The following is a 144,179-nucleotide window of genomic DNA, read 5'->3' as shown; positions in this document are numbered from 1 at the left end:
GAGAAATAATATTATTCAAATTTAATTAATTATAATTAAAATTTAATGATAATATATATATATATATATATATATATATTTAAATGGATCAAATATCTAAAATTACAAAAACTCTGAGTTTGAAATTTAATTTTGTTGATTTAAAAACACACCTAAAAGAATTACCAAGAATAAAGTTTCAAATATTAATTTTTAGATCAAATTACCAATCAAATTGACTACATATGTCTTCACGAGGATGAGAAGTCAATAATGATGAGTCGTCCTAATAAATCATCATAAAAAAAAAGTTTATGATTATATTTATAAAAAAAATTAATATTATTCATATAAAGTGAATGAAAATTATCAAGCATCCACTCAAATTATTTAATAAATTTGTTGCATATTTTTCCTTATGTCTATCGCAAACTTGCATTATGCTGTTTTTTTATATATTGATATCTAAAAAAATTATAATTAAGAAAAATAACCGACTTAAAACTTTTATCATGTGATCTGCAAAATTGTCACAAATATTTAAGCTTTTTAATAGCGCAAAATTTACTCAGCTCCTAAAAATTAATCTTTATAAAAAATCTAAAACCAAAACATTAAAAAAAAAATATATGAAAACCGTGAGTAATATTAGAGCAATTCATAATGCCCATTGTCATTTTAGTCTTATAGTAACATATTTTAATTTCATATATATCAACACCATTGTCATACCCATTTTCAAATATGATTCGATTTAAAATTTTGTATATATATATTCAAACACATGAAACTGACCATCATTAATGTATTGTAATCTTCATACCCAGGGACGGACTGGAGTGAACTTGAAAAAAATTTAGGGTGGGCTTAAAATAATAACGGAAAATTTTTGAAAAAAATAAGTATATAAAAGTAAAATTTTACTATTTTTTTTAATAATTAGATAAAAAAAAACGAATTATATTAATTTTTTTAAAAGATTAAGGGTAATGTCATATTTCTACCGTAAAAAAAAAGATTTTTTTTTTCGGGGTGGGTTTGAGCCCACCCGAGCCCCTACATAGATTCGTCCCTGTTCATACCCATTTTCAAATTCGCATTAAGAGAGTTTTTTTTTCGGGGTGGGCTTGAGCCCACCCGAGTCCCTACATAGATTCGTCCCTGTTCATACCCATTTTCAAATTCGCATTAAGAGAGATTCAAACCCATAATCTCATGTATAAAATGTGAACAATTTGACCACTAAACAAATTATAATTATTGATTTTAATTTTAAAATTTTGTGTATGCAAAAAAAATTCATCGTCATCATATCTTTCTCACTCCCTTACAAATTGTGATTACCTTATATTGTAGAAAAAATAATATATTTATATTATATAATTTTAGACCCGTGGAACAATAATAATTTTATTTAGTTCAAGCTACTTTACAATTAACAAACTGAAAAGGAATACCAAATAAAGATAATTTGATCAAAGTTCATTTTTGTTTAATGATTTTTTAAGCAACATATTTTATCAAATTTTCATATATGAAATGTGAACACTTTGACCACTATACAAATTATGATGGTTGATTTCAATTTAAAATTTTGTGTATCCATATATATATTTTAGGTAAATTTTTGACCATTTATTTTAAATAGGTAGTTATATATATAATATGAGTAGAGAAAAAATAAAAAATAAATTAATTAATAAAGATAAAAAATTATATATATATATATAATATGAGAGAGAAAATAAAAATTAATTAAGAAATATATGTTATAGATTAAACGTTATTATATTTATTAGCTAAATATAGCATAAGGTTCTAATTATAAAATAAGGATAAGTGCACATAAATAAAAAAAAAATTATAAAATTATTTTAATCATAATTATAAAAAATGAAACAATTAAAATTAAAAATACATAATAACCTTCCACATATTTTAAAATTTATTGAAATTTAAGACATTTTTTTTTTTTGTGAGATACAGTAATTAAATTTGAGTTATCCTAATTAGTTTAGTTAAATATTTTTTTTTGTAGGAATAAAACAACACATTTTTAAATATAAAAGTAATCCTTATGCTTAACATAATACAAGTCTTTGTACATCAATAAATACTTTTTAAACTTCCATTATTGTTTCTCCCGAAACCATTAATACACTATTTATATCTAAGAAGAAACTAATCAAAGTTTTTAAATTTATAGTGAAATATAAATGGACTGTATAGATTCATCCTACCCGGATCACAATGGACAACGCATGAATAGCGTGATGACCACCTCCAAATAATTATATTTTATTTAAATGAATCAGGAATAATTTGAATTCAACAACAAATTAAACAAAATTATTTTATAAACAAACTGAAGAGGAATACCAAATAAAGATAATTTGATCAAAAAAAAATATTTTGTTTAATGATTTTTCTAAGCAACAACACATTTTATCAAATTCTCATATATAATCACTATTATCATTTTAGTCTTATATCACTCTATATCCTCCTTTAATTTTTTCATCCCCATATATATAAACAACACATTTTATCAAATTCTCATATACAACCACTATTATCAATTTAGTCTTATATCAACATATTTCTTCCTTTAATTTCTTCATCCCCATATATATATTACCACCAATGACCATTGTCATTTTAGTCTTATACCAACATATATTTAATCTCATACATACCACCACCATTGTCATACTCATTTTAGTCTTATATCACCATATCTTCTCTTTCAATTTCTTCATCCCCATATATATATATATATATACCACCATAATGACCATTGTCATTTTAGTATTATACCAACATATTTTAAACTCATAAATATCACCACTAGGGGTGTAAATGAGATGAGTCGCTCGTGAGCTACTCGTGAGTGATTTGGTCAAAGTTTGATTTGAGTTTGGTCAAAATCGAATTCGATCCAAGCTCGAGTCAGCTCGTTTAAGATTCGAGTCGAATTCGAGCTTAGACAAGACTCGCTTGATGACTCGTCAAGCTTTTTCGAGCCTAATAATATAATTTTTTTTTATTATATTTTATTTTTTTAATTAAAATTTGAAACATACTCATAAGACTATTTATGGGCTTATTACTTATGGGCCTCCCCAAAATATACTTATAAATTAAAAAATATATGTTATATAATACTTATAAGGAAATAAATAAATTTGATATTAATTTAAGAGAAATGATTAGGTGAGGGAATTTGGTGAGTGAATGACTTGGCATAATCTTATAGATTATTCGCTGAAAAAATCAAATACTTTCTCTTTTTTCTCTCTTTTCTCTCACTTTTACATTTTCCAACCACCAAGGAAAGTAATGCCAAATCATTCTCTCACCAAATTCCCTCACCAAATTCCCTTTCTCTATCACTCCTCTTAATTTAATTACATAAATATAATTTTTAAAAATTAAATCAAAATATAATTATACTGTAATATTATTTAATATATGCAATCTTAATGAATTATATTTTATAAGGTATAAAATTATTTTTATTTCACTATAAAGTGTTTTACTTTTTAAAATAAACATAATAGAGTTTAATATGTTTTCAAGTTTATCTTAAATACAATACACGACTTGAAAGTATTTTTCTCGAACTTTCTTGAAAATGAATAACTCCCTTAGATATTCTACGTGTATTCTTATGCGAACTAATAAATCCATTCTTACGTGAACCAAGTCCTAGTTGAGGAAGAGTTACGGGGCGTAAAACAAAAAAATACGCGAAGGGTTGTACGATCCGATGAATTGACTCTCGACTTGCATTATGTTTTTTTAATATAAGAAATTAATATATAAATATAATTAAATTCGAGTCTTTCGAGCCTTTTGAGCCTATGGTTATATGAACGAGTCGAGTTCGAGCTTAATATTGAAAACTTGATCGAGCTCGAGCCAAGCCAATTAATAACGAGTCAAGCCAAACTCGAGCTAGGGCTAGTTCGAGCTCGACTCGGCTCGTTTACACCCCTAATCAGCACCATTGTGGTACCCATTTTCAAATTCACATTAGGAGAGATTCAAACTCATAGTCTCATGAAATGTGAACATTTTGACCGCTAAATCACTAATGATTGTTGATTTCAATTTAAAATTATATATATATATATATATATATATATATATTAGCTAAATTTTTGAACATTTATTTTAAATAGGTGGTTATATATATAAATTATAAAATAATTAATATAAATATAACTATTATTATGTATATATATAATTATTTATTAATATATTTTATTATATACATGGTAAAATAATTAATATAAATATAATTAATATATATTTAATTATTTATTAATATATAATTATATAGATTATAAAATAATCAATAATAATATAAAAATAAATAATATTAATAATAATAAACAATCTAATAAATATGAAAAGAATTTTAAAAAATATAAGAGATGATATATAAAGAAAGAATTTTTTTTATAATAATGTGAAAATATTAAATAAATATATATATTTATATAAAATGTATTAGGTACATTATGAGAGATAAAATATACAAATTAATTATGAGAGATAAAAATTTATATAATATATATAAAAGAGGAGAAAAGAAAATAAAACAATAATTAGGTAGAAAAATTAATAAATATATATATATATATATATTTATTTATTGACTGAATATCCTGTGGTTGTGTTTTGGAAATTTGTTGGCTATAGAATTTAGCCCTAGAACTTCATTGACTGGTTTTTCATTGTTACTATTGTTTGAAGTGATAATATGATTATGATTTACCTTTCCAGTAATCCCGTTCAGTATTAACGGATCAAACACATTGAGATGAACATTCACTTTATTTATGAGAAGGTCTCACACGGTTAAGTTTGAGTTCTTAATGTCACATCACGTTTTCAACTTACGGATATCTTCACGAAGGGGTTTTCGAGAGTTTTTTAAAGAATTTCTATTCAAACTCAACATACATCGCCCAACTGCTTCGATTACGGGGTGTAATAAATATAATCAATTAATAGTTATCTTGAGTTTTCTATATATGGTTGACCTAATTAACATATTGAAGATCTATAGTGGTTAGATTAGTGAATCTCAATGTTATAATATTGTATATATAGTTTATATTTTAGAATGAATAGAACAACTAATTGTATTTATTTGGTTACATTATCATGAAATTAGGCTGAAGAAAAGGATGTTGTTTGTTTATCTAATCCCTAAGAAATGTACATATCTGCTATTCAGGAGATTATTTTTCATGATTTGATGGTTAAAGCTCAGAAATATAATCATCATTTTGTATCGAATCAATTCCTGGAAGTATATGTATCCATTTGGAAAAATTGTTGTCTTGTGTTCTATAATGATGATGTAACTACCTTCTTTTTCTTGTATAAGTTTACTCATTAACTACAGCTTGATGGAAGAATTGATTGCTAGCAAAAAAAAAGAAAAAAAAACTGTAATCAAAATTTTTTTTGGTACACCAAATGAGTGTTTTGATTTTGTCATGTATGTAGTTTATGGCTTGAGCGTCCCTAGAAAGAAACATTTTGGGGACATGGTAATTCGATATGTGTTAGGAGTTGCTATGATGAAGGAAAACGAACAACTGATTTTTTTTTAATTGTATTGCCTATACCGATTGGTTATTAACCAATTAGTGTTTTTTTAGTGTTCCCTATATTGATTAGTTACTAACCAATCGGTGTTTCTTCAATCTGTATTACCGATTGGTCATTCACCAATCGGTATTTCCTTATACCAATTGGTAATCAATGTATTACCGATCGATACAGAGAATCTTTTTACTAGTGTACAATTTTCACAAATAATACACCATAAATTGTTTAAGGAGACTTCAATAATATACGATGTACACCGCATACAACACATCAAACAGAAAAATTAATTATGCTCAAATGAGAAAATTTGAAGACTTTATTAGTTCATGCTACGTGATGGAATGCCGCCATTGAGAAAGTCATTATACATGGTTCAATAGAAGAGAAGGAAATTAAGTAGTACATAAAATTCTTGATAGAGCTTTTTTTTAATTCTGAGTGAAGAGAAACTATTCACATGCAACTATTTTTGCACATCAAACTGTAAATTCCGATCACTCTCCTATTGAGATCATAATAAATTATATAAATCGTAATATAATGCAAACATTTAAATTTGAATCTTATTGGCTTGATTATGATTCATTAACTAATTCTGTATAACATCATTGGGACACAAATAACGAACTTTATTGTCTCTTTGTTAGAACTTAAATTGCAGGTATATTTATGAATCTTGAAAGAATGGAAGAGAATCAATACATAAGATCAAGGAGCTTCATAAATACCTCATTCATCTACAAAATGTTGCTTCACCACATCACTGACATAAAGAACATAATTAACACAAAAGACTAATTGATCTTTTGTGGAAAAATGAAAAAAAGTACTTGAAGGTTTGAACAAAAATAAAATACCTTTAAGCTTGATACAAAAATACACTATACTTCCATATAACTACCATTGGAAGGAGAGAAACAAATCAAATCCAAAGACTTGTTGATGATTTTGGAACATGAAAAACAAATAATAGAGTGAAATTGGCAATTTAACTACACAATACTATCAAGATTTATTTAAATCTAGTGGAACGAAAAACATGACATCTATCATCGACTACATTGAACCAAAAATCATAGATGAGTGTAATGAAATGCTAACTAAAACTTCAACAAATGAATAAATTACAAAAAAAACTACCTTTGACATGGATCCAAGTAAGGCACCAAGCTTCGATCACTTGTTTGAACTATATATTCAGCACTTTTGGGACACAATTGAAATAGATCTTGTTAATTCAGTCATTAAGTTTTTCCATAGTGACAAAATTCCGAAAACCATCAACAAGACAATTATCAGCCTCATTCCAAAAATGAAAAATCAAACAATAATTACATAACTTAGACAAATTAGCTTATGCAATTTTGCATAAAAAATCATCACAAAGTCATGGTTATTTATTACAACCACCGATGAATCAACTTATCTTATAGCAATAATGTGGATTAATTAAAAGAAGACAAATCCAATAAAATGTGTTTATTGCACAAGAAATCATACATATGTTTAGAAAGAAAAGGAATAGAAAACTATTGATTTGCTCTTAAACTTGATATGACAAAATCATATGACAAATTGGAATGGAACTTTCTTTTCCAAACTATGATTAAAATGAGATTTTCTAATAAATGAACCAAAATAATTATGAATATCCATTTTCTCTATATCTTTTTACTTTTACTACTCAAGGTTTGATGAAAATCATTAATAAATTAATTGTTTCTGTTGATATTGTAGGGATCAAAATTGGAAGAATTAGAAAAAAAATTCAAATCTTCTATTTGCTGATGCACTTTTATTTGAACGATGCTCTAAATAGGTAATGCATCAGATTGGCTCATTAATCTTAATAAGTGTGTGCATCATATTTATTCAAAATACACCTCTAACCGTCAAACAAAATCTCTCAGTTCTTAGCCACGCACGCAACAATTTATCTTGGTATCCCACTTAAATGAAGGAGATTGAAGGATATATTCACCGATGGAGAATCAAACTTTTATCACAAATGAGAAATGAAGTTCTAATTAAAATTATTTTACAATCATTTCTAAATTATCTTTGAATATTTTTAAATTCCCAATTTCAAACTTTAAACGAATCACTTCACTACTAATTCATTTTTTTTTTTTGAAAAACAAATTTTGAAAGTAATGAATTTATTGGGTTAAACGGAAAAATATGATAAAAAAAAAAATAAGATATATGGTATTCAAAGATTGTACAAGAATGTATAGAGCTATGTTGGGAAACAAGCTTAAAGATTAACACAGAATCAATCTTTGTGGGAAAAAACTTAACAATAAAAAGTTTTTGAATTGCAACCGAACAATATAAGTACAACTTTTTAACCACTAAATAAATAAAATTTTATATTCTAAAATCAACATAAAATTTGATAAACATATAACATTATAGTTATATAATTATAAAAGTTTGTATTAATATATATATATAAACATTTTTTTAAATCACTAAATCCTCGCATCACAACACACAATCCGTTTTTGTTATAGTAAACATGTTGGGTTGTTAATTTGCGGGTCTGCTCATAAAATTTGAAACGGTTAAATTATAAAATAAACTTAAAAATGATATATATAAATCTTGATAATGTGAATATTCCGTCGAAAAGTTTTCTTTTAGTTCAAAATAATCAATATGTCGGGATCCGGAGGTTCTTCATAACCGTAAAAGTTAGGACATGGGCATAACTAGGTGTTCGCTCAAGTATAGGAGAAAATACCTGAACCAGTGGTGACATCGGCAAGGAGAAGGCTGAACCCAGGTGAAAAACTACCGTAGAAACTTTGAAAGTTTACCATGGCTTGATGTTATAGTTGTCATGCTAAAGCCGTTGATAGCAACTTCGCTTGACGAGTAAAGTATAAAGATTTTTTGGGTTCATCCACAAATTATGGTGCTTGCTTTAGTTTGATCTGATCCCACATTCCCTGTTCCCTAACTAGTAGAAGATGCCTTATCTAGATAGATCCCGTGAGTCTGGGTATTGGATCTCGGTTGTTCTTAACAGCAATGACTATTCATTCAAGTCTTCGTGTAGCACCACTAGATTTTCAACAAGGTGGAAATTCTCGTATTCCGTATGTACATGTTCTTGTGCCTCGTATGAATATGATTGTTTATATTGCTACGAATACTCTAAAGAGTAAAAAACACCGTTCGCAAACTAATCTTCTTTAAAGAAATATAATTTGCAACATATATAAAATTTTAATCATAAACTAATAAATTTTATATTTTAAAATCTAACATAAAATTAAATAAAGATGTGATTCATATAGAAGGGAGCAAGTAAACCAGATGAATCAACGTCTTATCAGTGAATCTGACCGGCTTATGAGAATCCCCGGTAATTTCATCTTCCTGAATCAATTTCCATGTTCGATTTCGTATCAGATTAGCGAATCTGTGTAATTGATCTTATACTGCTGGTGCTGGCAGTGTACTGTTCATCGTTATGGGGCTATGGCTGTTCAAAATCTCTATTCTCAAGCAAAAGTTACATTTGGTCCATGGATTCTATTATAACTTGGATATGGAGACTTTGACAGGGAAAGAAATGGTAAGCAAACTAATCCACCACGATTCCTATAATTATACGTAAGAGTCGTAAGACCAATCTATTGTTTTTCAATCACACGCAGGAACGCATTACTATTAGTCGGAATTCCGCACTAGTTCGTGAACAGGTTATCCAAGAAGAAACTTGGAGAAGAATAATGGCTGTCAAATGAACCTTACAAGATTGAGTTACTTGAATGAAGAACCCATTATAATCTATCATCACATAGGTATGAATTTTATAGACTCGTTAGTGCAAAAAAAATATAATAGGCGATGAAAGGTGGGATCTTTGTGTCGAATCCGGTGGAAACATTAACAGGGTGAGCTATTGAATTTGAATCAGTTGCAAGAGGAGATTTAAAGACGGGCGGGCGTCAAGGGAGAAAGTAGAAACAGAATGGGAATCAAAATGGTATATGTAAATGTAATGCCAAGTGGCTCATCGCAATTAAGGAGTATAATCTGCTTTACATTCAGTTCTTGGACCGGCTCACACCCTTCTAAACCCCAAATTTCTACCTTTTCAACAACCCTCCTCTTAACCATTCATATATATCAACGCTGTTCATCACTTGTTATCTTAACCCTAAAGCTTATCTGCGTCCAGCGGCTGCTATCAGGTGATCCCATTTCGCTTTCTTCATTTCCGTTAGTTTAATCCGATTTCTAGTTGAATTACGCCCTTGTTTTCCTTACTTCTTCTTCTCCTTAGAGTTTACAGCTATAAACGTGTTTCTGTTCTCATGGATATGCTTTTGATCTTGTTTTTATCGATCTTTAATTCAGAGAATGAAATTGCATTTGATCTGAAGTAGTAATGTGCTAAGAAGAGAGGAATTCTAGTTCTTTCTCTTACCTGATCTTTGTTATGGTTTTGACTATAATTATAAAGATGAGTTTCGAAATATATGCAGCCAGTCCATAAAAAGCATCAGGTAATTGACAAGTGAAATCCAGCTTCAATTGATGGTTGGTTGATTGTATGGTTATCTTCAAATAGTAATTGATTTGGGATTCATGTTTGGTTTGTTGTGAGCATTTAAAATTCATCATTAACCAATGATATAAGGAAATACATTTCCTCTTGCAACCTCAATCCTTTTTATCATGTTGTTTAATCAATTTTCCTTTAGCCAACTGATGGGTGAATGAACTCAACAATAGCTAACAATTCAATGTTAATTACTGTAGGAAGCTGAAACTTGTAACTTGATCAGTTGAAGATATAACTGCCTTATCAAAATATGGTGCTCTGTGAAAACGTGATGCATAAAAATGGAAACTATCATTGTGAATCAGGTGTTATGAAGGAGACTAGACAACAAAATCTTGAGTTAGTGCCTCCTAAAATAGGAGAGGATGGGGTGAGATTCATTCTCTATTTGGAACTTCACTTATCATATGAGTTGTTGAGAGCATAATCCTTCTTTTTGTTGAACTATCGTTGCATGTGGAAAGTTGATTTTTGTGCCCTATTTTGATTAGTTTTATATAGGTAGCGATATTTTAACAATTTGACCATGTCATTTACTACTTTAGCTGCGATCTTGACTTTTAATGGCGGTGTATTATGCCACCTTTTGTTTTTCCTGCGATTTTGGATTTTGTATCTTTTACCGGCGATTTTGAACTTGGGTAATATTATTCTCAATTCTTTTTTTCTTTATTGGAAACTTTATCAAGAAGAATCTGAGAAATGATTAGACATGGTTCTTGTGTGATTAGATTTTAGAATAAACTGTCCACTTTAGGGAAAGGATAATGATATTTATTTTTCTTCGATTGTAGAGGATAATGCGGAAAACATTAAGTTTGCTTTGCAAATTTTCATTCTAATTTAGTTTATTTTCATCCCATTTACAGAGCTACTATGACTGTGTTGTTTGTGACGATGGAGGAGAACTCTTATGTTGTGATATTTGCCCAAATGTTTATCATCTATGGTGCCTTAACCCGGCTCTAGAGGTACACAACCTTTACATTGTTTTGTTTTTTCCATCTAAACTTTTTTGTAGTCACTAAGCGGACAGTTATCCTTTGAAGCATGTTCCTTTGGGAGAGTGGCGATGCTCAAACTGCAAGGAGAGTAATCCTTCAGTATATGCTGATGATAAAATAGAGCAGGATGTCAAAATCTCGAAAATGGGAAAGGCGACTATTGCACCTCTTAATGGGGTATGTTCTTAACTCATCTCTGAATCTGACTTCAATCATGACTCATTTCTCAATTTTTCTTCAGGATGGTGTTGATGAAGCCTGTGTGAGTAGAAAAGAGGAGACATGCAGTGAACTGGAACATCTTAAAGTTTATAGAAGAAACAGGTTCAAGATGCAAGCTAGGAAAGAAGAGGATGATGTTAAAAAGAATAAGAGTGAAGCAAATGAGGCAAGAAATCTTCTCGCTGAAGAAGTAACTGGGAGTCTTCCGAACCTTTCAAACATGAATACTACCACAGTAAGTACAGAAGCTTCCTTTTACATGTGATGGTAAATAGAGTATTTTTTTAGACTGTTTATTGAATTAACTGTTTGTGCTTCATTGTAGTCGAAGCTTGTCATGCCTCTTGATTTTCTTGCTGATGTCTGCACAAACTCTTGCTTCAAAAATATATGCGAAACGTAAGCATTGCGGAAGGCCAAAAAAGAGGGGTGTGCATAGCTGAAAGCATGCACGTCCTTTATTTATTAATTATTATTTTTTTACCATTTTGCGCAATTCTTAAATGATGGAAGCTAATACTTAAATTCACAGGTCTTCCATCAAAAAAGCATTTGAAACCAATAAGAAATCTGCTAATATGCACAAGAAAAGTGAACAGAGAAAACCTTCCCAGATCGCTGTGCAATATTTGGAAACAAAGACGTAAGTTCCATCTAGTTGATTAATTGTTCATTTCATTCAATCAACCTTTATTCATTTCATTCACTTTGGATTGGAGTCCGCAAGCATGGACAAAGCTCCTGGGAAATTATCCTCAATGACCCAACATTGAAATTTTCCTATTTCAGGACTCCAACTTCCTTAGCAAAGAGGCGGAGATTTGAGAGACAGAATGGTCAATCTGACATTGTTCAGGTGAACAATTACTCCTTTAAGATGATCAAATCCTAGTTTGCTTGCTCACTGTCTATCAGTTGATTTATTTTCTTTTTCCTACAGGTCCCTTGTTCAGATAGCTCGTCCCTACTGTCTAAGAAACTGGCATCTCAAGATCCCGATACTGGCAAGGATGAATCAGAACTTACTCTTAAAGACTTGGTTAATAAAAGAAAGGGCACCATAAGGAAAGAATGACCAAGATTTTATTTTATTGGCTAAATTACCAGATTGTTGCATCATCTTTATATCCTGTCAACTTGGATGAAGATTTTATATGGTTCTTGTTGGATTTGATCTTAGACTTTGCTGGGAACTGTAAAATCGGATTTCAATTCAAACTCCAATTCTATGAATTTTAATCAAAAGCTTTATCCTTGTGGTTTTGGCAGTGTGCTGTTGAAAAGCTTTATCCTGAAGCAAAAGTAATAATTAGTCCATGGATTAACAATGTATTCTATTATAACTTAGGTGTAGAGATTTTTAACAGATCAAGACTTAGGTGAAGAAAGAGATTTTATAACTTAGATTTCTATTTCTTGAGTTATTGTTGCTTGTAGAAAGCTGATTTATATGTCCCAAGATTTTCTATTTGTTGAGTTATTATTGCTAGTGGAAAGCTGATTTATATGTCCTCTGTTTCATATAGCTAGCGATATTAACAATTATACAACATCTTTTACTATAGATGGGTAAATTGACTGATATTTAACGGGGATCTCCCAACCTTACTGATTGAAAGATCACCCTTCTATCGCAGTCTGGCTCACGTTAAGGATGAAAGACTTGTTAGCCTTGTCTAAACTGTTTCGAATGTTGCAATACATCCGTAGAACGATAACAATTTTTTTCTAATTGTCTCCCCTAATTGCAATACCAGTGTTATTTACCACTCGATCCTTCATAAGTTGCCAACAAATTTCCCCTGATAGAAAAGTGCACAGAGATAATTCAACGGGGAAAATTGTTTTGTTGTACAATATATCTAGTTACAAGAAGAGTAGTATGTTCTAGAGAAACCAGGTTATTTTCTGTTAAAATCTCTGTTCTTGACTTGCCTCTTTATAACTTCACTCATAGCATTTTAATTCTTTCTTTTGTTCAAGATGGTTTTGAAGAAGCCTTGCAAACAGAAAAGAAGAGAAACACTTAAAAGTTTATAGAAGATTCAAGTTTAAGGGGCAAACCAGAAAAAATGATGATGTTAAAGTTTATAATAAAATATCCAAGTTGAAGAGGCATATTAACAAGAAAAAATAAAAAGAAGAAAGAAGCACAAATTCAATTAAAGATTCTCACTGAAAAAGTAACTATAAGTTTGCTTAAGCTTTCAAGCATGAAAAATACCACAGTGGGCTTATTTTTCCAAGTGATGCTAAATAACATCTGACTTGTTAATTTCTATAGGAACATAATTTCTGATAGGAGGTCTGATTTGTATAATTGTTGAGGATGGTTTAAAGGGATTTCGAGCACTTAACAGTTTTGTGTTTTGAACTTACGACTCTGTTTCCGAAAATTGCACAGCGAACTAGGAAGGTTTTCTCTGCGCTAATTAGAAGATTTTTTTTGTTGGTTCCAAATGTTTTTTTAATGGAAGACCTATGAATTAAAGTATCTCCATCATTTGAAAATTGTGCAAATGAGAAAATAAAATAAAGGACGAACATGCATATGTTTAATTCCGTAATGCTTAAGTTTCACATATGTTTTTGAACCGAGAGTTTGTGGAGACATCAACATGCAAATCAAGAGGCATGATCTAGCCCTTGTCCTTCTTTCCTGTTGGCTTATCATCATGGCAAGTTTTGTCATATTTGGACTACTATGAAGCACAATTAGTTAGTTCAAATTAATTATTCAATAAAAAGTGCAACAAAAAACTCTATTTAGCATCACTTGGTACAAGAAACTTCTCTACTTAGTGTTGGTAGTATTCATGCTTGAAAGGTTCAGTATTTTCTCAGTTACTTATCTTGAATTTGGCTTCATTTGCTCCTCTCTTCTTCTTCTCTTTAACATCCTCCTCTTCTTTATATAGTTAAACGCCATTATTGAAGTCAGATTAAGAGATGAATTAAGAACATACCCCACTAAAAGGAGCAATATAGTCACCTTTCTCATTTTCGAGATAACATCCTGCACTATTTTATCATCAACATATACTGAAGCTCAAGGCTTTTTCTCCTTGCAGTTTGAGCATCAGCACTCTCCAGAAGGAACAAACTTCAAATGATATCCGTTTGTTTAGTGACTACAAAGAAGTTTAGATGAAAAGATAAAATAATGTACAAGGTTTTGTACCTCTAAGGGCGGATTAAGTCACCATAGATAATAATCATTTAAGCAAATATCACAACATAAAAGATCTAATCCATTGTCACAAATAAAAGTCATAATAACTCTATAAATGGGAATAAGAAAATAGCAACTAAATTAAAATGAAAATTTTCAAATGTGCAAATTTAATATTTCTCCCCATTTCCTTGACTATTTCAAGGTATTGATCTTGAAAACTAAACTTGACAAGGATAGGTAAGAGTCTCTAAAAGTGTATAGGACTCTATTCATCTATGATTCTCCATTGATATAAGGTATCTATATGTGTTGTGTCTTTCTCAGACAAAGTTTTATCAAGTCACTACTGAAGAGTTCAAAAGAAGTCCATAGATAAAATTGGTTTTGGGTTATTGAAATAATCAGTTGTATTTATTTCATTTTATATGAATTAGTTTGAATATGCAGTTTGAATACATGTTGAAAGGGAAGACCACCAAATTCCAAAATGTTACTGAGAACTTCAACAACAGGGAAAAAACAACACATTTGCAGGCTCTTCAATTTCAATAGTTGTTGTCTTCTTCTTAAATGAACCAATTTTAATTTTTTGTTGAATTTCAGTAAAGTTACATAAAAATTTGTTGTGTTCAAATAAGCATTTCAATTTGTTGCTTACACTTAAAACGTGCATTTCATGTACTCTAAACATTGTTGTCATTTTCTCAAAACATCGTTATCATGTTCTCAAATTAGCGTTGTCATGTTCTTAAGACAACGTTATCATTTTTTCAAAACAGTCTTATCATGTTAGCAAAAGTAACAACAGTATGTTGTGAAAACTATATACTATTTTGATTTAAAGTGATATTCAATCATGCAAATATGTGTTGGTATGTTCATGTGTTTGCATTAAACGTGTTAAAATTGTTTTTGTATATATTTTTAAGTTTCATTAATTTAAGATATTTATGTTATGTTTTTAAAACAGCGCGGTAATGTTCTCAAATATTTTATTTCCCTATCATTATTTTTATCATAATAAATACATAATTTATTTTGCTTTTATTCATACTTTATTCACTGTTATTCACAATTCACTATTTCACACCCTTCTTTTTTTATTATAAAAAACTTATTTCTTTTTAATTATTTTATTATCTTCAATTATCAAAATTCTATCTCACCCTTTCTTCATCTCATAAATACTAATTTGTCAGGTTATATTTATGTATTATTAATTGTATCATACAAGAAATTATACAGTGAAGACAAGTTTTACGAAAACACGTCAAATATAACCGATTAACATGTTGTGTAGAAGATTAATGGAACGGAATCCATTGGGAAGAAGTTATTTTAATGAGATGTAGTTTTTTTATAAACAAGACATTTACTCAATTTTATTTTTTATGCCTAAGTGATGAACACTACTTAACCAGAATTCATAATTATCAAATGTTATTTGTTTTTATTTTTTTCTTAAACTGTAATAATCACTTCATTCTAATGTTTTTATACTTAAATTTAGAAGCTAACATACCAATTATAATTCCATCTAACCATGTATGCCTTAAAGTTTAATATAACTTGTGTTCTATTGAGCATTTATCACATTAAAATATATGAGCTACTTAAAAACACATTAAACATAACTTAATTAAACATATATTAATACATTATTATTGTCAATTCAATGGTTATAAAACATAAAAGAGAAATTACATCTATGATACATTTATCAATTTCAATATTTTTAATGCAAGACAATGACTAAAATTTAAAAAAAAAAAATCAATTTCAATATTTTTAATGCTAGTCAATTGAACATATAAATTGTCAATTTCTAAATCAAATGTATATATTTCTTATTTTAGTTTAAAAAATGTGATATTTCAGTTTAATAAATATGAAATTTCAATTTAATAAATATGAAATTTCAATTTAATACAACATGATAATGCATTAATGTTAATATAACATGACAATGTTATTTTGAGAACATGACAATAGTGTTTTGAGAAAATCTATATATATATAATGATGCTTAATTTTTAAAGTGTCCGGATTGCCGGGTCGAGAGCTGTGGTTAATTTGGATACTTGGGTCGGATTGTGGGTTGACCCGTTTTTAAATTTAAAACGGTTAAAAATAAAATTAAAAATGTTATCCGTAATTTTTTTTCACGGTTTTTATATTATTACTCGTGCAAATGCACGGGCTAAATGCTAGTTACATAAATGTCTTAAACTTAAAACTTATAAAAACAACTTCAATATTTTATTTCAAAACAATTGAATATACAAATTGTCAATTTCTAAATCAAATTCATAGGTTTCTTATTTTAGATTAAAAAATATGACATTCAAGTTTAATAAGTATGAAATTTCAGTTTAATAAATATGAAGTTTCAGTTGAATACAAGAAGACAATGCAACAGTTAATACAACATGACAACGTAGGCAAGCGGAATTTATAAAATGACAACCATATTCAACTTCAACATAGTTTCAAAACGTTTTAATGCACGGTGATACTTAAACATAATCCAACCATTAAACTTAGTTTAACTAAAACACTACAATAGACATTAAATCTTATCTTGCAATGGCTACAAATATAAAACTAGAATAGCCATTACAATGCCTATTTTTCTCACAGAAAATAGAAAATGAACAATAATAAGATTTGCTGCCATCGGAGAGAGAAAAATGATGTTACCAAGGAAGAGGATGGGGAGAGAGAGAAGAAGAATGTTAAGAAAGAAAGCTAGGGTTTGAAGGGAAATAAGTGACATGAAACATGGAGGAGCTACCTGATATCATCCTTCACCAGAAAACCCCACGAAATCAATTTCGTTTCTCCCAACTTATTCCCTGAAGGAAGGGCTTACATGGGATTCATCCGCTCAACACTTCATCGCCGTCTCCATTCATCAACGAACCATTCACTCCATCTGACCGCCCGATTGCCAACGATGTCACTTTCGATTTAGCAGGAAACGCCTACGTAACCAATTCAGCTGGGAACTTCATTTGGAAGATCACGATTGACGGTCATCCCTCAATTTTATCCAGATCCCCTGCGTTTACCTTCCATAAAGTTGATCCTGACTCGCCCTTCAGTTTCTGCGGCTTAAACGGGGCAGTCTACATCAACAAAGGACGAATGCGGGGAGATGTTGAGGGTGAATCGTTTAGTATAGTGGAGATTGAGTCGGTGAAGGAGACGAATGAAGACTCCGTTTGGGTGTTTATTCTTATTGGATTGGGTTTGGTTTATTTCTTGATTTGGAGATTTCAAATGCGTCAGCTTGCCACAAACATGAACAAGAAAATTGCTTAAGAGAACGAACGATCATACACACAGTTTTTAATTTAGGCTTGTTTATTTTCTGGGTTTTTCAGTTCTTCATCCTGAAATGAAACCTTTCTTTGTTGTGTATGACTCCTTTCAATTTCTAATCATATACAAGTTCTTTTCCCAATTTGATTCCTCTTGTTCACACTCAAATGGATGTAAGACTGTTCATATTGATTACCCCCTTTATGCAAGATTGTGTTAAGTCCCATGAAACTATTTGAAAACGCTTGATCATGCATAATCTTCAGGTGCTATTCTCTAATACCCTTGAATGGGCATTCTTTGTTTTCTCTTTTTCTTTGAAAAAGATCGTTGCTTTACCAATTTCTCATGCCACCCTTGTATGAAAGAAGGAGTACGAGGAGCAAAATACAAACGATTGAATTTGAGCAAAGGATAGAACTAAGACGTGGAAACAGAAAGGGTATTGCCAAGTGGCTCATTGCAATTAAGGAGTATAATCTGCTTTACATTCAGTTCTTGCACCCATTCACTCCTTTCTAAAGCCCAATTTTTTTTCTACCCATTTGTCTAATTCTCTCTCTATGACAGCCCTTTTCACCCTTCATATATATCAACGCTATTCTTCACTTACGTGATCGGCTCATTTTAACCCTAAAGCTTTCCTTCGTCCGGCTGCTGCTATCAGGTGATCCCATTTCCATTTCTTGCTAGTTATCTTTCATATCCGGTAGTTGAATTACGCCCTTGTTTTCTTTACTTCTTCTTCTTAGATTTTACAGCTATAAACGTGTTTTTGTTTTCATGGATATGCTTTTGATCTTGTTTTGATCGATCTTTACTTCATTTCTGTTTTCCCAAATGGAGATTCAGAGATTGAAATTGGATTTGATCTGAAGTAGTTATATGCTAAGATGAGAGGAATTCTAGTTATTTCTCTTACCTGATCTTTGTTATGGTTTTGAGTTTTGAGAAATATGTGCAGACAGTCCATGAAAAGCATCAGGTAATTCACACTTCCAGCTTCAATTGGTGATTGGTTGGTTTGTATGTATGGTTATCTTCAAATAGTAATTGATTTGGGATCCGTGTTAGATTTACATGTTCACTATTTAATGGTTTTGTTTGATCGATCTTTACTTCATTTCTGTTTTCCCAAATGGAGATTCAGAGATTGAAATTGGATTTGATCTGAAGTAGTTATGTGCTAAGATGAGAGGAATTCTAGTTACTTCTCTTACCTGATCTTTGTTATGGTTTTGAGTTTTGAGAAATATGTGCAGACAGTCCATGAAAAGCATCAGGTAATTCACACTTCCAGCTTCAATTGGTGATTGGTTGGTTTGTATGTATGGTTATCTTCAAATAGTAATTGATCTGGGATCCGTGTTAGATTTACATGTTCACTATTTAATGGTTTTGTCGACGCTTTTATTTCTCAACTTCCTTCCTGTAACAGATACTTCTTCTTCTTACTCTGATATTATTATGAAGTTGCTCACTTCCACGAACATTTCCAGATTATTTGATCGATTTGATAACCATGTATCTCTTCTTGTTGTATTTTCAATCAACCCAACTACTCTTTCATATGAATTTACTACAACCCTTTACAAACTTAGAGGAAAAGTAGAATAGAGTTTATATGTTTACGTGACCAAAAAATCTAACAAAAAGAAAGCTTCTTGTTAGATGTTATCAAAAGGAAGATGGAACATTTATAAAATATACAAAGAATGCTCTATGAAGTTGCTAGATGGATTAGTTGTTGATAACATAATGGAAAATTACTATTTTCGTTTTCAATCATAACCTTTCATGTTTTTCTTTTTCTCGACGTTTGATATGTATGGAATTGGAGAAGCATTTTAATCCGACATTTGACAGCAATTGTTTTACAAAAAGGGTGAAGAAATCATTAAGAACTTCACCCAAGCTGATTGAACCTTAATGGTACACAATAAATACATTTTTTACTGTCATATATACCATGAATAGCGGCGTTTGACCCTTGGTTTTGTTGTGAGCATTTAAAATTTATAGTTAATCTATAATATAAGGAAACACTTTCCTCTTGACACCTCAATCATATTTTTATCATGTTGATTAATCACTTTACCTTTGTGAATCAGGTGTTATGGAGGAGACTGGACAACAAAATCTCGAAGATCCTCAACTTGAGGTAGTGCCTCCTAAAATAGGAGAGGATGGGGTGAGATTCATTCTCTATTTGGAACTTACTTATCATATAAGTTGTTGGGAACTAATCCTTTTTGCACCACCAGTTTCTATTAGTTGAACTATTGTTGCATTTGGAAACCTGATTTCCGTGCCCTATTTTGTTAGTTTGATATAGTGGTAATATCTTATACTACTTTGGCGGCGATCTTGACTTTTAATAGCGGTGTTTTTTTGCAACTTTTTTTGTTTTACCCTAGATTTTGGGTAATCTTATTCAATTATCATTTTCCCTTTGTTGGATATATGTACGAAATTATTAGACATGGTTCTTCAAAATAAATTGGCCACTTTTCTTAAGATAGCGATATTTATTGTTCTTCGATTGTCAAGGAAATGGAAGAAAACATTAACTTTTCACATTTGCAAATTTTCATTTTAATTTAGTTGCTTTTATTTTCTTCCTATTTACAGAGCTACTATGACTGTGTTGTATGTGAAAATGGAGGAGATCTTCTATGTTGTGATATTTGCCCAAACGTTTATCATCTATGGTGCCTTACCCCACCCCTAGAGGTACGAAACCTTTACATTGTTTTTTTCATCTTAACTTCTTTGTAGTCACTAATAGGACGGTTATCATTTGAAGCATGTTCCTTTGGGAGAGTGGCAATGCTCAAACTGCAAGGAGAGTAATCCTTCAGTATATGCTGATGATAAGGTTCTCGCTGAAGAAGTAACTGGGAGCTTGCCGAACCTTTCAAGCATGAATACCACCACAGTAAGTATAGAAGCTTCCTTTTCCATGTGACTCTAAATAGAGTAATATTTGTAGACCGATTATTGAGTTAACTGTTTGTGCTTCATTGTAGTCGAAACATGACAACACTTGTGATGATAAGCCAACAGGAAAGAAGGACAAGGGCGAGATCATGCATCTTGATTTGCTTGCGGATGTCTGCACAAACTCTCCGTTCAAAAACATATGTGAAACGTAATCATTGCATGCACGTCCTTTATTTTTATTTTTTATTTTTTTTCATTTTGCACAATTCTTAAATGATGGACGCTCCAATACTTTAATTCACAGATCTGCCATTCAAAAAGCATCTGGAACCAATACACAATCTCCTAATATGCACAAGAAAAGTGCACAGATAAAACTTTCTCGGTTCGCCATGGAAACAAAGATGTAAGTTCCAACCAGTTGATTGATTGTTTGTTTCATTCAGTCTGTTGAACATAATATTACCTACGAAATATCTATCTGCCTTGTTTGTGCAGAAAGGAACATAATAAAGAAGAGGACATCTGGCTGTTTGAAGAAGAACTGGATTCACTTTGGATTGGAGTCCGTAGGCATGGAGAAAGCTCCTGGGAAACTATCCTCAACGACCCAACATTGAAATTCTCCTGTATCAGGACTCCAACTTCCTTAGCAAAGAGGTGGATAGTCGAAAAACAGAAAATTTTATCTGAAATGAATCAGGTAAACAACTCCTTATTATTAGTTCTTTAAGATGATCAAAACATATTTTTTTGCTCTCACTGACTTTCAGTTAATTTTTCTTATTTTTCCTTCAGATGCTTCCACCACTGTCTAAGAAACGGCCTGCTCAAGATCCCGATACTAGCAAGGATGAATGAGAACTTACATTGGGTTAACAAAAAAAAGGGCACCATAATATGAGAGTAATTACTTATATGTGGAAAGAATGGCAAAATTGAAGTTAAATTCTTAAATTGTTGCATCATCTTTATACTTTATACTTTATACCTTAATTTTCTGTCAACTTGGATGATGATTTTTTTATGGTTTTTCTGGATATATTACTTTCAGGTAAAATAATTCTTTGAATTATAATATATTTAAAAAGTTAAAAGTATGGATTTTATGGCTGAAACTGAAATTTATTTATTTTTTCTTTTTGAATTGAGGGATCTTTGTGCATTATCATCAGGAGTATTATCTACTTTAGATTCAGTTTTTGCACATATTTGTCTCATTCTCATGAAATAAATTGCAATTTCTTCTCTTATCTGATCTTTGTTATGATTTTGAAGATGACTTTTCGAGTTATATGCAGCCATGGGTGGACATATACTTCCAAGTTGTTTATTCTATTTGGCAATAGCATCTTTTCATGTTGTATTTTTCAATCCAATCTAACAAAATTTTCATACTAATTTAGTATGATCCTTTTAAAACTTAAAGAGGAAGAGTAGTTATAATGTTTTTATTTATTATGTGTAACAAATAAATTTAACATAAAACTTCTTATATGATTTTAAAAGAAACATCTTCCTTTGTTTAAAGTCTGGGCTTAGTTGTTAGGTTCTGCCCAAGCCCAAATTATTTACCAATTAAAGAGTACAAAATTCTAGTTTCAACTTATAAACATTAGATTAAACAATTTAAAAAATCTCGTAAAAAAAGTTAATATATATTGGGAAGGGGCCGCGCGAACGCAGGCCCCAGCTAACACAAATTATGACATAGGCTCAACCACTTGGGCTGACCTTAGACAAGCACCCCTACAAAGTGCAATGTAGGTCACAAATCTAGGTCATGGGCCTCAATGATCACCCATTGACCCTGTCCAGGTAAGTATTTTTTAAAGTTGGTCTCACCCTTCATTATATCCCTCTACATTACTCTTTTCATTCTTTCATATTTTCGATGTGGGACAAATAAACAAACTTTATATATTTCATTCATTCTCACACAAACACAATTTTTTTTTTAACAGAGACTTTTTTCTTCATTTGTTTCTATGGAAAAATAATGGCAAAGAGATAATTTACTCTATTTGGTTAAATTTTTATTTGTTGTATTTATACCTTAATTTTCTGTCAAACTTGAATAATGTTTTTTATGGTTTTCTAGAGATATTACTTGTAAATTTGACCTTAGACTATGTTTGGAACTGTAAAATTAGTTTTGAAATTTAATTCTTTGAATTATAAAATATTTGAAAAGTTATAGAATTATAATTCTTAAATAATTTATTTAATGTATTTTCTATCACTAGTATTTATATATGCAAATCATAAAATTAATCATACTTGAAGAGGCAACTTTGAAAGTTGTTGGTTCAAAAGAGATAATTCTAAATGTGTCATGCATGTGCTCATTTTGTGGCTTTGTATGTTCAAAAACTCTCTATCTTGAAACAAAAGTAACAATTGGTGATCCATGGATTAATAATAGCTTCTATTATGAGATGGTGCCTCATGTTGAATCCACTTCAAATATTAACTGGAGAGCGGTTGAACTTGAATCAGTTGCTAGTGCATATTCTTACATTCGGTTATTGTTCGGTTCACTCTCTTCTAATACCCAAAATAATCTAACACATAAGTATTGATTGTATAAGACAATCTAACACATAAATATTGATTGTATAAAATTGTGGGATCTTTGTGTTGTTGCTTGAATCCACTAGAAACATTAAGTAGGGGGGATGACTAATGACTCTATTTGGTTCAATTCTTATATTGTTGCATCATCTCTATACCTAAATTTGTTGTCAACTTGAATGATGATTTTGTATATTTCTTGTAGAGATGTTACTTTAGATTTGACCTTATACTATGTTTGGAGTTGTAAAATTGGATTTGAATTCAAATTCCAATTCATTGAATTTTAAAATATTTGAAAAGTTATAGAATTATAATTTTAAAATAATTTTGTAATGTATTTTCTTATCATTTTTTTATTCTTCACTAATATTTATATATGCAAATTATAAAATCAATAAAATACTTGAGGAAGCTACTTTGAAAATGTTGTTTTCTTTTATTGGTTTGAAGAGAAGATCCTTAGGGAGTGTGCTCATTTTTTTGCTATGGTTGTTGAAAACTCTATCCAACCAAATTCCTAAAATTATATCTTCTTCTAATAAATACATTAAAATCTCCAACTTAGGGAAAATATAGTTAATTGCTATACATATTTTCATCGAATCTAATCCACTTTTTGAATCACACGAATGAACTCATTATTAGTTGGAGTTTGTCATTAGTTTTGTGAAGAGATTATCCTATACCAATTATCGTTATTAAAGAACCTTACAAGAAGATTGAATTTCAATCTATCACAAATGTATGGATTTTTGTAGAATTCTTATTGCAAAGATAATGTTAGTTGAAATGAAAGTAAATATACTTTTTGAAATGGAATATAAACATTATGAGAAGTATCTTCTTTACATTCATTTTTTTTTGCACCTATTTGTCTCATTCTCATTAGAGAAATGTAATTTTGTGTCTAGTATCTGATCTTTGAAGTTCTTTAGAGAAGACTGGTTGTTGATCACTTTATTGAAAAAATATTATTTTTCATATTCAATCATAAATCATTATTTATTTTTCCTATGTTGCTTTTAGATAGCCTACTTTTGAACATATTTGGTTTAGTTTTACTTAACAAGTGATACTATTGTATCATTTAGTAATTTAAATGATAACTTGTAATGATTGTATTTTACTTTTTATTTATTTTAGTGTCAGTTTTACTAAGATTCGACTATAGAAAAAATATTATTTTATAAACGTAACTTTTTAAGTGAATATTAACCACTTTACAAAAAAAAATGGATAACTCTATTCATAAATGGAGAAATCGAAATACACAAGTGTGCAGAACATAACAAATTAGTTAAAATAATATTCTGAAATTCTAAAGAAAGGAACATACAAGCCTTTAATAATATGTCTAATTTATGATCAATATATATTCAACTATCACAAGCTAGATGATAGATTAATATTGTTTATTGTTTACTATAAGGTCTGATGTTTTATCCATCCTAATCTTATCTATAGTAAATTTAAGTGTTCATTTTATATGAAACTAATTTGCTCACTATTATGTTGTAAGTTAGTTTTATTGTTTCTTGTTTTCTTATTCACATTTATTTTGCTACATTTGTTTTTGTTTGACAGAACAAGTAAACAAGGAATTCATTAGCCAATGGAATTTTACTATATAATGAATGAAATTTAAATAATTAAAAAAAAAAAAAAGTGGAATGCAGTACACAACTCTAGGTCATGGTCTCATGATTATTAACTCTAGTCAGGTAAGTAATTTATATATTGACATCACCTTTCATTATATACTTTATATTTTTATTATCTCTCTTTATGTTTTTCACACAAATAAACAAACTTCCTAAATTTTCATTTACTTTTTCTCACACACATTTTTGTTTAAATATTGGGTGATGGCCAAAAAGGTTGTTAATAAAAAAAAAAATCCTAAAAATTATAAAAAATTTCAAATTTTGGCACAAATTATTTTAATCAATTATTTTAAAAAATTTATCATTTTGTTTTTGTTTTATCAGGCAAATATTTGTATACACACTCATATCACACAAAAACAAGGCAAATATGTGTAAGACTAAAATTATAAATAAAATTTCAGTTATAACTTTAATAAATAAATTTATTTAAATATTTGTAGATCCATATTATCTAAATATTTTAATATAAAAAATTATTTATCAAAACACATTTTCTTAAATATCTAGAAAATTTTCAACAACAAATATGCTTTTAATATACACAAATACAAACTAACACAAATTATGACATAGATTCAACCCATTAACATAAGATTGGACTGATTACAATTAAGTCATTTTAAAACTCATTCATTGTATCTTTTACATTTATTTTTTCACTATTTCATGTTTATATGCGGTAAAATAATTAAATTTTCTTACAATTTTCATTCACTTTTTTTCACACAAGCACATTTTTATTTAAAATTTGTCCTAATTTTGGAATGCTAGTGATGGAAATCTAAAAAAATTATATTTGAAAAAAAAAATTATTGATAAAAAAAAAAGTTTTCCAAAAATTTATAAATTTTTTAAAAATTAGTCACAAATAATTTTTAATCAAAACCTTTTTTTAAATTATCAATTTCTTTAGTTTTGTTAGACAAATATTTGTGTAAAGACTAATATCACACACAAAAATAAATAAAATAAATAAAATTTTAAGTTATAATTTTAATAAATTAATTTATTTAAATATTTGTAAATCAATACTATCTAGATATTTCAATATAAAAAGTTATTTAGCAAAATATATTTCTTAAATAGTTAACTAAAAAAAAATATACATGAACTAATCTGGTTTAAAAAAAAAAAAATTTGAAATATAAATTGAACAGGTGATGGGCAAGGCAAGCACGAGCTGACAAAATTCTGGACTATGGGCCTTAATGATCACTCATTAACCCTAAATTGATCCAACCCTTCATCATATCTTCTACCTTTATACTCTCACACTTTTATATTTTCTATGTTTGTCAAATAAATAACCTTTCATCATTTTTATTTTCACTTAAACATATTTTTGGTTAGTATTACAAGATTGTTAAAAGTGGTTTTAACTTTGTTACATATATATATTGTTACATATATATATTGTTACATATATATTATAATATATATATATATACACAAAAGTTTAGTTAATAAATTTAATAATTTAAAACAAATAATATGATATAATTTACAAGTTTGAATAATCCGAAAAAAGTAAGGTCGTATTCATTCAAATTCGAAAACATCACCGCACTCCCTCTTATTTATTGTATCATCATTTCATTAACCAAAATATTAAACTATCATCTATTTGAAATTATTATTTTTTTAAATAACACATATTACAACAATAAATCAAAATCAAATCCAAATCAACCATAACTATTTGTTTATCATTAAATTGAGTTTCTTCTTATATAAGTTGTACACAAATTCAATGAAAAAACTTGTTCAGTCTGTCTCTATTCAAAAGTACAATCCAAAAAAACTCCATTGTTTTCTTTTTTAAAGTTAATTTTTTATTAATCTATTTCTTTTGTAAATTTGCATCAAAAGAATAGATATGTTCAAATTATGACATGGTCGTCAATTATCTCAAACAAACAAAACTCAAGAAACAACATTATCGCACCAACAAGAATAAATATAAAAGGAGAAACATCACATTCAATTAAGATTTAAAATTATTGTGTCTCATAATCTCATTTGATTTGGGAGATTATAAATATTTGTCTTTTTTGTGGGGTTGTCTTCCCGCTCATTTCAACGTACGTTTTTTCTACTTTTTTCAATTTGTTTTATACTATCTTCAATATGTTTATTAGATGCGTTAGGATTATAGAACTATGGATATCTAATTTATGTAGTCAATTTCTGGTTAAATTCAATTATGTTTAATACACTTTTAAATGAGAATGTAGAATAAGGGAGTTGTTGAGATTATTTTGAAAAGTTAACTAAGAACTGACATAAATAATTTGAGTTATTTTTAAAAATATGATAGAGTGAGTATGTCTCATGTTAGCAAGCTATAAGAGCATTTGATGCAAATTAGAAAAATAAGCTAATTTATATTTTAAAATCACCATAAACATATGTTTCTTCTTTTTCTTCAGTAGATTCTCTTTTCTCTTAATCTATTGTAACTTCCGAAAAAACCCCGGAAAAACCCCTTACGATAATTTTTGTGAAAAGTCTGAGGTTAGAGAAATTTAATTTCAATTTGCGTGTCATAAGTTTTCTTTTAAAATAAAACATTGTTTTTAAAAGATTTCATTGATCCATGACAACTTTTAAAATTAATTAAAAAAATAATTAATTTCGGGGTTCAATTTTAAACAATTCGGGTATTTACGGTAATTAAATTACAATTTAATTTTTAGAAATCCTTTAATTTAAATTAATTAAAACTAATTAATTTAAAAGATTATTTATTTTGAAACCTGATAGCCAATTGATTTTTGAAAATCACTAATTATATATATATACATAAATACACATTTAAGATATTCATAGATTCTCCCCTTTGTATTGCGAGCCTTCAGTTGGCTTCCTCTACTATCTTCCTCTTATAGGCTTCCCCTCGCTGCTCCTCGTCCGTTTTCCCCCTTTTTAACATCAGCATCTTCAATTCGATTGTCTGCTGCATGCTTGAGGAAGTCTGTTACTTCGAAAATTTGCATACCGATAGTATCAATCTTCGCGGAAAGATCCTAGTTTTGGCCGCTGACGGAGTTGAGTAGTATTGTTTTCAGTCTGGTCATGGATTCCTTGATTATAGTGACCTTAATAGAACTCCTCGAGACCTGGCTAAGGATTTTATTCTGCACCAATGATGTCGATGTCGTTGTTTTTGAGGTAGATGCCGACTACTCTTTCAGGAATTCCAGTTCAACAAAGATGGTTGCAATACTCTATTGCATGGGCGTAATGGTGTCTTAGATGAGGCTTCAAATGTCCACTGTTCTTAGAGAGGACTCCTTTGGAGAATGAGGAGTTGACTGTCTGTGTTGAAAATTGGCTGGAAGAATCTGAAGCGGAGAAATATGTGTACTTTCCTGAATAGCAGACAACGCTGGATCTTTTGAAGACGAAGAAGCTTGAGGGGAAGGCACATGAATCATCGCTCGAGATTCTCAATCAACCTCCTGAATCTATGTACGAATTTCTTTAATAGTCGCAAGTGCCTCTTCAGAGTGATTGGATGCAGCTGGAAGACGTTGCTGCTCAGTTGGGAGGGAATGCTGCTCAAATGTAGAAGGATGCTTCTCGGCAGCCGGACTAAGCGACATCTCATAATTCGAAGAGATCTTCTACACAGCAGCCTGAGAGAGCTGCTTCTCAGGAGCAGAGGATGATAGTTGTTCAACAACTTCGGAGAACTCTTTCTCGGAAGCAATGTAGGAGTGTTGTTCAGCAGCCTGGGATAACTGCTTCTCAGCAGCAATGGAGAGTTGTTGTTGCTTAGCAGCTTGGTTGCTGCTACTTAGCAACTTGGAGAGGCAGCTGCTCTGCAGTAGGGGAGAGCTGCTGCTCGACAACAGGGAATAAAAACTTTTCAACATAGAAAAGTTGCTCTTCGGCATCTGGACAGTTCAACATTGTCATAGGCTCCCCCCTTTGTTGCTCAACACTATTGGAAGACTCTATACCATGTATGAACGACATGGTAGTTGAGCTGAAAAAGTCCAGGATTTGTTGTAGTCTGACGTTGACCCTGGCATCTAGCCATGTTGTTCTCTCCAAAGGGTCGTAATTTTCCTATCTTTGGAGAAGGATTGGGTTCAGAGCACCTCCTTTAACTTTGTCCGCGACCAATTCTCTCCTCTTGAGAGCTTCCTGATTGTTCTTAGTGCATGACCAAGCCAGGACTGATTTCTCCATAAATATCAGCGCCTTAAACTTCAAACTTAGATCTGCACCGTAAAGAAATTGATTAAATCTCTGGTGAAGCCTTATATTGCTCCATTTGTCGAACACTCCCAGTCTCTCCGTAGTTGTCGTCTCAACCTCCTTTATAATCAGATCGATTGTTTGTTTCACTATGGAGAGAGGTTCGGGTACAAAGACCACAATGACTTTTCCTTTCATGTAACTTTGGAAGATTGTTCAACAGTATGGACAAGTTCCCTAAATACAATCCCTTTAGCAGCTGTAACCCTTCTTGTAATAGCCGCTAGAGAGACAGATGATAAGGGAACAACAACTTTTGGAGTTGTTGATTTTGGTTTTGCTACAACAGGGCTAACTACTGGCTCTACAATAGGGGTTTCAATAATGATACCAGCTGACACAGTAGTTGGTGCTTCAAGAAGGCCTTTAGTAGGCACTTCGGCCAGAGTAGCTCCCGGGGTTAGCTTAGGAGTTTCTTCTACTACAAGGGATTCCTCCAATCTTGCCTTCTTAGGTTTGAAGACTGTCTCCGCTGCCTCTTCGATATAATTAAGGTTTTGACTGTTTGAGCATGCAACCGACTCCTCAATCCTCAACTTCCTTCTCTTCCTTAGAGTTGAACGACAAGAGAGAGAGAGAGCTGAGCGCTTGGACAGGGTAGTAGACTGTCCTCTCAATTACTGAGCAGATGATTCAAGGTTGGTGTCCTTGATACCTTTCATCTTGACACAGTAGTTACTGACCATTCTGCTGGTCATAACCCTATTAGTATGAACATTTGCTCCCTTGCCCAGATTCACCTGGAGATGTTCAAGCAGCCTGCTGATTTGTACGGCAAAACCAGTGTGCTGCTTCTTTGGAAGCGACACCATTGTTGTGAGGGTAGTGAAAAGAATGGATGACCAGTTGATGGTCATTCCGTTATTTATTGCCACCATTATTTCGAATTTGTATTGCGTGTAGGCATCGAAGGACCCTACCTTCGCCCGAAGAGATTTCGAGATAATGTCGTTGAAAAGACAAAACTCCGGCTTCATGAACTTCTTCTTCCCATGAGTATCAACAAGAAAGAAGATGTCTGTAAAGACCGTCTGCATCTCCTTGATCAAATAAGACGGAATAAGGTCGAAAGTCATGAGCCCTTCCGTCGAAAGCTCAAAATATTGGGCCAATAGCTCTTCCGAAATAGACACCTCAGAACCTTTCATCGTGCTCTAAATGGTGTCTCCGACTATCCTTATAGAAGAAAAGAACTCGCGAATCTCTGGTTCGTGAACTGTGAATGGTCCCCCGAGAAAATTCCTTAGACCGGAAGCTTTTAGAGCTCAAAAAATTTCCACCATCTTCGGCAACCCTAGGTTGTAGACTAATTCGAAGTCTACCTACATAATGTTTTATGCAAAAGAAGCCATTTCAGATTTAGGGTTTGAAAAGATGAAGATGAAGAAAGATGAATATGAAGACTTAAGTGGCGTTTGGTATGTGGAAATGGTGGATTTGACATCCAATTTCTAGATGGATTGACACATTGCCGTGTTTGGTATCCATTTTGAATTGGTGTTTAATAACCAGTAGGATTTAAATTCCTATTTCTCTAGGAAATAGGTTACCCGTCTTCCATAGCGGCGATTCCTTTTCTAATCCAACTCCGGGCCGCCTCGTTCTTACCACCAACATTAATCTCTCTTTTGCCCCTCATCCAGATCTGAAAATGTTCCAACTTTTTTAAGTTCAAATCGTTCTTCAACCCTAGTCACTTTCGATTCACCGTTCCATAGCCAAATTCATCTCTCAACCATGGATCGGTTATGCATCATCGCTAAGGAAGTCGACGAATCCAATGAAATTCATAGTTTAATAGACCATTGGCTTCGTTTGTGGCGTTTGCTGATACTATTTATTGAACTTCAGAGTTCGATTGTGATGAACAATAATGTATCAGTGGAGATAAGGTACGTTCATGATTTTCTCGCTAGGAGGGCTCATTAGAATACATAAGTATATCAAAGTGATGAAACATGTATTGAACAATTGAGAATGGATAGAAATACTTTTACGGCATTATGCACGATTCTTGAGGTTAAAGGAAGGTTACGAGATACAAAACATATGCTGGTTGATGAACAAGTTGCAATGTTTGTACACATTCTAGCCCATCATGTTAAAATCGTGTGATTAAGTTTAGATTTCAACGATCGGGTGAAACAATTAGTAGGTATTTTCGACATGTTTTAGATTCTATTATGCTAGTACATAAGGATTTGATGAAGATACCAGAACCAATCCCTACTGACTGCACAGATGAGAGGTGGAAATGGATTAAGGTATTGTTAGTCTATTTTACTCATACATTTATACAGTGAAAAGTTATTTAAAAATAAAGTTGTAATATTTGTTCTCCCTCGGATAGAATTGTTTAGTAGCTCTAGATGGGACATACATAATGTTAGGGTATCCTCCATAGACAGACCTAGATACAGAAACAGGAAGGGGGACATTGCTCAAAATGTTTTAACAGCATGCTCACCGGATGAGCAATTTATTTATGTTCTTGATGGTTGGGAAGGATCTGTTGCTGATAGTAGAGTTTTGCGTGATGCAATCACACGTCCAAATGGGCTTAAGATTTCTATAAGTGGAAATTTTATTCTTCTAAATCATATCTTATTATTACAATTACGTTTTCTAAAATGATGGATTATTATACTTTTATAGGTCGGTATTATCTTGTTGATGCTGGGTACAGTAATAGTGAAGGATTTTTTGCACCATATAGAGGACAAAAATATAATTTGAATGATTGGAGGGATGTCCATCAACCTACCACTGTCGAAGAATATTTCAACATGAAGCATTCATCGGCTAGAAATGTGATAGAGAGGTGCTTTGGTCAACTTAAAGGGCGTTGGGCTATTCTTAGAAATGTTTCGTTCTATCCTATTAGAATGCAAGCACAAATAATTTTGGTTTGTTGTATACTGCATAATCGTATAAAGAGAAGCATGTTGGTTGATCCATTGGGGGATGCTATTCATTCGCACAGAAGTGATCCGAGTGCTGAATTTACGGAGGGCATTGGTGGGGTTGAACATCCGCTGCTTGGACATCCTTCCGGGAATACTTAGCTTGAGGAAAAGCTTGTATGGGCTCAAGCAAGCGCCTAGACAATGGTACAGGAAATTTGACTCTTTCATGGAAGCAAATGGGTACAGTAAGACTACTTCTGATCATTGTGTTTTCATCAAGAGATACGGTGTTGATGATTATGTTATTCTTCTGCTCTATATTGATGATATGCTGATTGTTGGGCAAGATATTGCGAAAATTGAGAAGCTCAAAAGGGAGTTGAACAAGTCTTTTGCGATGAAGGATTTGGGTTCAGTGAAACATATCCTAGGCATGGAAATCACAAGAGACAGAAAGAATAGAACACTTTGTCTATTACAGGAGAAGTACATTGAGAAGGTACTTGAGAGGTTTGCAATGAAAAATGCAAAACCGGTTTCAGTTCCACTTGCAGGTCATTTCAAGTTAAGTTCTAAACAATGTCCTACAAGTGAGAAAGATAAAGATGAAATGAAGAATGTACCTTATGCCTCTGCAGTTGGTAGTCTTATGTATGCCATGGTATGTACAAGACCGGACATAGCACACGCAGTTGGTGTTGTTAGTCGGTATCTCTCCAACCCGGGAGAAGAACATTGGTTGGCTGTTAAGTGGATTCTCAGATATCTTCGAGGCTCTTCGAAAGCACGTTTATGTTTCGGAAGTGATACTCCTATTTTGAAAGGCTTTACAGATTCTGATATGGCGGGTGATGTTGATTCAAGAAAATCTATATCAGGTTTTTTGGTTACCTTTGCAGGCGGTGCTGTTTCGTGGCAGTCAAGGTTACAAAAGTGTGTTGCTTTGTCTACTACAGAAGCTGAGTATATTGCAGCAACTGAGGCATGTAAAGAGGTGTTATGGATGAAGAAGTTCCTACAAGAGTTGGGCCAAAAGCAAGAGAAGTTTACTTTGTTTTGCGACAGTCAAAGTGCCATTCATCTCTCAAAGAATTCAGCTTTTCATTCGAGATCCAAACACATCGACGTGAGATATCATTGGATACGTGATGTGCTTGAGGCAAAAGAGCTGAACTTGGAGAAGATTCATACAAGTGAGAATGGTGCCGATATGTTTACAAAATCCTTGCCTAAGGACAAGTTTGAAGATTGTCGGGAGAGAGCGGGTTTATTGGAGCCCGCGAAGTTGCGCTGACGGGGGAGATTTGTTGGGTCAGCTCATTTGGCAGCTGGGCCTAACAAATTAATAAAGCCCATTAGGGCTTTATTTAATTAAGGGGAAAAAACACAACAGTTTTAAGTTGATTTTTCTCTCTCTCTCTCTTCCAGCAGTTCTTCCTCCATTGAAGCAGCAATTCCTCCATTACAGTAGCAGGTTCTTCTTCTGATTTCCTTTATCTCTTCTCCATTTGGTTAGCCATCTTTAGTGATGATGATAATGTATGTGAATGACAAGTTAGGATGAGGTCAATTGATAACTTTTGTTAGATTACCTCTAGGCTTGTATTGAACTACATTGTATACCCATTTGATATAGTGAATGATTTAAGTGGCCGAAGTGTCCCGTGGTTTTTACCTAATTTGGGTTTTCCACGTAAAATCTTGGTGTCCTGCTCTCTATTTTTTGATTGTTTGATGCTCAATTGTTTTGGCTGCCTATTTGATTACACAAAAGGGAAAAAGAATTGTTAGGCCTTGTTGTAGCTTGTTTATTTCTGAATTGCTAAACAGGTACTATTATTCGATTTCTCCAACACTTATAGTATGTATAATGAGTGAACTAGTTCACATCATTAATATTGTTTAATCTTTCCATTGTACAATTCTTATTTCATGTACAATGTTTATTCTTACAATTGAATTTTAATAAGACTTCTCATCACATTTTATATATATGATTAAGAATAATTAACAGATGTCAGCAAATGCGCGAGCAGTAGTATTGCATGAGTAGGAGAGAAGACAACTGAAATCAGCAGTTTGATGGTTCATGTCAACGTTTGCACACTCACAAAGCCAAACACAAACATATGGTGCAATACATAAAGTGGATTAATCATATGAATTAAGATAATGTTCGATTAAGCACCTTTTCTATTTTACATCTTGCATTAATAAACAAGGCAATACAATAAAAATTAAGTATTGTAATCAAACTAATATAGCTACTAGATTAGTGTTCTTCAAAATAATTTAACCATTACATTAGAGTTCTTCAAGAACTCAAAAGGGTTAAGTTCAACCATAGATCAGTGATACTTTACATGCTATCATGGATTAGTGAGCAAACATATGCCTCTTTTAATTCATCTAGCAGGCCAAAGAAATGCTCGATCAGATCATTGTTGTAACCTATCACCCGACAGGCCTTCAAGTGATCTCTTGAAGTCAACCCAACAAGCTTGGCAAGCTCACCATTCAGTAATTCCCTTTTCTTGTGAACTTCACTACCAGTAATTGCAGAACATATATATTTTTTTGCATTCTTTGGAATCTTTTCTCTTCCGACTAGGCGTTACTCCATCTAACGAGCTTTTTTCAGGAATGGGTTGTGAAATGGATGTTGAAACGTGGTCAAAGAAGTCGTCATCTAGATCAAGGCCCACCTGCTTATGACGTCCAATGGCCTCCTCCTTCGCTCGTGCACAATTCACAGTGCCATTACCATTGGCACGATCCAATCCAAAAACGATGGCAAGTTCATCAAAATATTGAAATGATTTGTCTTTGAAAGCAGCGATATTCTTGTGGCTCTACACAATTTCCAAAGTATACATTAAACATAACACAACATGATTATAAGTAATTACAGTGTACCTGTAGATATGAGTCCCAAATAGGTTTATCAGCAACAACACATTTTCGAATATGATCCCAACCAAAGTCGCTTGTTGAACCATACAACATGTCATAAACGATTCCGAAATTGGTTTTCAATGTTTTAACTCTAGAGTAAATATGGGGTTCATCTCGAATCCCAGAATTGGGCATCCTTTATTCAATTTTTTTCTCAATGGACTGATATAGACTAGGCTTGAATCCACGATCAGCTTTGTACTTCCCTATGCTATATAATTCAAGTAGAATCTATATAAGCAAGGTGTCCTCTTCATCGGACCAACATCTTTTTGATCTACTCGAAACTTTCCTCCCACAATACCCACATTTGAACTCATATGCCAATTTTCGCCTCCAATTATGTTGGGCGGGAAGATTTCTAGGGTTTAAGGCACGAAGAGAAGGAGCTAGTACAAAATCAAATAGTAGTTAAACATATTTATTGAAAGGTATTTTGGTCAATTTTAAATCAAGTCCAATTCTATTTCTAATACTTACCAAACACTGGAAAATTATTTCTAATATTTTTACCAAACATGGTATTGGAATTATAAAACCAATTCTACCTATTCCAAATCCAATTCTAATATCAATTCTAATCTGACAGTTCTGCCTACCAAATGCCACCTTAGGGTCTTAAATCGCAGAAAATCGCAAGAGATTTCAGGAGATAGAAATATGAATGCGTGTGGGATTTCTTATGTGTGTTGGTCTCATTTATAGAGCATGACAGACACGTGTCTTCATGTTATTTATTTTAAAAATCTAATTAAAAAATGTGATTGTTCATTGTCCAAAGGAGAATTAAACGACATCGTATTGATAAGATTAAAACAGATGTTCCACTCAGCTTAAGACGCGTCGTATTGAAGGCATGTTACTGACGCACAACAACAGCTGTGTCGACAACAGACTTCTTATCAACTTAGTGTCATTAGTATGCTGAAATTTACAAGTTGCTTATGCACAGCTCGCCTAATGTACAATGTCAACAACCGACTCTTCTTTCAGCATGGTTGAAGACAACCATTTCAACATGTCTAGCTTATCATCTTATTAACAAATTACCCCTAAGTATATGCATGATAAATTAATTTAGATCTATAAGACTTAAAATATTTCTAAAGTAAGAAAATTTAGTCTCGGGGAGTGGCTTCGTGAAGATGTCGGTCACTTATTGATCGATGGGTACGTATTCCAGCCGAACATGCTTCTAAGATACATGATCTCAGATGAAATGATGTCGGATATCGATATGATTCGTCCTAGAGTGCAACAACGAATTATAAATGATCGTGATAGCGCTGGTGTTGTCACAAAAGATAGGAGACTCGTATGCATGAATGTCAAAGTCCCTCAACTGTTATTGAATCCACAACAACTGAGCACAGAAGCTGCCTGAAGCTAGATATTCTGCTTTTACTATATACGTGGCAATAGATATATGCTTCTTGTTAAACTAGAAGATCAGACGATCACCAAGGAACTGACACGTTCCACTGGTGCTCTTCCGATCAATCTTACAACCTACATAGTCTGTATCAGATAAACTGGAATCCTTCGGATACCACGGTTCAACACATTGAGTTCCCTTTAAATATTTCAAAATACGTTTAGCAGCTATGCAATGAGATTGTTTAAGATTAGTCTACCAACAACTATTAGTTGTCGGCTATTTAGTTAGTAAGTTACAAATTATGTCTTAGTAGGACCATTTCTTCCACCATTTTCATTGCTATATAAGCATCTTTTTGATGGATGAAATTGACAATCTTCCTTCCACTCACGCCGACAACAAACAAAATGTATGGTCGGCTGATTATTAGATAGAGTAGAGATCCAATTATTCCTCGGTAAACTGTGATGTCAACATCCTGGCCACCTTCATCTTTATCCAACTTGCTCAATTAGTTCATAGGAGTTGAGGTAGCTGAACAATTCTCCAAACCAAATTTCTTCAGTAATTCCTTAGTATATACTTTGCTTGATTAATGAAAATTCCAACTTCAAGTTGCCTAACTTGAAGTCCAAGGAAGAACGTCATCTCACCCATCATACTCATCTCAAACTTGTCCTACATCAGCTTAGAAAATTTTTTTCACATAGTTTGTGATTAGTTGACCCAAATATGATATCATCCACATAAATTTGTACAATTAATATATGTGAATCTTTAACAAATATGAAAAGTGTTTTAACTACTATGCCAATAATAAAATCATTCTCAAACAAGAATTTAATCAATGTATCATACCAAGCTCTAGGAGTTTGCTTAAGACCATATAAAACTTTATCTAACTTAAAAACATAATTAGGCAGAGAATAATTTTGAAAACTAGACGGTTGTTCAACATAGACATCTTCATTAAGTATACCATTTAGAAACATTTAATATACTTTAAATTTTTTAAAAGTAGCATAAACTAAGAAGATTCTAATAGCTTCTAGTCTAGCTACATGGAAAAATGACTCCTCAAAGTCAATTCCTTCCTTCTGTCTATATCCTTGAACTACTAACCTAGCTTTGTTTCTCACAACTATGCCATCTTCACTAAGTTTGTTTCTAAAAACCCATCTAGTTCCAATAACAGATTGATCGTCTGGTCTTGGAATTAGATGTCAAACTTTATTTCTTTTAAATTGATTTAGTTCTTCTTGCATATCATTGATCCAATCTGGATCAAACAATACTTCATCCACTTTCTTAGGTTCAATTTGAGAAATAAAAGCAGAGTTTGTAAATTCATCCATTAGTTGGTTCATAGTCCTAAGAGGTGCGGATAGATTACCTATGATTAATTCATATGGGTAGTTTTTGTTGACCTGAACTTCATCATCGCTATCAGATTGGCAGCTTCTAATATGTTAGACACTTCAATAATTTCATTAGAATTATTTTTAACAGATTCATCAAATACAACATGAGTAGATTCTTCAACAATTAGAGTTTGTTTATTAAAAATTCTATAAGTTTTACTAATTGAAGAATAATATAACATTATGCTAACATCTGATTTGGCATCAAAAGCAATCTCATGAGTTTTGCCATTATTATGAATAAAACATTTACATCAAAATATCCTAAAGTATGAAATTTTAGGAACTTTTCCATAGAAGATTTTGTAAGGTTTTATTAAAAATTTTATTAATTATTTATCTGTTTTGAGTGTAGCATGTTGTGTTAATGGTTTCTGTCCAAAACTTTGGAGATACATCAGAATCAACTAGCATTGTCCTATCTGTTTCTTTCAGTGTTTTGTTCCTCCTTTCAGCAACGTCATTCTGCTGTGGAGTTCTAGCATTAGACAACTCACGTCTAATACCAGATTCCTCAAGGAAAGAAGACAGATGATTGTTTGTAAATTCAGTTCGTTTGTCACTTCTAATCTTTATGATACTTAAAGATTTTTCATTTTGTAATCTTCTAAAAATTTTGATAAAATTTTGATTAAATTTTCAGTAGTTTGATCCTTAGAATCTAAGAATACTACCCAAGTAAATCTAAAATAATCATCAATTATGACTATGGTATATCTCATTCCCCCTAAACTAGTTAGTGGAATTGGACCAAACAAATCCATGTGCAATAATTCCAGACACTTGTCGAATTAAATATTCCCTTTGTTTTTAAAAGTTGATCTAACCTGTTTGCCCATCTGACAAGTAGGGCAGACCTTGTCTTTTGAATATTTCAGTTTAAGAATACTAGTTACAAGATCTTTTGAACATATATTATTAATTGTTTTAAAGTTTAGATGATTTAGTCTTTTATGTCACAACCAGTTTTGATCATTTTAAGCAATCATGCATATAGGATCGAACGTTTTATTCTTCCAGTTCATCTTATATTAATTTTCTACTCTACTTCATATTAGTAGGGTGTTCCCCTGTTGATCTATAACAAGACATGCATATTTTTGAAAATCTATTATGTACCCGTTATCACACATTTGACTAATACTAATCAAGTTATAACATAGATTTTCTACTAACAACACGTTATTAATAATAAGGTTATTGTGGACAATCTTACCCTTACTCACGTTTTACCTTTACTATTATCACCGAAAGTGATTTTTGGTCTTGTGCATTTCGTTATTTCTTTCAGCAGCCGGCTATTGCCTATCATGTGTCTGGAGCAGTCGTTGTCTAGATACCAAACAAATTCTTCTAGACAGTTGTCCTGATTTACCTACACATATATACATTTACATCTTTAGTACTCATATTCATTTGTGTCTGTGGTTAATTAGTCTCTTGGGGATCTATATTTGACTTATCTTTATGGATCTCCATTTTGTGTTGTTAACAGTGCATACGTTTTTAGACTCGACAGACGTCTTCCTGTCTGTTGATAGTTCCTTGATTTTAGGAGATGATTTTTGATGAAAACTTCTTGACTTTCTGTCAAGTTTTTGCTTGCCAGACCAGTTGGCTGTACTTTTTTGGGGCTTGAGTCAGCTTGAATTTTGGTCAGTTGGCTTAACATATTTGATTTTATCTTATAAAGTCAAGTCATCACAACTTTAGTTAGTTCCAATATCAGTTAAATTTCTATTGATAAAGCTTATGGGTTTAAGCTCGCCTTTTATTGGGTTCAAATTTTTGTTGGACTCGGCTGGGTTGTCATTAACAAATTCTAGACCGGATTTGTATCTGGTAGGCCTTTACTGCATAATCAATTGTTTGACGGCTTCTCCAGACTTCATCCAGGAACTAACCACGTAGTTTAACCTTTGGTTTTCTGCAGAAAAAGTTTGAATTGTTTATTTGAGCTTCTCATTCTCAATTAAGAGCTCATTAATTTTGTTTTTCAAAACTTCCAATTCATTTTTTTGAGATGAAGAACTTGTACTGTCAGATTTGTTTTTCAAATTTATTTCGTGAAAAGAGTCTGACAGTTTCTTGTACTCAATGACTATTATTGAGTGCAGTAGTTAGATCATCTCTTGTGATGTCATCAAAGGTGAAGTCAAATACCTCATTATCGTCTGCATGAATCATTTGACACTTTCGTCCTCACTTTCGCTTGACGAGTTGTAATCTGAGTTACTATCAGCCCATTTTTTCTTGCTTTCCTCAGCCAATAGAGCTTTTTGTTCCTTCTTATTTTTCTTATCGAAAAGCTTATTGTAATCCCTCTTGGGCTTTCTACAGTCAACTTTGAAATGACATGTTTTGTCATAGTTAAAGCATCTTAAGTTAGCATTTGATTCATTCTTATTATTGTTTCTATTAGAATTAGAGTTAGAATGATTCTTCCTCATGAATTTTCTAAACTTCTTGACAAATAGTGATATAGCATCGTCGCAGATATGTTCCGCAGACTTCGTAGTTGTCGAGGTAGGGGACTTTTCAGTAGTCACCAGTGCTTTTGTTATAGCTGGCATGGATGACTCATCTTCATTCATTGAGTTTATTTCAAACTCGTAGGCTTTCAAATTGGCGAACAGATCGTACAACTCAATCTTGTTGATGTCTTTAGATTCCCTCATGCCCATCGTCTTGATGTCTCATTCTCTAGGTAAAGCTCTCATAACTTTGATGAAAATCTCTCTATTGATGTATGTCTTTCCCAGAGTTGAGATTTCAATGGCTATGCTACTAAATCTTTCATCGAATTCAGTCATTGTCTCTCTAGGACGCATCTTGATGTTATCAAACTTATGTGTGGCAACCATCAACTTATTTTCTTTAGTTTGGTTGTTGCCTTCACATAGTTGAGTCAGCTTTTCCCAAATCTCTTTGGCGGTAGAACATGACTTGATTTTGCTGAACATGTTCTTGTCAAACGTATTGTAGATAATATCTTTGGCCACATTGTCGAGGTTTACCTTCCTCTTATCTTCAGCAGTCCACTCGTGTTTGGGCTTCTCCTTCATCACAGGAGCACCCTCAGTTGTAGTTGTGGTTGTGCTGACCTTTAGAATCTTCATGGGACCATTTGTGATGACATACCACATATCATCATCTTGGGCAGCCAGATGTGCATGCATTCTGATCTTTCATTCATCATAATCTTCCTTTGTGAACATTGTGATTTTGTTTAGGAGAGACATGATTTAGATATCTGCTTTGTTTGAGAATATAAAACCTTGCTCTAATATCACTTGTTAGGATCAATGACAACAATAGAAGGGGGTTAAATATTATTGTACTAATTTTCACGTTCAATTCGATTTTAATCATGTTAGAGATTGAAAATCTATTTTTATTCTTCGACAAATCATAGCAAGATCTTGAACGGTTTCAAGTGCGGAAAGTGCTTGCTAGATTTGAAGCGGCAGATGCAAGACTAAATAAAGCAGTAAGGTAATAACACAAGATTTTATGGATGTTCGGAAATAAAACTCCTACGTCACTCATTCTTCTGTTTCTAGAAGGATTCTACTAGAAGACTTTGATTTGTATAGCCTCTACACAAACTCACTCAAATCACAGGTCTTAACAGTTGTCTATTCTGAACTCTTAGTTATCACATTATGTTGAACAAACAACGTTTTTTTCAACTTACAACACTAAAAATACTATCAGGTAGTAAAGTAAATTATCTCTCAACTTAATATAGTGACTTGACGTATTCACTTGTGAAAGACGGGCTAGAGAGAGTAATCAAAAAGCTTAGCTAATTGAGCGTAAATTGACCGAGAGAGTTCGTTGTTGTACTCTGATTCCTTTTTATATTTAAAGCATATCAATGGTCAAATCTAATTCGTAGATACGTGTGAGCTTTCTTATGATTGTACGCCAGGTGTACGGGATAGTACGCATAAGAATAATATTCGTTGTATCGTGGCGTACTAGATTGTATTGCGCATAATATTCGGTAGAATATGGTGTACTAGATAGTAATGTGGAATATTCGGTAGAACGTGGTGTACTGTGGAATATTCGGTAGTATTGTGCGGGCTAGTGGAATAATCGTGTACGTGACAGTTGTACATTTTGGCGTCTTAAGCAGATGTAGTAGACTGCTGATAGCGTACACTATTGTTGGCCCAACACTGTTGTTCTCTACTCGACTATTAGCGCAACATAGTTGTTGGCTACTCGGTTGTTAGTGCAACACAGCTATTGGCGCAACATTGTTCGCTACTCTATTGTTAGTGCAACACAACTATTAGCGCAAAACAACTGTTGGAGCAACACTACTGCCAACGCTTCTTCAGACTACTGTTAGCGCATCTTTAGACTACTATTAGCGGTAGGCTGTTGTCAGCGCTTCTTCAGACTGTTGTTAACGCATCTTCAGATTTCTATTAACGCTAGGCTACTGTTAGCGCTTCTTCATACTACTATTGAGGTAAGGTTGTTGTCAACGCTTCTTCAACTCTATTGTTGGAGCAAGGCTGCTGCTAGTACTTCTTCAACTATACTGTTGAAGCAAGACTACTGCCAACATGCTGAAATCAACTTTATTGTTGGCAACCCTGCTGCCAACACCTTTTCAGCTCTACTAACGTCAACTTTGTTGTAATGCCTCTTCAGCTCTGCTGACGTCAACTATGATGTCACCGCCTCTTCAGCTCTACCTACACATTAAACATTTGCAGAACTTAGTTTTATTTATTTATCACGCATCATCAAAACTATGTCGTATTGATTTTTATTATACTAAGTTCATTTTAATCATTTAAATCGTTTTTCTTAATTCAACTTAATTAATAATTTCCCTTTTAATCTTAATTTCTCATTTTTCTTTCTTTAACTTAATCTAACAATTTTTTTAGAGATTGATTGATCGTGATTAGGATTAGGCTTTTATTCCCTACAATCATATGAGTTGATTGTAACTTATAAATCATGATTCAATGATCTATATCAAAAGTTATAAGACCTATAATTCTTGAACAATTCAAGAACACTCGGTCCCCGACGACCGAGTCATGTAGGACCAGGACCCAGAAACATGACCGGAAATCTTTAGTCCAGACCGAGACTAAGGGCTGATGTTCTTGAGTTAGGACTGAGTCCGAGGACTAATGTTTTTGAGTTAGGACCGAGACTTAATGCATGTGTTCTTAAGCAAGGATCGAGGAATCCGACCGAGAGGTCTGACCTAGGACCGAGACTCCTAGGTCCATGATCGAGAAAACTAGACTTGGGACCGAACATCCTAGACCTAAGACTAAACAACCTAAGTTCATGACTGAGCCTCCTGAACCTCGGGACCGAGCTTTCCGGTCCCTCGACCAAGTAGTCTGAGTTCGGGACTAAGCCTCCCAAACCCATGACCGAGCCCTCCGGATTCATGGACCCATGCTCTCGAGCCCTGATCTAGACCTCCTCGGTCTAGATCAAACCCTTCCGAGCCCAAATCAGCAAAACTGGACCCAGACCCTATGACTCCGGTCCTAGGGCCTATTTGGTTCCACTTTTCAAAATCCAAAATTATTTTTGTAATTTTGTAATCCCAATCCATTTTCAAATAATCCAAAAAGATTAGAAAATGATATTTAAATATTTTCGGGATATTTTCTAACAAATATTTTGGCTAAGGCCCCGTTTGAAATTTATTTTTAAATTATAACAATTTTCTTATATTTTAGGATGTTTTCTCAGCTTGATATCAACGGAATCACAAGTATGTCTTTTAAATAATTTTGTACAATTATTCACGTAATTTAAACATATTTTTATTTAGGACCCCCTGACTACTATTAACGAAAATAAACCTTATCATATCTAGAATTTGTTATAATAAAATAAAATAAAATAGTGTTTTGATGGGCGCATAAGACATAGCGCGAAAGCCCTTTCCCGAACGTAATAAAAAACGAACTCTTTATAAAGACTCTAGTATAAAGTACGTTTATACACGTACCATTTACTGATTTTTCTAAAATCATTTAGCGACTCTGTTTTCAAATAAATAATCTTTTAAATTAGTTATGTTTGATTAATTTAAACCGAATTTTGACCAAATTATTATTTGACCCTAAATTATTAAAATTTGAATAAAATTAATTATTTGTACATGATTAATTTCAAAAGCTCTCACGTATTCTCGAAATCTTTTAAAATAAATATTTTCTTTAAAAGATGTCTGACACGCAAATTAAAGTTAAAACGCATCAAACTTCGAGCCATCTCGCGATCCCCGTATTACCACGTGCCATCCAAACACATGCTAAGCTACGAAAGAGAATATCCTAGAGTTTATAAGTTTGACCGGATGATCTTATACAAAATATAACAATTTTTGTTTAGGATTAATAACTAAACAAAGTGGATAAAATTCATTTGGAAATAACAATATCTCCATAATTAAGCGAGTTATATTACCTCTATCTATGTCCTAAATCTAGAGTATCATTTGTGTTTCAACAATAACATGATTAAAGGTTATACTGAAAATACAGTACCACAATATATTAAAAATATCGATTTTTTTGGTATACCGAAAAAAATGTAAGGTATGGTACCGATACCAAAATTATTAGTACGGTATAAAGTATGAGATTTTCATATTTTGATATATCAGGATATATAGAAATACCGAAATAATATTTATAAATTAAAAAATATGTATTATATAATACTTATAAGAAAATAAATATATTAATATTAATTTAATTATATAAATATAATTTTTAAAAATTAAATCAAAATATAATTATATTATAATATTATTCCATATATGCAATTTTTAGACATTCTATTTTACAATATATAAAACTAATTTTATTTTACTATAAAGTATTTAATTGTTTTCTTTCAAATAGACATAATATAGTCTAATATATTGTAAAGTTAAATCTCAAATAGAAAATACATTTCGAAAATATTATTATTATTATCTAACCTGAATTGTATTATCAATTTATAAAAAACAAATTGCATATGCAAATGTGATTAAAGACCAATATGAATCTCATTCTCTCGTCTCCATTTTAGTCTAACTTTAACATTATACTTATGTTATTCTTGTTAACCCCAATTTTTGTAACTAAATTTAATTCTTAACGTTCACTGGTTTATAAAAATATTAGATTTTAAAAAGTATACATTTTCATTTTATGATAAATATATTTAATTTTTAGTTTTGTGTAACCTCTATGTAATAACGGTATTAAATTGATTTTTTTTGTTTAAGTTAATATATTTTTGAAGTATAAATGTATAATACCGACATTGTACCGAAATTAAGAAACATCAAAATTAATGTAAGATAAATTTATGAATTTTTCTATACCGAAATTTTCGATAAGATATAAAATATGGATAAAAAGTTAAAGTATATCGTACTAACCCACCCCTAAATATTATTCACGAGTAAATAAATTTTGACTATTATAGAGTATCAATTTATAAGTTATTTAGAAACTAATATTTTTTTTTGTCATCCTTATCATAATCACTTTTAAAAGTTATAATGATTTTTTTTTAATAAAAAGTGCATGAAACCAGTACTTTTAAAAAAGATCAAGCTAAATTTCATAAATAGTTTTGATTTTGCACAATAAAGATATTAATTATTGTAAGAAATAAAATCAATATTATGATTAATCTAAAAAATAGTCTAGGCAATTCTCAATGTTTAAAAGCACAAATATGAATAGAATTACTGCTTAACAAAACATTCAAAATCGATTTAGGAGTTCTCTGACCCCGACTTTTGAAAGAAAGTTCCGGCGTGGCCCGGGTTGTGTTGGTAGGTGAATATCCAGAAATTAATTCACAAACAGTACGACAACAGGTAGGGTTGCTAGTTCAAGTGGACCAAGCGGCCCGGTCAATCATTCACCCCATGAAATGTTTTTTCGTAACTCTAAAGTATAGTAATGGATCTTTGAGAGGGCTCTTCTTAGATTAGGGGCAATTCGTGCTTTCCATGCCAGTTTCATGACAAATGCATCATTCATTGTTCTTAGGCTCCGAATGCCAAGGCCTCCTTCTGACTTAGACTTGCATACATCCCCACTTAACTAGATGGGGGTTATGCAGCCTGGCATAAATTGCAAAAGGAATCATTGCCATATTCTACCAGCACATGGGAGAATTGTTAAATCGTTAAAATATTTATAAATTTACAAAGATTTGGTAGTAGTGGGTACTAGGGGTGTAAACGAGTCAAGTTCTCGTGAATAGCTCGGTCAAAACTCGGCTCGAACTCGAGCTCGAATTTTATATTTGTTGTTCGATTAGCTCATTATCATTTTGTATATATAACTTGTATGTTTGTATCATACAATAATTGACTATAGTCATTTATAATGTTAAAAAATAACCAATATATCTATTTTCATTATTTAGTTTAGATGTACCTAATTAATATAATGTCAAAATTGACTTTTTTTTTAATATACTCTCAAATAAATCTGAATAAGATTGATACAAGTACTTTTTTAATATAAAATTTTGACTAAAACAGTGAAATATAAACATTTTAATTTTTAAATCACTTGTTTTAGATTTATATTTTTATATATTATTATTTATTTTGTAGGTAAAATTTAAATCAATAAAAATACACAATTTAATAAGCAAATATATATATATATATCACTACCTTAATGTCAATATTTTTTTTAAATAAAAAATTTAAAAAAAAATTAAGTAATCCTATCAAAGCACATGAACTTTTATAAATAGAAAATAAAATTATGTTATTTAAGAATATAAAAATGACTTATATGTCTATGCCAATTAATATATTTATTTTTATTTTTGAGTAGAATTATTCTTTTTGTTTGTAAATAAGACATCAAATTTTGAAAATTAACTAAATATATTTTCTAAATAACACTGTATAATAATATGCTTAATATTCAAATAAATAAAAAATACATTTTCTCTTGAACCTTATGGGTTTTATAAAATTAAGAGAGAGAAAAATTGAATGATGGGTGATAATTTTAAGGAAATAATGATTAATTTTGATAAAAAAAAACTTAAAGGTATTGATATATATAAATAAAATATAAAATAATAATTTAAAATAAATGGTATTTTTATTAATAAAATGAATGATGAGAGGATTAAGAAGCGATTAATTTGAAAATTGATTTTGAAAATATATGCATAATGAATGTACTCATCATATCATTGTCCTCTCGTATAGGTTTGAGCCACATGTTGATCATTGTTTTATCCTTTCAACGTGGCCATTCTTTTTATATATATTAAATATATAGTATCAAAGTATATTGATAGTATATTCTTTTTTATATTTAATTATTTAAATAACAAATTTGATTTAACCCACCCTATACTTAGATTATTTTAAAAACATTTTAATTATTTTTAGTTCACTGTCAAATATTTATTTTAATTAAAAATATTAATTTTTACACTAATATTTAAAATTTAAATATCACTTTCTATAAGTAAAATAATAATTTGTGTCTTACTAATACAAATTTAGTGAAATATATTTATATTTGAAAGGAGCGTATGTATAAACATAGTACGAGACATACATTATATGAGTACGACAAAATGAAGTTATCCTTGTTTTTAACTTGGTTGTTTCTCAAGTGAAGAATTCTCATTTCAAATCTTATTAGTAGTATCTAATATTACATGTTAGCTATCTTACATACCAAAAAAATCTATTAGGATGTTACATAAATGTTAATTTCTTGGTTTTCAACCCTTGTATTATAAGAGAAGTACATGAAAGCACTTGTGAAATCTACATTGTTGGTCTATTATTAGGACGAAGTTTTTGAGAATTTACTACTTTTAATTTTAATTAAGAATGCGTTACGAATACACAAAGTTTGAAAATATCATAATGGTCAAATCACAAAGTTTGAAAATATCATAATGGTTAAATCTACGCAGTAGCCTAATTGCATTCCTCATTCAATTCTCTATACTCTGCCATTTACATAGGCCTTGTTTTCTTTGGGTTATTTGAAAAACCCAAACAAAATCAATTATCACAACTTTGATTCTACTAGGTATAAAAAAAAATTAACTATCATTTTTCGTTAAAGTTATCTTTAAAACTCTTGTTTCTCCACTTTTTGAAGTATTAATTTTTGTAAATACACTTAACTAATTTAATAGAAAATGAATCGAATAAACATAGTAATAGATTTTAAAGTAATTTTGAAAATTACCCAACTGTGTAATGTCTCGATCATATGTATACCATAATTCTTTTAATATTGTCCTCTCATATAGTTTTGAGCCACATGTTGAACATTGACTTATCCTTGCAATCTGGTCATTTTTTTAATATTAAATATATTGATACCATTATTTTATATTTCTTTAATCTATATATAATATATATTTAAATAATTCACTCATCATTTAAATTACATTGAAAACAAAAATGAATATAATTTTTAATTCCCCTTACAAGTTATAAACCCTCTTTACAGTGTACGGCCACAGAAATTTGGAGCCTTTCTGAAAAAAAATATATTTATTTTTTATTCAATTTATTTGTTATATTAAAAAACATACAATATATTTATTTAAAATTAATAAATCTAACTTATTCTATTTGTTAAATATTTTATTTCATATTTTTTAGGGGCCAGGGAGGACCAGTGTTAGTTAGTGTTGTGTATTGTCCTTCACACAATTCCTTATTTTATTAAAAAGATATAACAAAAAAACTCAATTAATAATTGTAGCTTAGAATTTCATATAAAAAATACAGCACTTTGTATATCAAGATAATGAAAAAAAATTTATTTAACCCACCCCATGCTTATATTATTTTAAAAACATTTTTAATTATTTTTAGTTCACCTTAAATTAGATATTTGGTCACTTTATACTTACTAAAAATATTAATTATTTAAATTAATAATTGTATTTAAATGTCACTTTTCCTACAATAGAGATCATGGTTCTAATGGTACTCATACAAATTTATTTATTATTTGGAAGGAGAAAGCAGTAAAGTTCATATTTTTTATAAATGTGGAAAAATAATATATGTTTAAATGTCATGAGAGTGTATTATAATAAAAAAAAAAAGGTTATTTGTATTGTTATAGGATGACTGGAAATAAGAAGAGGAAATATTAGAAATTTCAATTTTTACAAATGTGAGAATAATATAAGAGTGATTTTATTTATTTATTTGTATTGTCATATAAGGACGGTAAATAAGATGAATTAAATTGCATTGGTTTAAATTACTATAAAAATAAATTCTAGAGATTTATATGAATATAAAATAACCGAATGTGAAATAGATTAAACTAAAAAATATAACTTATAATATATATAGTAAAAAATGAGGAAAAGAAGAATGGCTGAATTTATGTTAGTTCAAATGATTTAATATTCACATATTTCTTTTTTATAAAAATAATATAAATATAAATATTTTATTTTTATTATTTTATTATATTTAAATAATATATAAAGTATTGAATATATAAAAACTAATAAATATATTAGGTTAGTTTTATCAAAATAATATAAACCACTTTATTTTAATTATTTTATTATATTTAAGTGTAATATATAAAATATATAAAATATAAAATCTAATAATATATATATATATATATAATGCTTAATTTCAAATTGTCTGAATTGTCGGGTTGAGAGGGTTGTGGTTAATTTAAATATAATGTGAGAGTAAATGGATATTTGGGTTGAGTTGTGAGTTGATCTATTCATAAATTAAAATGGTTAAAAATAAAATAAAAAATAATATAAGTATATTTCGAACTTGCAACATAACAAAATAAGTACAATCATTAAACCAACTAGGTTAATAAGACTTTATATTTAAATTCAATACAAAATTGAATGAACATGCGACATTCTTAATCGTATAAGTTTAAATTTTTAACTAATATATAATATATATTTATATATATATATATATGCTAAATTTTAAAGTGTTTGGATCCCCGGGTCGAGAGTTGTGATTAATTTGAATATATATGTGAGAGTAAATGAATAATTGGACTGAGTCGTGAGTTGACTCGCCAATAAATTTGAAACAATTAAATTAAATATAATATATATAAGTTTCTAAATAAGTATAACATTTTAACCGACTAAGCTAATAAAATTTTATATTTTAAATTCAATACAAAATTTGATAAATATATTATATTACTAAAAATATAAGTTCAATATTTTAACTAACTAAGCTAATAATGATTTATATTTAAATTTAATATAAAGTTTGATAAATGAAACTAATTAAGCTAATAATGATTTATATTTAAATATAATTTAAAGTATGATAAATAGACGCCATTAATTTATATAATTTAATTTTTTTTATTAATTTCTTATAAATTTTGTAAGACATATTTATTAATTCGTGATATATTCGAATAAAAATAAATTTTTATTTATTTATTTATAATTTTATATACAAAATATATATACATATATAAAATTACAAATTAAATTCAATAATTACAAGTCATGTAATGGTTAAAATGTTTAAATTTTAAACTTGAGACAAATGTTCGAGTCCTAACTGATACAGATTTTAGATGGTGTATTATAAATAATAAAATAATAATGGTATAAGTGGGTGCTATGATGGATTAAAGGAATTGTCGGATTTTGAAGAGATATTATAAAGATTAAAATGTATATGTGGGTGTGATGATGGATTAAAAAAATGGTCGGATTTTAGAAGGGATTTATAAATATTAAAATGGGAATGATAGTTTGAATTGAAAAAATGCCAAAGTGAGGGGTAGTGTGATTGACAATGACAAATTGGATAGAGCAAAATGCTCAATATGAGAGTAGAAGGTTGCTCAATGCGTGGGTAGACGGTGATCGAAAATACAACGAGTCACAAATGAATTTGTTTGATTATTTGTCTCATTTTTTATGTTTTTACACAATATATATAATTATAAATTAAATTCAATAATCACAAGTGGTGCAATGGTTTAGGGTTCGAGTCCTAACTTATACGAATTTCAAAGAGGGTATTATAAGATTAAAATGATGATGGTATATGTGGGTGCGATGATGGATTAAGGGAATGATCAAATTTTAAATGTGAATGATGGTTCGTATTGGAACAAAATGCCCAAAATGAGGATGTAATGTGATCGATAATGATGAGTTGGTTAGTGCATAATATGACGAGTCTCGGATGAAGCAAAATATTCAAAGTGAGGATATAATTTGTATGTTGTGTTTAATGTTTAAAGTAAAAATATGTGGTGGTTAATAATGTTAAGTAGATTAGACATAATTATCTTTTATAATAAAGTCTTCGGCAATGTGAGTCATCTAATGAAACATAATTTTTGAAGTATAACTAAAAACTAATACGAGACGTTATCCGTTGTACATTGATTAAAATATTAAATAATGGTAATATTTTTGTTAAGTTATTTTATTATAATATTTTAAATATTTTAAATTAATTAGTATGAAATAATATTTGTAAAATATTAATGGATGATAATATTTATTATTTTATTTTATAAAAATAATTATTTAAATATATAAAATATAAATAATTAAATTTAGAATATTTGTAAAATATTAATTGATGATAATATTTATTATTTTATTTTATAAAAATAATTATTTAAATATATAAAATATAAATAATTAAATTTAGAATGTATTAAAATTAATATAATTTTTATATGTTCTCTACATATTTATTATTCATATAATTAAATTTTTTATTCATTTTATTAATTTATTTGACCATATAATATTTATTAATTTAATTAAATATTTACTATATAATTTTTTAATAATTAATTTTAAATCAAAAATATATCTTTTCAAATTATGAAATAAACTAATCTTTCCTAGTACTAGTTAGGTTAAATTCATATATTTTATTATATCAAAAGAGTATAAATAATTTGTTATAATATTTTATTACATTTAAATATAACATATAAAATATAAAAAAATATAAAATATAAAATTATATTTTGTTCTATCAAAATAATATAAAAAACTTTGTTTTAATTATTTAATTATATTTAAATATAATATATAAAATATTGAAAATATAAAATCTAATAAATATATTAAGTTAGTTCAAATGTATATATTTTGTTCTATCAAAATAATATAAAATTTAATTATATTTAAATATAATATATATAATATTGAAAATATAAAATATAGTAAATATATTAGTTTAAATTCATATATTCTATTCTATCTAAATCATATAAATAATTTTACTATATTTAAATATAATATATAAATATATATTCTTTTTTCAAACCCACAAAATATATAATTATAAGTTTCCTTATATGTAGTTTTGGGCCTAAACGCACAGGCCCATTGACTAAACGCTGCAGCCACCGCAAAAAATAAGGTATTTCCTTAGGGTTTCGCATAAACCTTATATATATATATATATGTGATCATCAACCTATCTTACCCATTGCTCTTCTCTTTCTCTCTCTCTTTCTTTGAAGCGGCCGCCTTGTTTCAACTCTACGGTATGACTGAATCTATGATACTTACGATTATCTTTCATCTTCTCATAAGCTCAATCTATTGTTTGAGCTTGTTCTATAGCGAAATCTTGTTTCTTTGATAGTTTTGTTTTCTATTGAGATTTTGAAGGCGAAGTTTTTTTTGTTGATTATCTTTTGAAAATTGTTGATTTCTGTTGAGTTCAGATCTAAGAGATCGTTTTTATATCGTTTGTTTGATTACTTTTGGCTACTTCTCGATTTTGTAGTTTTCAGATCTAGTTGTTCAGTCATCTCTCATACAGTTATTTGACGAAGATTTAGATTTATGAAGCAAGTTATTGTATGAATTTTATGTATAATAGCTAATCTTGTAGACTGTTTATTGTGCAGGAGTCTTTGAAACAAATTTTATTAGATCCGCTTCTCACTGAACCGTCAAGATGGTAAATACCTTTCTTCAAGTTGAATATATACGATCTGTTCATATATTTATCACATAAATTCTGATTATTTGTTGTTTTTGTCGTATGTTTAGGTTAAGTTTACAGCTGATGAGCTCCGTAGGATTATGGACTACAAGCACAACATCAGAAACATGTCTGTGATTGCTCACGTCGATCACGGTGTGTTATTTTCTCTTTTTATTAAACCCTTGTTAATATTTTACCTGAAAAATATAAACTTTCTTTAAACTTGTATTTATATGTTTAATGTCATGTGAAGCATATAGTCTTCCCAAATTTGAACTTTATTTATACCCCGAAATGTTTTTGTTAATCATCTTTGTATTCTTTCATCTCTAAGAAAAAAGTTCGACTCTTCACATAAGCAATCCTGTTTTAGTTTTCATATATTGTATAACATGCATATTGTTGTAACCATGTTGAATCTATCACTTTGATCTATATTTAGTATGTGAAATGTTAATTATGATGTTTGGGTTCTGTTTATTTGTGTTTTTGTTGAAAAGGCTAATGCTTGATTGTTAATGACAACAGGAAAATCCACTCTTACTGACTCACTTGTGGCTGCTGCGGGTATCATTGCCCAAGAAGTTGCTGGTGATGTTCGTATGACTGATACCCGTGCTGATGAGGCTGAGCGTGGTATCACCATCAAGTCCACTGGTATTTCTCTCTACTATGAGATGGAAGATGAGGCCCTTAAGAGCTTCAAGGGAGAAAGACACGGAAACGAGTACCTTATCAATTTGATTGATTCACCTGGGCACGTTGACTTTTCTTCTGAAGTTACTGCTGCTCTTCGTATCACTGATGGTGCCCTTGTGGTGGTTGATTGTGTTGAGGGTGTCTGTGTCCAAACAGAGACTGTCCTCCGACAGGCTTTGGGAGAAAGGATTCGACCTGTCTTGACTGTCAACAAGATGGACAGGTGTTTCCTTGAGCTTCAAGTTGAAGGAGAAGAAGCTTACCAGACATTTTCAAGGGTTATTGAGAATGCTAATGTCATCATGGCCACATATGAAGACCCATTGCTCGGTGATGTTCAGGTTTACCCTGAGAAGGGAACTGTTGCTTTCTCTGCTGGTCTTCACGGTTGGGCTTTTACCCTTACCAACTTCGCTAAGATGTATGCTTCCAAATTCGGTGTTGATGAGAGCAAGATGATGGAGAGACTTTGGGGTGAGAACTTCTTTGACCCAGCAACCAGAAAGTGGACTGGAAAGAACACTGGTACTGCCACCTGCAAACGTGGGTTCGTTCAGTTCTGTTACGATCCAATCAAGATGATTATCAACACTTGCATGAACGACCAGAAAGACAAGCTGTGGCCCATGTTGCAGAAACTTGGAGTCTCAATGAAGTCTGACGAAAAGGATTTGATGGGAAAGCCTTTGATGAAGCGTGTTATGCAGACATGGCTTCCAGCCAGCACTGCCCTACTTGAGATGATGATATTCCATCTCCCATCCCCCTCAACTGCCCAGAGGTATCGTGTTGAGAATCTGTACGAGGGTCCTCTTGACGATCAATACGCAACTGCTATTAGGAACTGTGATCCTGAAGGTCCTCTCATGCTTTATGTATCTAAGATGATTCCAGCTTCCGACAAAGGTCGGTTCTTTGCTTTCGGACGTGTGTTTTCTGGTAAGATTTCTACCGGAATGAAGGTCAGAATCATGGGTCCTAATTTCGTTCCTGGTGAGAAGAAGGATCTTTACACCAAGAGTGTTCAGAGGACTGTCATCTGGATGGGAAAGAAGCAAGAAACAGTTGAAGATGTTCCTTGTGGTAACACTGTTGCTTTGGTCGGTTTGGATCAATACATTACCAAGAATGCAACTCTAACGAATGAGAAGGAAGTTGATGCTCACCCAATCCGAGCCATGAAGTTCTCTGTCTCACCCGTTGTCCGTGTTGCTGTTCAGTGCAAGGTCGCCTCTGATCTTCCAAAGCTTGTGGAAGGTCTAAAACGTTTGGCCAAATCTGACCCTATGGTTGTCTGCAGTATTGAGGAGTCCGGTGAACACATCATTGCAGGAGCTGGTGAGTTGCATTTGGAAATCTGTTTGAAGGATCTGCAAGATGATTTCATGGGAGGTGCTGAAATCATAAAATCCGACCCTGTTGTGTCTTTCCGTGAGACTGTTCTTGAGAAATCTAGCCGTGTTGTGATGAGCAAATCGCCAAACAAGCATAACCGTTTGTACATGGAGGCTAGACCCATGGAAGAAGGCTTGGCTGAGGCTATTGATGATGGAAGAATTGGCCCAAGAGATGATCCCAAGAACAGGTCTAAGATCCTTGCTGAAGAATTTGGCTGGGATAAGGATCTAGCCAAGAAGATCTGGTGTTTCGGTCCTGAAACCACCGGCCCTAACATGGTTGTTGATATGTGTAAGGGAGTTCAGTATTTGAACGAAATCAAGGATTCAGTTGTTGCTGGTTTCCAGTGGGCTTCTAAGGAAGGTGCCCTAGCTGAGGAGAACATGAGAGGTATTTGCTTTGAAGTTTGTGATGTTGTTCTTCATTCTGATGCTATTCACAGAGGTGGTGGTCAAGTTATCCCTACTGCAAGGAGAGTTATTTATGCTTCTCAGTTGACCGCCAAGCCCAGGCTGTTGGAACCCGTCTATCTTGTTGAGATTCAAGCACCCGAAGGAGCTCTTGGTGGTATTTACAGTGTTCTGAATCAGAAGCGTGGACACGTTTTCGAAGAGATGCAGAGGCCAGGTACTCCTTTGTATAACATCAAGGCTTATCTTCCTGTTGTTGAGTCTTTCGGATTTTCGAGTACTTTGAGGGCTGCAACTTCTGGACAAGCTTTCCCCCAGTGTGTGTTTGATCATTGGGAAATGATGACTTCTGATCCACTTGAGACTGGTTCTCAAGCTTCGACTTTGGTTGCTGATATCCGTAAGCGTAAGGGTTTGAAGGAGCAGATGACCCCCTTGTCCGATTTCGAAGACAAGCTCTAGATTGTTTTGTTTCTTTTCTGTCCTGGTTATTATTGAACTTTCTTCTGGTTTACTTATGTCAAACTCTTATGCCTATTTGGTTTTTCTTTTTTGAGGATTTTGTTTGAGGTTATGTTTGGACAATTTGTTTTGTCATGTTATCTTGTTCACTGGTACTCTTTTTTCAATTTTTCTTATTAATGTATCACAGCTACTTTAATATTTAACTGTGTCATTTCAATATCTTAAGTGGTTTCATAATTTCATTATACATTGTTACTTATAAGATGAAACAAAAACAACCCAATTGTTTTATATCTTGTGAGGATGCAGATGAACATAGACTCGATGTGATGAAACAACAACCCATTGTTTTATATCTTGTGAGGATGCAGATGAACAGGTACTCCATGTGATGGTATTGGAGATGAATGGAAAACTATCCTCTCATCTTTCACAGCTTTCTCCAGCTTGAATCTTGTCACAATGTTGTGAATATAGACAAGTATTTCAAGCCTAGCATACTCTTTCCCAGGACACATTCTTGGCCCTCCTCCGAATGGCACAAATGTGAATGGTGCTGGTCCACTTCCGTCGAATCTTGATGGGTCGAACTTGTCTGGTTCGGGGAAGTAGTTTGGATTCCTGTGGGTAGTATGCACACTCCAGAAAGTCTGCAATGGATTAAGAGTTAAAATACTAATGTGTTATGTGTGTATAGAGGATTTGAATTGATTTTACCTTCCAGCCTTTGGGAATGGTAAAACCGCCATAAGTAAAGTCGGTTGCAGCCTCTCTAAAGGCACCCTGAGCTGGTGGTACCAACCTTAAAGCCTCGCGAGCCACATTCCATGAATACTTCATCTTCTCTATGTCTTCCCACGATAGCTGATCTTCTGATCCTTTAGATTTTGCAATTTCCATTTGTTCTGTCATAAAACAACCACTTGAGCCTTTTTGAAAAGTGTTTTTTTTCACCAAGTCACTTGTTATAAAAACTTTTAGGATATAATTGGAGTTATATGTGAGATTAAAATTAACAATTTCATTATTATGTTTCAAAAGAAAAGTTATCGTATTTATAATTCCTATGTTTGAACAAATTATAATGAATATTATTTATATTATATCAATTCAACACAACCCATTAAAGTAACTCATACTAGAGTTTTCATGAATTTATTTTCACTAAAAAAAAATATGTTCAATATTTTATTTTCTTAAATTAAAAATAAAAATATCGATTGAACAATTTAACTCTAATGTAAATGATAAACCAGTAAAATTTTGTTTAAAAAAAATAGAAAGAATGAATAATAGCATTCTAATAGCCATAGCTTAGAAGAACATAAGTGAATTAAATCATTCAATTTCAATTTTACTTTCGATTCTTAGTTTTAGATGCTTTAACCTTACTTTCGATTCTTAATAGTCATAGAAATTGAAATTAAACCTTCTAATTTCATTCCATTGTTACCAAAAACATCCTAATTAGTGAAAAAGTGTGATTTATTTTTTAAAAATAGATTGGGCTACTTATTGGCACAATTTTAACTATATAGATTATTTGTTTTTGGATTTGTCTCTTTTGCCAAATGTAGATACAAAAAAGGCTCAATATTGATGAGTTTAAGAAGAATTTATATACCTTTGTAGACCTCTTCATAGATATGTGGAAGCTCGGCAAGAAAGTTGAGAACAAAAGTGACTGAAGTACTGGTTGTGTCGTAGCTAGCAACCAACATTCCTATAATGTTGTTAGAAACCTCCATCTCATTCATAAGCTTGTCGTTATCTTGATCAACTGCCAACAACATTCGCGATAAAAGGTCCTTATAGTTGTGTCCTTCGTTCTTCTTATAGCTCTCCGATATCTCCTTCTCCCTTTGCTCGATGATGTCTAGAAGCATTTGGCGTACCCTTTTGCCCGCATTGCATGCTCGATAATAAGCTGTCCCGGGAAAATTCAAAGGGACTGAGAACATCCCCGAAATCAACTCGTTGAAGGAATCCGCGAGTTTCTTTACATGGTGAGGATCATCAATGCCCATGAATAGTTTACATGCTAATGAAAAGGTATAGTGTCTCGCGAGTGGTGAAATCTTCACTTGTTTGTTTGGAGCCCACTCGGATTCTATATGATCGCGTGCCATCGAGTCCATGATTGGTATGTAATGTTTTAATGCCTCGGGTTTGAGGATTTCTTGCATGAATCCCTTCTTAAGTGCGGCTATGTCTTTAAATGAACTTTGGGTGAATGAAGGAAATATGAGTGCTTTCTTGATAGACTTTGGCCACCATGTGGTTAGGACTTTTGTCTCGTTTGAAAACAAGAACTTGTTACCCGAAGCTCCACAAAAAACAGCCATTTTTTCTCCGAGTAAGGATGTTTGGAAAACCTCGGGCGAACGGTTCTTCATTCTTTCGCTCATGAACTTTTGCGGTCCTGACATGGCCATTGCCATGCTTTCTCCGAGAATTGGCCAACCTGTCGTGCCTGGAGGCACGACCATGGTTCGAGTGCCATTTTTGCGCATGCGAAAGAAGATTAAGGTTGATGTGAGGATGATTACAATTGGGTAGGAGGAGAAGAAGAAGGCATAAACATCCATGTTTGGTTGGTTTTGTTGGATGTTGATGAAGAGTATCTTGATGATGGTGTGTATTAATAGTATTGAGAAATAAGAGACAAGATAAAGAGGACAAATTTCTATAGAAACAAAGTTGAGTATTTATCATGTTTAGAGAATTTTTAGTAGATTTGTTTGTTTGTCTTTATGTTGTTTTGTTTTTCAATTCTAATATGATTTTAATTGTAAAATGGACTAGACAAGAGATGGCATATCATAAGGTTATAGCCTTATGTTTATTAAATACTAACCTAAAAAGGATCCATAATAAGGATGAATTTCAGAATTTTTTCTAATCAAATATTACCATTACACTAGTTAAACTTATATATATAATTTTGTAATTTAAGACGTTAAAATAATTTTACATTTCTCATCCACTTTAATTTAAGATATTTTAAGTGATAATTGAATATGTGATATTTGATTTTTTAAAATTAGACTTGTTAATATGAGTAATCTTAACGAGTTTAAACTCTTCAAATATATGTGCGTTAAAAAAAACATTTTCAAACAATTATTGCTTTTACTTTTCTTAAAGTGTTACTTTTACATTACATTTATTTAATCTAATTGAAGTAGAAAATTAAACAAGTACCAACCACTAGAAAGTATTTAGGTGATAAATAAAAGTCATCCAAAAATAAAGGTTCTCATTTAAACCACCACCACTGAGAATTATTGAATATAGCCCATAGGAAACCACTCAAAATTATTTTAAAGATATAAAGTTATTGGTATGGGAGTTATTTGAATTATTCTTCTTACATCATATATTTATTTCATTTTTATAAAATTTAAATTTTAAATATAATAAAATATTTTTATAATTTAACTCAAATAATCTATTTTTTATTAAATAAAGTTTTGAATTTATACGTTTGCTTTTATTTTATAATAAACTATTTTTTTATGATTAATTATTAATTCAATTCATTATGGGTTCATTTTTTTTAGCTTGTTTGGTGTATGTTATATAGTAAGAATTAGGGTTATTTACAGAATTTTTTTATTTAATTATATGTAAGACTAAAATATTAATTTTTATTTTATTTTTTAAAATAATTTTTTAATAATTTGATAATTTATACCTTGTAAAATTGCCATTTCTTTAGCTTCAATTATTTATTGTTATTTTATATTGATACATCTATAGTTTAATAACTTTTTCCACTTGACTAATCAAAATAATTATTATTCTGCGGATAATGCTTCATTGATGTAATGCACCTCTTTCCACAAATAAAAAGTTACTCATACTAAACCAAGTCACAAGACAATGAGACATCAATTAAACATTACAATGTTAAGAAACGAAAATGCATAGATAAAAAACGACAAAAAAATTGCGAAAATAAAAAGATACGAAGCGGCAAATAGTCTAGCGAAGACAAAGAATACCAAAAAGTTTAGCAAAGACAAAGAAGTGGCAAAATTTAGTGAAGAAGCGAAGACAATAAAATATCCGGGGTCTAACTAAAGCAAAATGTGTATTCTTTTTTTAATACAAAACAATGAAAACTACGAGTGCGACAGTTTTATTACGATCCAGTTACTGTTGGACCTTCTTTAGGTCATGCTATTGAGCGAGTTGCCTTCATTGGTTGAAGTTTTTGAAGGAGTAGAAATTTCCGTTGGAGTCTGGATGGAGGAGTCAAAAATATTCTATTGCCTCTTAAGTCTCGGTTAAACACTCAGATCGATGAGGGCAAGTTCCATAAACCATTAGGTATAACCTTAACGAAAAGAATGAATATATTAATTTGTGGGATAGAAAAGAGGAAATGAAAGCTTACATTACCAAAGGCTAAAGGAAATGTTGTAAATCTCAATTGGGAGATTGAATGGAGATACTTTATTTTTAAGAATAAAAAAGGAAAAGAAAGAGTGAGATTAGTGCTGCAAACGTATCTTTGAGTTCGAACGCGTTTATAAATTTGAGTTCGAGTTCGACTTGACTATTTATCTTAAAGCTCTTGAACTAAAATTAAATTTTTAAATATTTGTGAATAAAAAATATTTATTTTAAATTTTATGTTTTAATATTAAAATAAATAAATAAAATATATTATTTATTATCCGACTCGAAAAAGCTCAACAAGTCATCGAACAAGTATTATATGAGCTCGACTCGACTATTTACTTACAAGTTTAGTTTAACTCGAACAACATGAATTAAAATTAATTTTTTAAATATTTTTGAATAAAAAATATTTATTTTAAATTTTATGTTTAATATTAAAATAAATAAAAAAATACATATTATTTATTATCCGGTTCGAAAAAGTTTCACAAACTATCAAGCAAATATTATATGAGCTCGAGCTCGACTTGACTATTAAACGAGTCGATTCGAGATCGACTCGAACTTGATCAAAGTAAAACTCAAGTCGAGTTTTGATTGAGCATGACTCATTTGCAACCCGAAGTTAGACAACACATGTAAGATTGTTAGGTGCATAAATTTCAATAGTTTCATAAAAAAAAATGACAATTCAACTTCATGTTCGTTACAATAACCATGAATGACGAGTTTGAGTAAATTTAATGATAAAATTGTTTAAAATCAATTTTATAGTGAAAAATTAGTAAGTATGGATAGTTTTAGGGCAAAATTAGCTTTGTTTTCTAAAAAGAAAACTGAAATTAAAATTTGCTGAAAACCCTAACCGAACGTGAAGGCAAATGAGTTGATTATTTGTCTTCTTTCTTCCCCCTTTCGTTGATTGGTTTCATTTGATCTGGAGAAAATATAATCGTCGATTTCTTCATAAACAACTGTAAGTGATCTGTTCATTTCTCTCTCAATTGATTTGATTTGATTTGATTCATTTTCATACTGCATTTGATTACATATTGTTGTTGATTGTCCTGCGAATTTGCTGTAGCAGTAGATTTTACTATGGTTAATGAAGCACCGATCGAAGGCGATGAACGAACGGTAGATATTGCCGGAAATGACGATCGCGATGAGGATTTCGTTGATTTTGATGATAACAATGGAAATGCGTCATTCGCGTTGTCGCAGAAGTTTGAAGCACTGGAACTAGAGAAACGTGAATTGACTGAGGAGAACGAATCGATGATTAATAGAATTGAGAAACTGAAAGCGGAGATTCAAGGATTGGAGAATGATAAGGGAGAGTTAAAGAAGGTGATTGAAGTTTCTGAAGCGGATAAGAAGGTTCTAGAATCAACTGCTGCTAGGGCAGCGGAATTGGAGACGGAGGTATCGAGGTTGCAGCGTGATTTGATCTCATCGAATGCTGATGGAGAGGAAGTTGGTAAGGATTTATTTGAATTGAGGAAAGCTATGGAAGAGTTGAAGAAGAGTGAGTTGGAGAAGAGTTTAAAGTTGGATGTTCTTGAGAAGGAAAGGAATTCGTTAGTGGAACGTATTCATAAGGATGCGGATGGAGTTAAGGAAGCGAAAGCATTGACGGATGCTAGAGTTCGAGAAATGGAGAAGAAAATTGAAGGTCTGGAACAGAGAGAGGTTCGCGAGAAGAGTGATAGAATCACGATTGAGCAGGAAACGAAAGCTAAACTGGATGAGAAAGACGGTGAAATTCGAAGGTTGAAGACGCAGGTAGAGGATCTTGAATCGATTAGTATGGAGAGTAGTTTAGAACTGGAGAGGTTGAATAAGGAAAGAGAAGAGTTAGAGATTGTGAAGAATGAACTTGAAGCACATTTGAAGAAATCAGAAAGGAAAGTGAAGGAAATGGGGAGAAAAGCTGATGAATTGGTGAAGGAATTGGAATCGTCGGAAAGGATGATGATTGCTTTGAAAGAGAAAAGACTTGATATGAATGGAACCAAGTCTTCTTCCATTGATGATAGTCGTGATCAGCTCGAATTGAGTACCGGGTGGGAGTTGCAGTGGCCGGTGGTGGTTGCAGCATCGACAGGAGCTTCCATTGCAGCGGTTGCGGCTGTCTATTACCTTCGAAGTGCAAAGCTAAGGTGAGTGAATGAGCGAGTTTATACAAAAAAATGGAACATTGCAGGTTTGAGATTCTTCTCTCTTTTGCGGAATGATTTTAATAATTTTGATACAGATGGGAAACTGTTATTGTAGTTCTAAACTTTAATGTGGGTGTATCTTCAATTGTTTTCATTATCCAGATCATGTTAATCTTCATCTTGTTGTTTGCTTAGTTGATTCATCTAGAGTGAACATGCTTATGCTTATCGAATGGTTCATGTCACAGTTTGGAGCATCATTTTGCTTCAAAAATTAGTTTTTGCATTTACAGCAAAATTGTTAAATTAGAACCAATTTAGGACAGTTTAAGTGACGAGAATCGTTTCTAAAAACCAAATCTCACGAATTTGATTTTTGAAGTTTGAAGTGGTGTCGTGAAAGGTGTTAGAACCCTAGTTTTCATTAGTTCGAAATCCCACTATGACTTTGTAAGTCATCTTATCATGGAGCTACAATACATATCAAATATGGGCGACTTCAAGTTGGCTCGAACTCGATTCAGTTACTATTAGTTCAAATTAGTTTGTAAATTTAAGTTTGAAATTGATTAGACTATTTACCAATAAGTTCGAAGTTAATTCGAAAATCTTGAATTAAAATTAAGTTTACGAACTCAAAAATCAATATGAGATATTATATATTGTTCGGTTAGAATATTTTTGATACAAAAATCTTATTTATTTTCTTAAATAATAATTTAACTGTTTTTTGTTTTTAATAATTATTAATTAATATTTTTTAAATAATAATAACATGATAGTTTTATAAAAAAAACTCAACTATTATAATAATATTTTAATCTAACATAATTCAAAATATCAAAACTAAAAATTAATACATTATTTTTATTGATATTTTAAAACTACTAATTATTAGGATAAATATATTTAAAAATAAATCCAATTATATATATATATATATATATATATATATATATATATATATATATATATATATATATATATATATATATATATATATATATATATATATATATATATATATATAGGATTTAGCAAATTATTTTAGGTTAATATAAATGTTATTATAGTTGTTGATTTTAATATTCAGAGATACATGTAATTTTTTTTGTATGAATTATTCTATGTAGTAGAGAATTTTCAAATGTCATTTTACCACTAGAATGACAATTTTCCTTAAAAAAATTTCAGACATTATAATTACTCCAGTAGAATAATACTATTATAGAAAAATAAATTATTATTAAAAAAGTAATTGAAATTTAACTTAGAATAAAAAGATTGGTAACAATTTTTTTTTATCAAGTCAAGTTAACTTAGATTTTAATGTCAGCCATAAATATATGTATTTTTTTATAGTATAAAAAATAATATAAAAATTAAATTAAAGTTCATACAAAGGATCTTAAAATTAGCACAATTTAAGATTTTTTTTTTTATATAAACTTATTTTTTTACCCACCACATCTCAAATAGAGAAACTAACATGTGTTTTTTTGTTTAAAATACTATTTATTCAAATAATTTCAATTTTTTTTTACTGAAGTATTAAAATATTTTTTATTTTCTATTATTATATAGTGACGCATTTAAAAAAATTCACCAAGTATGTGAATGTTGCGGATCGGGCGGAGAATGCGTTTATCATTCCGCCCCATTCTACTATAGAGATATTTTTTATTTGGAGATATTTTTTACTACCAACTCCGTCTAATTCGGTTTCGTGAGACGGACACATCTTTCCATTCGATTTCGAGGAAAAACTTTCACTGACGGACACCGTTCAGGTCAACCATCATGGAACGGAATATAATTGACCTCTCTCATTTTCCACTTAACATAAATAATATTACATATAACTCAACAATTCATTTGAAATTATTGTGTAATATATTATGTTAAAATATATTTAGTTGAAAAAGAAAGAAAATAAATTAAGACAAAAAGAAGAAGATACATACTCAATGAAATAAACGGTAAAATCATTTTAGGAAATTATGGTTTAGATCAGCTACCAGTGTTTTGCTTCTGTAACTAGGGTTTCTCCTTCCAACTTCGTATCAGGATCCAATACATATTTGCCAGGTACATTCATCTGATTCGTCGTCTATGACTTCTCTCGATTCTGTTTTTGATTTTGTTTATCTCATCTTTCCGTGATATAATCTATCCTGATCTTAAATTGGGAGTTGAGCTTCAGTTGATTCTCTTACTCGGTATCATTTTCATTTAATTGCACTTATTTCTTCTTTCAATTACATCAAGCAGAAGCTGATTCTCAATGTCTTCACTTTCATTCTTGTCTTTCCGTGCAGGACAATTGGATTTGGATGTATTATTATCTTGATTTGTCACGATTCACGAGGTAAAGTGAGAGTTTGCGTAATTGGTGTTCCTTCTCCACTGGAAAAAGCTTCTGGATTTAGTAATTGGTTTCCTTTGTGTTGTTGTTACCTGTCCATGAAGTAACTCTTATAAGTTTAAGATTCTTTTCTTTTCAACAAAGGTTCTTCTTTCTTTGAATCATTATTAGGTAGAAGATGAAGTAAATAACTTAGTAAAGCAGCAGAGAGTGCATTCTATGGAAGGAGTTGTCGCTCAAGGTTTTTAATTTTAGTCTGATTCCAGTAGGAGAGTCTAGTATGTCCGATATGGAAACTGAAAACACAAATATTTCACGTGCTGAAGAGTTCAAGACTCGCGCTAATGAAGCTTTTAAAGGTGGTTAAACCGGAATCTTTAGTATTGATCATCTTACAGAAGCTAAAAGATTTTTTTTAATAAATTTTGCAGGCCATAAGTATTCCCAAGCTATTGATCTGTATACAAAAGCGATTGACCTAAATAGTGAGAATTCTGTATATTGGGCAAACCGTGCTTTTGCTCACACCAAACTGGAAGAATATGGGAGTGCTATACAAGATGCGTCGAAGGCTATTGAGATTGATCCCAAGTATACAAAGGCACGTTTTATAACATGCAATATTTTGAGCTCTGATATGTAATTAGGGGTTTTGTATTTAATTGTACGCTTTAGTAATTACAGGGTTATTACAGGCGAGGCGCAGCATATCTTGCCTTGGGTAAATTTAAAGATGCACTCAGGGATTTTCAACAGGTATATTCAGCAACTAAGCAGGATCATCACTCATAGTTTTACCACCTAAAAGAAGAGTATTCAGCTTTGTGAATGATAATTTCATTAACTACATTAGGTAAATAAAATATGTCCAAATGACCCGGATACAACCAAGAAGTTAAAGGAATGTGAAAAGGCTGTAATGAAGCTTAAATTTGAAGAAGCCATTGCTGCACCTGAATCAGGAAGGCGTTCAGTAGCAGATTCCATTGATTATCAAACCACAGGTACTATGTCCAATGATATTCCCATGTAGTAAGTTGTATGGCTATAGTCTGTGTTACTATCTTCAACTCTATAGAAACAATGTGTGAATGAATTCCTAACCATAAAAAGTCATCCATATATCCCAAAAAATATTAAATTTTGAGTATTTGATTTTTAAATTGACAATTGCTGAGTTTGCATTTTATATAAAATTTAACGTCCTTGTCATTCCTCTCATCTGCATGACCCTTATTTCTTATTAAATCTGAAAAGAAGCTTAATAAGTTCAAGGCTCTTATTCTTTCTTTTATTGTAAGCTATGTACATCAGCGTTGCCTATAGAATATAGATAGAGTTGGATTCTTGTAAAACTCATGCAGAGTATTGAATTTGGTCGTATATTTGGTATCCTGTAATATGGCGTAGCTCTTGATTCTGAAAATTGGAGTTTCTGAGACCCTATAAAAATGAACAAACTCTGGTGTTATGATTGAATTGCTTTTCGGGATTCTGATAAGGATGAATGTTTGCTGATTGGAGGAGCAAAAGTTGATTATTTTTTAGAGTGCATGTGTTGTTTTAAAGTATTTGATGACTGGTGTTTGAAATAGAAACTTCAATCTTCAGGATGATATTGGTTATTTCTGCTACTGGATAGGTTTTTAACCAAAGAGATTATGCTGTCATAATTGAGAGAGATCTTTGTTGAGAATGACATGAAATTTTGTTGGTTGAAAGAACGAAGTATAATTTGTTTTTAAGTGATATAGTGCATGGTTAAAAGGATTCTCCATTCATATTAGTTTAGTGGGTTGTGAACTTCCATCATTTCTCTTATAACCACTGTCGATTTTCTTGTGAACCCCAAGGGGTTGGTAAAAGTGGTGTTGAGAAGGTCAATACTCTCTTTTCACAAATTTATTTCCAAGGTGAAGATGGCTGATATAGACAAAATCTTCCTTCATTAATGGTCTTTAGAATCTGCCACCAAGACACACAAGGTTTTTCTTATTTAGTTATGTGCATTATTTGGAAGTCTACTTAAAAAAACGTTACCACTTAGGCTAAGTCATTCTGAACTTCTAGGTGCGTAATCACTGGGCTAGGAACAGGCTATGTGAAGGTACCTCTTCACTTGCCTACCAAAATGATTTCTGAATTTGTTTATTTATGGAATCTGTAGTTTATTACTCTTTAGGCTTAATGCATGTTAATAGTGTTATTTTTGCTAATCTTTTATCATTATAGGGTCTGGCAAAAGCTCATCATCTATTTCTCAAAATGTGCCTCCACTGGCAGTGGCAGTGGCAGTAGCGGTTATATCTGTCCTACTGCTGATTATAAGTACGAATTTGTCCACAGTGGTGTCAGCAGGAGGGGCGATTTTATTGATGGTCATAGGGATATGGTGGGCTGCCTCCACCGGTGTTTTCAACAAGACTCAAACACATGACGTAGGTCTGAATTCTTTAGACTAAAATCTTAATGGAAAGAGGAAAAATGAATAAATTATTGTACTATAGAGGTACTTATTTTGAAATTTAAAAAAATGATTAGTAGTAGTAATTCTAGATCAATGGCCATTACCAATATATTTATGTGAACAATCAATTCTCCATGAAACTGTTGAAAGCAGATTTTTGACCTGTTGCTAGAATTTTCCAGAAGGTGGCACCTGAAGATTCCTTCTCATAATATTCCTTGTCAAACTAATGTGCAATTGATTACTTTAGTTTAGTCAGCCATCATTTTCTTATTCTGGAATTTGGAACCTTATTCATTCAATGGTTAAATGAACCCAAACTATATTTTGTCCTTGTCTGGAATTTTGCGCTTTACTAACCTTTGATGTAGATACTTTTTAGGACATTCTAAGAGTTTATCATGAAGACTTTTATTAAGCTATACCTTTTGCACAACTATGATCCATATATCCTATATCTACTTTTACTGCCTATTATTTACATTATATTGCATGTGCTGTAAACGGTAAACCTTATCTCTGTACTTTACGAGTTTTCTTGGCTAACTTGACATTATGCATCTCTTCACGTATATTCATTCCTGCTATTAGTTGCTATAATAGAAATATTAATCTAATGTTATTATTTTCTATGATAGATGTGGGACCACAATATTCCGGGGCAAAAATAGAAGGGGACACTGTAACTCTAGATTTTGTGAAACAAATGATGGAAGACTTCAAGAATCAGAAATCCTTACACAATAAGTAAATGCTAGAAGTTTTTCATTTTTCTGGGATTTGAAACATGTTTCAGTTTGTAATACTGGACTGTTGTGTCTTTGCCATAGGTATGCATACCAGATTGTCCAACAAACAAGAGATCTGTTACAAGCCTTGCCATCTCTTGTAGATATTCATATTCCAGATGGCAAGCACTTCACTGTTTGTGGCGATGTTCACGGCCAGGTAATTATGGATATTACCATTCTTCGGTTTATGACTACTTTATTTTGGATCTGGACATAACTTCTTGAAATCCTGTGGTTTATTTTTCCTTTTTTCATGTAGCCATTTCTATAATTAGAGCCTCAAATCTTTTCCAGTTGAGGTGATCTTGAGTCTGCTTTATTTGACCATTCTTAGTGGTTCCAGCAAGATGGTTATACTTCCAAATTTCCTTTAGGCTATGTTTGGTTTGGGCTAAATTGGAAATGAGTGTCCCAATTTTGAATTCCAAATACTTTGTTTGTTTGACGACTTAAAATAAGGATTTGAAATTCTAATTCTACTATATTGAATGTGTGTGATTTTCTAATTTCAATTTCATTATTCTTACTTCAGAATTGCAATTTTATGATTCTCAAATTAAAGAGTAATTTAATTTCAACTCTTAATTAGAATTATAACTCTAATTATTTTTGGAGCTTTAAACTTTTTTTTTTCTCTTCTTTTGTTTTGTGGTTGCAGTTCTATGATCTATTAAACATTTTTAAGCTAAACGGGCTTCCTTCTGAAGACAATCCATATTTGTTTAATGGAGATTTTGTGGATCGGGGATCCTTTTCAGTTGAAGTCATACTCACGTTATTTGCTTTTAAGTGCATGTGTCCATCAGGTAAATAATTTCCTGCTTTGGAAGATTCCTGTTTTCTTAGTTTTTATATGGCTTGGGGTGTTTCGATAAAACTGAAATCAAGTACTGAATGTTGAATACTAAATTTTAGGTGTCAAAAGATTGATATTACATTCCATAAATGCTCTGAATAAACAAAATGATAAAACGTTGAACAAGTTTCATGGGAATGTAGTTAAAGACTAATTTGCGTAATGACATAAATTGAGTATGGTTAAAGTTATGTTTTGGATGCTCTCTTACTATAATATGGAGTTAAGTGTTTCACAGTTTACCGAATTAAGCAAGATTTTGTTTTAGCTTATTTTGAACATAATCTAAATAATAAAGTGAATTCAAGTTATTGTTTAATGTTTCATCCCTTCTTAACTCTTTTTCAGCTATATATCTCTCTCGTGGAAACCATGAAAGTAAGAGCATGAATAAGATATATGGGTTTGAAGGGGAGGTCAGATCGAAGTTGACTGAGTCATTTGTGGAACTGTTTGCTAAAGTATTTTGTTGTCTGCCTCTGGCTCATGTAATAAACCAAAAGGTTTTCGTAGTCCATGGTGGTCTTTTCAGTATTGACGGTGTGAAGCTTTCTGACCTTAAAGCAATTGATCGGTTTTGTGAACCTCCAGAGGAAGGTAAACTACAATTAACAATTTATGTATGGACGGATCGATCTAGCCATGATAAAGGCTTAAATCCTATTTTTTACTTTCTATTAGGTTTGATGTGTGAATTGCTGTGGAGTGATCCACAATCGCATCCTGGTAGAGGACCTAGCAAGCGAGGTGTAGGTCTTTCGTTTGGTGGGGATGTAACAAAGAGATTTTTGCAGGATAACGATCTAGGTAGTTTGATTTTTCACTTATTTATTCAAACAAACAAATTCTCCAATATTGGACTTTTTCCAGATTTGCTGGTGCGATCTCACGAGGTGAAGGAGGAAGGCTATGAGATTGAACATGATGGCAAATTAATTACTGTATTTTCAGCTCCTAACTATTGTGATCAGGTAATTCATTATATTTCATGTTATCTTCTTAAATTAATTAATGTTGAATGTGACATTTGTGTTTGTCTTTACGGTTATACAGATGGGAAATAAAGGTGCTTTTATCCGTTTTGAAGCACCCGATCTAAAGCCAAACATTGTAACTTTCTCAGCTGTGGTCAGTTGTTTTGTTTCTTCTCCCATTTTTGGCGTTTGTTTCAGCAGATCGATTGAAAATCTGATTTTTCTTTTTTCTAACCGCCTCTTGGCAGCCACATCCTGATGTGAAGCCAATGGCATATGCGAACAACTTCCTCCGAATGTTTTCATGATTATCATATTCTCGAGACACGGGTTTCTTCCTCAAAGGACTGCATGATTCTTAGAACATAGGTGGATCTACTAGCTGTTGTGGTTTATAATTATTCTTTTGGTTTGTGGATAAATTATCTAATAAGTGATCTAAAATCTCATAGCTATCTATACTTGGATTTCTTTCTTCTTCTTCTTCCTTAATGTTCATCACTGTGTAGCCAAATGAATCAATATCCTGACATTTGTTATTGTTTAGGTTGACCATTGTATTGAGGAATAAATTTCTTGATTTCTGTAAGTTCAATTTTTAATTTCATACATTTAACTTGATAAGTTTTATGTTTAATTTTAATTAAAAACATTTTAAATTAAGCTGGAGAAAGTTGTTGGAGACTTGGAGGGTCATCAGATTTATTAATAAATCAAAAGAATATTACTTATTAATGGGTGTTAATTGATACTTGAAATTGGGGAGTTTTTACGGGTTCGAGTTGTAACGTTTAAAAATGGTTTATATCTTAAAGCGTTGTTGATTTATAACTTATTAGAGTTTAACTTAATGTTGAATTTAATAAAACTTATGATTTATCCTTCTCTCGAAATTTTTAAAGTCGACTCACTTACCGTTTTAAAGTGAGGTTAAGATTTAATGTTATCGATAGACTAATTTTGACTTTTTAGAGTCATCACTCAATTTTCTTAAGAGAAAATTGGGAAAAAAGTTATTTTGCGTTCTTAAATGCAAATAAAAGAAATTTCGATTAAAGTTCGGTGTTTGGTTATACGTGAGAAAATGACATCAACACGATGATCTCTATTATAAACTCTTCACCATTTCATATAAAATAATTATTTTACATTTGTTTAATTATTCAATGATATTACATGTGTCTAAGGATAAATTAAAACCTACAAATGTGAATAAATTAAAACCTAAAAATGTGAATAAAGGTTTGTAACAATATGTTCTTAGAGCATTGTCTAACTTGTCATCATGATACATAAAATAAATAGCTAAAATTGAGATGAAAACTTGTATATGAAGGCATGATCTCAATAATACCTAGAAAAAAAATATATCAAAGTTGAAAAAAATAAATAAATTCCCAACAAGGTTTAGACAATTTCTTTTTTATTTATTTATTTATTTTTTTTTTTTTACTTTTTAATAATCAACAAAACCTAAAAAAATGCAGATAAATAGAACTAGGAATAACAAACCGGGCCTTAAGCCTCGTTTGCGAGTCAGCTAATCCACAAAACGGGTTTTGGCCCAGATTGCTGGATGGGGGCGAGATGCAGGTTGAGAAAACTACTTCCTATTCTATCTGCCTAATAAACTATTTTTCTCATTATATTCATCCTTTAATTCTCATACTTAAAATATTCATATTTCTTTATTTAAATCATTAATTAACATATTAATTACAATTTTTACATTAAATTCATTCATTACTTTATTTTATAAATATAAATATATATAATTAAAATTAATAATACATATATTAAATAAAAAGAAATGATAGAGAGTGGTAAAATATTGATAGAAATATGTAGGAAAATGATGTATCATTTCTCCATTGGATTGAATAAAAAAAGGATAGATGACGATTAAAACTACTAATCGGTATAGCTTATAAAAATAACGTTTGATATTGTATATAACCAATCGATATATATACTCTAAGAATATCTATGTTAAAAATGAGCGGCAATCTTGTCATGTTATTAAGTTATCACTAGTAAAAAATGGATTTTAATGAGGACAAAAACTCTCTGTGAGTTCTCAATTACTCATCAAATGGCACTCAGTTTATATCTTTAACATAATTGTCGTCGATGATGTTTTTCACCGAGGGAGACAAATGCTAACGGAAGGTGTCGGTCATTCGACTGCCACTGAAGAAAAAATTAGTATCACCGAGAGCATTTAGAGCCGTCGGAGATAATATTATTATCGAGAGCACTAATCACTCTTGAATGTCGATGATAATTTAATTCTTTTATCTAGAGCAGAGTCAATACTCTCTGTGATAATAAGATTCATCAACAAGAAGTTGTTTTTCCTCACATAATGCTTCTAGTCACTTCCTCCAACACCATTCATTTTCCTCCATTTCATAATCTTCATTCCCTTCCTTCATCAACATAATCAACAATTGATTCATCCTATCAAGGAAGAACTAAAGACCTAGATTCCTTGTTTAAAGCTTGGAAGGCTTGAGGAAGATATCGGGTGCAAACTTTTGAGCTGCACTCAAGCTACCTTTCACCTTCATTGTACCCCTGCATTCACCACAATTCATTGAATAACCCATAAAAGTAAAACACAATAGTACATTTCATGAAAGCCATTTGAGGCTTCATTTTTTCTGATACAACTTTGATAAAGTCATTATCAGTAAAGGAGAACGTTGCATCAGGTTTCCATCCTCATAAGGCCCTAAAATTCAAAATCAAATATCCAATTCTCAAATCAACTCAACGATTCAGAATCGAATTCAACAAACTTAACCTTTATTCACTTCTCCTTTCTTCATATAGACCGTATAAACCTCCTCATTGTTTCCAAGTTTTTGAAAATCGAACAGTGGATCATAAGACTCAGTGAAATGGAAAACAAACAAAATTGATCAAACAATGAGAGATAGAGAAGACGATATCAGACCTTAGGAGCAATGTTAATCTGAAAGATGAGGCTGATCTTGATCTTTTTGATGATTTCTTTGCCGACTTCAGATGAGACGTGAGCCTTCTGCTTAAAGATGCTTGCGAATTTGAGACACTCAATGAGTAGAATTTTATGCCTAAGAGAGCCGACGACGGAGAGAAAAGGAGCGGCCGAGAGGAAGAAGAAAGAGGTTTCCACATAATTAGGAAAAAATAAGAATACTTTTACCGAGCAACCGTCTTGGCTAGCGTCAATCGGACAACTCCCAAAACCTGTCTATCAAGGAGTTTCCATTCAGCTTCATCCATCTTCTATGGTTTCTCATTCAAAGAAACATGAAGCTTCTTTCCATAGAGATAATCTTCAATCTGCATTCTCCAGAAGGCACAATCTGTCCCATCAAATCTTCCAATCTCATGTCCTATACTGTTCTCACTTGCCATTGTTTCCAATGCTCAGATCTAGCCTAGCTGCTCTGATACCAGTTGTTAGGATTTGTATCTCCCAAATCCGACCTGCTTGAAAACAATCTGTAAAAACACAAGAAAGAAGAACACAAGAACACACAGATTTATAGTGGTTCACTCAAATTGAGCTACATCCACTTCAGCCACCACCAAATTTACTATGAAGAAGAAAAAAGAATATAGAGTTTTTGTCTTACACTTTATCTCTCTAGAATTTTGTCTTTTTTCATGTAAACCCTTAATAATCACATATTTATAGGGTAAACATTTACGTAATAAACCTAAATAACTTTGGTCAGGCCCAAACACAAAACTAAAAAAAGAAAACCCAATAAACTCTAATTAACAATGTAGAGTTTATTATAAGTGTAGGCTCCATAACTCAACACCGCATTCATCAAATTTGATGTTGAATTTAAAATATAAAGTCTTATTAGCCTAGTTAGTTAAAGATTTGTATTTATTTTTTTAGGTTGCAAATTCAAATCATACCTATATCATTTTTAATTTTATTTTTAACCGTTTTAAGTTTATGGGCGGGTCAACCCACATTTCGACCCAAGTTTTTATTTACTCTCACATATATATTCAAATTAACCACAACTCTCGACCCAACAATCCGTACACTTTGAAAACAAAGCATCATTATATATATATATATATATATATATTAGTTAGTTAATTAAAAAGTTAAATTTATATTGTTAAGAATGTTCCGCGTTCATCAAATTTGGTGTTGATTTTAAAATGTAAAGTCTTATTAACCTAGTTGCTTAAAGAGTTAAACTTATTTTGTTAGGTTGCAAGTTCGAGACATACCTAAAACATTTTTAATTTTATTTTTAACCGTTTTAAATTTATGGGCGGGTCAACTCACAATCCGACCCAATAATCCATTTACTCTCACATATATATTCAAATTAACCACAACTCTCGACCCGATAATCCGGACACTTTGAAAATTAAGAATCATTATATATATTAGTTATTTAAAAAGTTGAACTTATATTGTTAAGATTGTCCCGCGTTCATCAAATTTGGTGTTGACTTTAAAATATAAAGTCTTATTAGTCTAGTTGGTTAAACAGTTATACTTGTTTTTTTAGGTTGCAAGTTTGAAATATACCTATAATATTTTTAATTTTATTTTTAACAGTTTTAAGTTTATGGACGGGTCAACCCACAATCCGACCCAAGTATCCATTTACTCTCACATATATATCCAAATTAACCACAACTCTCGACTCGGCAATCCGGACACTTTAAAAATTAAGCTTCATTATATATATATATTAGATTAGATAGTTAAAAAGTTAAACTTATATTGTTAAGAATGTTCCGCATTCTTCAAATTTGGTGTTCTATTTAAAATATAAAGTTTCATTACCATAGTTGGTTAAAGAGTTGTACTTATTTTGTTAGGATAAAAGTTCGAAACATATCTATAACATTTTTAAATTTTTTTTTAACCGTTTTAAGTTTATGAACGGGTCAACCCACAATCCGACTCAAGTATTCATTTACTCTCACATATATATTCAAATTAACCACAACTCTCGACCCCGCAATCCGAACACTTTAAAAATTAAACATCATTATATATGTATATATTAGTTAGTTAATTAAAAAGTTGAATTTATATTATTAAGAATGTCCCGCGTTTATCAAATTTGGTGTTGAATTTAAAATATAAAGCCTTATTAGTCTAGTTAGTTAAAGAGTTGTATTTGTTTTATTAGGTTACAAGTTCGAATCATATCGATATCATTTTTAATTTTATTTTTAACCGTTTTAAATTTTTTGGCGGGTCAACCCACAATTTGACCCAAGTTTCCATTATTCTCACATATATATATCAAATTACCACAACTCTCGACTCGACAATTCGGACACTTTAAAACTTAAGCATCATTATATATATATATATATTAGTTAGTTAATTAAAAAGTTGAATTTATATTGTTAAGAATGCCCCGCGTTCATCAAATTTGTTATTGATTTTAAAATGTAAAGTCTTATTAGCCTAGTTGCTTAAAGAGTTAAACTTATTTTGTTAGGTGGCAAGTTCAAGACATACCTAAAGTATTTTTAATTTTATTTTTAACCGTTTTAAGTTTATGGGCGGGTCAACTCACATTCCGACCTAATAATCCATTTACTCTCACATATATATTCAAATTAACCACAGTTCTCGACCCGACAATCCGAGCACTTTGAAAAATAAGTATCATTATATATATATATATATATATATATATATATATATTCTATTTTTATTCTTTTGTTTTTTGAATTTTAAGAAAATAACATAAACTCACAATTATACTCTTAAAAATGAAAATTAGATATAGACAATCAGATATAAAAGCTCATATATAGGAGATCTTAAATGGATAAGAGAAGTTTAATAATGGACAATCAGATATGGCTAAGAATGTGACTATTTGAAGCAATAAGTTTTTATTTCAAACATACTTAAATTATATTATATTTGATATAAAGCTCATTAATTAAAAAAAACAAATGGTAATGGTATGGATTTAATTATTGTTCAGTCCCTACCCAATATAGAAAAACAAAATTCAATGTTTAAATAGCTTAATTAAATGAGACTTAAATAAGATATAAAACTGAAAAAACAGAAATATAATAAAAAAAATATGGTCAAAACAAAATTATTCAACAGGAACTTAACAAGATAACAATTACTTAAAGAAAATATGAGAGAAATATTACAAGTTCAAAACCCAAATATTTAATTTGGCTAATAGCTACCCAAAAAATCAAAGATGGTTTGTAATTTCTAGCGGGTAAGTATGCAAATCCTAGAGTAGAACACCTGTCCAAAAAAAGATATTGTTGATGATTCTAATTCAAATAGAAGGTAGTCGTAAACCAAATTATACATACCTTACACATAATTTTAGAGAACACTAAGAATAATATTGGTACGTTTCTTTAGTTATCAGAATCGTGCACTTAAACAATATAAAAATTTGATTATTTTTAAATAAGTTTAATTTTTTTACAACATTTCTTACTTGGGATGAATGAGAACCCCAAAGTGATGAAGACCCCCAAAATTGTGATGGATGAAAATCCCCAAAATGAGGACCTCAAAACTGCATTTAAAATACAAAAATAAATATAAGATATAAATTTTGATTGTGCCCAAATTTATCAAAAAAGATACCATATTGAAATGATTATTGTGTCCATACGAGAGATGTAAATTGAGGAAGTGCTAACATATATTGCTATATGATAGAATTTGAGTGTTGTTATGATGATATATAGTTTATTTCATGTGTGTTTGTGGCATCTTGTGAATTTTGACCCTTCTTTTATTTGTTCTTTTTGCACCTAACAAATAAAAAAGATTACAAAATTAATGGTAGATTAACTATATAACGAGTACATGAATAAAGTTGTGAAAAATTAAAACTTACATGAAATTTGAGCTTTTCTCTTTCCTTTTCCTTTTTTGCTTTTAGTATCCCAGTGTCGTGTAATATTTGTTTTTGTAACTCTTTTTGCTTTAGTAGTGAGTGATTTACGTACACATATTCCATCATTTTAAATATCATCACATGGTGCCTCATCTATTACATTTAAATTCGAGACAAGTTCGAATATTTTAACTTTTGCATTGTCAAGCAATCTATATAATATTTTTCTCGCATCCTCGTGAGGTTTCTCAGTTGAGTTAGATCATATATTGATTTCATTACTTGGTTAACAAACACCATCTCAAATACACGACCACCACTGTCACTTTCTTGAAAATTAGAGTTAACTATATTTCTTATATTTTTCGTCCATCTTTTTAAAATGTAACAGTTAAGTAAAATAGTGACATCCATAGAGTTAAACACCATCAAAACATGCTTAAAAAAAATTCTCATTATCTCAAACTTATTACAACTATAATTTATCTTATGGTTTTATTTGTTGAACATCACGTGTCTAACCCTTGAGTTTTCATCATGAAATTTTACCTTTATCTCAATCAAATTCCAATCATTACCAAAACAAGATGGTGATTCAACATATTTTCAATTCAAATAATTAACAAATTGAACTTCAAATAATTGGTATATGGTGAGTGTATAAACATCAGCAACATGAATCAATAATGAATGTTTTTTTTATTTGTGAAGGCTTACCATGACGACAACGAGTGTCCTCGATCTTCTCCTTTATCCGCAATTATCTTCAATCTTTAGATAATTTATCAAAAGTTCATACAAAGAACTCATTTTATTACCTACCTTTTTTAAAACCATATTTGTGACCTCACTCCTTGAAGTAGGCAAAAGTCTCGCACTGAACTTTTCATTACAAAAAGAAGTAGCCAATTTTCTCCTAAGTTTTATATTTCATTCAACCAATTATGACTATCCAGATTATATTTATCAATAATATATTTCCATGTGGTCTCAAATTCATCTTCAGATTCACAATATGTCATGCATTTATGCTATAAACCTTTAAAAGCTCGATCACCATTTAAACTCCCAAAGTGTGAGGGCGCATTTTGATTTATATGTCATTGACATAAACGATGATGTGAATCTTGAAAAACTATTTCAATGACATTCATTGTCACATCCCAAACTAAACAAATGAGGCATGTAGTCGTTGCATGTCATTATCCATACATAACATGCTAGGCTAACAAAAATATTTAAGCATTGACATAATAGACTAAGACCTTCATTCATCATCAAAAAATTTCAAACTTACATAATTCTTTTTCCATAGACTAAGACCTTCAACATTAGTTCAAAATACATGATAACATATCACATTCTTACAAAAACTATCTTTTCTTATTTGCACACTCTCTATACATCTATACTAATACAAAACAGAGAGTTAAACTTCTTTATCGGCTAGTATATATATATTGACTTCTTCCCAATTGTCCTCCTGACTAATCCTTATTCTTATCTGAAATGAATCCATTTAAATGGATGAGCTGAACACACTCAGTAAAAAACTTACATTTTCTACAATTGGATCAAAAATCATTTATAACTTGATAAAAAAAACTAATTATTAAATATATGTAGAAATTCTTTATCACAAAATAGTATATATATATTTATAATAGTTTTGGGATCAAGATAGTGACTGTTATATTCATCTACCAAGATATGAAAGACTTGTATAAATGCAATAGTCATCAAATCAAGACTAGGATCTTACATTGACGTAATAACCATCAACCAAGACATGAAAATCTTGCATTGACGTAATAGCCATCAACCAAGATATGAAAGTTTTACGTTGACAAATTAATCGGTATAAGCGACACTTGAGGCACAAATAGTCTATTATTAGATAAATAAGTACAAGATCAAGTCCAGAGTAATAAAAATAATTCAATCTTCATAATTATGCAAAACTTTATTTTCAAGTCCAAGTATAACATATTCCATTTTATTATCGAAATAAGAAGCTCAAACTGTTTTGAAAACCATTTATCATAAACTATTATTTTATCACAATCAATTCACAATCATATATCTTAAACTATCCTATTATCAAACTATTTCAAAATTTATCATCAATATATACATGCATTCTTGATCCATATTTTTATAGACCCATTTTGAATAAACATGTTCTATCTTGAAACAAAATATAAATATATAATTAAACTGTAGTAAGAGTAGATTTCTTACCTTTAACCCAGCTAACCCTTAGATTTACTATTTGTTGAACACATTTCTTTCACCCTCTCTATTTTCTCTAACATTTACTTTCTCACTGCTAAAAACAATTAAAAGATAACTTTTACCCATATATATAAACTTAAGTGACATTTTGAGGTGTCACTCATGTATTTAAATAATATATATATATATATATTATTTTTACAGTTATTACATTCACCATGACTTGACAATGGTTTGAAAGTATTGTTTGAGGTTGTTTGTTATTCATAGAGTCAAGAAATATTCTAAACATCAAAAGAATTTTCGGTTTCATCTGACATAAATACCAAGCCAAACAAAACATTCTACATATGATGATTTATACCAATAAATGGAGAACGTATCAAATTATATTTGTTTGCTCTATATATTGCATCAATCGATATGACATCACCAAAATATTCATAATCAACCGCACATTTATAGTCCCTAAAGAAAAAGTTCATCATCCAATTGCACATTCTAATAAAAGTTAAGTCTCTTTATTCGTTTTATTTATAAATATTGAAAAAGCGTAATAACAACTCCATTCTCAACTTTTGTATGTTTTCTCAACTGACTTAAATGATCATATGCATCCTTTCAAATAAAACCTAAATTTTTTGGCTCACATGCTTCATTTTCCATAAATGAAATAACACTAGAGATAGATATTCCAATATTACTATAGCTTTTATAGTAGACTTTTTTGCATATGATATATTGCGTGTTGATCTTAACAAATGAGTTTGATCAGATGCAAACATTTGATGGTTATGTTCCATAAAAAAAATCTACTCACCCTCTATTCACCCTCTTTCTCCCTTGTAATTTTCATTTTGGCTTTGTAGTTAGTTATAGTGACCGGGTATTGACAAGCTGGAATTCTTTTACTATAAATGTTTTCCTCTTTCAAACCTTGACATAAACAATTAAATTCATTTGATTAAAGCTCATTATTATGATGAAAATATTATTGATCAACCTTTCTCACACTAAATCTCTTGGCATGTGCATATTGATAATATAATAAATAAACATCTTCAAGATTATTCACAATCGCACTCACTAATAGTTTACTCTCCAAAACATTAATAACAGAGTTTTTACTTTGTTCCTCAATATTTTCTAACATAGATAAATTTGAGGCTTCTTGACCGTAGTGTCTCTCCAACTTTTCAAGAGACACTAAATTATCTTTCATTTTAAATCAAGAAATCAATTAATTTTCTGAAATCATACAAAAATTTAAAACATAAGAACCTAAAATAAAATATTTCAATCACATGATAAACAAACCGTAAATCATACATAATTCAATTTTTTACAAATAAATATAACTTTAAAAGTGCATTGGGATCTCAATTCTTTATTGTCGTCAACCTAAAAGGGTAAGTAATAATTTATTTGAACTTTTATTTTCTTTAATAAGCTAACAAAATCAAAATTAATTAAATAAATAAACAAACAAACTGATGAGAGATTAAAAAATAAGATGCCTAAACTAACCCGAATTAAAAAAGGCAATATTTGGGAGTAGATGGATAAATGAAACATCAATCATCTAAAGACTATATATAGATTCTTCAAGAACAACAACTAAAATGAAAATTTCAGAATTAAGGTTTGCAAATTTGATGAAAAAATGGAGTTAATGTAATGTAAGCTCTAAGACTACTTACTACTTTAGAACCTCAATGAAATCAGTAACAAAATTCACTAACCAGCAGTATCTGAGCTTTCTTCTTAGTTGTTTAAATGCTCCCAAATATGATTTCCAAGAAGATTAATGGTCGGCTATTCGAAGGAAACGGGTGCAGTGGTGATTCGAAGACGGTCGACAAAGTATCAACGGACGTGTAACTGATCAGCAAATACAACTAAGGAAGAAGACTACAGATATGGGTAAAAAGACGAGCAGCTGTTGCTGCTGGCATAGACATCCCAACCGGTTGAGGATGATCAAATTTACATGCTATACCAAATTTACATTCTCCCGTTCTAAAATAATACAAACATTATTGTTCACCCTGTTAAAGAGTAAATAATAATCAATTTAAACCATCCTTTTGTCATTCTATAGGTATCAAAAAATAAACAGATCAAGTGATGAAGAAATCCCATGTGAGTTGTTTTAACTTTTTACAAATACAAACAACAAAGCTTGAAAATTCTTCTTCATAAATCACATACTATTCTGGTTTTCTAACTGGACAACTTTGTAATGTCATTCTAGACATGGTCTCTTTCTATATTACTAGAAAATAGGTTCGACAAACACACACAAACACAATTATTTAGATCGGTTTAAGTGAAGACTTCAGAATTAAGGTTGGTAGATTTATCATTCATTTTATCTTTAACAGCAACAAAAATAAAGACTTTAGAATTAAGGTTTCCAGATTTAGTGAAAAAATGGAGCCAATGTAATATAAGCTCTTAGACTACTACTTTAGGACCTAATGAAATCAGTAATAAAATTCATTAACCAATAGTGTTGAAAAATAGGATATGAATCTAAGATAAATTATAAACCAAGAAAGTACGATAAATAACACAAGATTTACTTGAAAATCCAAGACGGGAAAACCACGGGCAGAGGATGAAAATTCACTATGGTTAAAGTAGAAGATTAAAAGTTAAAGAGAGAAAAATAATGGAAAATATTACGTGTGTCAAATTGTGATGACTGAATACAATTCTAACTAAGACCATATATTTATAGTCACATAATTGAGTTTAGTGGGCCCAATATCAAACAGATATGATTTATTTTATTATATCGCGAGTCTAGGCCCAAACTCCAATCAAAATCTATATGGGTCACCATAATCTAACAATCTCCACCTTGACACAGATCTAGTATGTCAAAAGAAAATTTTATTCTCAAAATATAGACAATAACAATAGTAGTCTTCACCTCTTCCAAAAGTCCTGTGGGCTTCAACAACCAAGACCAACTAAGTTTGAGCGCCTTTGTCATCATATCAATGGGAAGCAATGCTCAAACTTAGCAATGGAAAGCGCCTTTGTCATCATATCAACATGATTATCAATATTACTAATTTTGCTCACATCAATATCACCACGAGCAATAACATCACGTACATAATGAAATTGCACATTAATGTGCTTAGTTCTTTCATGAAACGTATAATCTTTCGTAATAAAAATAGCACTTTGACTATCATAAAAGTATGTCGTCATTTGTAAATCCTTCTTGAGTTCCCCGAATAGTCCTTTCAGCCAAATAGCTTCTTTACAAGCTTCTATAATGGTCATGTATTATATCTCTATAGTAGACAACGCGACTGTACTTTGTAGAGTAGATTTCCAACTAATCGCACAACCGCCAATACATAAAACAAAATATGTAAACGACCTTCTTCTATCAAGATCGCCAACATAATTAGAGTCGACATAACCGACATAACTCGATTTTGAAATTTTCAAAATCAAAATTGGGATTTCTGATTTAAGTCGATTGATTGAGTTTTGTTTCAACAAAAAGCTTATAAATGATCTTAGGATCGTTTTATAATCAAACAATCAAGCAGTATATGAAACTGACAAAACTGAAATATAAATTTTTTAATTCAAACTGATAAATTGAATTACAAGTGATTGAAAACTTACCTGGAGATGGAGAACACTCCTTAACTCTTAAGGAAGCTCCTGAGTGCCTAAACTAGAACCTTACAGCTTTATAAGAAAATTTTCAAAATTTTAGAAAAGCTTGAAGCTCTTTAATGACAGATTTGTGCTTGGGCTTGATTGAGAGGTGGAGAGTGGATCTCTTGATTTTAGTTTGCTTAGAGGAGTGTTGAGTTATGGATCATACACTTATAATAAACTCTAAAATAATTAATTAGAGTTTATTGAGTTTGTATTTAAGTTTGAACTTAAGCCTGGCCAAAAGTTATTTAGGTTTTATTACCTAAATATTTACCCTATAAATATATTATTATTAAGGTTTACATTGATAAGACAAAATTCTAGAGAGAAAGTCTGAGGAAAATAATATGTATTCCTTCTTCTTCTTCATAGTGAAATTTGATGGCGGTTCAAGTGGACGGAGCTCATTTGAGTGAACTACTATAAATTTGTATCTTCTTGTGTTTTTCTTTATTGTATTTTTACAAATCGTTTCAAGTAGGTCTCAGATTTGGGGATCCAAATCTTAACAACTAGTATCAGAGAAAGGTTATGCTAAATTGGAGCATTAAAAACAATGACATATGAGAACAGTATAAGACAGGGGATTGAAAGATTTGATGGAACAAATTATGCATTTTATAGGATACAAATTGATGATTATCTCAATAGAAAGAAGCTTCATATTCTTTTGAGTGAGAAACTAGAGATGATGGATGAAGCTGAATGAAAACTCTTTGATAGATAGATTTTGAGAGTTATCTTATTAACGTTAGCCAAGATTGTTGCTCACAACATAGAAAAAGATAAGACCACCATGAGTCAGCTCTATTTGATATGTATGAGAAACCATCTTCTAACAACAAGGTACATTTAATGAAAAGACTCTTCAATTAAGAATGGTTGATGATACTTATATAAATACTCATTTGAACGAATTTAATATAATTGTGAATCAACTAATATCTATTGAGATTGATTTTAGGGACGAAGTTAGTTTCCTGATTTTGTTAGCATCTTTAACAAATAGTTGAGAACTTATGATGACAACAATTAGTAACTCTGCTAGAACTTATAAATTAAAATTTATTAAAGTTAGAGATCGAATTATTGTTGAAGAGGTTTGTAAAATTGATTCTTGTGAAATCTTCAAAGGTTCTGCTCTAAATGTTGAAAACAAAGGCAGAGGTAATGATAAAAATTCTAACCGAGGTAAAAACAGATATATGTCGAGGAACAAGAGTAGTCAGTTCATGTATGGACGGACATTTGATAGTTGGAATTGTGGTAAGTACGGTCACTTGAAAAGGAACTGCAAAACACCAAAGAGAAACGGTGATTATAAAAATGATGCAGTCAATGCAATTACAGAAACTGTTACTGATGCGTTGCTTTTGTCTATGAGTTTTGGACTCGGGAGCATCTTTCCACACCACTTCCCACAAAGAATTAATGGAGAATTATGTGGCTGAAAACTGTTGGAAAGTTTATCTCGTAGATGGTGAGCCACTGTATATTGTTGGCATGGGGGACATTAAATTGAAGATGACAAACAGTTTTGTTTGGAAGATTAATAAGGTGAGACACATTCTATGTTTAATGCGCAATCTGATTTCTGTTACACAATTTGATGACGAATGTCATAGTTTTAGTTGTGGAAATGGTGCGTGAAGGTTACTAAAGGAGCAATAGTTGTTGCTCGAGGTCACAAAATTTGAACTTTATACACAACTTCAACATGTAGAGACACAATTGATGTCGTTGTTGATGACTCAAAGAACAGTGAGCTATGACATTACAGGTTAGGCCATATGAGCAAAAAATGGATAAAAATTCTTTTAAAGAATGGTCAGATTCTAGAACTGAACTTTGTTGAACATCAGTTATGTAAAACTGCAATCTTGGAAAAAACAGAAACGGGCGAGTTTCTTAAAGATTGGGAATGAGCTCAAGAAAAAAATGTTAGAGTTGGTACACACTGATGTGTGGGGACCTGCACATGTTTCTTCTATTGGTAGATCACGCTATTACGTGACATTTATAGATGATTCAACGAGAAAGATATGAGTATATTTTATAAAGAATAAATCTGATGTATTTGTGATTTTAAAAAAGTGGAAGACTTTGGTTGAAAATAAAACAAATTAGAAGGTTAAATGTTTAAGATTCGACAATGAAGGCGAGTACATTAGTTCATATTTCAAAGAATAGTGTGATATAAATGGTATAAGTATGGTGAAAACTGTTCACAAGCGCTTCAAGAGAATGAAATAGCTAAACGGATGAATCAAACATTGAACGAGTGTGCTAGAAATATGAGACTACATGTTGAGCTGCCTAAAACCTTCTGGGTAGAAGCTATCAACATTGTTGTCTACTTGATAAATAGAGGACCCTCTATTCCTCCTAAAATCAGAATTCATGAAGAAGCCTGAAGCAATAAAAATGTAAACATTTCTTATTTGAAAGTGTTTGGTTGTTTATCATATGTTCATATTAATTAATATGATAGGAGAAAGTTTGATACAAAGTCTAATAAATGTTTTTTCATTGGTTATACTTATATCGAGTTTGGTTATCGTTTCTGGGATAATATCAAATTGGTATAGTCGATTTGAGATATTTTTCTACTGAATATATATACAGATTGTCGAAAAAGACCAATGTGTTGTTGAAATTGAAATCGCTGAGAACGTGGCCCTAGAGGAAAATCAACAAACACCGATTATACATTTGAGAAGATCGTCAAGAAATCGAAAATCAGTCGAGATGTGGTCCCCATCTTTGAACTATATATTGTTGATAGATAGAGGCGAACCTGAATGTTATGAGGAAACAATACAATCTGATGAATCGGTTAAGTGAGAGTTTGCGATGAAATATGAGATGGACTCTTTGACGTTGAATCAGACTTGGGAGGAGCTCACTATGAAAAACACTTCACAACAAATGGAACCTCGGAATTAAAGAAGAACATGACAAAACCATGAGGTATAAGGCAGGTTGTTTCTGAAAGGATTTCAACAGAAAAAATGTATTGACTACAATGAGATATTCTCTCAAATGATCAAATTAATGACAATCAAAACTATTTGAGTTTGGTTGTAAAAAAAGACTTTCATCTTCAACAAATGGATGTCAAAACTGATTTTCTTCACGGTGAGTTGGATGAAAAGATTTACATGCGACAACCACAAGATTTTGAAATCAAAGAAAAATATGAGCTTGTGTGTAAACTCTGTATGGTTTGAAATTAATTGAATGTTATTATAATTTAGCTAACTCATTTCTCTTATTTAAATGATTTTGTTTTATATAATTTTTTTAGAAATATTAATATTGAATAAAAATATATTTTCTTTTATAAAAGAATAAAAATTATTTTAATATTTTAGTCAACTCTCGACAATGCAAAAATAAGTGAGTTGTCGATTCAACCTACTCGTGACACATACGAAAACGACTTACTATAAGATATACAATATTTTTTTTCATGCAAATGTCATCAATAAAAACTAGCATTTAGCCCGTGCATTTGCACGAGTACTAATATAAAAAACCGTGAAAAAAATTACGGATAACATTTTTAATTTTATTTTTAACCGTTTTAAATTTATGGGTGGGTCAACACATAATCCGACCCAAGTATCCATTTACTCAATATTATTATATATTAGTTAGTTAAAAAGTTGAACTTATATTAATATTAAAACGTCCCGCATTTATCAAATTTGGTGTTTGAATTTAATATATAAAGTCTTTGTACCCTAGTTGATTAAAGAGTTGTACTTGTTTTGTTAGGTTGGAAGTTCGAAACATACCTCTAGCATTTTTAATTTTATTTTTAACCGTTTTGAATTTAAAAACGGGTAAACCCACAATCCGACCCAAGTATCCAAATTAACCACAGCTCTCGACCCGGCAATCCGGACACTTTAAAAATTAAGCATAATTATATATATATATAGATTTTCACCGTGAATAACACTCCATTCAAAAAAAATTAACTAATGTCTCACATGTAAAAAATTGACTCTTAAAATTTTACCCAACAAAAATTATTTGAAATCATCTCTAACAAATAACATTTAACTAATATCTCACATGAAATTATCTCTGTTTTTTTTTTTAACATATAACAAATTCAAAATGATATTTATATTAGGTAATGTATTAATTTGGCCTAATTTCATACATCATACGTTTCTGAAATAATGAATGAAATTGGACCCCATTCCAATCAAAACTGTGGCGGCGGTTAAACGACGAAAATGTTGTTCATCTATATTTGATTTGTTGAAACCAATTAACTATTTTTTTTATTTATATATGAAACGCGTTAAATTGAAGTTATATATATGTTCATCATGAATATATAACTTCAATTTAACGCGTTTCTTTTGGAATTGAAGAAGCAATCGCTACCAAAATGAAGAAAATATGCATGATCACTTCTCTGATGCCAACAAGAGTGATAATTCTCTACCTCTTTATAATATCTTCTTCTTCTAATCCTATGGCAATGGCGGCAGATTTACCCAATTTTAATAATATTAGTTCCGACCAGTCCGCTCTCCTGGCCCTGAAATCCCACGTTACTTCCGACCCATTTGACATCCTCAAAAATAACTGGACGGGCAATACTGACGTTGTCGGAGATTCTGTCTTCTGCAGTTGGGTCGGAGTTACCTGCGGCCTCCGCCATCGTCGAGTCACCTCCGTTGACCTCAATGGCATGGGTCTCGTCGGCACAATCCCCCCGCAGATGGGTAATCTGTCGTTCCTCTTGCGGCTCAATCTCTCCAGCAATAGATTTCACGGGGACTCTACCGGAGGAGATGTCTGGGCTCCGGCGGCTGAAGTATGTCAGCCTGGCTTTTAATGATTTTTCCGGGAAAGTGCCCCTGTGGCTGGGAAACTTTACCGAGCTTGAACAAATACTTGTTCAGAATAATAGCTTCTCAGGTAAATAAATGAAAATAAATGTAAGCAACTTGCAATGATCAACCAGTCAAACTGTAATACAAAGTTGGTATAATGGGTACTGATTGTGGGTCTGCTCGTGGGACAGGAATTCCGGAAGAGATTGGGAAATTGGAGAAGTTGAAAGTGTTGAATATGGGGAATAATCAACTGCCGGGCACAATTCCGTTATCTCTTTTCAATGTTTCGAGCTTGCAAACTATCATACTGACCGACAATGATTTGTCTGGCGAGCTTCCAGCGGATTTGTGTCATTATCTTCCCGAGTTGGAAGGCCTCTTCTTGTCTTTGAACCAGTTTGAGGGACCAATCCTATCATCCATCGGCAGTTGCTCCAAGCTTTTGCTTCTCGATCTCTCGTTCAATAGATTCATCGGCCAGATTCCCATGGAGATAGGAAACTTGACCAACCTTCAGGTTATCAGAATTACCTCTAATAGTTTGACAGGTACTTTCTTCTTTTGTCATGCTAATATTATTGTTTAATTAAGTATCCACAACAATTTCCAAAGGTGCAATTCCACATGAGATGGGAAAACTTGTGAATTTGAAACAACTGTATCTTTGGCGCAATGGCCTCACTGGACCTATTCCAAATGATATTTGGAATTCTTCGTCTCTCAGTTTAGTAAATCTTGGGGAGAACAACTTCACAGGTTATTTTTACTTTGAAGTCTAACTCGATCTATTTGTACTCCATTCATATCTTATTAACTAACAAACATGAATCATGACAGGTGCTATCCCGGAGGAACTTGGCAGGCTTCGAAATTTAAAGACATTGTCAATAGAAGTCAATAAATTAACTGGTTCTATTCCTGAATCAATATTCAACTCCTCCAAATTGCAGATACTTTCATTAGCCAGCAACCAGCTTTCTGGCAATCTGCCACCAAATTTAGGCCTTTCTGCCCCCAATCTTAAACAAATATATTTGGGCATAAATCAGTTCAGTGGTGTCATCCCAAACTCAATCTCTAATGCTTCAAATTTGATCTTTCTAGAACTCTCTCTAAATCAGTTCAGCGGTCCAATTCCTAGCTCACTCGGTGATTTGAGGCTACTTCAACATCTAAACTTATATTGGAACTACTTAACTGGAGATCCTTCTTCTCAGGAGTTGAAATTCCTCGGGTCCTTGACAAACTGCAGGTACTTAACAAGACTCTGGATAGCTGAAAATCTTCTAAATGGAATCCTCCCATCTTCCATTGGCAACCTCTCCATGTCTCTCCAAAGCTTTTTTATCTATGGTTCTGGAATTAAGGGCCAGATCCCTCCAGGAATTGGTAACTTGACAAGATTAGAGTCTTTATATATTTACAACAATGATCTGACCGGTTCACTTCCAGGGACTCTCAAGGAACTAAGAAATCTCCAAGCCTTGAGTGCCGATAATAACAGGTTACAAGGATCCATTCCCAATTGGATTTGTGTTTTAAGGGCATTAAGCTTTCTAACCTTAGATGAAAATGAGTTTTCTGGCCCGTTGCCGTCTTGTTTGGCAAATATTAGCTTTCTTAGGCAATTCCATGTATCTTCAAATAGACTAGTTTCCAACATTCCTTCAAACATTTTTAGTCTTCCCAACCTTTTGGAGCTTGGTTTGTCAAATAATTCTTTCAGTGGGAATCTGTCCCCTGATATTGGGAACCTAAAAGCTGCTACAGATATAGACATGTCCTATAACAAGCTCTCCGGAGAATTGCCGAGCACAATTGGAGGTCTAACGAACTTGATTGAACTTACTTTATCAAATAACAAATTCCAAGGAACTATTCCTGAGTCACTTGGTAACATGCTGAGTTTGGAAGACCTTGATCTATCCGAAAACGAACTTTCAGGTGCCATTCCCAAATCTCTGGAGGCACTTATTTATCTTAAGTCCTTTAATGTTTCTTTCAATCACTTGAGAGGAGACATTCCTTCAAAAGGGCCTTTCCTAAACTTCAGTAATGCGTCGTTTATAGGCAATGAAGCGTTATGCGGATCTTCCATCCTGCAACTGCAATACCCCCCATGCACGACCAGTTCTCTTCCTTGGAAGAAAAAACACAACCATCTTATTATTCTATACATTCTGTTGCCAATTGGCGTGGTGTTGTTTATCATTTTCTTAGTAATGCTTAGAACATGGTCGTCTCAACGGTCAAAAAACAAGATTGATCAGCAAGGAAGTCTCCCCTCACCTCTAAAGCCTCTTGAAAGGATATCGTACGATAACCTGTTTTGTGCAACCGAAGGATTCAGTCACAGCAACTTGATCGGAGTTGGCGGGTATTCTTCAGTGTATAAAGGGCTGCACAGAGACGGAACCATCATAGCAGTAAAGGTATTTGACCTGAAGGTGGAAGGCGGTTTTAGGAGCTTTGATACCGAATGTGAGGTGTTGAAAAGCATTCAACACCGTAATATTGTGGGAGTGTTGACTAGTTGTTCTAGACCGGATTTCAGGGCACTTGTGTTGGAATACATGCCTAATGGGAGTCTTGATAAGTGGTTGTACTCTCACAACTATTTCTTGGACATGTTGAAGAGACTAGATATAATGATCGATGTTGCATGTGCTTTGGAATATCTGCATTACGGGTTTATAAGTCCGTTGGCACACTGTGATTTGAAGCCGAGCAATGTTCTTCTCGACCAAGACATGGTAGGTCATATAAGTGACTTTGGCATTTCTAAGCTTTTAAGTGTGGATGATAGTATTGCTCAAACCAGGACATTGGCTACAATTGGATATATTGCCCCAGGTAGGTATTGACTCATCTTTTGGTAATGTGATTTGAATGTTTTAGCTTACTATATTTGGTTTGATTGTGTAGAATATGGGAGGGAAGGTTTGGTTTCCATAAAATGTGATGTGTACAGCTATGGAATCATGCTAATGGAAACATTTACAAGAACAAGGCCAACAGATGAGAGGTTTGATGAGGAGGAAGGGTTAAGTTTGAAGAAATGGGTGAAGGATTCTTCAGTAGAGGAGATAATAGATTCCAATTTGGTGAGGATGGGGGAAAAGAATATAAATGGTAATCTGGAATGTGTATCAGCGATTATGGATTTGGCTTTGGCTTGCTCTGCTGAATCTCCTGGAGAGAGGGTCGACATCAAAGTGGTCCTGACGAATCTGAGGAAGATCAGACATTTTATTGGCTAAATCTGAACCAAGATTGTGGACTATTTGATAACATGAAACTTTGATGAAGAAGTCTGTATTAATAGCAACTTCTCATAGATGTGAATTCAATTTAGATGGATGGATTGATTGATGTATGTATGGTTCAATTTCTAACTATTTAAGTCATGTTCAACATTTCTTTTTTTTTTTCAGTGTTCTATTGTTTGATTTTTTTTTGTTGCCTGATTATTGAATTTTCTAAAAAATAGTTATTAATAAATCAAACTCTGGAAAATATATAAGGACAATAATATTTATTAAAAAGAAAAAAAATCTTAAGAATCTTAATCTTTACAATCAACTCTTATAAAAGAGTAATTAGCCTAAAAAATTTAAATTATTTGTACATACAAGTCAAAGCCTATTAATAATTAAATAAGTCTTAATTGCATAAAAGACAATAAAGGTCAACAACTTTCAATTTTCTGACAATCAATGCTTAAACTTACAATCTCCCCCATAAATTTGATTTAGTTCAAGATTCTTCACGCCAAGCAGCTCTCGCATCCCCACAAATTTGACTCTTGCTAGTGTCTTGGTGAGAATGTATGCACGTTGCTCTCTGATGTTTTCAAACTCTACAACGATCTTTTAGTTCTCAATGCATTCACAGATGAAGTGGAACTGAGTGTCGATGTGTTTGTTGCGTCCATGAAACACCGGATTCTTCATTAATGTTATTGCAGACTTGTTGTCGACATAAAGGGTTACCAACATCGGCTCGTATCTGAGCACCTCGCTCAACAAGTTTCTCAGCCAAAGTCTTTGACACGACGCTGCAATAGCTGCCATAAACTCTGCCTCATATAAAGATAAAGCAACAGTTTGATGCTTCTGAGATTGCTAGGTGATCAGATTTTCGTTGAGATAAAACACCATCCCTCCAATACTTTTTGTGTCGTTTGTGTCACTATCTAGGTCGTTGTCAGTAAAATCAACAAGTTCTTCAACTTGTCGTCCTCTTCTTAACTAAATCCCATAGCTTGTCGTTCCCTTCACATAACGAAAAATGTGTTTTATTGCATGTTGGTGTAGAGTGGTAGGTTGCTCCATCTATCGACTCACTATGCCAACTACATAAGAGATATCGGGTCGAGTGTGCCTCGAGTACCTGAGACACTCGATGATACGCTTATACTCATTCGGATCCACTAAGCTTCCTTCCACATCCTTTCCGAGATGCAACTTTGCTTCTATCGGATACTTGCTCAAGTTGCAATCCTCCATTACAAACTGTTTTAACACCTTTTTTTTGCATAAGTTGTCTGCTTCACCTCGATTCTATCTTTTTTCTGGTCCACCTCAATACCAAGATAGTACAAAAGTAGCCTGAAATCACTCATCTTGAACTCCATCATTTGTATTTTGAACTCCTCAACACCATTGATGCTTGATCTTGTCACGATCAAGTCGTCGATGTATACGCCAATAATGAGTACTTCTTCTCCATGGTTTCTCGTGTACACAGCTTTATCTTGAGAATATTTCACGAAGCCGAGACTCATCATTCTCTTGTTGAAGCAAGTGTTCCACGCCCTTGGTGCTTGACGTAGTCCATAGAGAGCCTTGTATAACTTGTACACCTTGTGCTCTTTATTTTTTATGATGAAGCCTTCAGGTTGAGCGACGTAGACTTTTTCTTCGATATCACCATTAAAAATAATGATTTTACATTCAAGTGGTGATTCTCCCATCCACGGTGAGCTGCGATGGCAAGAATTAGTCTAATTGTGTCATGTTTCGCCATCGATGCAAATGTCTCCTCAAAATCAATGTTTTGCTTCTGCACATAGCCTTTCATTACCAATCTCACTTTGTTCTCAAGAATGTTGTTTGTTGTCTCTTTTCAACTTGAAAACTCACTTTAACCCGATGGTCTTGTGACCAGGTGGTAAGTCGGTGAGCTCTCATGTCTTGTTCTTCCTGATAGACTTGAGCTCTTTGTTCATGACCTCATTCCACGACCCTTTGACTACCGCCTCGTGATATGTTGTTGACTAGTCGGTGGTGAGCAATAATAATTCATCAAGATACATCTCTACCAATGGTGCCTCCGAATAAACATCTCGTATAATTTCGAACTTCGGGGAATTTTGTACGAGCTTGTTGTTGTCATTGTACCATTCCCACTTATTCTCCTCCTCGATTACGACATCTCTTCTCACACAGATTTTCTCACAAGCTGGATCAGATCACTTGTGCGCCTTGCTTCCGTCTTCGAACTTCACATTTTCGATAATTTTCTTGTCGAGCTCATTGAACTTCTCTCGAAGGTCCGTCATATGGTTGTTTACTCAATTGTCAAGGTACCACACATCGATGTGATTACACTCATCGCCACTTACGAGGAGTTTCTCCATGACTTTCTCTTCATTGACCAATAACACCACTAGTTCCTCCTTGGACGGTTCTTGTATGAACTCTTCAAGGTTCGTCTCCTCGTCTCCGGGAAAAGCATGTCACTCTCTTAACAAACATTAATATTATCTCCTCGTAATAGAAGTTAGTGAGGTTTGTCTCATCGTGTTCGGGCAAAGCATTCCTCACTACCTCAACAAACATTAATGTTGGCTCCTCGTCATAGAAGCTAGTGAGGTTTTCCTCATCGTCAGACCTTTTGTTAGGGCATTGAGACGTATAGTGCCCGTACTTTTGACAAGCGTAACACTTCACTATGCTCTTGTATTTGTGGGGCTTGACGTCTTCTTATCGATGTAAGTTTTCTCCATGACCTCGACCTCCACATCGCCCTTTACCACGACCTCGATTATATCCATCGTTACCGCTACGACTCGACGATCTAGAAGAAAAATTGGCTTCTCTGTTTTTCTTCATTCGTGATATCCATTCATTATGCGTGAGCAATATGTGCTCCTCCTCTTGGTCTCCATAGCCGCAAAGTCTCTCCTTATGGACTTTGAGACAACCGACGATCTCCTCGACGATCATAACCAAATTGCTCGATCGTTGTAACGATCTGCATGTAGTATTATGGTAAGGCTCTAAGGAACTTTTGACGACGTAGATCTCCTCCATCTTCTCTCCCAAATGAGTGGATACTAGTCACGATGGATGTCAATTTCATGGCGAAATCATCCACCGATTCTCCATTCTTCATGTGAATCGCCTCGAATTGTGTCTTCAAGGTTTGCACTTTTGCCTCCTTGACTCTCTCCACTCCAACATGTATTGTCTTTAATGTCTCCCATGCTAGCTTGGCAGAATCCTTCTCAGCCACCATGAGAAGGACATCCTCGATGAGCGCTTGATAGATGGCGGTAAGAGCCAATCTATTCTTCCGTTCGTCGACCTCGTCGAACATCACGGCTTCCCACATTCCTTTTACTTGTAAATTTACCCGCATCTTCAATGCCCACACTGAGTCGTTATTTTTCGTGAGTAACGGATAGGAGAGTGTCATGTTCCCTTCTCTTCCAATCATCATTATCGCCGCATCTCTAGTTGATTTTGACGACATATTCTTTAGATAGGCTCTGATACCAAATGTTGACTCTGACTATTGAATCTTCTAAGAACAATTATGAAGAAATGAAACTCTAAAAATAGATAAAGACAATAATATTTGTTAAAGAGGAAAAAGTCTTAAGAGTCTTAAGTGTTATATATCAACATTTACAAACAACCCTTATAAAAGAGTAATTAGTCTAAAACTCTACATTCCTTATACATAAATGTCCAAGCCCAATAATAATTAAATGCCCTAATTGCATAAAAGACAATAAATGTCAACAATTTTCAATTTTCTGACCATCGATGCTTAAACTCACAATTTTATTATAAATTGAATATATACATAACTCTAGCATAAAATAAAAACTAATTTAATTTAATATAACCTCTCCACAATTGATAATTCATTACATTTTAAACCAAATTTCTCTTATATTATAATCATGGCCGGCCAAAAGGGAGACAAAGTAGGCAATGGAATAGGACCATTATAGACTAATCTCAATATTACAATTTATATTCTAACCTTCTTCGATAACACGAATCTCATTTTCTCCATCGTCTTCATTTGCTTAGAAACTCAACCGTCAATAGCTCCTAAATTCACCCATGAATATCATGTTACAAAGAAAAATAGATATTGTTTAGGAAAGACAACTATTTTCATAAAAACAAATTAAAAGTGGATAAAAAGAACATACTACAATAAGTTTTTCGGCATTTACATAACCATTAATGACGAATATCAACTACATCAAGGAAGAGGCTTCAGATTGCAGATTAGGTTCCATTTCTGAATAACACAAGATTCAGATTCATCTCTCAAACATTCGATCGAAGAAACCTCTAGTGTTAGCTCTCTTATATAAGGCTTATAACAACATATATGTTTTTGATAATATCTTATGAATAAATGAGAATAATCTCATATATAAAATGACCTAAAAGATCTAACCTTTTGGATACACAAATCTTTACGAGAAACAAAACGAAATAGAACAAAAATGGCAGTCAGTTTCCAAGTAGAATAAGAATGCGACTACTGACCTTAAATTTCTGAGAATCCTGAATCCCGGTGTAATTTTCCCTCATGGTTAAAAAAATATTACTTTGCATCACTTTAAACCCTAAAATGTATATATATATCAAATAAATAAATAAATCATGGTTAATTATTCTTGGGTTTAAGACAATTTAATGGTTAAAGATAACTAACATGAATCCCGTATATTTGCACATGTAAGAATATAAACAAAATATCCTAATTTCGACCAGTAATCTCGTGAACTCGCACACGTTTATACTCCGGTCAATTAACATCTCATTTAAATATTTTTAACCGTCGATATCTCCTTTTACTATCGGCTTCTTATCCCGACAAATCAACCACAAATCCTTACTTCACATCTGATCATACTTACTCTTATCGTGACTTTTTTACCCCCACTTCAACAAATCAACATCCCATCCATATTTTTAACCACTAATATCTAATTTGTTAAGAAGTCCACTTACATTTACCCCTCACTTTGGCAAACCAACCATCAAATCCCAATCGACATTTCATCTCGTGACATCACACACTTTCACACACCTATTATTCCCTTGGAAAACCATCTACCAATCTTAGTCGTCATCTTGTGACTCACACTTTTTCATATGTCTTTTTATCCACTTGACAAACCACCCACCAAATCTTAGTCGAGCTTTTGTGACTCACACTTTTTCATATGCCTCTTTATCCCCTCGACAAACCACCCACCAATCTTAGTCATCCTTTTTTACCCTCACTTCAACAAATCAACAACCAAATTCAATCGATCAAACACCTCTTAATCCTCGTCAAACCAACCACTAATCCTCCAATTGACCATCATTTTGTGACTCACTTTTTCATATGTATTTGTATCCTCTCATATGCCTTTTTACCCCCTCGGCAAACAACCCATCAATCTTAGACGAACTCTTTTACCCCTTTTCAACAAATGAACAACCAATATCAATTGATCACACACCTCTTATACCTCGTCAAACCAACCACTAACCGCTAAACCATTTGAGATTATAGAAATAATTTTATGTATGTATATATATTTTGTATTTTGATATTTATTACCAATTAATTGATTAGTCGACATTTTGTGACTCACACTTTTTCATGTATTTTTATCATATTTTCACACACCTCTTATCCCTCGGTAAACTAATCACCAATCTCAATCACTCAAACGTTTGTTATTCCACAGAAAATCAACCATCAATTGCAATCACAGTTTCACACGCATCTTATCCTTCAACAAACCAACCATCAATCTCAATCGACATCTAATCTTGTGACATCACGATCTTTTATTACCCACCTCTTATAACTTGGCAATCTACATCTCAATCACACTTTTATATGTCTCTTATCCCTATGATGGTAAACCACCAATCTCAATCGATATTTAACCTCGTGACCTCACACTTTGCTTCTAATATTTTATTCATATTTTTTTAACCATTCTCATTTGTTACCGACCTATTATCCCTCGGAAAAAATCACACTTAATCATACTTGATTAAAGGGTTGTACTTATTTTTGTTAGGTTGCAAGTTCGAAACATACGTATATCATTTTTTATTTTATTTTTAATCGTTTCAAGTTTATGGCGGGTCAAGTCACGATCCGACCCAAATATCCATTTACTCTCACATATATATTCAAATTAACCACAACTCTCGACCGGTAAACCAAGTAAATTCAAATTAAGCATTATTATATATATATATAGATTAGTTAAAAAGTTGAACTTATATTGTTAAGAATGTCGAACGTTCATCAAATTTGATGTTGAATTTAAAATGTAAAATCTTATTAGCTTAGTTGGTTAAATGGTTTTACTTATTTTTGTTAGGTTGTAAGTTTGAAACATACATATAGCATTTTTTATTTTATTTTTAACCGTTTCAAATTTATGGGTGGGTCAATCCACGATCTGACCCAAGTATCTATTTACTCTCACATATATATATCCAAATTAACCACAGCTCTCGATTCGGCAAACCAAACAAATTCAAATTAAACATTATAATATATATATATATATATATTAGTTAATTAAAATTTTGAACTTATATGATTAAAAATGTCGCACGTTCATCAAATTTGGTGTTTAATTTAAAATATAAAGTCTTATTAACTAGTTGATTAAATGTTTCTATTTGTTCTTGTTAGATTGCAAGTTTGAAATATACTTATATCATTTTTTTTATTTTTAACCATTTCAAGTTTATGGACGAATCAACTCACGATCTGATTCAAGTATCTATTTACTCCTACATATATATATCCAAATTAACCATATCTCTCGACTCGACAAATCAAAAAAATTAAAATTAAGCATTATTATATATTATATACGCGGCAATTATCACATAATCATAACAAATATAAAATAAGAAGTATATAATCATTTATTGACCGTTTCTTCTTTCTTCCCTCTACACATGGTTAGGGTCTCGAATAAGTCTTCTTTTTCAATTATTAAATGAGAGTAGTTTTTTCTTCTAAATCTTTGCACATGGTGTAAGCAAAGATAGCAGGAATCCATTTTCTTACTATTTCAGACAATTTGATATTGTTGAGATTAATCCTTGTATTGAGAAATCAGATAATTGGGTTTTAAAATATGGAACCCTAAATTAAGAGGAGATTTATTTTTATTTTTTGAAGTAAATGTTTTTATTACAATGAGCCACGTTTGTAACTTATCTCCCAACAGTGTTTGTAATAGTTGTTTTTACCTTTAGTTCAAGTTTATATATAATTTTAAATAATTTTAAAATACTCATATTTGGTATAAAAATATAAATATCTCCTTACTTACAACTTACAAGACTAATCAACTACTTCATTTTAATTTTTGATTATATTATTTATTAATATTATTATATAATACATTAACTATATATTTTATTTAATTTTAATATTATTATTAAAATATTATACTATAAAAATAATGATATTTTTATTAATTATTATTATTAGTTTTTTCTATAATTTAATTAAATCATAGATAATATTTAATCATTGTATTTTATTACAATCAACAACTTATATTTAAACTATATAAATATAATTCACATAAAAGTTTATATTATAATTAATTAGTAAATATAATAATTAAAATATTAAATAATATTTTATAATAATATTTAAAAAAAAATTGTTAACCTCCTTATACCATATCTAAACACAAACATTATATAACACATTCAATTTATAATTTTATAACATTTTTATATTATAAACAAGACAACAAAATTTAATTTGAGGATTGGAAATTGTTGGAGGGCCATAACAAAAATAATGATTTGACTGAAGTATGTTAGGTAGGTCACATGTTTATTAAAAACTATCCTTATTTGGATTTTTTTAGTGTTTAGATAATTATGTGGCTTAATATATATATATATATATCTTAATTACATTATTAGTCTTTAATACCAAACAAGGCAAAATGCATGGGGGACAAAACACCTAGAACACGTAAGCAAATGATCTGGACTTTTGAAATGCCCAAAATATACTAACCAAATTAAATGATGTCATTATGTTAATATAATTTTAGGTTTATGGCATATAAATTAAATAAAATAAGAAAGGATTTGGGCAACAAATATAACCAAAGTAAAAGTAAGGACACGAATCCTACTAAATATAAAGAAAAGTTGTCATGTTCGGAAGTTTTTTTTTTTTTTTTTTTTTGTCATTTAGGAGATTTTTGTCCCATATTTAAGAGATTTTTGTGGCCATGGGTAAGAGAGAGAAAAAAAATATTAATTAAATTTTTTTTTAAAAAAATGATCATGTTCGGAAGATTTTTTGGCCATATGCAGAAGGGAAACAAATTTTCGAAAAAATGATCATGCTCGAGAGATTTGTGTATCCTGAAATGGCCATGTTGAAGAGATTTTTGTGTCCCAAACATGGTCATGTTCGGAAGATTTTTGTCGTCATGTGTAGGAAAGAGAGAAAAATATTATTATTATTTAAAAAAAAAATTGCCAGGTTGGGGAGATTTTTTGACCATGTGCATAAGAACAAATTTTCGAAAAAATGACCATGCTAGAGAGATTTGTGTATTCTGAAATGGTCATGTTCAGAAGATTTTTGTGTTCCAAACATGGTCATGTTCGGAAGATTTTTGTCGTCATAGGTAGGTAAGAGAGAAAAAAATTATTATTATTTTTTAATAAAAAAATTCTTGTTCGGGAGATTTTTGTAATCATGTGCGTGAGAGAGAAAAAAAATTATTATTATTTTATTTTTAGAAAATGATCATGTTCGAGATATTTTTATCCCGAACATGACCATGTTTAGAAAATTTTTGTGGTCATGTGCATGTATAGATGGAAAGAGTACTTGTATGCTCAATACCCGTGGATACCCATGGTATTTTAAATCGGGGTGGGGTCGAGAATGGGAGAGGAGAAGGTACACGGTCGTGATGGGAGTGTGCAAAACCCGATACCCGACTAGATTAATATTAAAACTATTTTTTTTTATTAAAATTTAAAACTTAATTTAACTTTTCAAATTCTTCATCATACAAATATCTTATAAATATATTATTTAATTTGGTCTTATTTACATTCCATTCCAAATATCATCATAAATACACTACACTCCATTTTTAAATTTCTTATATTCTTAAAAACATATTTTTATACTTAAATCTTGATTTACAACTTTATTTTAATATCAAAATATTACTTTCTATTGTCTTCTTCCTATTCAATTTTTAACTTTTTTTCAACTTTCATTTTTATCACTCTAGTTTATCTTTATTAACCTCTATTAAATAAGTATGCTAGTATTGTTTTTATTTTTATTTTTAATATTTCGATATTACTAATTTTAAAATTATTTATAATAATTATATTTTTTTTTCTTCAAACCTTATAATCTCATAATTAGTTTTTAATCGGATAATGGGATATTTATCGGGAATCAGGTACTTGACAAATCGAGAATGATGATAAAAGTAGAGATACCCATCAGGTTCGGATAGTAAATATAAATTGAGTTCAAGAATGAGTACTTTACTCCACGTCGAATAATGTACCCGTTGTTATCCCTATGTGCAGGAGAGAATAAAAGAAAAAAAAAATCAAAAAAATGACCATGAGAGATTTTTGTAGCTATGAAAAAAAAAATTTGCAAAAATTGAAATTATTCTTAACCGATAAACTCTGAAAAAAAAACAATGTATAATTTACCTATAACATGAAAGATGAAATAAAAAAAATGAACATGTGATATGGAAATGAGTGTGGGTCTCACCTTATTAGCGGCGGTTACCTATAAAGGTAGAGAAGATGAATGAATGAATAGTCAAAAGTCAACATATAATATTGTAATCGCCAAAACAAACCAGCAGCAAGCTCTAACCTTCCATCATTAATGGCGCCCACCCATTTCTCTCTTTTCCATCCCATCTTCTTCTTCTTCCTCTCTCTTCTGTCTTTTTTACTCCGACAACCCATTTCTCTGTTCTCTCTTCTTCTTCTTCTTCTTCTTCAACTCATGCTCTCCGGCATGACCTCACTTCTCAGAGCAGCCATCATCATCATCACCACCTTCATTCTTTCTTTCTCCCACGCCTCCATCGACACCGAATTCGTCCACCCAAATCGCACCTACTCCTATTTCAAACTCATAGACCAGTCCGGCGTCTTCTTATCATCCCCCACCGCTAAATTCATAGCAAAAATTACTTCAAAACCCACATCATCTTCCTTCTATTTATCCGTCGTCCACTCCTCAACCAACACCCTAATCTGGACAGCCAACCGCAACCAATCCATTTCAGATTCAGGTATAGTCAACTTCACTTCCAACGGAATTCTCGTCGCCGACGAATCAGGATTACATGTTTGGTCCACGCCGCCCTTCACTTCCCCTGTTTCTCTCCTCCAGCTTCAAGATTCAGGAAACCTTCTTCTTCTCGATCAATCAAATAAAACCCTCTGGCAAACCTTCGATTGGCCTACGGATACAATCGTTTCAGGACAACGTCTTCTCGTCGGAAAATCACTGATAGCCGACGTTGATGATGAAAACCAATCGGAAAGTGCTGCTTATAGATTTACCGTCACCGGAACTGATTCAATTATGCAGTGGCATGGATCGAGTTATTGGAAATTATCGATGGAAACATTAGGGTTTAGGGATTCAACTAATTCCCAGGTTTCGTTCATGGAGATTAACGGTTCAGGTCTGTATTTATTCGGAGGAAATGAATCAGTTATCATGATTCAATACCCCCTTGACAATTCAAGTTCAATTCGGATCGCTACTCTTGAATATACAGGTCGATTTAGGATTGGTACACTTGGAAGAAGAAGTGGAGAGATATTCAACGACTTAACTTGGCCAGATGAAGATTGCAGGATCCCGTTCTTCTGCGGCGGAATGCGCCTCTGCTCCGGCGGCGTTTGTTCTTGCCCGTTCGGTTTCCGCGCTGGATTACAAACGCCGAATAGTTGCGTTCCGTCTGACGCTTCAATCTCTCTGCCGTCAGCCTGTAACAATTCAAGCGATGGTGAAAACGAAATCGAAAACGAGATCAAATACATAAAACTCGTGAATACACAGTATTTCTCGAATAATTTCATCGATCCAGTGATCGAGAATGTAAATCTATCTACCTGTGAAGATCTCTGCTCCGGTAACTGCTCTTGTTTAGCCGTTTATCACAGCGAATCATCCGGATCTTGTTATCTGATCCAAAACTACATCGGCTCGTTCATTTCATCTTCTTCAAATAAAGATCTGATCGGCTACGTTAAAGGTCAGGTTCAACTTCTTCCCTCCGCCGGAAGTAATCGTAACTTCTCCACAGCCGCATTGATACTGATTCCTCTCTCCGCCGCGTTTCTCTTGATCGTAGTAATAACCGTCGGTCTCCTCTACAGACGAAGAAAACTTCAATCGAAATCGAAACTTACTCGTAACCACTCCTTTTCATCATCGGAAAACGAATTCGATACCTTCGCGATCCCCGGCTTGCCGGTGAGATACGATTACGGCGAGCTAGCAATTGCGACTGAGAATTTCAAAACAGTAATCGGTTCAGGCGGATTCGGAACAGTCTATAAAGGAACGCTCAGCGATCAAACAGTGGTTGCGGTTAAGAAGATGAAGAATTTAGGTGTTCAGGGTAAAAAAGACTTTTGTTCAGAAATAGCGGTTATTGGCAACATTCATCACGTAAATCTAGTTCGTTTAAAGGGTTTTTGTCTTCGATCGAGACAGCGGTTACTCGTGTACGAGTACATGGACCGCGGTTCGCTCGAGAAGACTTTGTTCGGGTTAGGCGCGGTTCTAGAGTGGTCTGAGAGGTTCGATATTGTTTTAGGTATGGCTCGAGGTTTATGTTATTTGCATTTTGGTTGTGAGCATAAGATAATTCATTGCGATATAAAACCGGAAAATGTACTATTGCATAGCAATTTGCAAGTGAAGATAACTGATTTCGGTCTTTCGAAGTTGTTGGGGCCAGGGCAATCTGGTCTTTTCACGACGATGAGAGGTACTCGAGGTTATTTGGCGCCCGAATGGCTAACGAACTCTGTCATCACGGATAAATCTGATGTTTATAGTTTTGGAATGGTTGTTATGGAAATGATTCGAGGAAGGAAGAATTGTTCGATTGAGAAGGAGATTTCCCCTGTTTATTTTCCTTTGCTCGCGTTGGAAATGCACGAACTTGGGAGGTACGAGGAATTGTTGGACCCGAGGTTGGAGGGGCGGGCGATGGGATTGGAGTTGGAGAAGTTGGTGAAATTGGCATTGTGTTGTGTTCATGAAGATCCGGTTTTGAGACCGAGTATGGCCAATGTGGTGGGAATTTTGGAAGGGGGGATTTTGGTTAGTGAACCGAGGATTGCATCGTTGAATTTTTTGAGGTTTTACGGGCAGAGATTTGTCGAGGCGTCGACGGTTCAAGGGAGGAGCGACGAGCTCGAGTTCTTGATGTTCCCGCAGCGGCAGCAGCCGGATTCGAATATGAAGAGCTCGACTAGTGGCTCTAATGGTTCACAATCTTACATGTCGGCTCAACAACTTTCTGGTCCAAGATAATGTAATGTAATATAATTTTTTGTAATTAAAAGCCTTATTTAGTTAGATTGCAAAATTTAAGGGTGATATTTTTAGTTGTATGTCAATAGAACAATTGTGTATCTTATGTCACTATATCATATAGAATTATTTATTTTTAACCTGTACATGTATTATATATATAAATAGGGCCGATAATGTTGAAATCAGAACATTGTAGGCTTGTTTGATGTTTGTATGATAAAAATAGAGTAAATTATTTAAATTTTTATTTAGTAAAATTATTAAAATATTTTTTATTTAAGTAAAAAAATGATTAAAATCAAATATAATAAAATATTTAGATTTTAATTAAAAATATATATTAATCAAACTAGCTTAGATGCTTCCAAATGGATGGAGTTATTTAAATAATAATGATGAATTATTTAAATAAATGATTGACTCATTTGAAAACACCCAAAATTGTTAATATATATAACTAAGATATATGTCAAAATATTATTTTATATGAATTAATATTATAATAAAATGTTGAAAAAAATAAGGTTTTTAAATAGATTTTTAAAAAATATTTAATTCAAACCCTTTGAATCTAAAGATTTCAAACAAGGTCATTTAAATAATCTTTAAATAACCAATCATTTTTTTTATCAAAATATTGAAATACTTTTTAATTTATTATTATATATTAATATTTTTCAAATCTTTCACAAATAAATTAGGTAAATAACTCAATTCAATCAAATAAAATTTGTTTAATATTTTATATTTTTTAAATTATCAAATCATTTAAAATATTTCCCCTCTATATTTTTTTTAATATTTTAAATTATTAAATTTTAGAAATATTTTTAAAAAATAACTTAAAAAAAACAGATTTTCACCTACACAAAAAGTCACCTCTTAGTTTTTTCATTGTTGTGTTTGAACAAGAATTGGTCCATAATCATGTGAAAATCTAATTCATGTGGATGACTAAAAAAAAAGTCAAAGTTAAAAAAATTGACATTACACCAATAACTTGCTCTTGTTTTTGACATAATTTCTAACACTTCCTTAAATAACAAAAAAAAATGCAAATTTTAGAGCTTTTCAAATAACACCTAATTATGGTATAAGTTATGCTTTCTAACATGATGAACAATTAAAAAAACCAATAAAAATAAACCAACCAAAATATTGACATTTAACAACCCATAAAGAATAAAGAGAAATTTTCATATCATTTATTAAAGATCAAGAAAATGTCAAAAAATATATATATAATTTCTAGTAGAATCAAGATCTCAATGGATTTTACTGCATATGGAAAAAGAGGGTTTAGATCTATCTATATACCACCACCTCTATTATGTTCACAAATGAATGGAAATAAAACAAAACAAATCAAAACAAAACAAAAAGAATTACCTCTTTTGAAAAGGTTTTTTTCAAGAAGAATCAGCAGGTACTTGGCAAAAAATATCAGGACAACCTTCCCAATTTCCCGATTCCCTCGCCTCCCAATATCCCCCGTTATAACAATACGTATTACTTCCTTTCTCTTTCGAAAACCAACTCGGTTTCCACCCTGTTTCTTGCATCTTCCGAGCCTGCCCACACAACAACACAAATCTCCCGAAATCAATAATCAATAATCGTTATTAATAATAATGACAATAATACAATTATAACCTGGCGCTGCCTCTGCTCCAATCGAAGCTTTTCTGTGTTTGCCATAGTGTATTCTCCGTTCTCTAGACATCTTTGATCCGGTCTTAGTCTCGAGTCTGTTGGTGGCAACTTCTCCTGCAAACACAACAAAAACAATTCAGTACAACTTCAATCATGGCGTTATTAGTGGGAATCAAAATTGTTGCTGGAATGTTACTTTTCATTTCATTATTCTTTCCACATTTACGGGAAGATAGCATGTTTGTGGTGAAAAACAACCCGAGAAAAACAACTAAGTATAACATGAGTTAAAAATAAGCCAAATACATCAAAAGAGAAACATTTGAAAAGAAATGGTAGGCCAAATTAACTAACCCTCAAAGCTCTATAATGGAAGGAGGAGCTGATATCAACTTGGGATACAATGAATGATTTGTCTGTCACTTTTCTTCTTTCATCATTCTTTTTCTTAGTATTTCAAGGATATTAGCATTTCATTGAGCCATAAATTTTACGAAGATCGCAAAAATATGGTGAAAATCCATAAGAAATCATTCAGAACAAGTTATGACAGAGTTTGACATAAATTATCCTGTTATAACTCAAAACCCATCAAAAGATCGCAAAAACAGTAAAAGAAACTCACAAAACACTCAATTTTCGAGGATTTTCAATTGGTTAATGTTGGATTTTCATATTGTTCCATTGAACATTGAGACCATGGCTCTCTTTGTCAAGAACTTCACACTATGTACAATCTCTAGAATAATTCTCATCATGAAAACAGAAAAAAAACAATAAAAGCTACCTTCAAACCAGGGGTAAGCTCGTTCACGCCGATGGCAAAGCTTGTCAAGTTGTATCGGGTAGGAAATTTCGAAGGCTTGCTTCGTTTCCAAAGAGTTTGTGCCTCAGAAGCATCTATTCCTTTTCCCTTACCCGAACTCTCTCCCATTACATAATGCATACTCTCGTCCCATTTTCCAATCAACGTTGCAGCCGACTTACCAGCCTTATCAAGTACGACGCCTTGCACCTGAAATTATTAAGAGGCTAAAATTAAGAAAATAAACTAAACAAAAGATTAATATAATCCTGTTTCAGAAAAAAACAAAATAAAAAAGTATCAACCTGGTGAGGATTTCGATCGATGAGTGACTGCTCCTTAAACTTTAGTTTGCACGAGTAATCGCGGTTACCCTCGAGGGTCATCGTACCATAATGATCACAATAAAGCTTTCCCAATATCAGATTGTAAATGGACGTCGTTACCTTGCTCCACTGAAAAGTTTCGCCATCATCAAACTTAAGTGTCAAAACTCCAACCGGATCAAGCTGAATCGAACGACCCCAAAATTTACTCTTCAAATTACTGTCTCCCCAAAACTTCCATCCTCGGCCATCGCAGTGGCATGCTACAACCATTGGATGATGACTAACCTGTATTTGAAAATTCGTGTTGTTCCTCAAACTTGTTGCAAAACAAATACAAAAATTGTTTGAAACATGAAAATACCTTTTCAGAGATGAACCGGACACCCTTATCAGGGTAATCAGCTTCATAAGTCTCTCCCAACAAAGGATTAAAAGGCTTGCAGTTTCTCCCAACAGTAGAAGAGTATCCTGACACAGCAAATGCTGCTACATTAAGGATCCTCATAAGACTATTTCCCTTTTTACCATATTCATATGCTCGATCAAGTAGGTAAGAGTATTCGAGATCTTCGAAACATTTCTGCAAAGAGGAGATGGGTTCATTGAAGTAAACAGGAAGACAGACTTTTGTTAGATCCTTCCCAATATTATCTTTGATCATAGCCCATAAGCTAACTCCAGTCTCCTTCTCAACCGGATCTGGCAATTTCTTCCTTCGTTTAATGGAAGATGTGTGTATCCTATTCCCAGGGTGATGTGCATCTTCTTCGTCTTCTTCATAATCGGAATCTGATGAAGATCCTTGATAATCAGATCCGTTACAACTCGTTGAAAGAACATCCTTAGTATCGAAATATATATTGTCTTCGTCGTCAGTGTCAACATTGTCATGTCTGTCGTTATCAGCATCCGAATCACTTGCAGTTCCCTCTGATGAAGAACACCCAGAAGAGTTGAATTCAATGTATGAGCATTACATTACATTACATTACAAAAACAGAAGAATAAATCATATACCACTTCCATTCTCTTGAGGAAATCTTGATGAAGTTTCTTGAAAATGCTTTTGGCTTTCATCAACAACTGTGTTCTCCAAATCAACCTTTTCAGACTACAGTGTGAGAAAGAATACAAATTATCAGTACAGATGAAAAAACAACTTAAGGGTTCCAAAGATTTCAAATAATACCTCTAATTGTCGCATTGTATCAATCAAAAGCAGCTGCTTTTGTTTAAGAAGTAGAAGATGATTATGCAATGATGAGAATTCCTTCTTCATAATATACTCACTATCTTGAATAGCAGCATCTCTAACCCCTTCCTCCAATAGCCTCTGCCTTAATTTCTCAGTCGAAAGGGTTACATTATCCGCCTGAGCCATAAGCTCGCTGTTTGAAACCCTAGGAAACATATCCTTCACCGCCTGCAACGCAACCATCCACGTCTCTCTATCATCTGTCGTCTCCCCCCTCAAATGCATCCTCTTCGTCCCGGTGAACACTGAGAACTTCTTGTCATCAGATCGACTCTTTCGAATCGAAGAAACCTAAACAATCAATCCATTTCCATCAATCAGTATTCATTAACGATAAACATTGATAATAAACATATACCTTTAAGTGGATCTCGCCACACGGCTTTCGCTGTTGAGAAGAACGAGAATGACTGATCTTCATTCGACGAACACGACGAATAGATTCTTCACCAATGATTTTACATCCTTTCTCAGTATCTCTATTAATCACGATCTTATTAGGACCATGGATCTTATAATAAGAAAGCACACCATCTTGAAGAACAAACCATCTAGGACGCCATCCACGTCCATAGTTCACCCATTTATAAAGAATTCCAGAGATTCCATTCCCAACAATATCATTAATCTTAACCTCGCAATGGTCACGAACAGAAGGAAACCGCGAAAGCGATTCCAACGAAGACGTCAATGATCGATTAATCAATGGACGATGATGATCATTGTTTCCATTATTGTTACTACATCCATCATTGTCATTAACAGAATGAAAACTAGAAGAAGAACGACGATGTGTTACCGAATTGGATCGGATTGAAGTAGTCGGCGCAGGAGGTACTGGCATTGGCGGCGGCATGTCAAGAAGCTTTAGAAGATGAGATTCCGGTCACCGGATTCCGGCCGATTGAAGAAATTCCGGCGTAACAGGTACATCTATCTAGGGATTAACAAGTAAAAGAGAAATGATTGATGAAGAAGAGAGAGAGATAGAGAGAGAAAAGGGATCATGATAATCAACCAATCACATAGCCGACTGAAACGGTGGTGGTATGCCGGAAAAATCGGCCGGTTATATTCGGTTTTTGTAAGAAATTAATTAATTAATTATAATAGTTTGGTAATAAATTTAATTTAAAATTAAAATAATACAATTTAATTTAATTGCAATTAATGTATTCCTTTATTAAGTAATTTAAACAAAATAATGAATTGTTGACTATATATTAATTTGATCTCTCTTGTTAATTCACTAAGATTTGCATTTATATCAAATATTAATTATATACAAGTTGTCCCTATCCCTTTTTTAATATTGTTATTTATTAATTATTAATATTTGATTAAAATTGAAATTTATGAATTTAATTAAAATTAATATAAATTTAAATTTATTTATAATATATAAAATTTTGGTAAGTAATAATTTTTTTTAGCATTTTTAAGTTTCATAGAATTCCTAGATATTAATTTATATGTGATTATAAGTTATTCGTTTTATAACTATTATATTTTATTAATTATATTAAATGAATTTTTTTATATATTGACATTTTATAAATTAATATTAATTTATTAATTAAATAAAATATATATGGAGAGAGTTTTAAACTTGATTGAAGCTTTAATTCACAGTTTTTTTAAAGACATTTCTTATTTTCATTGTCTTTTTAAGTAATTTTCTCTGTCATCTAATAATTATTAATTTTATTTTAATTACATTAATTTTTTAATTCTATATATTTTAATACTAGATAAGATTATATTTATATATTTTGAATACTCAAGCTAATTTTTTTATTTTATCTCTTCTAACTAATATTTTTATTTTTTTCTTATCTTATTAATTACTTATTTTCTAAATTTTCATTTCTTTCCTTAAATTTTTTTTTCCACGTTAATGTTTTTAATTTTGGGGTAATCATTTATTATCTAATTAATAGTTATATATATAATTATATATATTATAAATATTTATAGTAACCAAATAATTAATTGAATTTATTTATTTTGTTTCAAAAAAAATATAAATATATATATATATATGATTTATGTAAATATTATTTTTTAATTTTATTGTTGATAAAAATACATATATAACTGTAACCCGGACTTGGCCTTTCGTAGTGGCAATACGGGGAGACCCGATGTGGTTCGAGATTTGATGTGTTTTAACCTTAATTTGAGTGTTATGCATCTTTTTAAAAGATTTTTGAAAATACATGACAACTTTAGAAACTAATTATGTAAAAATAATTAATTTTATTCAAATCTTAATAATTTAGGATCAAATTAAAACATGGTTTCTTAAGTGGTTCGTCTGTTGGTTACGCTTAGGAAAGGGCTTTCGGATTATGTCATTTACTCCCGTCAAATGACGGTTTTATTTTCTTAAGTAAAAGTCTAGCTATCAAAAAAATTATTTATAACATTTATTTACTTTAATTAATAATCTAGGGGACCTAACAATGATACGTTTAGATTACATAAATAATTATACAAATTATTTAAAAGGGCGTATATGCAATTGTGTTGATATAAGATTAAGTATGACACCTAAAAAATATTAGAAGAGTGTTAGAATTTAAAAATAAATTTCAAACAGGGCCTTATCCAAAATATTTGTTTGGGAAATAACCCCAAAATATTTAAATATCATTTTTTGACATTTCGGAATTATTTGAAAATTGATTGGGGTTCAAAATTACAAAAATACTTTTAGATTTTGAAAAGTGGAACCAAATAGACTTTAGAACCAGAGTCCTAGGGCTTGGGTCCATTTTTACCGATTTGGGCTTGGATGGCTTGGCCTACACCGGGGTGGTCTAGATCGGGGCTTGGGATGCTCGGTCGAAGGACCAGAAAGCTCGGTCCTGAACTCAGGTTATTCGGTCATATGTCTGGAAGGCTCGGTCCCATGTCTAGCTTCCTCGGTCGTGGGACTTGGGAGTCTCGGTCCTAGGTTAGAATCCTTGGTCAGATTCATCGGTCTTTGCTCAAGAACATCGGTCCTAAGTCTCGGTCCTAACTCCTAACTCAAGAATATCGGTCATTGGTCTCGGTCAGGAACGAGGATTCTCGGTCCCGATCCTACAAGACTTGGTCGTCGGGGACCGAGTATTCTTCATTTGGTATGAAGAATTGCAGGTTTGTATCTTTTGATACAGATAATGAAATCATTATATGTAAGTTGTAAGTAACTTATATGAATGTATGGATCATAACCCCTGTACCCAATCATGATCAATCGATCTTTACAAAGATCAATTTCTCAAAAGCGTTTTTAGGGCAAATTTTGGGATCTTTTGAATTAGGTCATCTCATGACCTAATTCTTATTCCAACAGCTTTGAAATGATGATTATAGTCGATCACAACCAAAACAAAAATATCAATCAAGCTCTGTAACAACTTTTAAAACTGAAATTCAAATTTATTTATTTTTTAATTTCAGTTGGATCAAACATGATTGGGGATGTTGTTTTTATGATTTGGAAATTATCCTAACAATTTTACAAACATGTTAGGAAACTATTTGAATCAAAATTCAAGTAAAAAAACTCAAAAACACGCTTTTTCAAATTTTCAAATCAAATTTGGGTCGATTTAGTTTGAATTGATCAAATCTCTTTCGACAGAAAACTTATAAATCATCTAGGGATTGGTTTCAAATAAAGAAAACATAAAATTGAACCCTAAATATGATTAACCCGATCAAACTTGGAAAAATCCAATTTCAAATTACAAATCGAATTACAGTAGATCTGGAAGTTTACCCACGATTAGAGAAACTCCAATGATATGTAAGAAGCTTTCTAGAAGTCTGGATCAAAACTTGGATCACCGAAGTGAATTTTACAAAATTTTAGTTCGCCGGAATTTTCAAAATCTTTTATTTAAGCTGTAATGTTTGATGATTGTTTGATGGATTGAAAGAAGAATGCCTAGCGAGTATTTATACTCAGCTAGGTCAGTTATGGAGATCGAATTCAACTTCAATTTGTCTACTGAAATTATATCTTTCGAATTTAATTTTGTCTTCGACTAGGATTTAGGATTTGAATTCAAAATATAAGGTAATTGAAGGCGAGGTAAGACGTGCACGAGGGTGAAAAAATGAGAGTATAATGTTGAGTATCGGAGAAGATATGATTTCTAGAAGAATCATCTACGCGGCTTCCGGAGTTCGCGAAAACAAAGAACAAGATGACATCGTTTTATTAAACGGGAACACTTTGTTGCGTTCCGTTGGGCGTTGGGCGATCGGGATAACGGGGTTATCGATCATGTTAGTTGATCCGATGTGGATTGGTTGTGTGCGTACTTCTGTTACAGCGGGGTGCGTGTCGTGATCATTTCATCTAACATTGATATGAAGGCTCAAAATCCTACTGCAATAATTAAACACAATTTCAGCTACACATAATTATCATTTTATATTTCTAGTAAAAAGGTTATTTGAAATCAAATTTTTAACCATTTCTTTCATTTTTCTTCACCAAAAATTAAAAAAATATTTATTTTTGAAAACATAAAAAAAAAATTATGTTCGTTATTTTTATTATGGGTATTTTGAAATATTTATTTAATTACTTTAAGTCATAAATTATACATAATTTATGTTTAAAATCCCAATTAAATCATTTCAATCTTTTTTAGGTTTAATTTGGATAAAATAAATACAATATTTCAATTTCAAATTATTTTTAAATTTTTAATTAATTTTTCTATTAGATTTATTTATCTCAATAATTAACCATACTTTAATTTTTAATATAAATTAGGTTAGGTCAAATTTCATGCTTACAATAACAAATTAATAGAATTGTTTTTATCTCCAATTTAAAAAATTTGAGTGGGGAAAATATTTTATTAAATAATTTAATTAATTAATTTAATTTTTATTAAATAATAAATTAAAATTTTAAAACGGACTATCAAAATTTATTGAAAGATTATTTATAAAATAAATAATAAACAAATAATTACTAAAAGAAATGTAATTTAAGATTATATATTATATTTAACATTATTGTATAAATCTTTTTAAATTATTAGTTAATGTGTATAAATAAAATTATATCTTTATATTTTAACTATTAGGCTAAAATAAAAATATATATATATATATATATATATATATAATTCATCTAATTTTTTAAGATAACATAATTATTTATAAAATTTATATAAAAATAAATAATTACATTAAAAAATTGTTATTTAATGTAACACACAAAATTAACAATGTTTATATATATATATATATATATATGTTTAAAATAATAGGCAAATAAAATATAATTTTTTTTAAATAAATGTATATAAAATTGATATAATTTTTTAAAGATTACTACAGTATGTTATTATTTATAAAAAGATATATAATAAATTAATAATTATTATTTGAGGTTATATTTAAATTTGAATATGATTGTATAATATTTTTTAAATTAATAGTTATATGTGTATAGATAAAATCCATTTAAATATTTTAATTACAAATGAGAGAAAGAGATATTTAATTATTTTAATGAATTATTTAGTCACCTTCCTATATTTATATATTTAAAATAATAAGTTAAAATTAAATATAATAGAATTTATATAATTCATGTAATTGTTTTTCTTAATACAATTTCAATTTGAAGTAGATGCACACAAATAAGATAGGTATTGGTTAGTATGTTTTCCAAGTTGATACTTAATTGAATTTTGAGAATTTTCTGAAGACTATTTTTTTTTTCATTTTTTTTATAATATTAAGCAAACAAAAAAAATACAAATGAGTAGATACAACTATATATCTTTATTAGGTTTATCAAAATCATTTATTTTTTTATTGTTAGACCATCTTTATCCATGACCAAATAATGGGTCATGATCAGGGGCGGAGCCAGGATGAAAAATTACATAGGACTGACTCTAACTTGCATCTCAGATTTAACTTTCTATGTTCCGCTTTTTTTTCAATAAAATTTCCACGATTATTAGAAGATGGAAACTTGTCATGCCCTCTCAATGCACACGCTTGCAAAGTGAGCCACCGAGTGCTTTCAATAGTTGTTGTAAGCCGTAATTTGTTATTTTGTTTTTCATCTGAAGACTGTGCATTTAGTACTTTGTCAATATGACAAGGATATTCATTAGATTATCAAGATATTCAATTGCCCTATTATGTGGTGAAATATTATATCATATATGCATAACAAAAGAGCATTTATCCTCATCATTAACTCGTTTTCAATATTTGAATCCATCTATTGTAAATGTAGGTTTTTAGGGTTGCTTATGTTAAAACAAGAAACATGGGAAACAAAAAGCAGCATCTTTCAAAGGAGAGTATTCTAACCAAGTAAATTTCTTAAACCAATGACTTTGGAACCGTCGATTTTGATTTCCAAATTTGGTCGGCAGATACTCATTCTTAATAGGTTGATATGACCCCATCTTGATATAGGCTCGTCTAATTTCACCCCTTTGATTAAAAGGATATTTCCATATCGGAATACGTAATGTTGGATCAAGTTTAAGAGAACTTACATCAACATCAATTCTAGGAGATTTGTTAAATTCTTGAGTAGGGATATCAAATTCTTTATTTTAACTTGTTTATTAATATTAATTTATATTTTCTTATAAATTTTTGAAATAGTTTAAAATTAAGAAATATTTTCTTACAAATTTATATTTTACCCTTATAAATAATTTGTATTATTAATTATATTGAAATAAATAAAAAAATAAGTTAAAGGTGAGGCTAGGGTTTGATCACATGACCTTATATTCACATTTCAATAGCATAGCCAACTGGGCTAATATTCATATGTCCAACACATATATAAAAAAATTTCTTTTAGGATTTTAATTTAGGTGGGGCTGGAGCCTACCCTAGCCCATGGGTGGCTCCGCCCCTAGTCATGATGTTGGTCATGAATGATCATGTCAATTTATCGTGACCAAAGGTTTAGTCATTCCATGACCAAAACTAAAACCAAGTCATTGGATCTTTGTTTTTGTCATATGACAAAAATCACAACCAAGGTCATCTAATCAAATGCGACCATTTGTCAGCATTTGATTGGTTATCTAGATTTTCTTTATCTCTTATCTTTAAAACCCGGTTTTAATATTATTTATAATTTTTTTAAAAAAAAATTATATCAAAATTCATAATTTTTCGAGATCTATAAATAGAGACCACTCTTGCTATATTTCGGAGCACCAAAAAAATCACCATTTTCTCCATTTTTACTAATTATCCTCATTTGTTTACAATTGTCCATAATTAATATGTATAAAAATATTATTAGGTATAAAAATTATAAATTAAATATTATTATTATATTTAAAATTTATTATTTATTATTTTAATTTAAAAATAAAAATAATATTTTTTAGTTCATGATCAAGATTTAATTGGTCATTGATAAGCACAATGACCAAAATCTTGGTCATAAAACTGTTTTTATGATCATGACCATAACAAAAAAAAAATGGGTCATAGATAAGGATGCTCTTAGAGATAAACTTAAGAATTTTCTTATTAAATGGATACATATTTTTTATAAATCAAATATTAACAAAAGAAAAATATAATAAAATAAATCATTTATTGGGCAGTCCTATGGTGAGGCGAACTGCAAACCTTAATAGAATGGTCTAATATTTTAGACCCCTAATTTATAAATATTAAATAATTATTTTAAATAAATAAATTTAAAGTAATCAAAATTAAAAAATTAAGATAAAATCAAAATAATTAATTAAAATAATTATTGTAATAATTAATCATAATTAAAATAAATTAAGATAAAAAGTGTATTTATTTTATCTAAATTAATTAAAATGACTCAAATAAATTAAATAAATAAATTGAGATAAATTTTATATTCATTTAAATCCCAAATTAATTATTTATGGAGTCTAAAATTATAAAAATAAAATAAAATAAAATAAATATTTATGTCTATTTAAATATTTTATAGGTTAAAAATAAAATAAAATAAAATAAATCAGATTCAGTGCAACGTCAAGAAGAGTCCTTATTGAAATTCATAACGACATTTGGAGAGACATCTGGAGAGACGTTACTAATAGGAATGATAACATACTATGAGTTAGTGTTAACAATATCTCTAAAGGAACTTACGTCTATTTATGTATACAAATATATTAATTTTAAAATAAAAATAAATTTGCATCTCTTTATTCAAATAAATAATCTTTTAAATTAATTATTTCGAATTGATTTAAAACAAAGATTTTTTTTACAAATGGTAGTTTGATTATCTTTAAATCTAAAAGATTATTTAAATTTGATCAATAATTAATTTTAAAACATAAAAAATATGTATAAATACTTTTTAAAGACTTTTAGACACAAACCAATGTTAAAATTTCTTGAATCTCAAGCAGGGAAAAAGAATTTCGGGTGCTACAACACTATTAAACATTTAACCAATTAAACTATATTAATTTTATTAATTTAAACACAATACTATTTTATAATATTAAATATTTCAAAATAACATATACCAGATAAATAAAATATAAGAATAAATATTTTTTGGACTAATCCCAAACTTCACTCAAATTTCAAGAAAGATGAATAGGGCACCATATTTTATTGCTAAAAAAACTTTTTTTTATGATTTTTTATTGAGCATTTTCAAAGTGATTTGGTCAATATTTTATATAATTACTTGTAAATCTTGGATCTGCTTATTTTGACTTAAAAGATATTATGTTTTAGTGGTGCTAAATGGGTCCAAGTTTTAGTTTAAATATAGATGCGTATGTATTTCGCAATAATCACATTATTTATAAAAACAATCAATAATATATCAATTCAAAATAAATGTTTTTTTTATGAATAAATAAAAAAATCTCAAGTTTTTTCCTCTTTTCACTTAACATTTTTTTTTTATTGATTTGACTTTAGTTGTATTTTAATTTTTAAAAGTGCAGAGAGTGTGATACAATATTTGTTAATTTGATTTTTGCTGGGAAATAGTAAACTTTTTTATATTTTTCACTTGTTTTATAGTATTTATTTAAATAATTTTATTTGATAAATTAGTATGAAAAAATAGTATTTTTTAAAATATTAATATTTAATAAATTAATTGATTAAGAGATAAAATGAGGATATATTCTTCTATTTAAATAACTCCTAGGACTCTTTTAATCTCAAGTTTTTTTTAGAGTTTTAATAAATTTTGTTAAAAAAATTTGTTTGATAAACTATATTATTTTATATTTAAATTTTAATAAAAATAAAGTAAAAATATTTTAATGCATTGTTGTGTTAAATGTTAATTTAAATTGTTGTGTTTGATGTTAAAATATATAATAAAAGAAAACTAGAAGTGACAAAAGATTATTCTCTTTTGTTCAAAAATGGGCTCCACAAAAGATTCTCAAACAGTCTCCAACTCTTTTTACGTGGACTTATTTGGTTTGAATTATTAATCTTGCACAATTAAAAAAATCTTACATTTTAAAGAGAAAAAGTTAAATAAATAACATTTTACTTTAAAAATAACAAAACTATTTTCAAAAGTTTATTATATTTTTGAGCATACTAATTATATAATCTCAATAACAAAATTTTATGTCCATGCATTTATCTAAGTTTTATTTTTTATTTTTAATTTTTGTTTGTATGATCTTGTTTGAAAATGTTCTTTATATATTTATTTTTGTTTAAAATTGTTCATTTTAAATTTATTTTGGTTTGAATTTGTTCATTTTAATTAAATTTTGTTTGAATTTATAATATAAAATCTAAATCCATTTTAATGTTATAACTTATAACACCATTAATTTGTGTTGAAAATATGCATAACATATATGTGGTATATTTATTTTTTATTTTTTTAAGTTTTATTGGCGACAAATTTTCCACATTCGTATTTAGATAACTTTCTCAACTTCATTCTCAAATAACGATGCATCTCACATATGATAGGTTCCATTTCCAAACATGATATTGAAGAATAAGATGGCGACGATGTTGTTGTTCATTCGTTTTCTTCATATATATTTAGATATTGTGTGTTTGTGTTGTGTCCTTAAAATCATTTCTAAACAATAAAAAATATTGAAGTTGGAAAGATAAATATGTCTCTTAATCCGATCATACATGATTTACACTAAAAAACGGTTATATTTTTAGTGATAATGATTTGACAGTGATAATAAATGTTATTTGATTTGAAGACAAAGTGAGTTTGTTAATTAAAATAAGGCATAACCCAAATATGATAAACACAACATAGTTGGAGTTAAGTTTTTTATTTTATCTCATTTTTTAGCCTAGCGACAACAAGACGTGAATATCTTCAGCATCTCTAACGTCCTGAGTTTGAACTCGTTAGGTTAGCCTGCAAGTTTCGATAGCCTAATTAACTAGTTAAGTGTATTTGTGAGTTATGTGCTTAACCTACGAAAAATAGTCGCACTCCAAATGTGAAGCAGAACCCAATGTTAAAAAAAAAAAAGAGTTCTTCATTTTGTATGGCTTAAAAGGGTGGTTTCTCAATCTAACTTTATTTGTAGTTCAATTTCCCAAACTATCCTAGCTACTTGTTAAGTTATTATAAAAAATAATATAGTTTATTATTCAAACTCAAGTATCTTATTTATTTTTATTAATATTATATCTTACTATCAAATATATTTAAATAATTAATTTTATATAATAAATGATATCATCTCATAATATTTTTATAAATATTTACTTAAAAAATAATTAATTTAAAATATTTTAATAAGATATTTTCTTCAATCTTTCTCAAAATAATTTAATTTATTATTCAAAACTTAGTTATCTTATTTTCATTTAATTTAATTTATATTTTAATATTTTATTAATTTATAACTTATTATTAAATATATTATAAATTTAATTATTTTTATTATTTGTAGGTATATTTACATGTGTAAGCATGAAAATTTGACGCCCCAATTTATAATAATATTAATAATTTAATATAATAATTATAATTATAATTTTTTAATTTAAAATAATATTTTAAATTTTTTAATTCAAAATAATTCAAAAGAAGATGTTAAAATTAAATTAGGATTAATTATTGTGATAATTAAATCCTAATTACAAAAATTAATTAAAAAAATAATAATTTGGAATTAAAATATTGTATTTATATTTATTTTACCAAATTAAATTCAAAAAGAGTTTGAAATAATTTAATTGTGATTTTAAACATAAATTATGTATAATTTATGGCTTAAAATAATTAAATAAATACCCCAAAATATACTCAAAAAGAAAAAATATGTAAACAATTTTTATTATGTTTTCAAAATTATTTTTATGTAATAATTTGGTGAAGAAAAATACAAGACATAGTTAAAAGTTCAATTTAAAATAACTCTTTTATTAAAAATATAAATTGATGATCATGTGTGGTAAAAATTATCTTTAAACTTTGCAGCAGGATCCGTGGCCAGCAGATGAACACCTATGCCTCATCCAACGACTCAGACACGCCCACGTAACTGACTGTAATAGAGACAACGTGCACTTGGGCCGTAGCGGAACAAGCTCACACCTGTTAGTTAGGATGCTAACGGAACGTCAACAACCAACAGAACACAACTGCGCGTTTCATTTAAATTTTAAACAAAACGATGCCATTTTGTTCATCTTCTTCGGGAGGTCGGAGAATCGCGCCCGACATCGGCGACCTTCTAGAAGCTCTATCTTCTCCATCTTTCATCCTTATCCCTCCAAAATTCACCACGTGCACGTCTCTCCATCGTCTTCAATTACCCTAGGCTAAGAATTCAAACCCTACCCTAGAACTAGTTGGCGAAGACAAACATAAGTCAAATGATAAGGTTTCAGAAGCCAAATTCGATATGAATTCGACTTCGAAACTGACTTAGATTGAGTATAAATACTCCATAAATGTTCTTCTTCCAATCCATTGATCAAAATCCAATAATTACAGCATGTTTGAAGAATTTCGAAGAAGCTTCGGCGATTGGTTTTTGAAGAAATCATTCTGGCATTCTAAGCTTCGATCTAGAGCTCTAGAAAGCTTTATAAAGATTGTTGGAGTGTTCTCTAATCACTAATAAGCTTCCAGGCCTTCTATAATTCAAGTTGTGATTCAAAATTGGAATTTTGCAAGTTCGATCGGGTTGATCTTATTTAGGGCTCAATTTTATTCTTTCTATAGTCGAAATCAATCCCTAGATGATGTTCAAGCTTTCTATTGAAAAAGATTTCATCAATTCAATCCCAATAAAAAATTCCAAATTTGATTTGAAAATATGGAAAATTTAAAATTCGTGTTCTTGAGCTTTTAAGCTTGAATTTTGATTTAAATAGTTGTCTAACATTTTGTAAACGTGTTATGATGATTTTCAAATCATAAAACATGTATTCTAATAATTTTTTATCGAACTGGAAATTTTGAAATAAAAAGTTTAAATTTCAATTTTAAAATTTGTTACAGAGCTCACTTGATGTTCTTGTTTTGATCGTGTTCCATCGTAAACATCACTTCAAAGTTGTTGGAACAAAAATTAGGCCATGAGATTGCCTAATTCAAAAGATCCCAAATTTTCCCCTAAAAATCGTTTTGAAAAATCAATCGTCTTAGGGTTCGATTTTAGGATTAGGGGTTATGATCTCTACATCAAATGGAGTTGATAACAACTTACAAATCATGTTTTCATGATCTCTATCAAAATACACACTTTCAATTTTCATACCAAATGAAAAACATTCGGTATTCTTGGACTGAGTCTTGTAGGATCGAGAAGTAGGATCAAGAATCCTCGATCCTAACCGAGATGAAGGACCGAGACCAAGGACCCATGTTCTTGAGTTAGGACCGAGCCCTGGGACCAGTGTTCTTGAGCAAGGACTGAGAAATCCGACCGAGGGTTTTCACCTAGGACTAAGAGGTCTAACCTTGGACCGAGACTCCCATGACCTATGACCAAGAAATCAAGATTTGGGACCAAAACTCCCAAACCTAGGACCGAACGATCCGAGTTCAGGACCGACCCTCCCGAACCCAAAGGCCTAACCCTCCAGTCTTCCGACCGAGTGTCTCAATCCCCGATCGAGAGCTTCCTTAGTCTAGACCGATCCCATCCGGTCTCCGACTGGTAAAAACGGATCCAAGCCCTAGGACTCCGTTCCTAAGGCCTGTTTGGTTCCACTTTTCAAAATCCAAAATTATTTTTGTAATTTTGAAACCCCAATTCATTTTCAAATAATTCTGAGAGGTCATAAAATGATTTCAAAATATTTTCGGGATATTTCTCAAACAAATATTTTGACTAAGGCTCCGTTTGGAATTTATTTTTAAATTCTAATATTTTCTGATATTTTTCAAGTCTTGTACTCAATCTTAAATAACCGCAATCGCATGTACGCACTTCTAAATAATTTTGTACAATTATTTATGTAATCTAAATTTATCTTTGTTTAGGATCTCTGACTACTAGTTAAAGAAAATAAATGTTATAAACAAATATTTTGATAGCTAGACTTTTAAAAATTAAAACCATTTTCAACGAGCGCGAAGGATATACCGCGAAAGTTTTTTCTCGAGCGTAACCAAATAACGAACCTTTTAAGAAAATTCTGGTATAAAGTACGTTTATACACGTATATTTTACTAATTTTCTAAAATCATTTGACGACTTTGTTTTTAAATAAATAATCATTTCTTAAATTAATTATATTTAATTTAATTTAAACTGGATTTCAAATCAAATTGTCATTTGGTTACAACAAATCCCATATTATTATAATTTGAACAAAATTAATTATTTTTACATAATTAATTTTAAAAACAGTGTGGTACTGTCAAAATCTTTAAAAATAATGTAGTATTTTAAAAAGATGTCTGACACGCAAATTAATGTTAAAACCATCAAACTTCGAGGCACCCCGAATCCTCGTATTGCCACGTGTCATCCGACACGTTCTAAGCTACGGAACCAAGGATTTTCCCGGGGTTAAACATTATTAAATTATTATTTTTATACAATATAATTATTATCTTAACTTTAATTATAAATAGTTTATATTTTATTTGTGAAATTTTAAATTTTATATTAAATTATATTTATAAAGAGAAATAGTTGGAGATAGAATTTGAGTATGAAATGAGAGTGGAAATGATTGAAAAAACAATATATTTTTTTATTTTTTCAAATTTTTTCATTTTTTAAAGTCATTTCACAGTATTCTCTATTTCACTCTCTCTTCAAAATTCCCTCTTTCTCTCCTATATTCATAAAATTAATAATTTTGTAAAAAAACTAAAAAAAATAAACCTGTCAAGTTAAGTTAATTCAGAACTATCCTAAAATAGGATAATTATAATAATTTTTATTCATTACTAAGTTATTATATTTTAAAAATATTTTAAATTAATTATGTATGAAGTAAATGTTTATAAAAATAGTAATATTTATTATATTATAATATTAATATGGTAAGATCTCCACTAATTTTAAAATAAAATGTTTGTAATAATTTTATTAATTATTTGATTATTGGATTATAATTATTAAAATATTTTAAATTAATTATGTAATAAATAAATATTTTTAAAATATCAAGGGATGATAATAATATAATATATAGAAATAACAATTTAAATATATGAAAATATAAAAATTAAATTAAAATGTATTTATAATAAGATTAGGTGAGCTGGTGAGGGAATTTGGTGAGAGAATGACTTGGCATAATCTTCCCTTAAAAAAATCAAATAATTTCTCTCTTTTCTTTCTTTCCTCCCACTTTTACATTTTTCAACCATGGGTGGGTGATGCCAAGTCATTCTCTCACCAAATTCCATCTCTCTATCACTTCTCAATAAAAAAAATAAATAAGTTTGAATAGTAAATTAGATTATTTTGAGAAATTACCACTTAATTAAATTCGTTTTAAAAAAATATTTAAGAAATCAAAATTGAGATCTATAACTAGGATTAAAATAGATTTTGATTAGATCCATAATTATTAAACTCAATGATTAAATTGTTGATTATAATTTGAAAATGATTATTTGAAAATGGAGAGTTTGACTATTTATTATGGCCCTTTAAATTTTGTCTGATCCAAATACGGAAATGGACTTCAACCTGGCCACCACCCAAAAGTACAGGTAAGAAAAAGAGGTAAAAATTTTCAATCCACAAGAATGGCGGACAAATTTCAAAATCCCAAAATCTCAAGAATCGATGATGGCGATACATCTCTGTAGCTCATTCAATCGCCACGATTACTCTCTCTTATCCCTACACTTCTCACCTATCATAAATATGCATGGTTGATGACTTAATTCACTATATATCTCTCTAATTCACCCGCCGCCGGTTGCTGTATAACTAATCTGATGGGCCGTCGTCTCGAACTTCCTGCCGTTTCCGCCGATTCATCTCATTCTTCTGTTGAATCAAGTTTTCGGGAGCTAGACGATGTGTTCTTGCAGGTATTCTCACACTATCTTTTACTGTATTATATAATCAATGAACTTATTAGGTCAATTTTGATTTGCAGACTCAAACTAGAATATGGCTTGGAGAAGTCCTAGGTACGAGAATGGATGATCAAATCAACATTTCTGACCTACTTGCTGATGGAGAATTGCTGTATGTTTCTTAGATTTCATCTTAAATTAGTCTCTGTTTTTGTTTATGATCTGGTTTGATCGATCTTATTGGTATAAATTATAATACAGGTATAAACTCTCTAACGTAGTGTGGTCAATGTTGCTGGTGAAGTCTAAGGAGTTGAGAAACCACAAAAGTATATTTGGGAAGAGGATGAGTATTGGAAGTTATAGGCCGTATTCTAATGTTGACTCGTTTTTGAAGGTTTGCAAATCATATATTGTCTTATTTGATTTATCTGTTAATCTGATTGATGTGGTTTTCGACACTATTTGTATATTATATAGTCTTGTTTCTTCCTTCCGAATTTCGTAGATGAATGCTGCAAATGTATACTTTTATAAAATTGAGAAGATTTTGATATGATTTAACTCTTCGATCATCATACATATTATTTAGGTTGGATCAAATTTCAACAGTATAGGAGTATTCAAACAGAAGATTTTCTAGTGTTTCTCTTTCTTTTCAGCACATTTGATATGAAACATCTTTTAGCGATTTAAACCTACTAACCTTATACTTCATCATGATCCCGTTAATGCAAATAAGGTAAATTGGTGTTAGGCACCATCTTTTAGGAGCAAACAAGTTTCACCTTTGTTTCTGATTACATCCCATGTTTTAGAAGTAAAGAATTTGTTCCCATTTATGTTATATACTACAACTGTCTCTCATGCTTCGATTTGTATTCATGGAAAGTACGTTTTGAAGAATCTTCTTCATTCAAATTTCCTTCCAAAATGTCTGAAATATTTGTTTATCTGTATTGATGCCTTAGATTTCTTTATGTGAGCTCTGATTTCAGCATCATAGGTCCTTCCTCAAACCAAGGATCATTCCAAAAGAAGTGTCTATGCATTACATAAAAAAAATGTATTTGCAATCATTGAATATCGATATGTTACTTTCTTTGTTAAAGTTGGTATGAATCCATCTAAACCAAAAGGAATCTTGCTTCTTTGCAATTACCCAAACTTTGCAAGCATTGAACTCTCTTTGTTTTAGTGTTGATTTGAAATTGATGTTGCAGATATGCAAAATTCTGGGTTTGAAAAGCATTGACCTATTCTCCCCATCAGATGTTGTTGAGAAAAAGAACACCAGAAAAGTTTGTATGTGCATACGTTCACTCTCAAAGAAAGCCAGGTCTAAGCAGTTAAACGTAAGCTTAGCAAGAACCACAGTTACATTTCCTTTTGACATTGTATATGCAGTCGTTAATGTCGTTACTCTTTTACTAGGTTCCTGATTTCGAAAAGGTTACGTCTGCTGTTTCAATGTCTACTGATATGGTAGGCTGCCTTCGCCGGAGCTGGGAAATTTCTCCATCTAAACATGTTAAAACAAAGAATGGCAAGGTATTATATGATATGTAGTTTTACTTATTCCTTTGTATCTGATTGAAATGGAATACCATAACTGATCACTTTATCTAAAGTATTAAGTACTTATTTTGAATTTTGTCCATTTGATAACTTTTATCCAAGTAACTTCACTTAATTATTTTGATTAAACTCAAATTAAGCTAGAAAGTCGAGCTGAATTCGGTAAGCTGAGAAGTACTTAACTCGGTAATATAGTAAGAGCGTATAAAATGTAATTTTAACCATGTAAACTAATCAAATTACGTTACTATAAGGGTAAAGTAGTCTTTTAGTATTTTCCTGACATTTAGTTTCACATATTAGCGAATCAACTTATATATCAAAATTTTGATGTCATTGTAGATCAAGTTTGGTGTTAAACATGGCATGAAAGGATCCGATGAAGCAGAAAGCAGTGACTATACGCGAATATCGTCTCAATCAACGAGCTGTTCTTACGATTCCGATTTGGTGGAAATTTCAGACTCTGAAAGCTCGCCCGAAGTTTCTTCGAAGCTCAATTCACATGATGATGACACCCCTGAAAAGATTTACGATTCAAAAGGGTTGGCATTTTCGGATCTAATTGCCTTTGGAAAGGATGACCATTTTCTGTTTGACGGAGAAAACATAATGTTTGATTCCCTCTTCAAATCAGAATCTCTAGGCTCTAACTTCTCTAACAAAAAAGGTTCTCAAAATGGCGACGAATTTGATGATGTGGAAGTTTCCTCTGTGGCAAGCATGAGCTCGGTTGTAGGTCGAGTACTGAATCTGGATTCTGATGACCAATTTGACATCATGGATGATGTACGAAGTGTGAATAATTCGTCATCATGGGATGATGATATTAACGAAATTTTGAGCAACCCAAACTTTGTCCAGATGGAAGATGATGGCATTATGGACGAGATGGGACATAATAATGAACAAGGCAAACATCCTTCTCTATTAAAAAAAGTTGTTTCTCTGGATTAATTTCCCTTATTATTATTAGATAGAAGTTGATTCAATGCAGGTGAAATGGGAAAGAGAGAATCAGTCGAGTTTAATGGAGATAACCCAACCGAACTTGTGCAGTCGAGTTCAATGCAGGAAGAAGATGAAGAAGCAGTTGCTAAGGTTTTGCCAAAGATTGAGAAGAAGATACTCTTGAAAAGAGTTGCCAAAGGAACTGCTGCTCTTGGCATGTTTATTCTAGTCCTCCATCACTTAAGGCAAGTTGCTTTCTTAAAAAGAAAAAAGTATTTGAGCTATCGGTTTCATTACACTTGTTATTGATTGCAATTGGCTCGTCAAACTGCAGGAGAAATGGAAGAAAGAAGACGGGTGAGGTGAAATGGCGATCTGGGATCGATTGTAGAGAAAACGAGAAGCAGAAAGCTAAAGGTAGCGGGGCTGCTTATCCAGCTGAAAGACTTGACATTTGATGTTTATTTGATGTTTGTAACAGGCAATAGCTCGCAGGATTTAGTTTCGGTTTTGGCTCGTTTATGTAGACTCGGGTCACTCGGGGGAGCTTGTTCATGTACAATGATAGACTTATGCTGTTTTATTATGAGGCATATAGAAGGGTAGAAGAAAGACTTGGTGCCTTTTGTTGTGCTATAGGTGAAATAATAACATTGCAACTTCCTTATAGTATAAATCATTGTCAATTGATCATTTGCTTCTTTAATATCTTTTTAACCATTGAATTAAATAACATAATACATTTTATAGAAAATCAGCTTAATCATTTGTAATAATCTTTTGTGATTAAATAATTGTAATACTTCATAATAGCTATATAGAATCAAGGTAATACCCACATTATTTGTAACAACCAAATGAAATAGACAAAATTAGTGTCTTGGGTTGACTTAGTAATTAACAAAGATATTGATTTGTCTCAATACAATAAGCTCATGAGCTAACATTTAGTTATCAAATATGCATGTTCGCCTCAATAGTTTTTCAATAATTTGTCACCATCAATAATAAAACAATAAAATGTTTGAGTGTAAATGAGAATGAATAACTCGTCGTAAATCAATTCGCGGTCACATAAATAAACAATTTTAAGTGATTAAACGATATAAACATAAATAAACATGCTAAGGTTTTGATCATGGTGAACATATCTAATGTTATGACATGAATTGTCTTTCCTGTGGGATAATGTTATAACTTGTTTGTTGAGTTGTTTCTTACGATTATTATTGAGAGAAGTTGTAGGAGTTCAAAATTTCTTTAAAAAAAGTTGTTCGTTGGCTCGAGGTTTATTCACAGTAGAATTTTGACGGAAGAAAAATGTATGAAAAATGGTGTATTATGATTAGTAGAATGTACTTTATGGAGGTTAAATCGATGTCTCGCCTTCTTCTGTATTGTATTGTTGTCGGATACTCGGATGACGGGTATTTTGAGTCTTTTTTGAAGAATGACTGAAATCAAGTGGTTGATGCCTAAATCTCTTAACAGTTGTTGTTGGGAGGTTTCAATTGACTCAACAAATATGATAACTAAATCTTTATGTTACTATCCCTATTTTTAGATCATTTAAGCAAAATAAAAAGTTTATTGAATTTAAGATTAATTTCGTAATAATATTTTCAAAGTTTTTATGGTATTAGTAAAGGGGGATAATAATTTTTAAAAATGGCAAGAATTTGTGATTTTACCTAAACACCTTTAGCTTCTAAACAAACTCTAATGAGTTTAAATTAAATTTATTAACTTCAAATTTTATAAATTTATAAATAATTTGAATTTTATACTATATTAAAGTAAATTTATATTTATAAATAAATAATAACTAAATGAATCTATGTAATTAATTTAGTAAATATAGTTGTTTATAATGTTATTTATTATTATTATTTAATTAATTTATACTTAATTATATATTTGTTTTTGAAAATGCTGTAGGTATAAAAATAGTTAATTATATATGAGAAATGATTAGGTGAGGGAATTTGGTGAGGGAATTTGGTGAGGGAATGACGTGACATAATTTTATTTGATGAAAAAATCAAATAATTTCCCTCTTTTCTCTCTTTCCTCCCACTTTTACATTTTCCAACTAATGAAGGTAATGCCACGTCATTTCCTCACCAAATTCCCTCACTCTATCACTCCCCATTATATATATATATATATAATATTAATATTCTTATAAAATAAGAAGTGAAGTTTTGATTTTACTTAGTTTATAATTGAATAACTATTTTAAAATAAACTTTCAGATTTTTATACTTCTTTTTTTATTTGATTTTTATTAAATTAATGCCAAATTATAATATAAAGTAAGAAATTAGAAAAACAGTGGCTAAAATTGTAAGTAGTTGTTTGACTTGTTTCCACCCACTTCATAGCCTTCCCGCCCTTCTGCCGCCGGAGAGCCACTCCGACGACCGAGAGATGGACGGTGACTGATCGGAAAACGTGCATCGATAATGGCTGGAGAAGTAGAAGAATGGATACGAGGAGATGAAACTGCATTGAAAATGCTAACGAGGGTTCAAAGGGAGCGACCTCTGTTACTCTTACCCCCACTTCACAAAGTTCCTCTCCGTCTCGGAAACATAGTTGAAATCGCCGGCCCATCTCCTTCTTCCAAAACCCAGATTCTCTTACAGGTTTCTCTTTCCGGATTGATACATCTATGATGGAATTAGGTTTTGTAGATATGATAACATGTTTTAGTTATTGCTATAATGGTGTAAATGTAGGCTGCTATCAATTGTATACTTCCTAAGGAATGGAAAGGTGTTAGCTATGGTGGGTTAGGTCATCTTGTGATCTTCTTTGATTTGGACTGTCGTTTTGATGTTTTACGTTTGTCACAATTGTTGAAGTATCAAATTATGAAAGCAAATGGTAAGCTACCCACCTCTAGAAAACATATTTAGTCTCATTTTTTCGAGTAATGTTGATGTTTTAGCTTAAATTGTTTTTAGGGTTGAGAAATGTTAAAGAAGAAGATCCCATTTCAAGCTCCAAGATGAATGATAAAGAATTGTTTGATTCATGCATGAGAAGGTTTTTGTATATGCGTTGTTACAGTAGTTCAGAATTCCTTGCTTCTCTTAAGGTCGGTTATTCAGTCATTTAGGTTTTCTTCTTCTCGTTGATCGTTCGATACTTCATTTGTTCTTCTAAAACAGACAGTGCAATATCAAGTTCAGAAGGAAAGAGATAAACATGGTCATGATGTTAAGTTTCTTATGATTGATAGGTCTGAAGTAAACTTATATTTACCTTTTAGTGATGAACTTAACCAACTTTCAAGTAAAATTATCTTTCGATTCTTGTTGCAGTATTGGTGCTTTTTATTGGATAGATCGAGCTTCAACATCTTTGCCGGTAATAGACATTAACAGGTCCATAAAAAAATGTTTTTCATTCTCGAAATTGTAAATTTTCTCTAGTTATGAGTCATGACAGATAGAATCTCGTTTTTACTTCAGGAAACGTCGTTCTCTTCAAACTGTTTCTGAAAGTATAGTTCAGGAGATAAGGAAACTTCTTGTTGTTAATCCCATGCTTGTTTTGGCTACAAAGACAACTAGTTTAGGATACCGAGAAACAATGCCTTCAATTTGGCAGGTAATTTTTAGAAACTCTGTTGAAACTTTTTTATTTGAAAAATGATGACCTGTTTTGGTTGATGCAGTCTTTTGTCACACACCGAGTATTTGTTCGAGATTCAGGTTTGTTCAGGTTATTGTTATATCGTTTTTTTTAAGGTTGTTTCGTCCATGATGATTTTGCCTCGTTCCAGATCATGTTAGCAATAGTAGAAACTGCAGATCGTATCGTTTGGAATGGTTGTTGCCTGCAGTAAGCAGCTCAACAGTAGAGTTTTTAGTTACAGATGTAAGATTTACAATCAAATTGGATTTAGTTTTGTTTTTCGGCGTTTAAATTAATATCTGGTTGACTCATTGCGTATTTTCTTGATACTGCAGGCTGGTATTGTAGTTATTTCATGAATATTATAAATAGAAATCTGCTTTCAGTCTTTATGAGGAGAAGAAGATGAAGGTACTGTGCCAAACTTTGCATTTTTATTCTAGAGGAATACAATTGGATTGGAATTATGTGGTAAATTACAATTAAAAATTGCATCCGTAGCTCTCGAAATAGTTCAGATAGATACACACAAGTATGTAGACATTTTGGTATCGAGAGAAAAAAGGAGGATTGAAACGAAATCGCGAAAGTTCATCAAAGAAAGTACTCACCTTTGAATATTAGTGGAATTTTCATTTTGTATGAAGAAATCGTGAAAGTTGATAGAAGAAAGTACTCGAAAACAGAAGCCTTTGAACATTAGTGGAATTTTCATTTTGTATGAAGAAATCGTTAAAGTTGATGGAAGAAAGTACTCACTTTAATGGAAGAAAGTACTCGAAAAACAGAATTCTTTGAACATTAGTGGAATTTTTGATTTTGTATGAAGAAGGGTGGATGGTGAATGAATTATATATAGTAACAAAAAAGAACTTTTGTCACATTTTAAATTTTAAGCTAAAAGTATTGTAGTATATTATTTTATTTTTTATTTTTTATTTATTTAGTATCCTTACAATAGTTGACCCTTACTTCATGAATTTGAAATATTTGGTCTATTTAAAGTTAGCATGTAAAATTAGAAACATATTTACCGGCGGTGTTTGATAACTTAACTTATCACTTAATTTAATATATTAAGAACTTATTTAAAATAAGCCTGTTTGATAACACATTTTTATAACCACTTATTTTTATAGACTTCAGTGGAAACAGGTTAAAAATAATAAGCTAAAATAGGAAGCTTATTTTAAAAGTCAAAAAATTACTAAACACGGAACTTTAAAAATAAAAATGCAAAAGACCTCTTTACCCTTTGAATTTTAATAAAATTACCTACTATATAAAATGAATTATTAGGTTTATCTTTCATTATGTTTATCTTTCTTCTCTATCTTCTCTCTCGACTCACGGCGCACAACAGAAGAGTTTCTTCATTGCAATTCGTCAAAGGTAGAGAGAAGCAGGAACAAGATCAGCAAGCGACGGAGGGAGATCTGGGCTTGATTGAGCTTAGGAAAGCGTCGGAGGGAGAAAAGTTTATATTAGGGCTAATTGATTATTGATCTACCGATCTATCATTTAGATGTCTTTTAACATTTTTTTGTCATTTTTTTTTTTAATTTTTCAGGAATATTTACAAAATATTAATGTTGAATACTTCAACCTATCATAACTATGTTTATTATGAAAAATAAATAAAAATAAACCTAAAATTTTAAAAAATATATATATTTATTTATTTATGATAAAATATTTGTTATATTATAAATTTACAGATTGTTTACCAGTACTGGAAACTAATAGGGTATTTAATAATATTGTATCACTTAATGTTGCCATCTAAGAATCATCTCTTCAAATTAAATTGTCATTCAAGAATTTTTACACTCCAAGTGATCTAGGTTAATCTAATAATTTAAATGAGAATAGTTTATTTAAGATCTTTTTTAGGTTCATTTCTCATTCAAAAATGATTTTATAATAATATGACTGCCAGTCATAGTCTTGTTATTCAAATAAAATAAAAAGACTAGGATCTCAAATTATTAAAAAAAACAAAATCTAAATGACATACTTAGTGCAAGTTTTGACGTATGTAAAGTGCTAAGAATGAAATAATTATTTAATTCATTTGATGTTACACATAAAAAGTTAATTATTAAACAATATAAAATAATATTTATAAAATAAAAATAATAAATAATAAATAATAAATAATTTAGATATAATTTGTCATTAAAAAATAAAATTTAAAGTGGTTTCACGAACTAAATTAAGAATTAAATATTAGATTTTAATTAGAGTTCGTTTCATAATAAAGTTTTGTTTTTGGTAGGATGATCATGTGAGTTACAATTTGTTTACTAAGATGATTCTATCAAGTTTTGGTTTTTTTGGATAAAACGTTATTTAATATAGAATTCCTACTAATGAAATATGGGAATGTCACGAAGACTGTTGAATAAATAACTCACTTATTTTTACATTATTAAGATGTGACTAATAAATGAAGTTTTTTTTGTGTGTGAAATATTACTTCGATTAATTAGATAATGCTCGGATAGTTACTTATAAGTTTGAATTGATGTGACTGATGTGACATTCTACATAGTTGGGTACAATCCCGATTATTTTTTGGTGAAATATCTGGTTAGAAAAAAATCGTCGAACTTTCAATATTGGTAGTCGTCCGATGCATATTAATCATAGTGATATTATTACGACGCTTTTTTAGATTCGTTTCGGAGATCCAATATAGTCCCGTTGAGGGAGTTAATCGTTCTTATCGAGTATTTACGAGTCCAGCATGATTTTTTTAATGTTTAAAGAAAACAAAGGAAAGGTCAACTAATTTCCCGCGAAATATTAAAAAGAAAAGAATGAATGGTCATAGGCGTCCAGAAGCATAGTTGTTGGTCTTCCTTCCCCACTGTGGAAGCTGACGTGATTTGCGTTTTCTTCTTTGACTCTCATCTCTTCTCGCCGATCAAAACCATCTCAACCTGCCGGAGAATCGCCGGCCTTCTCTGTCGCCGTTGTTGAATTCCGATCATACTTCAGGTATTCACTTCAACTCATTTTCCACTTTTTGTCAGCAGTTTATTCACTTCCACATCCTGTTTATCTTTGATTAGATTGCGTTTCCGAAATTCTCATTTGAAAAATGGGGAACAATCATTCAAATAAAGCTAGCCCTAATGCGCAGCAACCTCCGTTTGCTTTAGTGAATGAAACTGAAGATGAATTCTACGATGGAATTCCAATTATGCCAAAGTCTCTATTTCAGAAATCTAAATCATCTAGGTCTACTCAAGCTGCAGTCTCTAGAGTAAGTTATTTTAAAAATTCATCTTCCCCTGTTAAGTCTTTATTCCTTTACAGTTATTTAGTTATCCTTGTAGGTTGCAGGAGTGAGTTCGCGTATAGGAAAAGCTGGAATTGGAAAAGCTGTTGATGTTTTGGATGCATTAGGAAGTAGTATGACTGGTTTGAGTTCAACAAATGGATTTGGTTCTGGAACAGCTAACAAAGGCGATGAACTCAAAATCTTGGCTTTTGAAGTAGCTAATACGATTGTTAAGGGTTCACTTCTTATGCAATCTTTGTCGAAACAAAATATAACACAGTTGAAGGAAGTTGTCCTTCCTTCTGAAGGAATGCAACAGTTAGTTTCGGAAGATATGGATGAACTCTTTACAATTGTTGCCATTGATAAGAGGTTTTTGCTGCATCTAATAAGTCAAATATATCTTGCAATCTTTTTGTGTTTTATAGGAATTGATTCTTACTGGTTGTTTTTGTGTGTGAAAGGGATGAATTGAAGATCTTTATGGGAGAGGTGGTTCGTTTTGGAAACCGGTCTAAAGCTTCTGAATGGCACAATCTGGATATTTACTTTGAAAAGTAAGTTCTTTTGCTTGATTGATGAGGAAGAACACCATTCTTATTTTGTTTGCTCTTTCCTTTTGTTTTTCTTATGTTTGTCACAGACGCAGCAGAGATGAGAACATTAATGAAAAGTTGAAAGAGGAAGCAGAATTGATTAGACAACAATTAATATCCTTGGTTCAATTTACAATTGTGAGTATTGTTCTTCTTTTGGTCATTTGGCTATGCTTGATTAGGGTTGAATTGGCAATTAGAATTGATGGTTCAATTCCAAATCATTTGTTTGTTTGAACTTTGACGACTTAAAATATGCAATTGAATTTGAATTACAGTTCTAATGCAATTGTATGAATATGATATTTCATGTTTCAATTCTATTATTCTGAGAGTTCATTAATGTTGGGGTCGAATCAGGTTTCCAAAATAAAAAAAGGGGTTTCAGTTCCATCATTCCCACTTCAAAATTATATGATTTCTTCAAATATAATAATTATTTCCAATTATAAATGGTTTTGTATTAATATTTCCCGATGATGCAGGAGTTATATCATGAGATGGATATTTTGGACAAAATCGAGCAAAGTTACCAGCATAAAAGACTTGATTCGACTCGGAGAGGTAAAAAATGTTATTTCAGTTAAGATTCTCTTTTCATTTTTGCTAAGTATCATCCTTCACACATATATGCAAATTTCTACAGAACTAAAAGGCCAAATGAAGATTGTAAAAGGGTTAAAAAAGAAGTGTCTTTGGTCAAAAAGTTTGGAGGAGGTAATGGCAAAACTTGTTGATATCGGTTCATTCCTGATTCAAGAAATGAAGGAGGAATTTGGAGACTTGGGTATACTGGAAGAAGAAACACTAAAATATCAACAAAGATTGGGACCTTCAGGTCTTGCGTTACATTATGCTAACATCGTTTTGCAGATCGATGCAATCGTGAGTAACCCAATTTCTTATAAGCGAATTGATGAAATTTTGGCATAAATTGAAACTAGAAATAAACTAAAATTGTGTTGATTATTGATCAGGTTGCTCGATCTTACTCTGTTCCGGCAACTTTAAGGCATGTTTTGTATGAGAGTTTGCCGCCAAAAATGAAGTCATCTTTTAGATCAAAGCTTAAATCTTTCCAAGTCAAAGAAGACGTAATCTTCTGAAAATTTTCATTCAAGAAGATTAAAGTTTTTTAATAATCATCCATTAATCTTGTTCAACCTTTGTCTGGTTTGCAGCTCACTGTTTCTGAAATCAAATCGGAAATGGAGAAAACTTTGCACTGGCTAGTTCCCATTGCCATAAACACAGCCAAGTAAGATTAACCCGTTTGTTTAAATCTCTAACCGGGCTTCTTTTCTCTGATCGTTTGTAAATATTTTCAATCAGAGCTCACCACGGTTTTGGTTGGGTTGGAGAGTGGGCAAGTACCGGGTGAGCATACGAAATTCAGTTTTTTTTTTCTTCTATATAAAAATTATTCTGGAAAAAAAAGTAAAAACTTTCATCCACTCTAGCAGATCGGTTGGGAATAGAACGGTCAGTATGAATGAGGTGATCCGGATAGAGACTTTTCATTATGCAAACAAGGAGAATACAGAAGCATGTATTGTTGATCTTCTTGTATGGCTTAATCATTTGATAACCACATCAAAGAGTATTGCAGCCAAAGATCGACAATGATTCTACTTCAAAACCGAGCAATCTGAGATCTCTCTTGTAAGCCTAAAAAACGGTTACATATTATTGTTTGCTTTCTGATTGTAAATAGGATTCAATAATAACAGTGATCAATAAATTCATTTAAGTTCGATTGTAACTAAAACTAGACAACGGTTGGGGAATTCAGAATCACATCAAAGTCACTTAGAGTCCATTCAGCTGTTTCATCTTTGTGACTCACAAATACTTCAGTCCCCACATCGAGCGATGTCCATATCCGTTTTGCAGGTTTCGAATCCGGATCCTGCAAAAGAAAATATTTAATTATTTCATTCATTTGTCTAACTAAGCTCTTGTTAGACCATTTAGAAACACGGATCTTGATTGGGAGATAGTTGAGAAAAGTGTTAAAAGACCTGATAAAAGTAAAGTCTACTCGAAAGGCCGCCAACATCAAGCTCCCAAGTTCTAGCATCCCCAACCCAACCATCACCTTTTTTAGTCGGATAGCCATACTCAGCCCATATAGGATGAGGCAAAAGCTGAACAATTTCTTGAGCCTGAGGATTACTATAAGGATCACAAGTGCTATAAGGTTTCTCCAAGTACTTTCCATTTCCAGGTACACAATAGTAATGATAAGCCCCATAAGGAAATCGTGCAGTGTCGTTCCTGTAAATCTTGATATCGCTAGGTGTAATATGGTAAGGCGGGCAATTTTGCAGCCCGGTCGGGCTGCAAGTAGCTGGTGTCTCAGGGTTGATAATCATCTCGCTATATCGAGTCACGTCGGTTAGAACATCGCCATTGCATGGTGAACCGTCGTTTTTCCAACAACTTCCCATATCTATTAAGTAGAATTGACTCTTTGGCCCCCCTCCTTGTTTAATGTCCAATGTCAACTTCACTTTGAAGTTTGGCGACTCCGGTAACTGTAGAAGAAACAAACAGACATTAGTGTTGTTCAAAGTTCAAAAACTATTCATCAAAACCTAGATTAGGGTTTTGATTGAACTTACAGTTTTGAGCATTCCTCTAGTATCATAATGATAACCACCAGAAAAACCTTTAGTTGCATCAGCTCTTAAATACAACATCAACCATGGATACTTCTTAGAAGTCTTCAATTTATGATAAAAAACCCAACTCCCAATTCCAATCTTCTTCTCCCAAACAACCTCAAAGTAGGAGGTATCATTATTATTAACAATAATATCTGAACCCAAATCATAACTCCCCTTAAAACTTCCAATCATAGTATTAGTTTTCCTATCATACCTTGTTTGTTCATGATATAAATCTGGCTGGTTCATACATCCATTTCCAAAACAAGGAAACCTTCCTGGTTTAAAAGGAGAACCCTTCTTCCCATTTTCAGGACATAAACCAGAAGTTGAATCATAATTACCATTCTTCAACATAATCATCCAAAACTGCCATGGATTTTCTGAAGATTCTTTAACTTCACATAATGAAGCTAGATAAATCTCCTTCTCAACTGCATATAAGTCTGTATTGTTCATAGCTGATGAAGTTAATCCTGGAAATGACTGACCAACTCCAAGCTTGTTGATTTTTTCACTGATCTTGTGATTCAATGAATAATCTTCTGAAAGGTCGAAACAGTCGGCTGCTCTGGGACTACCCATGGAAGGAGCTTCTTCATGGCCGACTTCATTACAGAAGTTCCAAGCTTCGAATGCAATTCTTAAACCATCTCTTCTCATTCCTGGGTCTCCAACTGCAGACGCCATTGATGATATTTCATTGCTTAATTTGCCTATTCCTTCACAATGGAAGATCATAACATTCAAACAGAATGTTATTATAATAAGCTTAACACCCATCACCATTGTTGGAGAGATAATCTAGAACAGAGGATGGATGATGATGATGATGAAGAAGAAGTACAGTGTACATAAAAGCTTTCTCTGCCGGAGAGAGAGATTGGTGCTTAATGAAGAAGAAGAGGTAAAAAGATGGCCTTTTTTTATGATTTGTATAAAGACTATGTCTTTATCCATTTTTTTCACTCTAAGATCTTGTTTTTGTTTAAATATAACTATAAAAAAACCAAGATCAAACAAGACCTAAGTAGTCGTTAGCGTGTAAATCTCTTTAGTGTTTTGGGTAATTTAAAAAATTAATATGTTTTTTTTGGGAAGAGACTGTCTTTAATAAAATATTAATAGAAAGCTACAAACTTGGATCCCCAATATCTCATTAAACTACTTTTCCAAATCACATTCAATCTCTTAATAATTTTTAGTTCTATTTTTTTATGCTTGTATGTTGATGGGTTATTTGATATGAAGATTTTAGTTAGGTGAATAAAGATCCTAATCTTAAGAAATCCCAAATAACTGCTACACTTTTATTTTAAATAATTTTAAAATTAAATAAACTAAGATTCAATATTTAATACTCGGATTTGTGTCTATCACAAATATTCGTTTAAAGATTATTTATTTTTTAATTTTCTGAAATTTTATTTTTCATAGTTAGAAATGTAATATAGTAATTTACATCATCATGACAAGTAGTAGAAACCTAAATATTGTTAGTTTTCCATAATAGAGACAACATTCAAGTTAATCAATTTGTTTAGATAGGCACCCAAACATATTTAGTTGTCATCTTTCTATAGTAATGAAAGAATTTGTCTTTCCCAAGTTTTGTTTAATTTACATTTTTCAAATATTTTTTTTCTTCCTCTATAAATATATTTAAGAGATTAAAGATAATAAATTTTGTTCATTCTAAATGACTTTAAATTAAAATGCATAGCCCTCTTTTTTTATTATTTTTTTTATATAAGAAGGGTAATAATAATTGTGAAATTATACAAGCTTTCAACATTTATAATATTATTATAATTTAAAAAATTGACTTATAATAAAAGAAATATGTTACAAAATTCATTATCTTGTGATACATAGATTTCACATGTTGTCACTTAAAGTACCAATCTTTTGAAAGTCTGGCTGAATTTAAAGCAATGTACTACTTATACCATGAATATTGGTCCTATTTTGAAAACATTGCTCACACAGCTGTATATTATTTTATTTGAATTTATTCTAATATAAAACAACTTTATTCTATTAGAGATTTTTTTTTGTTCTAATAAACAAAATATAAATATAATACATCTTTTTAACTTTAAAGAAAAAGTGGACCACACAAAGGTCAATAATACATTTTTTCCATTCACAATTGAATATGACATATTGGAATTTGGGACACAAATAATAGCAAATTGACAATTACCCTTCTCTTCAATTTCCACCGCCCACCCATAAAAAGATCATTTAAATAGTAATATATATTATTTTTATTTACCAGACATAAATATATAAAAAGAAAAAGAAAAAGAAGTTCATTTATATAATTAAATCATTTTAACATATAATAAATATTTTTTTAAATGTGATAACTATAAAAAAATAACTCATTTTTTTAGGTAGGAAAATAAATAATAGTTTATAGTTGGGAACCAAAAAATATATATATATATATATATAAAATATTATTTTATGTACAACAAATAAGCCTAAAGAAAAATAGACCATTAAATGAGAAAAGAACTCAAATACTTTAGTATATGTCGTCTCCAAAATGTTTTTCATTTCTCTTCCATTTTATCTGTCGACAACTCACTCAAATTCATCAAAATATTTGTGGTAAGTGAGAAGTAGGTTTTTAATTTGTTGAAAATTAAGCTCATTCCAAGTAAGTAATCGGTGATTTTTTTTTTTTTTGCATTTCATTATAATTCAATGTACATCATAGTTGAACTATCTCTTAGTCCAAACTATTTTGAAACCTTGTTGATTTCTAGACATTTAAGAATGTCTATTTTTATCGATTTCGCCTTCTAATATGTGTTCAATTTGAGATTTTTAATAGCCAATTGACAGTAAAAAAAATATGATAATTTCATTGAGATGTAGTTCTTACGTCCTTTTCGTTGTTAGTCTTAAAATCTTCATTTTAACCATTGTGACAACAACACTCTTACAAGATTTTGTCCCTCCTTTAATAATTTCTCTACTAGACATGCACAATATCATTACAACATAATTTTTTTCATACTCTTTTTGGTGGCCACATCCACATGTGCAATGATTTAATTTGAATGAACATGTTTTTGTGCTTCTTCTAACTCTTACTTTTTTGCGGTTTTTCTTTCAGGTTAGTATGACCATATGCTTAAAATCCTTGTGCGCCATTTGTAATAATTCGGTTCTCGTCCATATTATGATTTCTGAAGGTAAGATTATTCTTGTTTCCACAACTCTCAGCATATCCAACAATATTTTCCAACTGATCATCCTCTCGCCTTTAAATGTTTTTCAAATTTAAGAGTATCAAATCTTAAAAAAAAAAAATCATTATTGTGATGATACTTAATTTATGCCAAATATTTTTGACAAAATCACAATCAAGAATAACATGTTTAGTTGTTTCAGGTGAGTTTTTACATTGACTATATATAATGTCAGTGATAACATTTTTTTTGAAAAATTCATTTTTGATGCTACTACTTCATTAATGACTCTTTACATAATTTTTAATTTATTTTTGGTGGGCACATAAAGTTTCAAATTTCCTCCCAAATATCAAAATTATTTTGTAAATTATTTTCATTATTGATCTGACTAGATAACCAAAATTAATGTTATATTGTCCATAATTAGACTCATGTTAAATTTTAATATCTTCCTCTATCCCTGCTAAAGGGATTGACAAGATTTTTGACATTATATCATTATTGAAAATTTGTGCAATAATTTTAATATTTTAGTTTTTTCCATCATCAAATAAGAGTTCATTAACATAAGTTTGAAGAAAATTACGTTTGTTGTTTAGTTTGGTACTTAATAAAATCTATTTAATCTTGATTTTTTTACCCAATAAAATTTGTCATCTCATATTATCATCTAGAAGACTCTTGTCCCAGATAATTTCAAATCTATGATGAATTATTTTTGTCTATAATATCCCAAAATAATGAGTTTGAAAAGTATATAATCTTAAAAGTTTTTACCCACAACTAGACTTGATTGTGTGCTAATCTCTATGTTCTTTTTCCACCTAACTTTATTCATAATTTTACCATCTTTGAATAACATACCTCATTTTTTTTTTCAAAATTTGTTTTCATAAAAACAATAATTTATTAGTGAAATGATTGTTTAAGGATTGAGATTGAAAATTTGAAAACATTATTAATATAATTTGGAAGTGATTATAAAACATTATAAAACACTTTTAATTAGAACTTCATTTTCCTTTGGTGGTAAAAGTTTGTCTCTCCACCCATGAATATATATTCTTCAATTTTTTCTAATAAATTATTAAACAATTTTTTTTATCTCCCAAATTCAAGTGAAATACTAAGATAAAATCTTATATTTAGGCTAAGAAAAATGTTTATTAATCTTGAAAGATTCTGTTGGACTATTAGAGGTGTATATTAGAGGTCTATTTTGACTAAATGGTAATTATTAACTTATTAAAATTAATGAGTTAACCTGATGCATGATAATACCTATTGAGAGTATCTATGATTTTTGTAACATCCTTTATATTAGCTTATTCAAATAAAAATGAATCATCTACAAATATTAGATTTGAGATTTTTGGTGTACTTTTTCCAATTTTGATCATTGTAATATCACTATAAACAATTAATTTATCAATAAATTTCATCGAACCTTCTGTATCAAAAGCAAAAAAATACGGGGAGAAAGTAGATCTCTTTGTCGAATGACTTTAGTGAAGTAATTGTTGGCAATTTGATATGAGACTGATAATATGCATTCAATAATCATGTTGGTCATTTATAAAAAAAAAAGTCATTTTAATTATGGTTTGGCAAATGAAATTTGCATCATCGTATACTTTTGTCATATTAAGAACAAATTCAATTTTTTTACCTCTTTTCTTTTTCTGAATATATAGATGATTTTTGTACAATGAATTTGTCTTCTTTTAATAAATCCTTATTGATAAATTGATTAATTCATGAGTGTAATCAGTCAGTCACGAATTTTATGATGATTTTATATGCAAAATTTCATAAGTTAATTGGTATAAAATGTGCAACTTTTGTTGAATTTATCAACTTTAGAATTTTGGCATTAAAAAAAACTCTGATGGGAAGTTTGGTTAACATTTCATTCTATTATTCCCTTAAAACAATTGACCTCTTATATAATACACAGTTAAAACAATGTTACATATATATATATATATATATTTAATCTTTTGTTTTCTTTTTCCCTTCTAAGTATTTTTTTATATTAATTATTCTTTCATCCATTAATAACTTTCAATTCATCAAAATTTAGAGGGTTTTCATTCTTAATAAAAAATAACTAATACAATATTAATTCATAAATATATTTATATTTAAAATAGTGAATTAAATAAAGAATGGATTGTTTTTTAAAACAAAATTAGAAAGGAGTTAAATATACAGATATACATATTTAAATATATAATATGTTTATGGGGATAGTTATTTGAAATGAATTCAAATAATCTCTCAATCACATTATTTATATTTTAAACAATTAAATTATTTAATTCATTAACTAAACTATATTAAATTATTCCTACTTTACTTTTTTATTTATTTATATATATAATTTACTAATTTAACATAAATAACAAACTTTTTCATCAATCAAATTTTATTCAAATAACCCAAAATCAAACTCAAGAACACAAGAAGTTGGTTCATTTCAGACTCATATAAATAAAAAATTACATGTAATTCCAATAAGTGATGGATTCACAAGAACAATGAAGTTTAAACATTGATTATTTTCATAGTACATTTGCTTAATCAACTTATCATACATTAAATTCCTAACTCAAGTGAGAAAACATACTTTATATAATATTTTTTATATTACATGCCACATATACAAGATACATCAAATAATTTGAGAATGAATGATACGCCGTCTTTAATAAAGAAAGGGCTTGTTCGATCCAGATTATTTAAATAACCTGGAAAGAGAGAAAAATGATTATTGGTAATGATTGGTGATAATTTTGAGCAAATGATGATGTTTTTTTTGGTAAAAAGACTTCAAGGATATTGATATATATAAATAAAATAAATAATTATAATTTAAAATAGAGAATATTTTAGTATTTTGGTTAATAACTTGATTGATTTGAAGGATGAGAGGGGGAGTGAAGTGACAATTGATTTGATTGAGTTATTTTGAAAACCCAAATACGAACAAGGCCAAAGAGAATATTAAATAATTTTTTTTTGGTTGTGTATAATCTTAATACAATAAAATATAATTAATAAAAAAATTAAATATTTGGTTATAGTTATACAATCAAAATATATGGTGACAATATTTTAGAGGCTCTTGCAAAGTTAGGGGTGTAAACGAACCAAGCCGAGTTTGAACTTGCCCTGACTCGAGTTCGGCTCGACTCGTTTTTTATTGGCTCGGCTCGAACTCGAGCTTGATCAAACTTTTAATAATAAGCTCGAACTCGGCTCGATCATATAATCATAGGATCGAGTTCAGCTCGAAAGACTCGAATTTAAATATATTTATATATTAATTTCTTATATTAAAAAAAATAAGTGAACAAGATTTAGGATTTTACCAGAGCGAGATTTAGGGCTTCGAAATGAGATATAAGTTTATTGAAGAAGTATCAATAGGAAGTCTCTTGAGTCTTTTTACAAAATGAATTCTTGAAAACATATTAGACTCTATTAGGTTTATTTTGAAAAATAAAATACTTTATAGTGAAATAAAAATAATTTTATATCTTATAAAATATAATATATTGAGATTGCATATATTAAATAATATTACAATACAATTATATTTTTTTTATTTGTTTTTCAAAAATTATGTTTATGTAATTAAATTAATATGAAATCTATTTATTTCCTTATTAAGTATTATATAATATATATTTTTTAATTTATAAATATTATTCTAGTATATCTTGATATACCAAAATATTGAAAATTTCATACATTTTACGTACCAATAATTTTGATATCGGTATCATAAGTAATAAGTCCATAAATAGTCTTATGGGTGTTTCAAATTTTGATTAAAAAATAAAATTATAATAAAAAAATTATATGATTAGGTTCGAAAAAGCTTGAGTCTTACCTAAGTTCAAATTCGGCTCGAATCTTAAACGAACCGGCTCGAGCTCGGCTCGAATTCAATTTTGACCAAACTCGAATCGAGCTTTGACCGAGCGGCTCACGAGCGGCTCAGCTCATTTACACCCCTAGCTATAGTTGAAAAATTTTGTCAAATTTAGGCCTCGCCTAATCTTTTGTCGTTTATAGAACTCTACTCACAATATTTTTTTTATATTTAAAACTTCGTGTAACGCTGTTAATTCAGTTAAAATTCTTTTAAATTGTTTTTTACTTATGTAAATAATTTATTTAAATGTTAATATAATAAAAAATTCCCCACCCCCCTCTATCGTTCTCTCTCTCCTCCCAGCCGACAGATTTACCTCGGTCAATATCTCCCCCTCCTCCACTCGCTATTGTACCATCTCACTGTTCCTGCATTTGAATAGGGAGTTTCTTGCGCATGGATAGGGAGGAGGTGGTTCTCGAGTTCTAACTGTCAATGTGATCTTCAACCGCCTAGGTGCGATGCTGTTGGATCGACCGTTGTAGTGGCGTTGGTCACACCGTAGAAGATCGTCGTCTCTAATTGCGGCGACCCTCAGGCCGTAGCAAGAGTGCTTGGCATTCTAGCGATGTCTATTATGATTGGAGATCAATACCTGAAACCGTTCGTGATCTCCGAACCGGAGTAACTGTAACACATAGAACTAGTGGCGGACCTACTAGGGGTCGGGCCTCCCCCAAACTTAAATATTTTTTAATATAATAATTGGGCCCCAACCGTATGGCCCATCTCTGATCTCTCCTTCTCTCTATTCCCTAATCTATTTTCCTCTCTGTCCTAATTCTTATCCATCTGATCTCTCATTCTCTCTCATCTCTATTCCTTCATGGCTCTAGCGGACAACAATCTCTCTTTCTTCTCCAGGCACCAGCGGCAGCAGGCAAGAAATCCAACATCATTTCATTTTATTTCCACCATCATTTCAGCTTCAAGCCTTCAAGCTTCCCTACAATTTACGTTTATTACAGGTTTTTCCATTGTCGACTTGTTATTTGTGCATTTTTATTTCAATTTATTGCTTACCATTGAAATTTGATTATTGAATGATTGATTATATGGTCTGAAATTAGGTTTTATTTTTGAGTTTGTTGAAATCAAGTTTGACTATATTTTTTTATAATTTTGATTATTATATAAATTTTGGATTGTAATTTGTAATTAATTTTAGATAGTTTTTCCAAAC

General features: G+C 31.0%; 15 protein-coding genes, 2 long non-coding RNA genes and 1 other non-coding gene across 24 annotated transcripts; 12 read left to right on the top strand and 6 right to left on the bottom strand.

The window, feature by feature from the left end:
- The first annotated feature begins 8,921 nt into the window (after positions 1-8,921).
- LOC124936784 lies at positions 8,922-9,749 on the top strand. The gene is made up of 3 exons (XR_007099160.1): positions 8,922-8,980; positions 9,073-9,193; positions 9,276-9,749. It is a non-coding gene; the product is annotated as an uncharacterized LOC124936784 (long non-coding RNA).
- A 703-nt stretch (positions 9,750-10,452) lies between these two features.
- On the top strand, positions 10,453-21,855 carry LOC124936781 (protein CHROMATIN REMODELING 4-like). Of its 4 annotated transcripts, none has more exons than XM_047477307.1 (9): positions 10,453-10,559; positions 11,059-11,160; positions 11,239-11,370; positions 11,435-11,650; positions 11,741-11,749; positions 20,968-21,065; positions 21,162-21,263; positions 21,356-21,560; positions 21,656-21,853. In XM_047477307.1, exons 1-9 carry the CDS (start codon positions 10,461-10,463, stop codon positions 21,716-21,718), a joined length of 1,026 nt encoding a protein of 341 aa, XP_047333263.1. In that variant the 5' UTR covers positions 10,453-10,460; the 3' UTR covers positions 21,719-21,853. The 4 variants fall into 4 exon arrangements, with proteins under 4 accessions (XP_047333263.1, XP_047333264.1, XP_047333266.1 ...); XM_047477308.1 differs by lacking the exons at positions 10,453-10,559; positions 11,059-11,160; positions 11,239-11,370; positions 11,435-11,650; positions 11,741-11,749 and adding exons at positions 17,250-18,356; positions 18,485-18,581; positions 20,026-20,105; positions 20,546-20,647; positions 20,721-20,852 and having other exon boundaries at positions 20,944-21,065; positions 21,656-21,855; XM_047477310.1 differs by lacking the exons at positions 10,453-10,559; positions 11,059-11,160; positions 11,239-11,370; positions 11,435-11,650; positions 11,741-11,749 and adding exons at positions 17,250-18,387; positions 18,485-18,581; positions 20,026-20,105; positions 20,546-20,647; positions 20,721-20,852 and having other exon boundaries at positions 20,944-21,065; positions 21,656-21,855.
- LOC124936785 lies at positions 12,109-12,480 on the top strand. Its single transcript, XR_007099161.1, has 2 exons — positions 12,109-12,271; positions 12,356-12,480. It is a non-coding gene; the product is annotated as an uncharacterized LOC124936785 (long non-coding RNA).
- A 667-nt stretch (positions 21,856-22,522) lies between the features above and the next one.
- Positions 22,523-22,683, bottom strand: LOC124937170. Its single transcript, XR_007099280.1, has one exon. It is a non-coding gene; the product is annotated as a U1 spliceosomal RNA (small nuclear RNA).
- Positions 22,684-40,210: 17,527 nt separating this feature from the next.
- On the bottom strand, positions 40,211-40,711 carry LOC124934777 (serine/threonine-protein kinase pakD-like). Its single transcript, XM_047475282.1, has one exon. The coding sequence runs from the start codon at positions 40,709-40,711 to the stop codon at positions 40,211-40,213; it is 501 nt and encodes a 166-aa protein (XP_047331238.1).
- A 12-nt stretch (positions 40,712-40,723) lies between these two features.
- Positions 40,724-41,206, bottom strand: LOC124934776. The gene has a single exon (XM_047475281.1). It carries the CDS (start codon positions 41,204-41,206, stop codon positions 40,724-40,726), a length of 483 nt encoding a protein of 160 aa, XP_047331237.1.
- An 11,308-nt stretch (positions 41,207-52,514) lies between these two features.
- LOC124934167 (elongation factor 2) lies at positions 52,515-56,213 on the top strand. Its single transcript, XM_047474650.1, has 4 exons — positions 52,515-52,594; positions 52,964-53,016; positions 53,109-53,196; positions 53,572-56,213. Exons 2-4 carry the CDS (start codon positions 53,014-53,016, stop codon positions 56,010-56,012), a joined length of 2,532 nt encoding a protein of 843 aa, XP_047330606.1. The 5' UTR covers positions 52,515-52,594; positions 52,964-53,013; the 3' UTR covers positions 56,013-56,213.
- A 152-nt stretch (positions 56,214-56,365) lies between these two features.
- On the bottom strand, positions 56,366-58,504 carry LOC124934775 (beta-amyrin 6-beta-monooxygenase-like). Its single transcript, XM_047475280.1, has 3 exons — positions 57,640-58,504; positions 56,733-56,920; positions 56,366-56,665 (listed from the first exon to the last, which is right to left on the bottom strand). The coding sequence occupies exons 1-3, from the start codon at positions 58,502-58,504 to the stop codon at positions 56,366-56,368; spliced, it is 1,353 nt and encodes a 450-aa protein (XP_047331236.1).
- Positions 58,505-61,280: 2,776 nt separating this feature from the next.
- On the top strand, positions 61,281-62,811 carry LOC124933965 (peroxisomal and mitochondrial division factor 1-like). Of its 2 annotated transcripts, none has more exons than XM_047474416.1 (2): positions 61,281-61,401; positions 61,513-62,811. In XM_047474416.1, the coding sequence occupies exon 2, from the start codon at positions 61,524-61,526 to the stop codon at positions 62,589-62,591; it is 1,068 nt and encodes a 355-aa protein (XP_047330372.1). In that variant the 5' UTR covers positions 61,281-61,401; positions 61,513-61,523; the 3' UTR covers positions 62,592-62,811. The 2 variants fall into 2 exon arrangements, with proteins under 2 accessions (XP_047330372.1, XP_047330373.1); XM_047474417.1 differs by having other exon boundaries at positions 61,300-61,401; positions 61,510-62,811.
- Positions 62,812-64,898: 2,087 nt separating this feature from the next.
- On the top strand, positions 64,899-70,625 carry LOC124935084 (serine/threonine-protein phosphatase 5-like). 2 transcript variants are annotated; one of them, XM_047475544.1, is made up of 14 exons: positions 64,899-64,955; positions 65,124-65,311; positions 65,384-65,553; positions 65,637-65,708; positions 65,806-65,956; positions 67,185-67,394; positions 68,058-68,166; positions 68,250-68,367; positions 68,869-69,016; positions 69,415-69,663; positions 69,748-69,873; positions 69,937-70,037; positions 70,120-70,194; positions 70,289-70,625. In XM_047475544.1, the coding sequence occupies exons 2-14, from the start codon at positions 65,233-65,235 to the stop codon at positions 70,346-70,348; spliced, it is 1,668 nt and encodes a 555-aa protein (XP_047331500.1). In that variant the 5' UTR covers positions 64,899-64,955; positions 65,124-65,232; the 3' UTR covers positions 70,349-70,625. The 2 variants fall into 2 exon arrangements, with proteins under 2 accessions (XP_047331500.1, XP_047331501.1); XM_047475545.1 differs by lacking the exon at positions 67,185-67,394 and having other exon boundaries at positions 64,900-64,955.
- Positions 70,626-87,234: 16,609 nt separating this feature from the next.
- On the top strand, positions 87,235-91,169 carry LOC124935915 (receptor kinase-like protein Xa21). 2 transcript variants are annotated; one of them, XM_047476354.1, is made up of 5 exons: positions 87,235-87,790; positions 87,897-88,256; positions 88,321-88,464; positions 88,546-90,561; positions 90,634-91,169. In XM_047476354.1, exons 1-5 carry the CDS (start codon positions 87,556-87,558, stop codon positions 90,966-90,968), a joined length of 3,090 nt encoding a protein of 1,029 aa, XP_047332310.1. In that variant the 5' UTR covers positions 87,235-87,555; the 3' UTR covers positions 90,969-91,169. The 2 variants fall into 2 exon arrangements, with proteins under 2 accessions (XP_047332310.1, XP_047332311.1); XM_047476355.1 differs by having other exon boundaries at positions 87,668-87,800.
- Positions 91,170-100,877: 9,708 nt separating this feature from the next.
- Positions 100,878-103,773, top strand: LOC124935917 (G-type lectin S-receptor-like serine/threonine-protein kinase At5g35370). Its single transcript, XM_047476356.1, has one exon. It carries the CDS (start codon positions 100,909-100,911, stop codon positions 103,588-103,590), a length of 2,682 nt encoding a protein of 893 aa, XP_047332312.1. The 5' UTR covers positions 100,878-100,908; the 3' UTR covers positions 103,591-103,773.
- A 998-nt stretch (positions 103,774-104,771) lies between these two features.
- Positions 104,772-108,680, bottom strand: LOC124935918 (oxysterol-binding protein-related protein 1C-like). Its single transcript, XM_047476357.1, has 8 exons — positions 107,994-108,680; positions 107,570-107,926; positions 107,398-107,491; positions 106,742-107,310; positions 106,357-106,665; positions 106,034-106,261; positions 105,247-105,360; positions 104,772-105,164 (listed from the first exon to the last, which is right to left on the bottom strand). The coding sequence occupies exons 1-8, from the start codon at positions 108,489-108,491 to the stop codon at positions 105,003-105,005; spliced, it is 2,331 nt and encodes a 776-aa protein (XP_047332313.1). The 5' UTR covers positions 108,492-108,680; the 3' UTR covers positions 104,772-105,002.
- Positions 108,681-122,814: 14,134 nt separating this feature from the next.
- On the top strand, positions 122,815-125,663 carry LOC124935770 (protein OPAQUE10-like). Its single transcript, XM_047476194.1, has 6 exons — positions 122,815-123,128; positions 123,197-123,288; positions 123,378-123,513; positions 124,340-124,471; positions 124,551-124,667; positions 125,037-125,663. Exons 1-6 carry the CDS (start codon positions 123,033-123,035, stop codon positions 125,649-125,651), a joined length of 1,188 nt encoding a protein of 395 aa, XP_047332150.1. The 5' UTR covers positions 122,815-123,032; the 3' UTR covers positions 125,652-125,663.
- A 33-nt stretch (positions 125,664-125,696) lies between these two features.
- LOC124935771 lies at positions 125,697-126,349 on the top strand. The gene is made up of 3 exons (XM_047476195.1): positions 125,697-125,890; positions 125,980-126,062; positions 126,127-126,349. The coding sequence occupies exons 1-3, from the start codon at positions 125,697-125,699 to the stop codon at positions 126,249-126,251; spliced, it is 402 nt and encodes a 133-aa protein (XP_047332151.1). The 3' UTR covers positions 126,252-126,349.
- A 1,646-nt stretch (positions 126,350-127,995) lies between these two features.
- On the top strand, positions 127,996-129,795 carry LOC124933610 (DNA repair protein XRCC2 homolog). Its single transcript, XM_047474042.1, has 9 exons — positions 127,996-128,293; positions 128,387-128,534; positions 128,615-128,748; positions 128,822-128,892; positions 128,975-129,037; positions 129,125-129,263; positions 129,331-129,367; positions 129,439-129,533; positions 129,626-129,795. Exons 1-9 carry the CDS (start codon positions 128,111-128,113, stop codon positions 129,647-129,649), a joined length of 894 nt encoding a protein of 297 aa, XP_047329998.1. The 5' UTR covers positions 127,996-128,110; the 3' UTR covers positions 129,650-129,795.
- A 2,317-nt stretch (positions 129,796-132,112) lies between these two features.
- LOC124933609 (protein PSK SIMULATOR 1-like) lies at positions 132,113-134,992 on the top strand. The gene is made up of 11 exons (XM_047474041.1): positions 132,113-132,293; positions 132,368-132,561; positions 132,635-132,951; positions 133,044-133,136; positions 133,223-133,313; positions 133,661-133,739; positions 133,822-134,060; positions 134,153-134,269; positions 134,357-134,433; positions 134,508-134,552; positions 134,639-134,992. The coding sequence occupies exons 2-11, from the start codon at positions 132,397-132,399 to the stop codon at positions 134,799-134,801; spliced, it is 1,386 nt and encodes a 461-aa protein (XP_047329997.1). The 5' UTR covers positions 132,113-132,293; positions 132,368-132,396; the 3' UTR covers positions 134,802-134,992.
- On the bottom strand, positions 134,674-136,767 carry LOC124933607. The gene is made up of 3 exons (XM_047474039.1): positions 135,800-136,767; positions 135,197-135,712; positions 134,674-135,084 (listed from the first exon to the last, which is right to left on the bottom strand). Exons 1-3 carry the CDS (start codon positions 136,631-136,633, stop codon positions 134,944-134,946), a joined length of 1,491 nt encoding a protein of 496 aa, XP_047329995.1. The 5' UTR covers positions 136,634-136,767; the 3' UTR covers positions 134,674-134,943.
- Between the last annotated feature and the right edge of the window lie 7,412 nt (positions 136,768-144,179).

Source organism: Impatiens glandulifera, chromosome 4 (genome assembly GCF_907164915.1).
Source record: "Impatiens glandulifera chromosome 4, dImpGla2.1, whole genome shotgun sequence".
Classification (NCBI taxonomy): domain Eukaryota; kingdom Viridiplantae; phylum Streptophyta; class Magnoliopsida; order Ericales; family Balsaminaceae; genus Impatiens; species Impatiens glandulifera.
Note: the sequence above shows the minus strand (reverse complement) of the source record. Positions and strands in the feature narration are given on the sequence as shown.

Coding starts and splice junctions, on each gene's coding strand:
- LOC124936781 (XM_047477307.1), top strand. CDS start 10,461: ATGCATAAAAATGGAAACTATCATTGTGAATCAGGTGTTATGAAGGAG. Junction 11,371..11,434: donor CTATTGCACCTCTTAATGGG/GTATGTTCTTAA, acceptor ATTTTTCTTCAG/GATGGTGTTGATGAAGCCTG. Junction 21,066..21,161: donor TTCAAAAACATATGTGAAAC/GTAATCATTGCA, acceptor TTTAATTCACAG/ATCTGCCATTCAAAAAGCAT.
- LOC124934777 (XM_047475282.1), bottom strand. CDS start 40,711: ATGGGCATGAGGGAATCTAAAGACATCAACAAGATTGAGTTGTACGAT.
- LOC124934776 (XM_047475281.1), bottom strand. CDS start 41,206: ATGCATGCACATCTGGCTGCCCAAGATGATGATATGTGGTATGTCATC.
- LOC124934167 (XM_047474650.1), top strand. Junction 53,197..53,571: donor GATTGCTCACGTCGATCACG/GTGTGTTATTTT, acceptor TAATGACAACAG/GAAAATCCACTCTTACTGAC.
- LOC124934775 (XM_047475280.1), bottom strand. CDS start 58,504: ATGGTCGTGCCTCCAGGCACGACAGGTTGGCCAATTCTCGGAGAAAGC. Junction 56,921..57,639: donor CTATGAAGAGGTCTACAAAG/GTATATAAATTC, acceptor GTTTTATGACAG/AACAAATGGAAATTGCAAAA. Junction 56,666..56,732: donor CCATTCCCAAAGGCTGGAAG/GTAAAATCAATT, acceptor AATCCATTGCAG/ACTTTCTGGAGTGTGCATAC.
- LOC124933965 (XM_047474416.1), top strand. CDS start 61,524: ATGGTTAATGAAGCACCGATCGAAGGCGATGAACGAACGGTAGATATT.
- LOC124935084 (XM_047475544.1), top strand. CDS start 65,233: ATGTCCGATATGGAAACTGAAAACACAAATATTTCACGTGCTGAAGAG. Junction 65,312..65,383: donor CGCTAATGAAGCTTTTAAAG/GTGGTTAAACCG, acceptor TAAATTTTGCAG/GCCATAAGTATTCCCAAGCT. Junction 65,709..65,805: donor CACTCAGGGATTTTCAACAG/GTATATTCAGCA, acceptor TAACTACATTAG/GTAAATAAAATATGTCCAAA.
- LOC124935915 (XM_047476354.1), top strand. CDS start 87,556: ATGGCATGGGTCTCGTCGGCACAATCCCCCCGCAGATGGGTAATCTGT. Junction 87,791..87,896: donor TCAGAATAATAGCTTCTCAG/GTAAATAAATGA, acceptor CTCGTGGGACAG/GAATTCCGGAAGAGATTGGG. Junction 88,465..88,545: donor TGGGGAGAACAACTTCACAG/GTTATTTTTACT, acceptor GAATCATGACAG/GTGCTATCCCGGAGGAACTT.
- LOC124935917 (XM_047476356.1), top strand. CDS start 100,909: ATGGCGCCCACCCATTTCTCTCTTTTCCATCCCATCTTCTTCTTCTTC.
- LOC124935918 (XM_047476357.1), bottom strand. CDS start 108,491: ATGCCGCCGCCAATGCCAGTACCTCCTGCGCCGACTACTTCAATCCGA. Junction 107,927..107,993: donor GTGGCGAGATCCACTTAAAG/GTATATGTTTAT, acceptor TTGATTGTTTAG/GTTTCTTCGATTCGAAAGAG. Junction 105,361..106,033: donor AGCTTACCCCTGGTTTGAAG/GTAGCTTTTATT, acceptor TTGTGTTTGCAG/GAGAAGTTGCCACCAACAGA.
- LOC124935770 (XM_047476194.1), top strand. CDS start 123,033: ATGGGCCGTCGTCTCGAACTTCCTGCCGTTTCCGCCGATTCATCTCAT. Junction 123,129..123,196: donor TAGACGATGTGTTCTTGCAG/GTATTCTCACAC, acceptor TTTGATTTGCAG/ACTCAAACTAGAATATGGCT. Junction 123,289..123,377: donor CTTGCTGATGGAGAATTGCT/GTATGTTTCTTA, acceptor ATTATAATACAG/GTATAAACTCTCTAACGTAG.
- LOC124935771 (XM_047476195.1), top strand. CDS start 125,697: ATGGGAAAGAGAGAATCAGTCGAGTTTAATGGAGATAACCCAACCGAA. Junction 125,891..125,979: donor CTAGTCCTCCATCACTTAAG/GCAAGTTGCTTT, acceptor GTCAAACTGCAG/GAGAAATGGAAGAAAGAAGA. Junction 126,063..126,126: donor CGAGAAGCAGAAAGCTAAAG/GTAGCGGGGCTG, acceptor TGTTTGTAACAG/GCAATAGCTCGCAGGATTTA.
- LOC124933610 (XM_047474042.1), top strand. CDS start 128,111: ATGGCTGGAGAAGTAGAAGAATGGATACGAGGAGATGAAACTGCATTG. Junction 128,893..128,974: donor AAGTTTCTTATGATTGATAG/GTCTGAAGTAAA, acceptor TTCTTGTTGCAG/TATTGGTGCTTTTTATTGGA. Junction 129,534..129,625: donor TAGAGTTTTTAGTTACAGAT/GTAAGATTTACA, acceptor TTGATACTGCAG/GCTGGTATTGTAGTTATTTC.
- LOC124933609 (XM_047474041.1), top strand. CDS start 132,397: ATGGGGAACAATCATTCAAATAAAGCTAGCCCTAATGCGCAGCAACCT. Junction 133,137..133,222: donor CTGGATATTTACTTTGAAAA/GTAAGTTCTTTT, acceptor TGTTTGTCACAG/ACGCAGCAGAGATGAGAACA. Junction 134,270..134,356: donor CTTTCCAAGTCAAAGAAGAC/GTAATCTTCTGA, acceptor TCTGGTTTGCAG/CTCACTGTTTCTGAAATCAA.
- LOC124933607 (XM_047474039.1), bottom strand. CDS start 136,633: ATGGTGATGGGTGTTAAGCTTATTATAATAACATTCTGTTTGAATGTT. Junction 135,713..135,799: donor CTAGAGGAATGCTCAAAACT/GTAAGTTCAATC, acceptor TTTCTTCTACAG/TTACCGGAGTCGCCAAACTT. Junction 135,085..135,196: donor GTAGACTTTACTTTTATCAG/GTCTTTTAACAC, acceptor TTTCTTTTGCAG/GATCCGGATTCGAAACCTGC.